Source organism: Oryza brachyantha, chromosome 1 (genome assembly GCF_000231095.2).
Source record: "Oryza brachyantha chromosome 1, ObraRS2, whole genome shotgun sequence".
Classification (NCBI taxonomy): domain Eukaryota; kingdom Viridiplantae; phylum Streptophyta; class Magnoliopsida; order Poales; family Poaceae; genus Oryza; species Oryza brachyantha.
This window is the reverse complement of record NC_023163.2, coordinates 22,187,930-22,325,018: the sequence shown is the minus strand read 5'-3', so window position 1 is coordinate 22,325,018 and position 137,089 is coordinate 22,187,930. Positions and strand designations below refer to the sequence as shown.

Below are 137,089 nucleotides of genomic sequence, written 5' to 3'. Positions count from 1 at the left end.
GCCACATCAAATGGGATAGCGCAAGCAAGAGACTTGGGCCTTAAAGCAGTTTTTAGGAGGGTTTAGTTTTAAAACTTCTTTCAAAAAATAACAGGTTCATATCATGAAAAGAAATCTCGGGAATGAGGAGAGAGATGGGCCAGATGGCAGTAGTGTGGGCCAAGGTATGATGTCGATAGGGGTTTAAGTTTATTTTGACAGCTTTTACGTGGGATGGCCCCTCAAGTTCGAGATGTCGTTGAGAAATATTATTTGTGCATATCACAGGTGGGCCAACATTTGAGGTTTGGGAACACCTATTGTGTTTGATTGGGTGACTATTTCTTTTAGGGGGTTCGCTAAGGGAGAGTTTGAGAGTGAGGGAAGGAGAAGAGGTAGATCATGTAAAATCAAGTATCCTATTAGTGAATAATAACTTAAGTAAAGAAATTAATATAATTTTTAAAGCAATTTTAGATAGAATTTTTTCCAAAACTCACTATTTATGGCTCCTTTGGATTGAAGGAATTTTCTAGGATTTTTGGAGGGTTCAAATCCTTAGAATTTTTTTTATGAGACCATTTGGAACAAAGTAATATGATGCCCAAATTCGTATAGATTAACCTCTTTTGCATCCAATTCCACAAGAAAATAAGTATGAGCTCAAACCACTTTTTTTCCCTTTAAGTTGTTCAATGCAATATCTAGTTTCTCTATTTATCTCAAGCAAATTCCTTCGAAATTAATTTGTGAACCATCGAAAGGAACCAAATCTATAATTCATGTGTTTTAGAGTTTTATAAGATTCCACATGGCGAGATATTCTATTTTTATATTTTTAAAATTGTGTTCCAAAGGAGCCCTTGATAGGTTGGAAATGTGCTCATAGAAATTGGAAGAACGATTTCTCTCTTTTTTTTTCTCCCTTGCTCCTGAATTCTCCCTAAGTTGTTAGATATTATGGAGGAATACCTTTGTGTTCATATGACAAGCAGGGCCAACTCTATGCTTGTAGATGACGAATTTGGAAGGATTCTATAGAGAATATGCATAGGGTTTCTTTATTTTATATGGAATTTGATAGAAATACAATTAAATGGAATTTCGCAACCCTCAAACCTATGTTCCAAATATTCCACTCGCTTCGTACAAAATCAGTCTACCTCAATTTCATAATGTAATACTTTCTGATATTGTCTAGATTCTTAATGATGCTAATGAATCTGGACATATATACAAACAATATACCTTAATTGATAGATGAATATAGGCATAGCTAAAACATCTTTAACATCTAGCTATGAATTTGAATAGAAGGAATTTGACAAGTCGTCCAGATTCTTAGTTTTGTCTATGTTCATAGTTGGATGTTACTTATATTGTTAAAATTGGTAATCAGGTGTCCTTGTATTTTCAGACAGAGAAGTACTTTGGAAAAATATTCTTAGGATTGAAATCCTCAAGAATTCCCCTAAAAATTCTTCAATTCAAAGGAGCCCTTGCCGTTCTGCAAACAGAGGAACGCAACGAATTCCATTCTTTCTGCAATAAATGCGATCATCTCAGCTGCTCAGTTTTTTTTACAGATTACAAGGCTAAGTTATTATGCAGAGACCATTACATTTACATGGCTGATTCTGAACCAGAAAGAAATTACACCATTTGAATAGCATGAAACCACAGGGCCAGATAACAATACACCCAGTGACCCAGACATGCAAAGTACACCTATTTACGTATAGATATCCTACATGCAATTCTTGAAGAACGGCTGCAGAGAAGTATGCACTATGCAGGCCGTCTTGAAGGTGAGGCAGCCTAGCAGACAACTCTGATTGCTGATGATGGTGAACTAGTCAGATGAAATCTAGGACCTGTCAGGATTTGGCCTTAGGCTTCTTTCGTTGTTTCAGGTCAACCACAATGACGGTAATGTTATCCTCGCTCCCCTTCGTCAGAGCTATCCTCACGAGACAATCAGCAGCAGCTTGTGCAGCAGGGTTCATTGTAGGTTCGCCATATTCACCAGGATGTGGAACATCGTTATTCTTGTACCACATAAGAATCTGCCGGCGGGCAACTCTGCATGCTTCCTCGTTTGACATGACATCCCAAAGCCCATCGCTTGCTAGAATGAGGCAGTCATCATCTTTTGCCCGAGGAACAACAGTGATTTCTGGCCTTGGTATTAGGAACGGCTTCAGGTATCGATCACCTGCAAGAAGCAGAGATTTCCACCAAGTTATTTAAAAGATGCAGAAATTAAGACAAAAAATTTTATCAAATGCACAGAGAATTGGCTGAACTAGTTCTTAATTCAACTAAATTTCCATATGGAATTGGAAGAACAGTGTTGTCCAAGTATTGAAGTATAATGGAACTATTCAGACAGTGTCAGAACTGTGAACAGATACGACCAATACCCAGTATTAGCCACAACTGCCAGGACTGCTTGCACAAATCATAACAAAAGTATACAGGGTACCTTGTTCCTTCAATAAGAGAGCTTTTCTACTTTCGCAGATACCTTCTTATGCACATCTGCATACTAAATCTGACTGCGTTCACAAAAATATATTTAAGATCACCGGCAATTTTCATCCCCACCCCCAAAACTCCAAGCAAAGAACCAGAACATGATCGAGGAACACAGCCCCATAGATAAATCATAAACATGAATTTTCAATATGAAAAGATGCAATGGAACCGAAACTGCTGATTGCTAATGCAAAATAATGCCATTTCTTTGTGAGTCTTAAACATGGTTTTTAAAGACGAAAAAAAAGCTATGGAACTGAAACTGCTGATTGCTAATACGAAAGAATGACATTTCTTTGTGAGTTATAATTCATGAACTGAAGTGGCCGATGCGAGGATGACAATATAAATGAAAATTACATATGAATGGCACATCTAATCTTATGAAAGCATAACACATATAGAAAAACAATAACCCACCCTACAAGCTTTAATGCTTTGTAATAAAAGTATGTCCAAAGTTCAATTTAATTGTGCATTGACAATTGATCAATATTTTTTTGAACTGGAGTGATTGGGTTCGTGAAGAAAGCGCAGTGATCAATATAACCAGCTTGTTTCCCAACAGATTCAAATAAGTATGATGATGTCGCAGAAGGAAAGAACTGAACAGATTATTACTAAATAGGGAATCAGGGTAAGCACTGATGGTTCAATATAGGCTACATCAGCCAATGCAGCAACAGGCCATTGTGGGCTTAGACTTACTGCTGTTATACCTGCATCAAACAATAATTCCTATTATACTACATAGGCAACATTACCCTCCCCCTCTTTTCTCTTATGCTTATGCTTATAAGCCAAAATTAAATTTTTTGTCCTTAAATTTAGAGTTAATTTTGAGGTTTTCTTATTGTAGTTTATTTTCTAGCCTTGGATTTTACATCACTAAAAACACGTATATAAAAGTTTTATTCACAAATTATTTTGTTGCCGTTTGGTTTTTCCCTAAAAAAGCCAAACAATCACCTCCATTGTTTCACGACATAGCCTTGTGCTGCTATGACCTTAGTTATTTCAAATTATTAATTCCTTTTCCACCTTAAAAGGTGATGCTCTAAAATGCTAGGAACATAAGGCATATACAACCCATCAGTTCAATTTGGTTCGCTAATCTACCTTCGTCGTCGATAGTTCATGTTTGGTACAGCTAATTTGGTCTAGTAGTAGAAGGTACCGTAAGCCCTCCTTTTTTTCAGAGAAGGCTTAGGAGTTAATTCTCATCCCAGTCCTAGATTCCCTCTAAGGCTTGCTTGACATCATAAATAACTAATCTACACACTAGAGGTCTGGTATGAAAAAAAAGGCAAAAACTTACCGATTGACCGTGACATAGCGAGTATACCAGACACTCGATACCCATTCCAGTCGATGACCTTCCCTCCTGCGGCTTCAATCCTTGCACGTTCATCTTTCCTATTAGGCTGGAATACCAAAAGATTAATAAGATGCACATTGCCTTAACTACTAGGCTCAAACTGAATCGTAGGCTTCGATTTTGTACTTTGTGATCGATGGACAGATCAATGGGCTCCTTCCCACGGCAGAGCACAACGCGTGAATCTCCACAGTTGGCAGTTATCACATGAGAAGAGCAAACAACTGCAACAACAGCTGTGGAGCCTACGTTGTCGGCGGCCACAGGTTCAAATCGTAACTCCTCGACGCCATTGTTAAGCATAGGCCTGCTTGCTTTCCCGGACACCTCTTCATCTACCCTCTGGAAACAGTCACCAAAAGCTTTCTCCCACTGCTCCTGCACGTCCACCTCTTCCAAATCCGTTAAAGCCATCTTACTTCTGAGAATTTCTCTTAGCACAACGTGGATCCTATCGTGGCAGTAGTTCGCCACCTGCGGGAGCAGCACAAAAGCATGAGGCACAAGTGTTGAAGCGTTCTTCGTTACGTCCAGAGCGAACCACAAGGCGAGATTACCTCCGAGCCGCCGTGCCCGTCGTAGACGCCGAACAAGTGCGCTGGCAGCCGGAGCGACGTGGCGTCGAAGTCCAGCTCGAGCCCGTCCAGCTCCCTCCTCCCCGCAAGCATCCGCACCGGCACGTCGGCGAAGCGAGGCACGGCGGCGCACGCGTCCTCCATCTCCGCGCCGCGGCCGCGCGTCGCGGCGCAGCCCCACAGCGGCACGCACTCCATGAGGTACACGCTCCTCTTCCCGGGCCCTGCCGCCCCCACAGCGCCCCGAGCCCGAGCCCCTCCACCGCGGAGATCGGCCGTCGCCTCGGCCCCTGCGGCGCACCGGCCAGCCGCCGCCGTCGCCGCGCCCCGGTCCGCGGCGAACACCGCCGCCGCCATCGCAGGAGAGCAATGAACACCCAATCCCCCCTAACCGGAGGGCGATCTACACCGACGCCGCCGCAGCAGCTCTCCCGAGGAGCCTCCGCATCGGCTCGCCAGGGGGCAGGAGGAGAGTGGGAGGCGCGAAGGCGATGGAGACAACGAGAGATTGGTGGTGTGTGCGGGGAGCGGGACAAGTGTGATTGATGGCGACGAGGAGGGCGTGGGGGACCCGTGGCAGGGGGAGCGTGGTGGCTCGCGAGTGGATGGAGGCGACGGCGTTGCGTGTTCGGGGGAGGCGCAGCGGATGCGGGTGGTAGGCAGAAGGGGCAAGGTAGCGGGTACGTGGTTGGATTGGATGTGCCGCGTGTGACGTGTGACTCGTCACAAGTCGCTCTACCGCTACTGGGGTTGAGCAACCGCGCGTGATGGGGTCGCCGTGGACTCGCGATACAGTCTCAACTCTCACGACAGGTTGCGCTGTTGCACACCTGAAATCTGGTACACTGGCATCTCCAATTCGCTACGGCGCTAGGGTTGATATCCTCTCCTATTGACATTATAGCCACGCTGCCACAGTCATATAAGTACGTAAGATGACGAAGACCATATATTAGTGTTCAACTAATATAATAATAGATGTTTTGTTTGTTGGTGTGCTAGAATTCCACATGAAACATGTATATTTAGATCGGTGCTAATAACCAACGTGTTGATTTAATATATAGCACATAAGATCTAGTAGTATATGTTAGCGAGCAATACTATAAGTTTATAAATTTATAAGCGTAACTGTTTTTGCAAACATTAGAGTACTACGATGACCTGGTATACGCTGCACCAATTTTGTTTATACGCGGTCATAGTCGTAGAAAAATTGCTTCACGTAGAATCTCAGAAAAAAGAAAGCAAAACAGGATATTTTGCTGGTAGGGGTGTACGAGCGTAGGACGAGCCAGTGACGCTAACAATAATGACCAGGAGGTGAGGAGGGGGCCATGTGTCCCCAGGCAGGAAGATGACTTGCGCGGTCTAGCAGTCGATCCGCGCGCACGCGAATATGCGATGATTTCGCACCGTTTCCTCTTGACGTACGTCTGCGTGAGCGCGTGGACGCGATGCGCCCCGCAGGTCCACGACCGTGGGGCACCCGGTGGGCCGGTGGCTCGCGCTAGCCCGTGCAGACGGGGCCGGGGGATCAGGCCGTCGATCGACTCGGGGGTCACCGGGTCATGCTTTGCCACCAGCCTACGTACCACGTTACGTACCAGCAGTGTACCAGCGACTAGCGTAGTGTAGCCGAGCGCCGGCCGGTGCCCATCGCACTCCCGATGCTGGGCGGTCCGACGTCGCGTCACATCTCAAATATAGTGTGGGCGATTGGGCGCTTCTCGGCGGCACACGCACGCACGCGCGCGCGGCCGCGGCGCGTACGACCCCCGAGTTGGTCGCGGTTGGTGTGCTCTCCGGCTATTATCTCGTTGTTGGCGGTTCCAGCTTCGAGTTGTGTCCGTGGACGATTATGAGAGCGTTGTGCCGTGGTGGACTGGATGTGAAGGGTTTTTACCAGAAATTAGTGTGATGATAGCATGCAAGGATATCTTTTTCTTCGGGGCTTTTTTTATCATCCTTGAAAAGTATCTCAAGGTACCAAGAATTTTATTACAAATTTTTGATACCTCAAGGTACAATGTATCTCAAGATATCACAATTTTTATACTAAAAAATGTGATACTTTGAGATACTTTCAAAATGGCAAAAAAAACTCTTTTCTCCATGGTTATCATCCCGATTTAAGCCCATATCCATGCTACCGTCAGGGATAGATAAACCGAGTACTACCTCCATTCTACGAATACTATTTTCGACTTCCCTATTTGCTTGGTAAAAAAGTTAAGCCTTGCTACGGTGCTCTCTACTACCATCTTACTTGATGATAGTAGAAACATAGAGTATAATGATGCAGAAAAATATGAGATGAATAGGTAAAACCATACATTGTTTCTGTATCATCAAGTATGTGCTAAGAAGCGATACGATATGATAAATGAATAAAAACCTCTTAGAGCATGTGTCATCAAGTGAAAGGACATATAGTCCAGTGGTTGCAGTGACCTAAGTAGCATTTAAGGTCCAGTGTTTAAATCTCTATTGGAGCATAAATTTTGGGTATTTGAGAGACTAAGTTTTCGAATTAAAAAAATAATTGCATATATCCACTTGGATATAGAGACCAGGTAAAAATACTTTTCTTAAAAAAATAGATCAAAACTTCATATAGGCGAGTCGCGTCCACGTCAACGCCGCCGTCCGATCCCCACCGCCGCCGTCGCCACTTGGTCCCCGTCGCCACCGTCGTGTCCGCCCGCCGCTGCGTGCCTGGTCCCCTCGTCGATCTGCGTCGCGGCCCGTTGTGATTCGACCCCACCCCATCAAGTTCGCCATCTCATTATTCTAAATAGATTTCTAACTTCGTATTTTATTGCTTAAACCATTCAGTAGTTACCAAAATATAAATAAATCTTTCATTTTTATTTTTGTCTTCACGAAAACGCATCCCCAAAATATAAGAGTCTACTCGGCGTCCTTTGGTCTAAGGCATCAACTGAATCTTGTATCAAACACTTAGAAAGGAAACAATGGCAGAAAAGATACAAAAATGGAAGTAGACGCCTTTTTTTTATTTCTGCTGACACCAACACCATAAAAGTTTTGTTAGATCAAAAAGAAAACGATAAGATCCACGAAGGTATTCACATAAGAGAATTTACCATAATCTATTGATTAATTACTGTCAGATTATGACTCTTGATCAACGTTCCTTGTTGCCCAACACGCGGAACGTCGCTAATCCCCTCGTTGGTTATCAATGTTTATATTCCACAGGAGACACCGGTGCATGGCATGTCATGTTAGCAGCAGGGTTAGGCCAGTGCCGGGGGTGGATGCGCGGTACCGTTGTTGTGATGCGACACCGGGGTTGCTAAATGTATATTTTAACTTTTCTATCATGTGTATATACTCGTAAAACCAACTAAAACAATATTTTCTTAAAAAGTCAAAGTCTACGTAGAAATTTGTAGGATTCAAATCTCGTTGGGAACTTTCTGACGGTGCATCTAGCCACTAAAACGTGTTTTGAATTATTAATGATAATCTTAGTTAAAGCATGTGTGCGCTAATGATTTATGATGGCAGAGAACTAGAGAATTTAACTCATGTATAGAGTGCGTGAAAATGTTTAAAGCGAGAGTGATCCAAAAGGCGAAAAGCGTACGGAGTTAAGACGTTCAAAGACGTTTTTCTTTTTCGTTCTTGAGTCATAGGACAATCCGTACTATTAAGAGAGATCATTGAGTCGCTACATGCATCCTTGAGTGAGTCATGAGAGTGAGAGGCTTAGTTGAATGAAAAATCTAGAGCCCCTAAGCCTGGACGGTTCGGTCCTTGTAATTTTATCCAACGGCTAGTTGACGGTTGATAACCCTATATAATCAACCTCGGGATTCTAGCAATTGGTGAGGCTTTCGGTTCAAACTCTAGGGTTCCTAAGCCAGTTCTAGCCCCTACCAAGCCTCCCCACTAATCTAAACACATCTTAGAATGATTAACGTAAGGATCAAGCCTAGATTGAGAATAGGGATTAGTTAGTGATCTTGAGTGACTGTGAGTGATCTTGAGCGAAGGATGGATGCATATGAAGACATGGTGGCCTGTTACACTTGGAGTTTGTTCTCCTAGATGGATAGACGTCGCCCGCGAGCCTCTAAGCTTTGTGGATTGCCCAGGATCAAGTTTGTGAAGGTTTGTGTCTAACCTCTGTAAGGAAATAGGTAAGTTTTCTAATGGATTCTTATGCTTCTTTGTAGAAGGCTACCGGGTATAACGGGTTGTAACCTAGGGCTAGGCAAAGCACCTTGATCTTTGACCTTGGTGGTCGAACAAGGGCTTGCTAGCACCTAGGTGTAAATCTGAAACCTGCGTTGGCCTTGTGGGAGGAAGCCAAAAGAGGAAAAGGATCGAGAGAGATCCTGCGCATAGGAGCGCCTCAACGGAGAAAAGGAACGAAAGATCCGAACTTCGAGAAAAAATCTCTTGTGTCTATCTCTGCTGTTCTTGTGATCTCTTGCACACAAACAAAGCACGTTCCCAGGAACTTCACGGAGAAAGGAGGACTTAAAAGTCTCTCCTTTCACTGACCAGATGGTCCAGTGTTCATACCCGGACAGTCCGATCGGAGCTCTCGGTCTAACTCGAGAGCCCCGACCGGATGGTCCGTCCCTACTGACTACTGCGTTTTGAAGAATTTTTTCAGGACACATATTCACCCTCTCTAGGTTCTCTCTAGGATTTCACTTTCCTAGGTAGCTATTTGAACATGATAGAAGTTTCCAAATCGTATGAAATTCGTTAGTAATAACACAACGTGTATATATTTTGAAGAAATTTTAGCCATAGCTCTAATCTTTTAAATTATTTCTTTTGAGCCTACCTCTCTCGTCGTATGTAGTATATTCAAACGACTATTTTTTCAGTAATTCTCTATTTTATACTTATAATTTTATTAAAATCATCTTTTTTTTACTCATTTTTTTCAGTCGTGTTTTAAAGTTTCTCCTGTGCATCGACCGTCAACGTTCGTTCCCCTTTCCTGCAGCTAGCCCTCCGTCATGCCTACGGAGCAGTATGCACCTTTTCGCTGGCCTGTTTAGTTCTCAAAGAGTTTTTTTTAAAAAAAGAAATCTTTGAACGGAAATAAAATAAAAATACTAATTGCATAGTTTGGGAGAAAATTATGAGACGAATCTTTTGAGCCTAATTAGTCCATAATTAGCCATAAGTGATACAGTAACCCACATGTACTAATGACGACTTAATTAGGCTCAAAAGATTTGTCTCGTTGTTTTCAGACAAGCTGTGAAATTCGTTTTTTCATTCGTGTCCAAAAACTCTTTTTAATATTTGGTCAAACATCTGATATAACATCTATCCTAAAAATTTTTAAAACTAAACACAATCGTATCTCCAAGTTCTCAACCTCTGGCCCATTTAGTTCCTAAAATTTTTTTTCAAAAACATCACATCGAATTTTTAGATATCTAAATAAATATTAAATATATATAAATATTAAAACTAATTACACAGTTATAGAAGAAATAGTGAGACGAATCTTTTGAGTCTAATTAGAACGTGATTAGCCATAAATGCTACAGTAACCAATATGTGCTAATGACAGATTAATTAGACTCGAAAAATTCGTCTCGTGGTTTCTAAACGGAATCTAAAATTTGTCTTGTAATTAGACTAAGTTTAATACTTCAAATATGTGTTTAAAATTTTGATGTGATGTTTTTGCAAAAAAATTTTATAACCTAAACTACCCCTCTGTCCGTATGCTTTCAAAGAGACCATCATGGCACGATCCCTTGCGTAGATTTTCTGCCCATTCCTACGAACAATCGTTGTTGCTTCTTGTCTTCATATAGTCATATTCTATGCTACGCCGATGCCGATCAGTCAACGTCGTGACACGCGTCGATCGATGCACTCTTTCTCAGTATCTCCCGTTGGTGTTCAGTCGACCTTCACCGGAAAGTTAAGCAACGGCAGCATTGCTTCTTCCCCCTTTTCTCCTAGAGTACTGTATTACTCCATCTATATCAAAATAATATAGTTATCAAATATAAGATTTAATCTATTTATTAAGAAAACCGTTTAAATTTAAAATTAGGATAAATTTGGAATGAAGGAGTATGCTGACATACCGGGCGGGTCTGCATAGCATGACGTGTTCTCCCGTCTGTTTGACTTGGAAACGATCTTTTGGTCGTCGGTACTCGGTAGTGCACGAGTGCTTTGGTTGGCACCTACAGCCTCTTGCCATCTTTTTGCTCGCACAAGTTTGCCGTGTCCATATAAAAAGCCCATTCAGTCCGCTGCCTCGTTGTCAAGGAAGCTTACTTTTCTACGCTAAAATTATTACTTATATAAGTAATTTTCTCCGTTCTAAAGTAGTATTATCTTTATTATCTTCTATTTATTCCAAAAAAGTTTATCTCTAAGTGTTGATTGCAATAGAGTTTGTAAAAATAGAGAATGCAATCATTGGAGCTAGATAAGTGAGAATTATATTGGATATTCTAGTTTTTTCTATTTATGTATTGGTATGCGTGAGATAATGAATTTTTTTTACCTTTTTAGACAGAGAAAGCAACACATTTCTCAAATGTGAGGAACAAATGTGTTTAAAATGACTACTACTGCTATTACTAACACATCCCTATTTTTTTAGAATAAATTGACGAAAACGTCAACGAGCAACAGCTGTCACGCCTCTACTCACCCTTTTGAAATCGATGTGCTGACTAGTGATGACTGACCGGTCCGACGCATTCGAAATGGATGAGGTGAAATTATAACATACGGGTGATTGTTTGCATTTCAGGCAAACACCGTATTTGCAAGGGATAAATTTTATAAGTCTGAAAAATAAATTACAATAAAGAAAACCGGTTAAAATTTTAAATTTTACTCGCTCTATATTTTTTTTATGTATGACACCGTTGACTTTTATGATTACGTTTGACCATACGTCTTATTCAAAATTTATATCCAAATATGCAAAATTATAATGCATACTTAAAATTCCTATAATAATAAATCATATTATAACAAAATAATTAATAATTATATAATTTTTTTGAATAAGACGAATGGTCAAACGTGATCTAAAAGTCAACGACGTCATATAAAAAAATATGGAGTTACTACTTAGCGAAAAGATAGGGATGATACCCAAAATTTCCATCCAAAAAGTAACGACTGTTATTTTTTTAAAGAAAGAGTTAAGGAGTGCGAAATATTAAATGCCCTTTCTTAAAAGCAAAATCTATATATTGGTGGATCATTAGCTAGGAGTATTAAAGAAATCAAACTTTTCAACCCACGAATTAAGGATAGGTAGGAACATATGGATTGATTTATTTGAGTAAATTTTAAACTCTAGATCTTATAATTTATTTTGAGACGGAGTATGCATATAGCGGACTAGTTGGTCTCTTTTAGCGTGTGGAGCAAAGACTCAAAATTGTTAGCAAGGAAAACCAAACAACAGGTAATGAATGAACGAATCCAAAAGCTTCCAGGGAACTTTAGGTGTTTCTCTGTACAGATTTGTCTCCTTTTATATGCACACGCTTTCCAAACTATTAAATAGTACATTTTTTTTAAAAAAAGTTTCTATATACAAGCTAATCATCTTATCTTTTTAAAGCTGATTTTTAACTTTATAATAATCGATTTTATTATTTACACCATTAAATCGATTTTATTCATCTAAAAAAACATAACATCTGTGCCCTTTTATGCCAAATAGCTGAATGGTTGCATGATTTTGTGATAAATATTTAAGGTGTAAATAAATAAATTAACAACTATCATAAAGTTGAAAAATGAAATTAAAATATTTTTTAAATTTTACAAAAACTACACCCATTGAGGAGTTTGAAAAGCATGGGAATTGATATACTAATACACCATTAAAAGGAACACATCGTAAAGATGAATAAATGAATCCAGTAAAGCTTCCAAGAAACTTGGTGCACTAGAGAAGTTCCCACCATTCTAGCTCCAGCAAAGCAGAATTAACATACCGAAACAGCAATTACATCTCTGAACTGTTCGAACAGAAGACAATTACAACGTTGTGTCTGATTAAACCTCCAGTTGGGGTTGTGATAAAAAACATTTTACACATAAAACAGCATGTAGCAGTTAAGCATATACAGCATCAAAACAAGGACACCAATTATTTGGATGTACAACAATGGCGTCAGGGCAGGGGTTTCGTAGTTTCATACAGAGGCAGAGCATGCTATGAAATACCACTTCCCTGGCCGTCTCACATCTGAGGCCCAGACTTTGGGTTGGGAAACAAGGAATGCCCAGACTTCTCATCAGTGACATGCAGGTTAGAAGACTGGTTGGTGTTCAGAGTGTTTGCCATGTCCATACCATCATCGAATGGATCAAAGAAGTCAGAATACCTCACATTGGCTACTGGTATCTCTGGCAAAGAATTCAGTATCCCGTCAAATATCTCATGGTTCTCATCGGCATGTGACACGAAGGCAGAGATATCAACTTGTGGTGCCATGGGAGAGAGATAGTCATCAACTTGTGCAATTGGAAATATAGGGAAAAGGGTAGACATATGCTCGTCAACTTGTGGCACTGTGGCAGCTTGTTGATCACCTGCCTTCTTTGCTCCAATGACCTACACAAGGTGTAAGTTATAAATGCAATGAGCAACCTCTAACAGTATATCATAAAAGAGTAAGCTGATTATAAATAACTAAGACAAGGTGATTACAAATCGGTTATTCTCATCATCTTTGTATATCACAATGGAGTCTCCTAGTTGAAGATCATGGGTTCTGACATAATCCCCTGGTATTTAAAAGGATGTAAGGAATATAAGAACATTGTTCTATAACACTTAACAGAAAAGGAAAAGAATGAATGAGGTACTCGCCGGTATTCTCGAGTACATACATCCTGCTCTTGTTGTTGGGCCAGTACCTGTATAGGAGATGGTGCACTGTATCACTGTACATGTGCTAGAACTTACTAAATTATGTCTTTTCTAGTGAACAGAAAAATGTTCGTCTACTATCGTTTGAAAGGTATGAGTTTCTTGGGAGGTTTGGTACCTTCACAAGGGCCATGAAAAATCTCAAAAAATAAATGTGAGTGAACTTAAAAGAAATTAATGATATATTTTTTTAAAAAAATCCCTATCAGAATCCATACTCATGTTGCAACTGTATTATTTTCCAAAAACCTACCCAATATAGAAGAACCAATTCCATATGAAACAGAAAGAATAAATACATTTCATTAATAGGAAATAAGCCAATATCAAATCATTAAGAGAACCATACACAGCATAAAGTTGAATTTAAGGCATCATTGAAAATAAAGTATTGACTCAGATGGTTATTGGCAGTGGGAGCCAAGGTAACAAAAAAAGAAGCCAGATAGACGAACTGTTCAACCTGTACTTGAAGGTCCAGAGTTGCGCATTTAGCAAATCATGCATACATAAACTTTTTTTGCCATCCTTTGATGTCAGAATTGGTAGGTAAGCCTCTGCCTCTTTCTGAGGAATTCATTCATCAGAGACAAGTGTCAGGTGTATAAAAAGACAGGTTTGCTTCAGTAATCCTATATAAGAAGAGTTTGTGAATATGAACCGACATTAGTTATAGTAGCAAAGGAGTGGATCTGGATAAATTAACTAGATTTGATCTCTATAATTTAAAATAAAGACCTAATGCTTCCATCCTATAGGGGATGCATATTATATAGATCTATCTCCAAGTACTTATCACCATACCGTTGCTACTATACTAACATTTGATCTGTGACTAGTAGGTGCTAACTTTAAAGATCCATCATCTCAAGTACTTATCAACATATTCATGCAATTCACATCAAAAAAGTTCCTTTATCCAAGAACTAATGCTTTCACTTTTGATCCTTTATGTCTATTTTCTTATTGGATGCCACTAGAATCCTACATGACTCTGACCATCTGCGCTGCAACGGAACACCATCGATGTTCACCTTACTGTTTCTCTATCAAGATATTTTACTATATCATTAGTAGCTATTGTTCATTACATATTCACAGAATTTTCGCTAAGAGGTGCACTAAGGCAAACCTTCCCCCCACCGCCAAAAAAGGGGAACATGTCAAATACTGTCACAAGAACATACCTTCGGGAGAACGATTCTCCCTAGCTGGCTTACATCACTGTATCTTAGTTCCTTTTGCAGAATTACTCTCAAGCCAGCAGCTTGGTGCTACATGAACATTGGAGAAGCTTTCAATTTAGAAATGCGAATTATGTTTGGAAGAAAAGAGGTAATCACTTGGTTTTATGCATAAATCTTACATCCGAATCAAAGATGGCTCTATTTAAATCCAACATGTTTATCTGTCATCAGAAGATGAAGTTCATTTAAGCAGAATACATAAAGTGCTGGAGATTTTAATTCATAGGTCATACATAGTCAAAGGAGAACACATGACTAGGAGCAAAAAAACATTTTTTTTGGCTAAATTGCCGTTTCCTATTTGCAAACGGTTTCACCCCAGTTGCTTGCATGATAACCAGATTAAAATGATCAGAAAACATTTGTCAGTACTATGTATAATTAACATTTCTTCCTGTCCTTCTAACTGTACTATCCATACCCTCCTATACCAGTTATGCCCACCATTAGTAATAGAAATGACGCCACTGAAAACACAAATTCCTGATTTGCGCCTAGTTCTCGCACCATCTATCACTGTTTACAAACAGGGAAGAAAAATCCCCACAGTTTTTTCTTTAAAAGTGTTGATTTCGTATGGCTCAGTTATTGACATAAAACATGGAGACAAAAGCAAAGTATTTTTCTTAAACCGAGGATTATCTGAGGTAAAAAAAAAAACCCAAGGTCTAAAATGTTATCTATATCGTTCATCCTAGATAGCATACCACTCTATAAACCCTAATTTCATGCATCAGCGAATGTGGTGACTTAATATAATCACTCCTGCAGTTCATATTCTGGCCAGAATGTATCAATTCCAATCGAAGATTCACTGGTATGGCAAACCTTGACGACTGGACGTTGGCATGGCATGTACTGCCAAGTCCTACCAACTTTGTGATGCAGGCTGCTGAGAGCATAGGCATATACCGACAATCTCTACCAACTTTGCAACACGGTCGTACAATATAACTACAACAACAACAACAAGAGCACCAGAGCCATGAAGACCCCCAAGGACCGAACATAACTAAATCAGCAAAGTGACGAAGACGATCCACTGAATATGCGCTTGTTACGACCCCGAAAAGGGCAAGATTAAGCCCAGAGGCGCCACAGTGAATCGTCTATTCATGTGGCACGTGACATTGCACGTGGAGTGGACCACGAAATCCTTCTTTGATTGACCCCGGAAAATGGATGTTGTACTAATCACTGACAAAAACTAACCCTGGAACGAACTATCGCTGTCAGGAGGAATCCGACAAAGAACAGCCCCAATTATTCCTTACCATTACCTACGACTTGAGCAATAACGATCACGCCTGGAGCAAAAGGAAAATGCCAATTTAGTACAGGCAACCCCCCTAACCTAGATCACTCAAATCTTCCTCGGCAAAATAAAGATCACTCAAATCTGATCCTGGAATTTGAATCAGCTACTGGAATCGAGGAAATTCGTTGATCAGAAGCAAGTAATAGACGGATAAGGGTCCCCGATCCCCCCACAAACAACATCTGCGAGCTCATTGACACCAAAATTTTATAATCGGCGGCGTTGGGACCAGGAGAACGAAGCAACGATCGTCGCTGCACAGTCTGGGCCTCCAGCGGCCCATCGCGCCTCCCGAACGGCATCCACGGCCCACCACCTCCATCCCATATACGCGGAGAAAACCAAGCAATCGCACAGGAGGACGCGGCCGTGAATTCCGAGGCACTCACAGGTCGTGGCGCGGTGGGAATCAGGGCGGCGGCAGGGCGGGGGCAACGGCCACCGGACCTGCGCTTACGGGTCACCCCGCGAGGTCGGTCGGAGACGGCGGCACCATCGCCGGAGGAGGAGGAGGTGGCGGAGGCGGAGGAGGATCGGCGCTTGCTGGTGACGCCGGCCATGTCGGTGGGAGGGGCGGAGGCGTCGGGAAGGAGAGGAGGAGGAGGAGGAGGAAGAAGAGGAGGCGAGGACGCTGCGGCGGCGGAGGCGGAGGCGGCTAGGGTTGGGGGCCGCGCTCCCCGGTTTTTTATAGGCGGGCGAGCGGGCGGGGACGCGGAGGCGGGGGCGCGGCGCGCCAAGTGGCGGGCGAGCTCTGATGAGGCGGGTGCAGGTGGGCAGCCAACGCCCGTCGGGGCGAGGCCGGGGGCGCGCAGGCGCGGCCAACCGCGCGGGCGCGAGGTGGCAATCGACGGGTGGGAGGCGCGGGCTGGCAGCTGCTCCCGGCATCAATCCTCCTCTACCCGCATCGGGATTCCCTGCGGGCGCCGCGCCGAATGGCTCTCCCTCTCTCTCTCTCTCTCTCTCTCTCCCTCTCCCTCTCGACTCTTCACGTTTCGAGTTTTGAATCCGATAGATCGGGCGGCTGCGGCTGCTGGTGGTTGTGCTGCTGGGTGAGCGGCTGGGGCGCTGGCTGCTGCTGCTGCTGCCGCGGCCTTGGGTTGATTTGGGCCTGACCGCTCGGTGCCGCTCTGCTGATCTCTCTCTCTCTCTCTCTCTCTCTCTCTCTCTCTCTCCCGCACTGCCGCCCGCGCGCGCTCTGGCGATTCACTGGTGGGATGCTGCGGTGAGGCTTGAAACATGGAGGAGGGCGGCCAAAATTAGCCCCTGCACTTCTTTCCCCCTGCAAAAAAAAAAAAAAAAAGAGAGAGATGGATTTAACTAGAGCTGTAGAACAAAATCTCATGTTCCATTGATGTAAGATTACATTCTACTCCACAATCGAGAGCCATTGGCTTGCTATTAAGGCGTGTTCATTTACTCCTTTTACATTTCTTCGCCCCTCCACAATTTAATAGAGTAATAAACGAGTACTCCATATGGTTGGTTAAATAAAATTAAAAAAGACTTTGGTGCTTCTCAATAAAATTGGAATGAACTTAAGTGGAAAGGTACGCGGGGACAAAGATAAAAAAATTAAATGGAAAATACTAAAAATTATTATATTGTACAATAAAATATATGCTAGATATTCTTGTATTTTGGAACAGAAATGACTTACTCTGTTTCTAAATATAAACAAATTTGATATTTAAATTTTATTCTTTAATAATGAAATTTATTCTGTTCTTTGCTATAAGGAAACTATAACCAACTTATAATAAGGTTGTATGTGGAATGATGATCAATTACAAAATCAAAAGTTAACTAAAAACAATAAAACAACCTAAAACAATAGCCTAGAGAAATGGATGACACAACCTCTATCTATGTTAATTTGGTGAATATCTTTTACAATAGTTGTTTCTATCTAGCAGCTTGAAAGTTGCATGTAGTCATTGTTGTCCACGAATCAACGAATTTTCGAAATCAACGATCTATCATTCTACCGATTGGATTTTTTCACGTATCACTGCTGATTATTTCTATAGTACTAGTATTTCTTCACCTACCGTACGTCCATCAATTAATTTTCGCTTAATCTTATCTTAATCATCGTCTCAGGCCATATTTTTTTCCTTTGTGAATTTTGAACTTTTTGTAGGCACACTCCCCCAAGCATTTAAACAATGTGTTTCTACACATGTGCACGCACACACATGTATAAGTTCTCATTATCTTATATAATCCTCCTAGAGCGAAATTTTAAGTTTATACCAGTTAATTCATTCATTTGTATCCTTAAATAACTATAAAAAACCAAACAATTGAAAAAAACATAATGTTTAGAGGTTTTAAATGGGTCTACTCATTTATCACTCTTTGTTACTGAGGGACATTATAGTCTTTTTCTTAACCTTGATATGTGCGAAAAAACTTGGAACTATTTATATTTGGGAATGAAATGAATAGTGAGTAATATTAGTAGAAGTCGAAGACATTGTTGTATTCATACCAAGTAGATATATGCCCACCTAATTCTTGGTAATTAAGTTAAACATGAATATGTATAATATATGGTCTTAATTTGACACTTCAAAGCGGAACATATAGGGAACGCTTAAACTCTATGGCTCACTAGTCAAAATTATTGATAAAAGAAAGTGGTACTAGGAAGAGATTACTCAGATGCATTCATTTGTTCCTAAGAATCATATATGAATATAATCCTTTAAAGTGCCTTCAATTTGTTTCGAAGGAGCCTTTATTAAACTGGAGGTAGCATATGAAATTTATCCAACATTATGTACGTATACACTGGTAAGTTCAGTGCTACTTCGACCTGCGGAATGAAGAGCTAAGTGTAAATTGGAAGCTTTCAGTTTGACAATTGGGCCTTCCACGTCAATTATAATTTTCACTTCGCTGATGAATATATCGGTCTTAGGTCTACCGTAATTCGCAATGGTTTGTCGCCCGCAATAAATACAGAGTCCAAATAAACTCGAAAAGTCAAGTCATCACGCTACGGATACCAGCTATATATCACGCGTGGTATATTGCTAGTAGCTGAAACGCGCTTGCCCACTCCCACAGCCAATGTAGCTCGGTCTCAAAAGCCGAGCCGTTGCTTTGGCAGCACAGGGCGTGTGCCTCCTTGTTCCCATGCACAAAAGGCACTATCCTGTGGTGGACTATAGAGTAAACGTGTCAAGAGGAGTTGTTGCATCGCCACGTACGACATGAGCGAAGTCACGTACATAGACAGTTTCTTTTATCGAAGGTTTGATCACCTGATCTATCCCTAGAATATAGACCACACGCCATCTGTCTTGGTATCTAATTAATGAGAATAGACGTACGTAGGATAGTGATTATGTCATGGCCATAATTAACTTAACATGAAGCAATAGAGTGTGCGGTTTGTTGGCAACTCGATCTCGTCTACGCGCAGGAGCAACGATCTGGCAGTGGCGTCGATCTGTGTGAGAGTAGTATATATATATGATGGATTTACCTCATGCTGTGACATGTGACCGACAAAACTGGTGTTTAACTTATACGTCTTCTTTAAACACTTCTATGCGTAATTTGGTGTAGAAAAATTTACCTTACGTCCATTAACTATAGATCCAGTTTACATTCTACTAGAATATGCATATAAATTGCCTTCCGCCATCTATTCCTCTTATTTTTCAAGACCTAAGATCACAACAACCATCTTATGCTACTTTGTCTACATGGCACGGTGGCACTACAGCACGCACACTACTATGACATTTGTCTATGCGCCTGCTTGAACAACATAAACCACCCTGCACATTATGGATTATTTGGCGGAAAATACGGGTACCAACACCATCAAGGGGGTGTTTGGGACAAGAGACTAAACTTTAATCCCTTGTTCCATCAAATATTTGGACACTTATTATAAATAGTAAACGTAGACTATTAATAAAACACATCCATAATTTTGGACTAATTCGCGAGACGAATCTATTGAGCCTAATTAATCCATGATTAGCCTATATGATGCTACAGTAAATATGATCTAATTATAGATTAATTAGGCTTAAAAAATTTATTCTCTAATCACACATGGCATGAAACCTCTTCTTATCTTCCTTAAAATCAAGTACTTAAAAATCTCTTTCTCGATTTAGGACAATACGAAATCGAGTCATTCATTGTCCATCCTATTACACAAATCGATTTTTATTATGTCCTATTGGCTAATATTATAAGATTATGTGTGTAAAAAATATACATATATTTTAATGATCATTTTTAAAGCCAAACTACTAAGATTATCACAAGTTTTTAAATTATCACTAGCACTAAGGGTCTTAAGGTGTGAAAGGTTGTAGCTGGGTCGGCCACCCTGTCCAATGGGTGGATCTGCCCAGAGTACAGTAATAATCACCACACAATAACCTTTCTCTTAGTGGTAAGGTACACAATCCGGCTTGGCAATGGATTAGGCCATTGGGCTGATCGATGCTTTATTTTGTAACAAGAGAACTATCATTTTACGAGATATTTTTTGTTGTTTGTATTCTAAAAAGGTTAAAATCTGACGCTCCACGGCAAAAGATACGCTAGAGGTACTTAAGTAGGAAGGGTGTACAAGGATAAATTTTTAAAAGTGCAAAAAAGTCAAAAGTTTGGAAAAAGGTACCGTGTACAGTTTAAGTGAAACAAAATGTACCGATGTAATCTACGTGGTACCGACATGATTTGCATGATTTTTTTCTTTTAAATTTTCTTTCCAAGTACGACATGGTTTGTGTAGTCTTTTACAGATTTGTTAAAAATAGTTTAAAGTTCTCTTTGGCAGGGGATCAAATATTAAACAAATCAGGTCAGCCAACTATCCACTGATCTTCCTCATCCATGACGGATAAACCATAAAGAAAGAAGATTTGCATATAAAGAGAAAAAACATGATAGCCCCTGCCAACCGTACGCTAATATTTCTCCTCGACCAAAAACCTAAAGATGGAATATTTGTGTAGAAAGAAAAAACCACCATCGTGCGTAGCTCATATCGACCAAATGCACGATACTTCTTTTAAAATCGACACTTTTTTGTACAGGGAAGGTATTGAGACTAAGCATAATTATCACTGAATTAGTACCTATATAATTACATCACTATCATTAGTTAAATTATTTTTTTCTGTGCGTTGTCTCTTATTAGATCAACAGCCAGCGTTGCACCGCCTCTCCATACCTCTACATACTTCACAAATGTTGTGAAATCTCTCAACTTTTTCTGTATAAGTGGGATGCATGTACTCGTGACTCATACCTACATTGATACACCACGTGCGCATTCACACGTCTATATGTTGTTAGAAAAATGTGTTAAATCAGATAGACAAGTTTCACCACAATACATGGTGTGTTTAATATGGGTACAAAGCTACTTGAAAATTAGGGTATGGATTTGTATGGGCATTGAATAGAGTTAGAGTCAAAAACTATCCTAGCAAGAGACACATATTGGTATAACTGCAAAACGACATTAGCATAGGTGAGAAAATGGCTAACTTAACAACCTAGCTGATCGAGGGTTGCTGATACATAGTATGGTGTAACTAAAACTAGGTTGATAAACACTTGGTACTATACCCCTCTAGTTTTTTTATTTGACGTCAATGATTTTGGATTTATATTTGATAGTTCATCTTATTTAAATTATTTTTGTAAATATGTAAAATTATATGTTATGCTTAAAATATATTTAGTAATAAATTAAATTAAAATAATTAATAATTATGTAAATTTTTTAAATAAGCTGAATGGTCAACATAGATAAAAAGTCAACAATGACAAATAAAAAATGAAGGATATATTATACTACTATTAAAGAGCACTGTAGTGGGGCAACTATCTTGGATTAGGGAGGAGCGTGCATAATCAACTCCCTTGAAGGCCACGATATCATGTGTTTGTGCTATCATTATATTTGAATCTCTTATATATGGTGTTCTTCCATGTTTGGTTACATATATTGATTCAACTACCGGTCTGGCAGACTATCACAAATAGGAACAGGTGGGCACCGCACAACTTATGCTTGCCTCCCAAGCGTGGCATTTCACACGAGCAAATTATTCCACGTATGAATATCTCAATCTGTTCCCTTAGAAACTAATGCCGTACGACGGCGACTTGTCAGGGTTGAACAGCCCAAAGTGCTTCTCGACCTCATCCCCGGGCTTCCTGTCCTCGTTGAACATGGCAAATATGTATGTCTCCAACGCCCTAGGCTTCCTAGGTGTGCCGCCACGGACATGGTTGATCAGGCCCTGGTTGTACGCCTGCGCGTTGCGGGCGCTGGCCCCAACAGCCCCCCCGGCCGACGGCCACCCGCTCTCGGACACAACGACGCCGACGCCTGGTGTGCGGGCCTTCTCCAGCGCGGCGTAGATTGAGTCGACCATCGCGTCGAACAGGCACGTGTAGGTCAGCCCGTTCCCGGCGTCCGTCACCGTCGTGCCTGGCTGGAAGGTGGCGTAGTTGAGAGGGATGTTGTTCTGTCCGCTTTGCTGGTCGTCTTTGTAGGCGAAGTAGGGGTACACGTTGGCCAGCAGCGGCGCGCCGGTGGCGGCCAAGAAGCCGGCGATGGGGGTCATGTAGGAGTCCCTGAACACGCCGTCGGAGGGAGGGAACGAGTTGGCGATCACGTCGAACCTGACCGACGTGGAGACCTTGATGCTGCCGAGGCCGGCCGCTGTCAGCGCGCTGTTGACGTTCCGCATGGCGGGGAGGATGCTCGCCGTGCCGCTGCCCTGAACCTCGTTGCCGACGGCGATGTAGCGGAAGGAAACGCCCGGGTAGGCCTGGACGTTGTCCCTGACCCAACCTGCCGCGGCGGAGGGGCTGGAGGCTAAGCGCGCGAGGTCTTCGCCGGCCACGTCCATGATGACGCCGATGCCCGTGCCGCTGAGTGCTTTGAGGGTGTCGGCGTCCGGGAAGTAGATGCGCATGGAGTCGATCCCCTTGGATATGTAGAGCTGCACGACGTCGCTCGCCCGGGGTAGGTTGCTGCCGTTCACGCCGTAGCACACGCCGATGGAGTGTACCGCTGTCGTGAGACAGATGCGTGCATGCAAGTGTCAGCAAGACCCAGTAATAATTAGTTCAGTCAATTGTGTAGTCTCCCAGTGCACAGCCCACATACATATCACATATGCAATCCTGTACGTGGCACTGTAATAGTATACTACTACTCACCCCTTCCGCATGCAAGTAGTCTATGTATTACTGGTTTTTGCTTTTCCAAAATTAATCTACATATAACACGTCTCTCGTTTTGTTGCTGTATTATTGAATGGATATCTCCTGTCCTAAGTATGCATGCATGCAAATGTGATGTATGCTGTTTTCATGTACATATCATTTCACCTTCAAGTTAGGATATATGGATAATTCAATGCGAGACAATACATACAAATTCAGTCTTGATTTTTGTGCAAATACAAAAATACATAGATAATTTGTGGAAGGATGGAGTATATTTGGTTTCAAAAAGGGTAGAATATACACATCTGTATATGCAGCTATGCAGAGAGAGACGATCTTACTTAGTTGCATTACCTGCAGGAAATGCCGCCAAGGTTCCAAGGAGCATCGCCACTGAAAGCATGGGAGCGAGACCCATCTTATTAGCCATCTCCGCTTTATTTGCAACCGAGAGGACCATCTCTACTCTATATATAAGCGGTACGCTAAGGTAGTAAGGTACGAATGCTTCTTTGTTTAAAAACTTTCCTGCAATGTACCAACCATTTAATTGCAATAACAACACTCATGTTGCAAGTCCCCAGCGCTGTCCAGTTTGGCAGGATCCCGATCGAGCTCCCCATTCGCACGTATTATAACTCGATGAGCTAGCTAGCTTATCGATCGAGTTACAATTTCCACCACTAGCTAGTCCACCAACGCACTACGCAGCCAAGCGTGCTTGACTGACCCGCCAGCAACTTGCATTCCCGGCCAGCCATGCAGCCGCCGCCGGCAGCTGCATGCTGGACGCACTACTACAGCTAGCTACTACGTACTACTACCCTTAACGCGAGGGGTCACGATCTGGTCAGGCCTAACCAAGCGACCATACATGCATACGCTAGGTCGTCGTCGTATCTTCTACGGGTCACGCTCGCTTGGAAAACATGGCTGCCCAGGCGGCCTGGACGGATATGATGCACAAGGGCAGATGAGCTACAACGGCCGAACTAGTCCGTCCCGTTGTCCGGCTTGTGGAATTCCGGTGCGTATGCGCTGACCGTTGACGACCCCACACTCCCACGGGTTCGTTTAATTACCGAGCGGCATCAACGTCGCTACAATACCACATGCTTGCTTGCTGCGACTTGTTGCTCATACGTGCTCGGCGGGCATATGCACGGTTGCGCACGCCGCGTGGTCAATAGCACTAATGCAAGAACATAAGATAGGCACTAATCCGCAAACAGCATTTTGCAGGCGGTCAAAAACATATTTTTATAGTCCGGACCGGCGACCGAAGGCAATAGAGCGTCTGCGTAGATAAAGCATCTTCAAATGCGGCTGGGCAGCTGTCTGCGTAAATACATTTTTACACGCGGTGGACCGCGTCTTCCGTCTACAAATATGCATTTTACAGGTGGCCCATATTGTCCACCACTTATAATAATAATTTTTCGTGACAAAATAATTCAAAAAATCCTAAAATTTCAATAAAAAATCGCATGATTGCTACATCCTAACGCCTTTGCCACCTCCACTGAATCCAGCCTCTTGGCGGTCGGTGTGGCCACATCCAACTTCAATTGTCATCCCTATTTGCGCTAGACCCCGGGTGGTTTGCCATCGTCGTAGTCGTTGCCACCTCTACGGGATTTGGCCTCTCTATGGTCTCGCATCCGGATCCGGCCACCATCATTGTTGCTACCTCTGTGGCACCCCGCGCCCATCGTCGTTGTCGTCACTATCACCGGATCCGGCCTCCTGAGATTGCCATTATTAGATCCAACCTCCCTAGGGTAAGGGGCGTAGGCAGGGATAGTCCAGGTGGACCTATGACTACCCCCATTCAACCCAGTATAAGGGGTACCTATATTTCAGCCCAAATTCCCAATAGCCCATTAGGGCATTCGCAACATTCCTAGATAGTTGCTAGCTAGAAGATGTACACGTCATGAGCAAAATAGCTAGCAGTCCAAAGAGCCAGCTATATTGCTAGCTATTTGCATTTTTAATAGTTCCCTACACATAAAGAAAAAATAGATACACTGTGCATCATCTTTGTGGCTTACTATGTGGAGGCTTAGTGACCAACTAAAGATAACCAACTGGTTGCATAGATCTTGACTTAAGATAATTCATTACATGACCCACTAAAGATAAGCAACAGGTACAACTAAAGGTTTTTAACATAAAAATAAAATAAAATGTCTCACACGTTACTACAAAATGTGTAAATTGATAACCATACTCATGCCATACATATTTTTTTCATACCACAAAAGCAAATTGAACAGTGCACCGTTGAGGTGTAGTCACCAAAAGCCAAAAGTCATCTCTAACCCAACAACCTCCTTCATAACCTGCTAGAATCCCAATCAACCTCATATCAACGATTCTGAAAAAAGAAAACATAAAGTAAGTCAGCTTACTCAATATAAATAACTGTGCTAATGAGGAATGAATGGTTGTCCAGTTTGTAGAAAGTTCATAAAACCACCAGGTGGATAGTAATCCATACCACTGGAAAATCAAGCAAGCCATATCGTTACATCTATTGAAACTAACATATCAAGTGAACTAACTGTTTCTGAACATAATAAAATAACAACTAGTGCAACAAGAGAATTACATATAAAAAAACTTACCAATTTGTGGATGTGGCTGCTGAAGATGTGGCTTGTGGCAAAGGTCCAGGCCACCATGTTACAGAAAGTCATGCCATTCGGCCCTTAGTTTAGAGAAATTATCCAGTTTTTAATGATGTGGTCATACATATGCACATGAATATCTAATAGATGATAAATTTAAAGATTAATTGATAATGGTACTTGTTATTAGTAGATAGCAGTCAGTAGCACCTTAATATAATCTATTAATCGAACAAACACCAATTAATTAAACAAGGCAGACAACTAGCAAGGGATGCCGGCGGCGGGCGGCTAGCACCAAGCAAGCAACAGCACGCAGCAGCAAGGCATGCAACAGCATGCAGCAGCAAGGCAGACATGCAGCAAGTAGCGTCGGCGGCCGACAGCTATCACCAGCTAGCAAAATCAATTACCTGCTTGACCTCTGTTACTAGGAATAATAGAACCACCACCAAGAAATGTAGGAACCGGAGTAGGGACTTGATTCCCAGCAGCACGAGCGGATCCAGTATGATACGAAGGAGTAGATTCAGTCTGATGTAGTGGCGGAGCCATCTCTCACTTGCTCCGGCGGCTCATCACCACAAGCAACAAATGGATTTTAGATCTTTGAATCACGTCCCTTGTAACGAATCATACAGATTTGAATAGAGCAGAGAAAGAGAGATGGGAAGAGGATGGATGGGAAGAGGAACCGACCTTTGGTTTTGCAGGCTCTGGAACTAAATCGGAAGGGTGGGAGCAGCTGGATTGGGATGGATTGTTGCGCACGGTGGACGCGGGAGAAAGGGGAGGATTCGCGCGCAACGGACGGGGGAAAAGAAGGATTCACGCGCACAACAGATCTGTATGCGGAAAGAAGTCCGACCGAAATCGCTAGTAGAAGGCGAGGAGGCCGACAATTTAGCTCATCGTTCCGTGTGCGAGATAAGCGACGAGGGAATCGCTGGCTCGATTTTTTGTGCGCATTCTCTTTTCTCCGTATAGGATACATGCTGACGTGTACAAACAAATAGCTAGCTGACTCAGTGTTAGCTGCGGACGCCCTTAGAAAGACTAGGGTTTGCTGTTGCTGGCTGGAGATCGACGCATGGAGTAAGGCACTGAGGCAGTGAGGCCATGAGGGCGCTGGCCGCTGGGCGCACGTGCGCCGCCCCGCGACGGCAACCCGACCGGCGACCGGCAACGCCGCCCCCCTGGCCCCCGCTCCCCATCGTCGGCCACCGTCCGCCTGCCTCCCCGTCGACCGTTGCGTCGTCGCCCGCTCGGCAGCTCGAGCCCGCGCGTTGGCGGCGCCGCGCCGCCGCCCCCTTTGGCCTTTGTCTCCCGCCCGCGGCCGGCGGCTCCGCCGCCCGGCCCGCCCAACCACGCCCCGCATCCGATGACCAAGCGGCACGCTGCTGCCCCTGCCGGCATACCGCCGCACAGTGCACGCCATCGTGGGGTCGCTCGGCGGCCCAGGCGCCCAGCCCCCTTGCTTGCTGGCTTGTTGCCTTCCTTTTCCCTAATGTTGTGCTGTGAGTGTGAATTCTGTCTGTATGTGTCTCTCTCTCTCTGTTACTTTGTTAGTCACTTAGTTATGGTTGCTAAAAGCTTATAATGTTATTAGAAATTTAGAAATTAGATTGAAAAATATTTACTCATTATTTACTTGTTGAAACAAACAAGCATGTTCTTTACGATTTGGTGTATTCTCTTCTTAAATTAGGATTGATCTTACCTGTGGCAACATCAAGTGTTGAGAGGGTGTTTTCTGCATTGAGCCTAGTGAAAACTATGTCGAGAAACAATATATGTAATGATTTATTGAATTATTGCTTAGTCACGTATATTGAGTAAGACATCTTCTCCAATATTAGTGAGAAAAAGATAATTGACTCTTTTATGTCTAAGGCCAAGCGTAGACCGAAGTCTAAATAGTTACAATGTAATCCCTTCGTTTAAGACCGTAAGGGCCATTTAAATCATAGGAATGAAAAAATAGAGAAATTTAAAAAATATAGGATTCTGACAGGAATATAAGCGTAAAACAGAGAATTACAAAACATAGGAAAAATGTAGGAATAACTGTTTGATTAGACCATAGGAAAAACAGAGGAATTTGAGGAGAGATAAAGACTCGAAGGATTTTTTTCCATAAGGTTCTACCTCTTGTTAAATTTCCTCCAAAACTTGTATGGGAAGAGACATTCTATAGGAATTTTATAGGATTCATTCCTTTGATTCAAAGAGCTTTGTTAGAAAAATTCATATAGTAATGAAATCCTCTAATATTCCTGTGAATTTTCTTTCAACCAAAGAAGGCCTAAGGCTTTCAGGCTCGACTAGATTCATACTTATGGTAATAAATATAGATATATATGTATATATAAATTTATCGGTACATGAATCCAGACAAGACTAGAAAATATTACAATATGAAACGAATGTTATCAAACACAGGGTGTTTTAGTTTAGTTCTAAATGTAACTTCGCTAAATTTGATGAAGTATTGATGCATTTTTCTCTATAAAATTGATTACATACATTCAAACATGGAGTATACAAAATGACAACATGGAATAGACGGGTTGCTCCATACTCTAACTCATGTGTGTGCTTTTTCTGAACCAGAGTGAGGTTGATTTATCAACTCTATTTTCATGGCCAATGCACGGCAAGTCCGAACTACCCTTCGGGTTTCGAGCAGCGGACCCGGACGAGGCCAGGCGACCCGGAGAGCGGCTCAAGCGCGGCAAGCTTAACCATCGCACGCGAGAAGTCCTCGCGGAACATCTCCTCGCCGTGCGCCCCGGACGCGTACACGCGCACCCACCGCACGGTGCTCCCCGCCGTGAGCTGCTGGTCCGACCGCAGGATGCCCCGTCCCCCGAGAAGCTTCGCGTAGTAGTGCGCGCCGAAACCCACCTCTCGCCCCTGCCTGTAGTACCCCATCTCCATCGGCGCCGCGCCGTCGCCGTCGCCGCCGCACACCGCGCGCATCTCTTCGACCATGTCGGCGTCGATGGAGTCATCAGGCTCGCCTGTCCCGGCGAAGCTGTAGATCCTGTCCTTGAAGAATCTGCACTGCACCTTCCCGATGCTGTGTGCTCCTGCTACAGCGCCAACAAGAATCAGATGCACGCATGGACACGATACCTTCACAACATAGAGAGCAATGGTCTGACAGAGACGGATAACGGACGGACCTAAGAGCGCGACGGTCTCGCGCTCGGTGAACCCGCGGCGGGCGAACGCGTCGAGCGTCACGGCGTAGGTGGCGTTCGGCGACGGGATGCGCGCGCCTACCTCGTCGTAGAAGCCCCTTGCGCTGTCGAGGCGTCCGGTGAGCACGGGATAGCTGGGACCGCCCACCAGGACGAGGCTGTCCCGCGCGGCGAGGGCCAGGATGTCGGCGCAGGAGACGGTCTTCGGGCACGCCGCCTCCAGCCTCGCCTTGACCTTCTCGACGGCGCCGAAGCCTCTCAGCGATTGGTTCGGGGCGGCGTCCCTCTCCGACTTCTCTCCGTTGATGCGGTCCAGGAGCACCGAGGCGTCGCACCCCTGCACGCACGCACGCGCGTCACGAAAAAAAAGGAAGCTCCTTGGCGTCGTGTCAAGCGTGCGCGTGTAGGAAGGACACCGTGACTCCCATGAGACGACGGCATGGGACGAGGAGTTCGGTTCGGACGTACGTGGATGAAGCAATCGTGGAAGAAGAGCCGGACGAACGCGGCGGCGGCGTTGGGGTCCGCGAGGTAGAGCTCCCGCACGGTGGAGGCCACGATCGCCTCGGCGTCGGGGCACGTCTCGTCGTAGAACCCGAACACCAGCCCGCGCGGTTGCATCTGCGGAGTGAAGGAGAAGGAAGACGAGCCGTCGCCGCCTCCTCCGTCGTCCTCGTCGTCGTCGAGCAGGAGCGCGTAAGAGGAGAGTCCGGCCCCCGTACAGACGTTGGCGGTGCACAGGATCAACGAGACGGCCGCAAAACGCAAGCCACTCGCCGAATCATGTCTTACCATCGCTAGCTTCCGATCCGTTCCTGTTTCCGACGTTGGTGTCTGGGACCGAGGATTTAGGAGGCGATCAGGTGAAGCCGTCAGTGCGACGATTCTTTTAAAATGGGCGGGAAACCATTAAACCAAGACATGAAAAACGTCCGCGCGTTGCCTCCGTTTGCACAATTTCGTAACGTACGTTGGCTTGTGGCTTTGTTGCACAGTGCTGAACGTACAGGAACCTGATGCAAGGTAAATAAAGCATGTACCATCGTGTTGGTATGTTGTTCTAGACTCTGTCAAAAGGTCAAAATAGAGATCGTTAATGCAAAAACAATATGGTCCAATGCTCTGCTTATTCTGTTTTGCGTGTACTAGCTGTGCTGTCAGCAAAAACAATATGGTCCAATGCTCTGCTTAGTCTGTTTTGTGAATGCAACTTTGCATAGCAGGCTAGCAGCTAACTAGCAGGGCCATGAAGATACAAAAAAATGGGATATTTCACCGATTCGCAGATCGGGTAGGCGCGCAGAATGAAGATGGAGGAGGTTAACAAAAAAAAAACGTAGTTCTTGTGAAAAAGAATCGAAAAATATTTTGTTATACTGCAAGAATTATAAACCATAACTTATAGTTACCACTTCCATGACACCATGGAACTACCCACCTGTGCTCATTGTATACGGAGTGAGAACGCATAAACAAAAGGTAATGGAGCAGTGTCAAGAAATGTGAATGTGACTAACTAGGTATGCCGTATGCATGTAGTAAATTGACGCCATGAAGATGAAGGCAAAATTTTCATGCATACATAATTTGATCCTATTCCAAACGGAGCATTGGGTTTGAATTATAATCCAAAACAAGTTTAAATTTTAAACTTTAATTTTAAAAATATATCTTTACTTCTCTTCTTACCAATCACAAAAAAAAGGCCGGGCAATGAAAGCGACAAAAGAAAATCTCTAAAATTAATCCTAAATTCAAAATCAGACAAGCAAACACCAAGTTCTCCAAAGTAAAAAGAGGTGATACACTCGTAATAGTTATACATCGATTTTGGGATAAAATTTTATAGTACAACAGTAGGTTGCACATTGGATTTTTTTTGGTGATTTTGAATACTCAATCCTCCTAAAATAATTTTACCAATTTAAACTAAAAGGATAAAATTATTTTGAGATGGATGCAGTATATAATTTGGGGCTTTTGCAAATTTGACATTAATTTTTTTAAAATTGCAAAGATGTCACTAGAATAACAGTTCTAGAAACATTTTTACAATTTTTTAGTGACAGTTTTACAATAATGTTTTAAACTAGTGATAAATTTGTAATTATCCCCTATAACTTTAGTGCATTTTGGTGGTATAGCATACGGTTCCCGATAGGCAGTATAGTACACTGTCAACTTCTGCCATGATCCCTCTCTGATCCTAGCGGCGAGCGCAATACGTACTGTAGTTTCCTGACTGGCTGTGACCCTTTCGAGACAAGGACACGCCAAATTGTGGGAGATTTAACTTTTTGCCATTTTTAAAAATAGCACCTTACATATTTGCCACCTGCTGTCTATGACACGTGGGTCCTCATGTATCTATGACATGTGGGTCCAGTGGTAAATATGTTAATGTCATTTCTAAGAGTGGCAAAAAGTTAATTATTCCCCAAATTGCGAGTGGAACAGCTGCTGGCAGCGGACCAAACGAACGGGCGACACACCCGGAAATCTGGAATCTACAGTAGTAGATGACTACGACCACCTCCGGTCGTGAGATAGCCACCCCAGCCGATCACCGGGCGCAGATTCCGGTTCTATTGTGAGGATGACGGCTCGTAGGAGATGCCGCATCACGGGCGCACGGCAACCGGAATACGATTTCCCGGTGGATAAGAGGAGCATCATGCATACACTTGCTCGGTTGCTCGCTTCGATGGGGGCAAAGTGTGCGCGCGGCCGGCGTTTGATTGATCCCAAAGATGCGACCGCCACCTGCCCACACTAACCGGAATCTGGAGGATTTATTTATGGTGCGAGCCGTAACGGCCTTGTGCGCGCGCGGTGTCAAGTATCAACTATCAAGTGTGTCAACCACAGGAAGGTAGCTAGCACCTCGGCGTCGCGCGACGGCGCGACTGCGCGATCCGGCGGCCGTGGGTGCTTCCGTCGAGGTGAGATAACACGGCACGTCGTTGTGCTGCATCATATCGGCGAATCTCTTTATCCTTCTCGGATTTGAGAACGAAGAGATGAGTGATCAGGTATTAATGGGGGAAAAAAGAAGTGTAGATAAAATTCAGTTCGGAACAGAGAATAAGAACTTATCCAGCAGCGAGGGTGTCTTCACGACGCAAGATAGGCAGGAATATTTGTGCGATCCTGGTCTTTTTCTATGATTGACTGGTTGTTACGTGTGATTCTGAGTCTGACTTCTCAGGGACGGCATCAACAAAAACTTGCCCTCGGTGAGACTAGATGGGTGGGGGCCGGGGTGGGATTGAAAGTTAAGAGCTATGAATAATGCGACTATATGATGATGGGAAAAACACTTTATGATCCTTAACTCGTCGATTTTGATTTCAACATGAATTATAAAACTGGACATATTTCATCCAAATGGATTATAAGGCTGTGAAATGGCAAAAATAGCTAGAGCATAATGCGTTATAGAGTATATACTCCTCGTGGTGGGACCTATCCACACGATTAAAGTACTATTTACTATTAATTATTTATTTATTGATAGTGATATATGTGTCAATGTGTTTGTCACGAGCTGTTCCTTAATTTTAAGATATGTCAGTCTAGATTTTAGAGAGAATAGGGTTTACTGTGAGTATACATGTATTATGAGCATATACTCTTATACTGTGTTTGCCAGTTGTGCTTTAAACTCAAATAAGTGGGAGATTTTCAAGGGAAAGAAGTTGAAATAATGATTTTTAATGGAGTGGTGCATGGCATTATGTATACTTTTTGTTTCTGAACATTCCAAAAGCCTATTTTAAAATTTAAACCTTTTAACTATGCCACCTCGCCTAATTTGACCAAATAACACTAACATGACATGCCACTATTTTTTCTTATACGTAATTCTCATTAGCGTGACTAAGTAATACTGGCACACTATCTAAATTGGCGTGGTATTGTATTTGCCTACACAAGCTTAGACTCATGTGGGCCAAAGGTTCAAATTTAAAAATAAGTTTTGAGATGATTTGGTTTTAAAAATAAAAAAAATCATTATATGCTATGCTAGAAATAGCTATCTTTTGTCTGCCATTTTACGAGGTGCTCTATGGTCTAGATGAGGTGCTAGTGTTCTTTAGTATATTGTAATGTTCTCTATCACGTGTTCTTTTGTGCTCAATAGATGAATAATTTGTGATAATTATTAGATTGTGCAAACAATTAAATTAGCTATGGTAAAGTTGATAAACACATTCATTTTTTTGTAAAATTGGCATATAAAATACCTTATGAAAATATAAAAGTCAAATATAAAATTATCTAATGAAAATTGTTTTGTTTAGAGGTTTGAAAAACACTCACATTAATCAATTAATCCTTTTATTACAAAAGAACAGCCTACACGCGAGGCATGACAAAAGTTTAAGATAGAATCTACTTACTCCCTCCATTATAAAACTGGGCTATTTCTACCACTTTTTCTTTGTCAAAAATAAAGTTATTCCTCTACTTATCTCCTTATCTCAACAAATCATAACAATTCTCCATGTAATTTCTCTACCTATATTCTCTTTTCAACCAATCTTAATTTTTCTAGAATCATTTCTAACTTTCTTTTAATGAAAAAAAGGTCCATTTACTCCCCCAAACTAATTGATTGGACCATTTATCCCCTTAAACTATATGTTGGCTTATTTTTTACCCCCTAAACTACTAAAAATTGTTTAGTTCACTACATAACATTTATTTTGTTGTTATTGTTAATACAAATTTTAAGCTGAATTTTTTAGAGCCATAGTGACATCATTATCAAAGTTTAAAAATATTTTGAATTTTTTCATGACTATTTGCTTGAACTTTCAAATATGAGCATTTTTCCCATCCTTGAGGAGATACCATGAGGTACCACTGTTTTCTACGTAAAATTTGGTACTTCTTGGTACCTTAGATACTAGAAGGTACCAAATTTTACGTAGAAAACAGTGGTACCTCATGGTACCTTCTTAAGGATGAGAAAAATGCTCTTCAAATATTGATGTTTAAATCTATCTATGGTGGCACAGTTTGAAAGATTCTAAAAGACTGGTGAGACATATGTTGTAATGTACGGAGAGAAACAAAAATAGAAGTGGTGAGACATATGTTGTAATGTATCTATCATTCTATCGTAATTTCAGTGTAAACTATGACTAATAAGAGAAACAAAAATAGAGCAGTGCTAGAAATTAAAGTGAAATATTTTTAATATTTTGGGGGTGTAAATTGAACCAAAAAATAGCTTAGGGGGCTAAGTGCTCCAATGAAATAGTTCCGTGGAGTAAAATGGATCTTTTTCATTTTTTAAGTATCCGTGGCCAACTCTGGAGATGCTTATATTTTAGGATGGATTGAGTTTGTATTTTTGAGTTTGGACATGTTTCATGATCTATCACAGATTTCGCTCAATTCCATACATAATCGTCCTTTTTCTTTAACCTATACGAATTTCCATTACCCTTTAATTAGCCTTCACTTGTACTGTATAAGTTTTGTCATACTAACCGAAATACTCTTAGGACAAAATGCCCTTTGACAAGAGCTTATATAATTATGTATGATGGAAAAACATTATGACCTGTACAACCTTGGATAGTTTGCGAGGTTACAGTATGATATTTCAAAAATTTTAACCAGGACTTGGAAGCTTTTTCCTAAGGCTATTTTGGTTATTCGGATAAAATTGTACCATATACGATGGTAAATCGTAAAATGTAAGCAAAGTACCATAGCATATTATAGAACCAAAGGAGCCAGTAATAGATTAATATGAAATTAGGCCAAAATGAATTGTACATGATAGGTTATCTCCATTTCCATATTCCTTTAGGTGAACTATAGTTCTCAGACCAGGGCCTGCTCTGCTTTGCTTGGACACCGGGCTAAGCAATCACACGGCGACGAAGAGTCACATGCCACAAACCCACATCTCTCAACGTGCTTGTGTTGCTTTGCCGAGTGCATGGCCCTTTTGTTGCATCAGCTTAGTGCAAGTCCGATGCACGCTTCACTTGGCTTTCCTGCAACCTGTGTGCGCTGAGAGAGAGCGAGGAGTCCCCGTCAATGGCAGCTTTGCTCGAAAGCACACACACCGATGACACCTCCACATCCTTCCCCCCATCAACGCCTCGCCCTAACTCGGACACGACGAGGCGTTGCATTCATTCGGACATTCAGTTGAGATAATGGAACGATGATTAATTCTTAAACAGAGCTTTCTCTTTCCTGGGTTATAAAGGGCATGCTTAGGGAGGTTTACATTCTGAGAAGTAGCTGCTTGGGAGCCAGTTTCTGAGAATCTGGAAAAGCTTCTAAACCCAGTTTCTCCAGTTTCTGGATTCTTAGTTTATTTTTCAAAATCTGTAACTACATATTCTCAGAAGTTGTGGATCGTTTGGGGTAACTTCTGACAGAAGCAACTTTTGGAAAAAGCTGCAGCTAGGAAAAGTTCCCTAAAACAAGCCCAAAGTTTCTTCAGGCAACTGTGCTTTAGAGAAAATTCAATAGTATAGCCAACTACTAGTTGTATTTTATTTATAGTCAATATAATAGCTAATTCATACTATAGCTATCTACAAAACATATACTATCATATCACAAATGTCATACACGCACTGTGTGTCTTGGAGTCAGTGCTGTAGCTGGCTATAAATTTATAGCCTACTGATCTTCTCTCCTATTTTACCTTTTTAAAATATGTTTATAACTTAATTATAGCATTTATTGTACTATAAGTTTCTTAATCTGATCCAATCACCCAAATGACACCCGTCGTTTTTCACCCCCTTAAACCGTGCAAGTTTTCTTTCACATCAACCGGACAGCATCAACATATCGTGTCGCTGTGCCATTGGTTGCTGATCGTTCCAAACAGCGAGCCATGCACCCGGGCGTGCAAAGCGTATAGTGATCGTTTTTGCCCGAAGAGCGAAAGCGATCAGATTGGACGCGAGACGGCGCGATGGGATCTGCATGGACACGCCCCGCGTAACAATATTTTACACGCGAACGTGAATCATACGAGGCTGGCAAACTAGACCGAGAAAATTTAACAATTCCATGATGAAGGTTGTTTCAATTATATCATGGGCCAGACCTCCCCCCATCAACATCCATGTTACTGTGAGCCGCACATTTGCAAGGAAAGGACCACGAAAGCGAGCGACGTCTCAGTTTTTTTTTTTTCATTTTCATTTTTCTCCCGAAGCGGGACGTCTTTGTATTTTCTGTGTAAGTAGCACGCACCGTGCATTTCTTGCCGATTACAGGGTTGGTAGCAACTAGCAAATGGACGATTATTTGGACCTTCTGATTAAATATCTCCGGCCAAATTTGGCCGACATGATTGAATGCATTTTAGTCGAGAATAGTACCATCAGAATTCTGGTTTTGTACCAGACTAATGATCTCTGGGTTGATATAAACCATTTGGTCCCATGTTAATTTTCTTTGTCACATTTTCCGGCCCCGCATGAACACTTGTTTGGTTACCTGGCAGCCATATCATTTGGGTCGCCAACGTGGCAAAGTGGTCAGACTGCGCCGTGACACGTCGAATGCAACCTAGCGGGTGAGATTTATCGGTGCGCATCGTTTTCCTTTCGAAAACAACCTTAAGAAAAAAAGAGAAGAACAAACAATTCGCTCGTGTCCTTTATAAATACCGTCACGCCACAGCCAGTAAGCCTCCCCCTCCCCGACCCCTCTTCTCCTCTCATCTCCTCCACACTTTGAGGAAACGTATGAGCACAGCTTCTTGAACCTTGAGGCGCAAATCGTATAGTGTTTGCACAGATCAGTGTCAGATCTCAGCAATGGGGGAGGAGAAAGTGGCGCCGAAGACTGACGCTACCGCGGCGGTGGAGCTGCCGGGGTTCGTGATGAGCGCGGAGGAGGCCGAGCGCGCGGCGGCGGCCGCCGGGGTGGAGACGGTGGAGGACCTGCTTCCGCTGCTCGTCCCGTCGGCGATGCGGCGCGCGCGGGCCCCGATCTCGCGGTTCCCCGTGGGCGCCGTGGGGCTCGGCGCGAGCGGCCGCGTCTACGCCGGCGTCAACCTCGAGTTCCGGGGCCTCCCGCTGTCCCATTCCGTCCACGCCGAGCAGTTCCTCGTCGCGAACGCCGCCGCCGCGGGGGAGCCGGAGCTGCGGGCCGTCGCCGTCTCCCACATGCCCTGCGGCCACTGCCGCCAGTTCCTCCAGGAGATTCGCGGCGCCGGTGGGATCCGCATCTTGGTTACTTCCGACGCGGAGGACGGCTGCGCGCCCGAGTGGCGCACGGTGGCGTCCCTCCTGCCCCGCCCCTTCGGGCCCCATGACCTCCTCGCCAAGCACGTCCCCCTCGTCCTCGAACCGCACGACAACCCCCTCGGCGGCCCCACCGCCGCCGTCGCCAATGGCTTCGCTGACGGTGACCTAGAGGCACGCCTGAGGGAGGCAGCGGAGGCAGCCGCGCGGGCGGCGCACGCGCCGTACAGCGGGTGCCCGTCGGGATTCGCCGTGGCGGACGGTGAAGGGAGGGTGTACGCCGGGGGCTGCCTGGAGTCCGCGGCGTATAACCCAACACTAGGCCCCGTTCAGGCGGCCATCATAGGGATGGTGGCCGCCGGGGGCGGCCCCGCCGGAGACGTGGTGGCGGCGGCGCTCGTTGAGAAGGAAGCGGCGTTGGTGGCGCAGGAAGCGACGGCCAGGATCTTCCTTGCCGCCGTGGCCCCACAGGCCAGCTTCCACGTGTACAATTATAAGCCGTCCGATGCATGATGCGCATCTCTGATCCCCGTGGTGGTTGGGAGGGAGTGTAGGAGGTGAGATTGGAACGAGATAATGTTTATAAAAAAAGGTTAAGAATAAAATGAGATGGAAATAACCTTGTGTAGCTGGGTGAGCTGTTAATTCCACATGGCACTGGACGTTAGCTGGTGGACACTGACAGTTGGGGCCCACTTGGTCAGATTGATTAGTATTCTTCTGTTTGTGTGTGTATTCTAAGGGAAAAAAAGGGAAGTCTAAATTACCAAAGTATATAACTGGATTAGAAAAATTGCTGAAGTATATAACTGGGCTAGAATGATGCATGTATTTACCTCGAAAGTAGTGGAGGTAAATTGTTGCTAGTGTGGTTGTATTTCCGGATTGTTCCATCTCTCGCATGAAATTTAGTAGTTTTAATTAAACACAACATGGTAGGGTAATATTATCATGGGAAAAATGGCTGTACATCACACGCACAGTGGGTCATGCTGTGGTCACTACTGATTATCCAATCATGCAAGCTGGTTCTTCTTTCTTGCAAGCCTCAAACACACATAAGTGATAGCTTTATGAACTTTTCTTGTGAGACTGGATTTAAAGTATTTAAAGTAGTACCAGTTAGTTGCCCACGGAATAAAGCAATGGTGGACATTTAACCTGTTCTGGACAAGACATTTCCCCAAAAAAATCATTTTGTCGAAAACGGTGAAACCTATCCTTCCCTTTTTCTTTTAGTTGGGTCATGCAAGTGCAATTACAGAATTGCGGTCAAGACAGTCTCATACAAGCATTTTCTTGCGTTGTTTTCTGGCAGGAAATTTCATGTGCATGTCAGCCTTGAATTAGGATTATGCTGACCCTCTTGCTTTTGGCGGTTGTTTAGTTTGAAAAAAATTTTACAAAAACATCACATCAAAACTTTAAATACACATTTAAAGTATTAAACTTAGTCTAATTATAAAAAAAATTTCAGATTCCGCCTGGAAACCGCGAGACTAATCTTTTGAGTCTAATTAATCCGTTATTAGCACATGTTGGTTACTGTAGCACTTATGGCTAATCACATTCTAATTAGACTCAAAAGATTTGTCTCCCTATTTTCTCCATAACCATGTAATTAGTTTTAATGTTTATATATATTTAATGCTTCATTTAGATGTCCAAAGATTTGATGTGATGTTTTTAGGAAAAAAAATTGAAAACTAAACAGCCCCTTAGTAGATGAGAGTACCAGGGATATCTGCAACCTTAGACAGTAGAAATGGATGGTCCATGATAGGGTACTGATATGATTTATACTCCTATAAAGATGAGTAGTAATGGTGGTGAATGATGATGAATCTGTCACCTATCCTATTATCAACTCTCTCATAATTTTTCAAAGGAAAAATAGCTAAGATCTATATATCAAACTATTTTTCTTAGCTCTACTTTAATAACATGCTAATAGTGTTTCTTTAATAAAATATCGTTGCAACGCAGCGGGAATATGCTAGTCTTAAATCTTAATAGAAAAGGGGAGCCATAAATTTCTGACTGGGTTGTTAGATTAGGAGTTGCTAAACGGGCCATGCGTCCAAACAAGTCGCTTTCGGATGGTTACGCGAGCTAGCTTGTGCTCGACAGCTTGAACAAGCTCTGCAACCAACGCCAAATTGCCTTGGACGATTTGTTTTTCTCTCACTGGACAGGGCAGGTATCGCAGGACAGAGTAAACGCAACATGCAGTAGAAGAAGAAAGAAAATGTAGCACGGTAAATTTCGCAGAAGAGCCAACAACTAACCCTCCGGCAAGAGTTTGGAGCTAGCTCCATGAGTTCCAGGACAGATCTGGAAGGCGAGATCCCGTGTCGGTTGTTCTCTCTGTTTTTGTAATGCAAACAGCTAGTACTAAACTAATCTCAGACTGTGATCTAATCAGCTGTCGCGTCAAATATAAATAGCAATCATGACGCATAATCATCGCCTACAAGGTCATGAGCTGCTATCCTGCTAATGGGTTGTCTACTTGTCTGGTAGCCATGGACGGTTCAAAGTGGTGGTTCAGTTCAGTACATCCAGCAGCATATTCACCTTGTTTGGAAGGAGGGGGAAAAAAAAAAGAAAACTGTAAAGAAACTGCTAAAAACAACTGCCTCGCCGTGCCTTGCACACCCTATGTTTAAGCCGGACAGACGTCTCGCTATCGTGTGCGTCCGCATCGCAGTTGTCATCAGCATTTTTCTGTTGATTCGGAACTGGCAGTAGGTCCCAAGATTTCACGTCTTGTGCGTATGCATGGCTGTACTGGACCGCACCCTCCTTTTCTTTCTTGCGGATGGGTAGCCAACAAATGCGCAATTGCTCCTTGGTAGTTGTTGGTACTGAAATTCATCAAGCAATGACACACTGGCATATATTCGAGTACAAATTCACATGCTAGCAGCATCACTGCACAAGTACACATAACTAGGTACCAGTTCGATTGTTTCAGTGAAGGTGTGAAGCTAGAAGAGCCCATGTCCACGGCTTGAGAACTAACCAAACACCCAAGGGCCAAAGGATGACAAAAATGTTACCAAATGCCCAAACTATTGGGGGTGATGATTAAAACAGCATATTTATGAATATAAAATAATTTGTGAATAAAATCTTTATATACGTGTTATTAGCAATTTTAAAGTCAAAGCTAAAACAAACTATGACAAAAAATTTTAAAATCAACTTCAAATTTAATGTTAAATATTTAAATTTTAGCGTATAAGCACGTTCAAAAGTAAAAAGATGGGAGGGTGTACACTTACGCGGACAGAAGGGACCGGTATTGTTTGCGTCGCTTCACTGAAGAAAATACAAATCTTGCTTATGGTTCAGCATTAGTACACTGGAGCATAATTTCATGTCTACCTTCTTCAGTTATTTAAAGCCCTTTAGACTTGTATTATACATAATACTGTGGTAAACATTTCTCTCCAGGGAATTGCGCATCTTCGGTTATCAAAGTGTCCTATAAGTTCAGAATGTTTGCACAAGTTGATGCTAACTCGTTAGAGTGCCCTTCTAGACTTGTCTGACTCTGGTAAAAATCTATCTGGGAAAGCGAACATCTTCAATTATCAGAGCCCTTCAATAAGTCCGGAACTTTAGTACGAGTTTATAGTGATAACTCATTAGAGTGTTCTTGTAGAGTTGTATTACTGTGGTAAACATTTTTCTCTGGGGAGGTGACCATATTCTCTTACCAGAGTACCCTTTATAAGTTAAAATTTTAGCGCAAGTTTATAATGACATTAGAGTGCCCTTTAGACTGGTCTTATTGTGGTACGCATTTCTCTCTGAGGAAGTGACCCATCTTCAGTTGATATGAACTTCAGTTTGCTCTTCCGAACAAAACAGGAGACTCCCCTGCCACAGCGCCACCATGAGTCCATGACCGTGAAACACCTGTAGATTAACCACAAAACAGGAGGTGACCCTGCTGGGTCAGTTAAGTGTTGGATTACGACGAAGAAAAAAAGGAAACGGATTTGGGCTCGTAAAGGCACCATTTTTTATTGTTTCAATATTGAAATGGTATGCTAGATTGATAGCATAACAACTATCGAATTAAACATACACCATGTGGGTCTCCAGCCTGAAGGGGGCCTAGAGTGATAATTACGACGAAAAGTTTAAAAACGTGGCAATTAACCATGGTTGAAAAAAATATAAGCATAAACATATTTAATTTATTTCATAATAAACCATGATATTGAATAAGTAAAATAACAAAACCATCTCATATGGATGTGATCTAGACATAAATAAAATCATTGCATATGAATAGCTCAAATATAGGTAACATGATTAAAACGTACTGACAGTTCTGAACCAAAGTTCTGAACCGGAGCATTCGTAGCATCAGCCGCGCAAGCGTTGCGAAACAGCACTTGTTGATGACATCGCATTGCAACCGAAGACGAAAGACACACCGCACCAAGGTGAATGGACAACAAGCGTGCTAAAACCCCTTATTCGTCCTTTACCAATATAGGACGTCGAAGATGACGATTTCTATTTCTCAGACTTGCTCTCCTGATGTACCGGTGCATGTCGGCGAGCGGGATAGAGTAGATAACATGTGACGCTGCAGTACAAATGGGGTGGTAACTCTTTAAGTTGTTTTTTTCACGTGGAGGCCACGACTTGGTACTGTGGAGAGATCAGGACACTGGACACGTGATTAGAATGTATGTGTTATCTCTATAACTCGTAACTAAACCGGATAAGTCGCATATAGACTATATATCCGGACTCCACATGGACCATATAAATGAGAATCTCAAAACAAACTTTAGATTAATCCATTAAGTGTAGCAAAACAAAAGTAAGAATAAAAATGAATCTGCGCAAGCACGAGAAGCACATTTTGGTTTAACATTCGCATGCATGTCATGTGCGTGTGCTTGGGCCTAGGCCTGCCGAACGAGTGAGCACGCTGCATCTGCATGATTCTACAGTTCTCTCGCACTATTGCTTAAATCGTCAGAGGATCATTATCTCTTTTTAAAAATCCATCTCCCCTCTAATACTCTAATAAGTAAGATGATAATAAAGTTCATATGCATATCTCACGCGAGACGAGCATTTGAGATTTTGTTATAAGTTATTTCTACCGTGGGCTTAAAACCCATGACCGCATGACCGAAATCCCAACAACCTTTTCAGCCTTAGATATTCAAGTTCCCATGAACAGACACTAATAAATCAAAAGTTTTCGGCAGATGATGGATTAACACGTTCCCACGGAGCAGTTGTTTCAGAACATATAAGAAGCCATTAGGTCATTTGCACAGGTTTGCTATGCCAGTGGCCATAATCTCTTTCACTTTACGCAAGCTTTCGTTGCTCAGCCGCCCTCTTGGAAACTCTGCACTTCGTCAGCAAGTCTTGGGTAGTGTAGATTTGTGTTTATAAGTTAAAATTTAAAATTTAAAATTTTCAACTTTAAATTTAAAGTTGATTTTAAAGTTATCTTATTATAGGTTATTTTTCAGCCTTAGTTTTAGGTCACGAAAACCCATATATAAAAGTTATTCAGAAATTATTCTTCTTTTGTTATATCCTATTTTGTTTTTTTCTTTAAATAAGCGAAAAGGTGCCATGATGGCAGTGGATAGCATCCCTATCTCTGTGTTTCTGAATTTTCAACATTAAGTTTAGAGTTAATTTTAGGGTTTTTACCTAAGTTTATTTTGCAGTAATTTTGTGATATCGGTAAGTTGCGTATAACCAAACAAGGCAGTGTTGTGAAAAACAGCCGATTTGGCCATTTAATTGGTGACGGTAGTAAAACCGTCACTTATCGATGACACGGCCATCATTTTGCGTTAATAAACATTATATTTCTGTATTTAGCAACTACATCCGATTTTTCGTTTAATCGCCCGCATCAGCCGTATAAATAGGAAAGTCTACCCTACAATAGCTAACCTATCTAGACTCAATACATTTGATTTTGCTAGTTTGATATTTCTATTATTGGCAACTAATTATACTTATATTTGTGCCTATGTTTACTACTCCCTCCGTTTCAAAGACTTTTTAGCCTTGTCTAGTTTCATATATATATTAATGAATCTAGACATATATACAAATTATATGCATTTATCAATAAATAAATCTAGACAAGACTAGTAAGTCTTACAATATGAACGGAGGTACTACACTTTATATTTTTATTACAAGTTTTTTATAGTTTATAATAAAATAAACTATACATATTATTATTTGACGTGAGATTGTATCTTTCACACATCATGATTATTTTTATGGTTGCTCAAATTAATAATGGTATACATATATCTATTTATATGACACATTTAAATATCTCTAAAATAAATAGTAACATTAATACATACATATATATATATTAATATAAACATTGAATTTCTATGTAATATCGATTAATGGCACCCTCCCTGTGCGACACCCGCGTTCCGTTTTCCACCGCACGGAAACATGGTCGGACTTGCAGTACATCCATTTGCTCTGCTCATGCGACAGCAGTTTCACTGACAGAGTAGACGTGGCAGCAGTTCACAGGAGCCAACTGATCCAGACCAATCCACGACGCATCCGCGTCTCTGCGACGCGCGTGGCGCCACGAAGCGCCCATCGGGCGAGCATAACACATGGCGACCAGAAAGTCGTGCTCCCTCCCCAAGGACCCCAACCGCCGCGGTCGCCGTCCACCTCCATGGCCACGCTCGGGCCACGCCACCATGCGCTCCTTGCTCTGAGATGGCCCCGTCTTAGGACGCCGCCCCGAGCCCGCGCTGCCGCTCCCCGTGCCCGCGGCGTTCCCGTCCCACCGCAGGCCGCGCGGCCGCGGCGCGTTTTCCTGGGCCTCGGCGCCGCCTTCGTCGACCAGCTCGCCCACATGGCATCCGGCGGCGCCCCGTCACGCTCATTCGTGGCCTCGGCTCGACCGAGGCAGGGGGTTTCCCCGGTCGAACAGGTCATATTCCGCATACCATTTATTGTTTTTCTTGTTGTTTTTTTTTGTCCTTAAGCGCCCCTCGTAAGCTCGATTGCCTAGTTTATTGATGTAAATTCTCAAATTTTGGTGCACTGGTTGTAGATTTTGAAGAATGTTGAGTGGCCGGAGGAGTTCCCTTTTAAGGCTGAAGACTTCAGTCGCTTCGATGAGTGAGTAGCTGTAGCTCGAAGCAGAGCATTCAATTTTTCCAGTATTCGGATAGCCACTTGTTGATGTTCCTAGCCTAGGTAGTTATCTCTCGGCTGTACATGCACTCGTTTCTTGCATATTACATATTATCTGAATAATCATTAAAAAATTAAAACAATGTCAACATGGGTTAATGTACGATATTATTTCACAGACATGCAAATTTCGAAACAAGATAAACTGAAACTAGTATACGCACGCTTGCAATTAAATTTATTATTTTTGTTATAACTTGTATAGTTCGAATTTGATCTTGCATATTTATAAAGTGATATATGTTATGTTAATATATTTGTCAATTTTTTAAAACTTTTTAATAATTATTTATGTAATATGCAAGAAATAAGTGGATATCCAACCGAGTGATGAAAATACTTTCCCAAGTTATGAACTATTACAAGTAACATGGTAAATATTTTGGGGCATTGGCCAGCTAGAGGTTACCTGAATTGATGCATTTTGATCACCTGACAGATCATCAGATGCTCTGTTCTACTCGGTTCCCCGTTATGTGACTCACATTGATGATCAAGCAATCAAGGCTCTCACGAAATACTACTCAGAAGTTCTTCCTCCAAGCAACACTCCTGGGGTAGCCCTCCTGGACATGTGCAGCAGCTGGGTAAGTTGTTTCGTGTCTCAAGTAAACATTTTTCTTTTAAATATTTTCCAGTAAAGTTGCTTACAGTTTATACCTTATGAAGGTGAGCCATTATCCACCCGGGTACAAACAGGACAAGATTGTAGGGATGGGTATGAATGAAGACGAATTGAAAAGAAACCCGGTATGTGCCCTTAGCAAATTGGTGTTTGTTTTCCGAGAAGTGATAGTGTATTTAAGTAATTGTTATGTTTGATCTACATAAACCTTCTTTTTAAAAATCAGTGGGACCATTGGCCCTACTGCATATATTTGTCAAACTTCCAGTGATAGCAGCAGTCCGTTCTCTACTGATTTGGTTCACCTAGATATATATTTTGACAATGATCTCTTTTTGTTTCACTCTGAAAATAGGTGCTAACAGAGTATGTTGTGCAAGACCTAAATGTGAACCCCAAGCTTCCCTTCGAGGATAACACTTTTGATGTTATAACCAACGTGGTACGATTTCCTTTACATGATAAATCCGGTCTTGCTGAATGAACTAATGTTTGCTCTTCTTTTTAAAATGGCATATAGCCCATATGGCACAACTGAATTACACTTTGGCACCTATCTGATTGTTTGTATGATCTGATAGTATAATTTTGTGTGTGCGTTTGCTTCGCCTATAGGTTAGTGTGGATTACTTGACAAAGCCAATTGATGTTTTCAAGGAAATGAGACGAATTCTTAAACCAAGTGGATTGGCCATAATGAGGTAATGCAGTCCATAACTTCACTATCACGACGAATGCGATTTACTAGTATCTGTTTGTATATATAATCCTCTATACCAGATTTTTATGCCAACAACTAGTCCTGAATTTGTTTTTAACTTGGGGTGTAGTTTTTCAAATCGCTGCTTTTGGACTAAGGCTATATCTATCTGGACATCAACCGGTGATGCTGATCATGCTTGGATAGTTGGTGCTTACTTCCATTATGCTGGAAGTTTTGAACCCCCTGAGGTAAGATATTTCCTTGTTGAAATCATTTGTCCACACCTGAAATCCTAAGGGCATCCAAAAATATTCCACATTTTTTACTTTTGTCCTTTCGGTGACCATGTTCCTAGCAAGGACTAAAAATGCCCAGACAGACATTACCATTTACCATGATAGTTAAACAATCGACCCTATTCATAATTATATACCTATTTATTTTCTGCTCACAAATCGAACCCAAGATATGAACATTGTTTTTCTTTTTTTCTGTTCTTATTACAGGCTGTTGATATATCGCCTAATCCAGGACGAACAGACCCGATGTACGTTGTCCAGTCAAGAAAGAGGGTAGTTTGATTAAATTCATATGTAACATACGTTCTATACAGATTTTGTCTAACGCACAACGTGATGTTTGCTGCGCAAATATATTATCTGTTGTAAATAGAGAAATTATACAAACACATATGTCGTGTGTTAGTGCAGATCAAAACAATCGTTTGTAGATTAAAGAAAGCAATGAGAAATTGCCAAATAATGAGATCACTTACCGTATGCGAAGGCAGCCATACCGATTACCAAAATTAGCATAGCAGTATGCTGCGTTAGTTTGAGGGATTAGAACATTAAAATGGAGGGTGGATTAACACATAGTTAATACGATTTTAAATCAATTAATTTTACCATCCTTAAATTTTACCTTAAGGCGTCAGGAGATACCACTGTTTTATATATAAAATTTAGTATCTCCGGATACCTTAGATACTAGAAAATACCAAATTCTAGAGTGGTATCTCACTGTACCTCCTCAAGATAAAAAAAATGCTCTTTTAAATCAACTTTTTGTAAAAACTTTTTTCTAAAAGATATATTGTTTAGCAGTTTAATAAAGGCGCATGGAAAATAGGACAGTGGAGATTAGAGAAGTGTTTAAAAGAACACAGATTAGACAAGACGTTAGCGTAGTTCATCGGCCAAGCGGACCCATTGCCTCAGGGCACCACCGTGACGGCGCGCGGCCCCACGCGAGAGCCACGCCGGAGTAGCAACAAGCCGCGATCACGAGGGTGCACTCGCTCTCGGAGCGGCCTCGCCGCCGCTCAACCTTACTCGGTGTCATTCCAGCTCATCATATTTGCGCGTGTGCACCCATCTTCGTTGGTAGGAGTACTTCAAATTCATAAACTAAAAAGAAAGATGATTGTCCTCTAGACGACTTGACGATGTCCGAAGTGACTAGAGTACCGAAGGCAACTCTTAGACCCACCTTCATGCGTAGGACTTTAGTCGGTCAAAACTTTTACCTAAATTCCTTCAAATACCAAGTCATTTGTGATGTCAGTGATGATTTGAGTCTGAATCAGCCATTTGATTTTCTAATTACTGAGTTTGCATATGGATGAGGTCCTTATTAAAAAAATAATAATTCTTGTAAAAAACAGGAAAAAAACACGTCTGTATATAACTATTAGGGATGTAGTCCTTATTAAAAAAACACCGACGTAGACGGTGACCTCTACCTCTTCTCATCTGACGTCCCCGCGCGCTCTCCGCTGTCTTCTCGCCGGTAACGCATCGTCTTCTTCCTTTCTCTCCCCGGCGCTAAGGTTTACGTCGCTAGGGTTCTTCGTGGAGGAGCTCCGGGAGAGGAGGGGGAGGAGAAGAGCGACGCCGTGACCTTGTGGTTCGACGTGTCGGGGCTATCCAAGGAGGACCTCACCGTTGAGATTGACGAGGACGTGCTCATCAAGAAGAACACCGCCGCCGCAAAGACCGCCGCCGGGGCCACCACTCCTCCTGCTGGGAGGAACAACAGTGCTGTCAACGCCGGCAGGGGCCACCACTCCTCCTGCTGCTCCTGTCGCTGGGAGGAACAACAGTGCTGTCAACGCCGGCACCGCCGCCGCCGGCGGGCGAGTCTATTCCGGCGGGATACAGTAGAGAGGGCGTCGGAGCCAAGCTCAGCTCCAGCGAGCTGAAGGTCACCATTGCCAGGGTCAAGGAGAGCGTGCGCAGGAGGATCGGATCAATGTCGAGATCACCGTCAAGTAGCTAGCTCCAACTGTTATACTGGAGGCAAGCCACTGTTATATAGTATCACCAGAACAGAGGATAGCATATATAGTACTACTAGTATACTGTGACGTGGTTAAAAGGTATTCTTTCATGTTTAAGGAAAGGTGTGCTTTATTCCATGATAACCATGAGAATGATTGACTTCAGTCAGTTCTTGGTTCGTTCCATAATTCCTCAAGGGATTCAGTTCCATTGTTCTCTAAACCAATTAATTAGCATACTAGACCCTTCATACAGTATACACCAAATACAAACCATCCAATCAAGAGAGTAGAGAAGGCTGCCATTCCTATTAGGAAAGGCCAGCCAGCCATTAAAATGCCGATGCATGTCACAGTAAGGAAAGGAAAGAATGAACGAACAACGGACATTTTGTCCACCCATTGGCCATGCAACCAAACAAGAGCGGCCACAGTCAACACATTCCACTTCACGGAGCCACTGTAGGCAAGCCGATTCAAGCAGTTCGCCACAAACGAGTAGCAATTGCACGTGAACAGATTATAGAACTTGTGCTGGAAATGCCTCATGCCCGATTGCAGGGCGTCGTCCCAGGAGATCGCCGTTCCTGCTTCTGCATGCTTGTAGGACCGCTCACATACATGCGCCGCGAGATTAACAGGAAAGCAGCACTAGTCAAGAGAGAGAAATGTACTGCAGGTCAAGAAAAACTAACCTATTTGAAAGGAAGAAATTATACTTTTTTTACGAAATGAAAGAAGAATAAATTTATCTATGGATTAAGAAGACGCAAAATAGCATATCCAAGTTCAGCACATAATTGACTTTTTGACAAACTATTTATATGTAACAAAATATTACACTTAAAATAAACTTTGGAATTGATCGATGAATTTTCAAATGGCTTTTGGCTTTGTTCTATACCTGTGTATCGTCATGCTCACTTGCTCAGTCTGTGATTACTTTTCCTTTTCTTTACTTTTTTTAAAGAAATGGAAATTTTTTAAAATAACATTACTAAAATGTCCCACTGTTTGGAAATTGGCTTGGAAAATATTATCTGTTTGTTTCATGCAACATAGGTAGAGAAGAAGGAAGTTCAGTTCTAGAAGCTATTGCACAGGAAATAAATGTAAAAATAACATACTGGAAGTTTTTTTTTCTTCTCTAAGAAAGTACCTTATAGATAAGAATTTATACCAGTTCTGCTGATCCTATAGTTATGAGTCTTACTCGGCACTCGCTATTTCGCATGGATAGACTACTATCAAGTATGGGGTAGGCTGAAATATGTGAGCCACTCCAAATGAAAAGAAAATTGTGTGTACCTTCTTTCTGTCAAGCTGGAGGTATCTCGCAATAGAACCATATGCAAAATTATCCATGCTCACCAAATTTGAACCAGCAAAATCCAAGACAGTCCCATCCTCCTGACATATTCCAGCATGCCCTATATAAGGAGCAAGCCACGAAACAATAGGAAGAGGAGTCCAGACAATGCAACAAGGAAATCTTGCTCTCTTAGGGTCTATCGTGCCAACTGGCCACAACTCTTGCAGTGAATTGCTGGAACTATCATCTTCATCATCAGAACCAGCTCCAACATCCATCGAGGAAAATTTGTTTGGTGGCATTGATGTTACTTGTGCATAAACAAAATCAGATTCGACTAGCTTCCATCACGTGATTATTTGCCTTTACTGAAACGAATGACCAAAAAAATTAGGCCCCCATACATCAGGACAAATGAAGATAGATGAAGTATTGAAGACTGAAATCACATACAGTTTGATACCTCTGTTACGACATACACACAGAAATTGTCATAATTAAAGATGTCGACTATGGAAAAAGAGATAAGGACAAAAACTTTCTTGGGTTGAATGAACTTTGTTAATCCCCTTTGCATATTATCCTCAAATCAAATCACTGCCAAGTGCCTACTTGATCATTCATTACAAACTTCAGTCTTCCCCCAGTTCATCTTTCAAAACCCTAAAAACTATTGTTGCGTAGGACAGGGGTGGGCTCGATTTGTTTTATCATCTTGATGTAATAGACTAAGTTCAATAAAGCTTCCATTCTCGAAAAAAACTTCTATCCATGGCCTACCTGAAGTATGTCAAGGCACATCAAAGCCCCTTATTGACACCTAATGGCGGTTTTGGACTTTTTACTTACAAAGATAAACGATTCTATCCGAATATCATCAAAAATACGTCATCAAATAGGCATGGAATGGCAAAGGGTGAGTGGTTAGTGCACTCGCTGGCATTATCGTACGAGCTCAGCTCCACTCAGGCACCCACCATCCTAGTCTCTTAGACAATGTGACTGTCATTACTTCTGCGAGGTGTTCATAAACGCCCAGTACAAATGCAGCACCTTATTGGCCAGTAGTACAAAATTTGCTTAAAACCAACCGCATAAACTAGTACTCCTGTGTCGATTCAAATTAAAAAAAAAAATACTCCTGCATGTCTGTGGATTGCATGTACTCCGAAACGCGCCGATTCGATTTGCTTCGATACCATGTATGTAGTTCATCCCCTGGACGAAAAACACAAAGACCACAAAGAGGGAAAATCGAATCGAAAACTAACCTAAACACCCCACTTCCCCCAGCTCCCCAACCAACACTGCCGCAGCGAGCACGGCCACGAAGCAATCGAACCGAACAGGAGCAGAGATCGGGAGGGGAGCAGCTCACCGCGGTAGCTGGTGCGGCGGGCGGGAGGCGGCCGTGCGCGATCCGGCGGCGGCTGGGGCCTGAGGACTGGAGGGAGCCAGCTAGAAGGCGGAGGGGAGGGGAGGGGAGGTTGGGAGAGAGTGGGGTGGGGAAGGTGCACGCACCTGCAGGAGGCTGCAGCAGCGCCAGGCGGGCTCTAGCTCTCTAGCTGGACGCGATGGGCGGCGCAAATGGTTGGAGCCAGATGGTTAGGGTGGACCCCATGTGTCAGGGAGAGGCAGCTCCGGTTGGTTTCTTGCCGCCGTGGCGGGAGATCGGCCGTCCGTTCGCGGTGGCGGTGGAGATGGACGGCCAACCGAGAGCTGGAAGGCCTAGAGCTGCCGAGAGTATTAATCACGCAAGCTGAGCGGATTGAAAATCCAACACAATTCAGAGAGGGCCACTGGCCCAGCACGGGAATGCCTTGCCACGTAGGGCCTGTTTGGTTGCGCGCTAATCTCTGAATTTGGTTAGTCTACAGATGTAGCTGTTTAGTTATTCGTATTGTCTGAGCCCAGATATAATAGATGTTGTTTAATTACTTGTAGCAAATAGTTGCATAAACAAGATGTTGTTTGGTTGAGTTATACATATTTCTGAGAACTACCCGTACATAATTAATAGAAATTTTATTGAACAAAAGTCAAAAAAACATACTTTTAATAAATATATAAATGTATTCATCAGGTTGGATTTATTGAAGGCACCTGTATTGTACAAAGAAGTAAGTAGCAAAAAAGAAAAAAAAGGCTTACTGCACGCGGGGGAGGTCGGCGCGGCGGACGACGGCGTGGAGAGGACGGCCCAGCGGAGGACGGCGCGGCGGAGAAGGCCGACCGGAGGAGGATGGCGTGGGGGAGGTCGCGGGGGAGGACGGAGATCGCTGCGGGTTGGACGACGCAGGGGACGTCGCCGCGGCGGAGGTCGCGAGGGAGGCCGGCGCGGGGAGGTCGCCGCGGCAGAGGTCACGGGGGAGGTCGCCGTGACTGAGGTCACGGGGGACGCCGGCGCAAGGGAGGACGGAGGTCACCGCGGGGGAGGACGGCACAGGGGAGGAGACCCCAAACCCTAGCTCTTTTCTTCTGGCAAGCAAATGAGGAAGAGAACGATTCACGGGATTCACGCGCGGTGTGCGCCTGCACGAGCGGGTGCTCGCTTGCACGGGTGGGTGCAGCTACTCTGCATGACGAGGGCCAGGCCGACGAGGGAAGGTCAATTTCAGCATTTCTACTCAGCCAGGCCACAGGGCTTTTTTTTTTTCATCTGCTGGGCCTGGCTTTTGCTCTCATCCAGTCAACCAAACAGCCATCTCGGTGCATAACAGATACAAGCCAAGCCTGATAGAGATAACCAAATAGCCCCATAGAGTATGCATTGAGATGCATCTGGCATGTGTCACTAAATATGGATTGGGGTTCATCGATTATATCCGGCTTCTGTTTTCATCCTTTTTTAGCACTCATCTACGCAATTATCATTTCAAGATTAGTTTTGATTATAAATAGTTAGAACATTTTGTTGCTAATTACTATTAATTGTTGTAGGATTAGTGATAATAAATATATTTTATTATGGATTAACAATTTGTTATTTTCTTCATATCCACCATTGTACACCCAACCAAACAAAACAAACAAGATGGATCGCCATATCTCATTAAACCTTGTTCGTGAACCAAACACACACCATTTTCTGAAACAATTTAAATTTTACAAATGCATTTAGAGGTTATACATAATATAAACATATGTGATACTGATTCTAATGCACGTAAAAGCAAAAACTTTTAGGGCTTATTGGCTTGAACGAAAAACAAAAGGGTGGATTTCTTAGAATTATTTCATAAAAAAACCATTCGGTTTATATGAATAAAGTATAGAAAAACTAAATGAAACTTTTATTTTTTACAAGCTGTAGAGTGAAAACCTAGAAAAATTTTGATTCAATCAAACCTTTTGAAAAAAAATATATATGCACGCATTCCATTCCTTTGCATTTTTAATCCTAAGAGTTAATTTTTTTTTCCAAATGAATGGACCTGGGTTGTGCACTTGTGCTTAGAAAAGGAATGTAAGCAGATCAAATTTCACCAATGAAGTAACCGAAAGAAAGTCTTTATCTAATCTTGATGTTTACTTAAACAACGTGAAAATAGTTGTATGTAGGAACAGAGAAAGTAATCTGAACAAATTAGTGTTATCTTCATCCTAAAATAACTTTATCAAATCTTTAAAAAACTAAAATACTAAAGTAGTCTCTGTTTTATCAAAACTTAATACAATTATATTCAATTTTATCTATTACCAATGCATTTATTTATTATTTTTACAAACTCTATTATGATTAGTTAAAAATAAACTTATTTTAGAACAAACTGTACTGCCACATGTGCAAAACCCGGTTAAACCAGCCCCTGGCACTGTCTTAGGTGGTTAATTAACCGGTTTTGATGGTTGAGGATGCATTATGTCTGGTTTTTGACTTTGGGGGGCTTAAACGGACAACCGCCAGGTAATCTGTACTTTTTGCTAACCAAATTAATACATAGAGCTAATCGTTTGTCAAGTACGGCCAAGGGTGAGTTCCCCCATAAGACATGAGGATGAAAAGGTCCATCGTTTTTTGTACTTTTTACTAACCAAATTAATACATAGAGCTAATCGTTTGTCAAGTACGGCCAAGGGTGAGTTTGTCCATAAGACATGAGGGTGAGTTCAACCATGTACTTTTGTGATTACATCGTATTAATATTTTTTAAAATTTAAAATAATTAATACTTATTAAATTATGTGTTGATAGCTTACCTCATTTGTGTAATGATCTTCATCTCCTTCTTTCTCAAACTCACCCTAATTGTAAATCTCAAAAAATGAATATATGCTCATAACCTTGAGGTCACGGGTCGATTCTCGTCTTCGCGCTTAGTTATCTTATAAAAAGACTATTCTATTTTCCAGATATGATAGAAGGCTGGGTGAGTGGTATCCAACCCGTTTTATTCATGAATTCGAGTCCACAGTCCACTTATCTCCAAGCCATAAACTTAGCGGATAATATGACAACACCAAATTTTACCAATTTGGTAGCTCGATCTCCAAATTTTACCAATTTGGTAGCTCGATCTATGGGCCCATCTCTTACGCTTATGTTTATAAATTAAAATTTAAAATTTTCAACCTTAAATATAGAATAGATTATGAGTTTTTTCACCTTAGTTTATTTTCTAGCCTAACTTTTGGATCACTAAGAACATATATATATATATATAAGTTTTATTTACATATTATATTTTATATGTAAATATGTTGTTTTACGATCCCTCTCTATGATTTCACTGTTCTTATGTTCTTAATTTTTTATTAGCTATACCTGTATTTATGCTGTGAAATAGAAGGAATCAAGTACTGCAAACGATTAGGTGTGCCAGTGAAAATCAGACTGAAGGAGGTGGTGGTAGGATAAGTCTTCCGTTTATCTCTGTACACAACTTTTACTCACTAGCATATTGATGAGCTGTTTGCAGAATACTGTAGTTTGGTAACACTATGACAGGAACTGCCTCAACACATACCGCTCATTCTCCTTGCAACACGAAATGTCGTTACTCAACCCGTTACGTTAATGCATTTCTTCTCTCTTTCAAGAGGGCTGCTATGCCAAAAGGAATCCATATTCATATTCTCATGGATGAATGCACAAGCTAATAGAGTAATAGCCACTATTTTCTTTCCCTTTTTTCTTTTTATTTTCTTATATAGAGCGCAAGATGGATCTTAATTTTCTTTCCTGTATCAAGAAGAGTAAAAATGCTAGTCAATAATGCTAATTTTTTTCACCTTTAAATGGGAATGGGAAAGCAATGGAGTACAGAATTACAGGAGAAGGTGGCAGCTGAGGATAGTCAGGAGCTGTCACAAAGCTATATACAAGTTCAGAAGCTGAATGACAAGGGACCATGCTTCCCTCCTACAGGAAGCATTATAACTTCTTGATGCTGTTTTACAAACTGGGGCCAGGCCATGATTATTGGAAGATCATCACGCGGTAGCAGCTGCGGCTTCTTCTACTTGAGATCCCTGTTGGAGAGTGCAGATGAGGTTGCGATCCCCGTACACATTGTCCACGCGACCTGGTGAGAGCAGACACAAGAACAGCGATTAATTTGGTGTGAAATGAAATTGCTAAGCGAAGAACGATCGTTCGGAGACAGAGGAGTAAGCATGTACATGTTGTTGGCCAGAACTTGGCACCCCGAAGCCACGCTGCAGGGAACGCAGCATACTCCCTGGAGTACGGCTTAGTCCATGTGTCGCCCATCAGAAGTTGGGGCGGGTGAGGAGCACTCTGCACAACGAAACAAAAATAGAATCACACGTCAACAAGAGGTATGCAGCCGACTCATGTTTGGAAGTTTTGAGTTTTAGACCATGCTAGTATATGTATTAAAATACGGAGGGAGTAATTTCTAGCCGAGACAACTTTCTGCAAAACTGCAGACAGCAAGAGGACTAGGATTGAACAGGGTCTACTAACATCTAATATAGATAGATAGATGTTACGATCTATATATGGTAAGACTTCTAATATATTTAACTGAAACAGGTAGTGGTATACTAGTATTTTACCTTCAGGACATTGTTGTTCACATCTGCTTTGCCATTTTCTATCTCTGCAATTTCTTCCCTAATTGAGATTAAAGCATCGCAGAACCTGTCTAGTTCGGCCTGCAAGACAAATTATGTGACATTAAGCTCCTATAAAAAGAAATGGATGGTACTCCTACGATGGCAATGTACAGAATCAAAGTAATATATCATTACCTTGCTTTCACTTTCAGTGGGTTCAATCATAAGTGTGCCTGGAACAGGCCATGACATGGTTGGTGCATGGAATCCATAGTCCATCAAACGCTTTGCGACATCCTCTGGTTCTATACCAGCAGTCGTCTGCAAAAAAATTGCAATATCCATTAGAAAATTGAAATGCATGATTCAGGGTCCAAATGAAAGAAAACATGTCAGGCAAATGCACAAAATGAACAAAAAACTGTGTTAAATACCTTAAATCCTCTTAAATCAATGATGAATTCATGGGCAACTGTTCCATTAACTCCACGGAAAAGAACTGGGTAGTGTTTCTGCACGAGTAACATGGTAAAAGTTAGAGAACTAGTTGAAACACAATCAACCATGTAGCAATGGATAACTGATCATGAATTAATACCTCCAGGCGCTTTGCCATGTAGTTTGCATTCAAGATTGCAATCTTTGAGGCTTCAGTGAGTCCCTTAGAGCCCATCATGGCTATGTATGTGTAGGAAATTGGCAGAATTAATGCAGATCCCCATGGAGCAGCAGAAATGGTACCGAGAGGGTCGGTTTTGTCAGGGAGAGGGAAGCCACCAGTGGGAATCTGATAATTACGATGTTAGTCTGGTAATGGAGCAGATCTGTTTATTTTTAGATAGGAAGTTATGAATTAAATCTTATGGTTATAGTACCAAACTTAGTGTAGTAATTAATTTATCATTACCAAAACTTCCTCATCAATTTTATATAATATCACCCTACAGTGCTTTCGACATGAAAGATAATGCAGGTAACTCTTGCTTCGGTAGTTTAGGTTAATGCAAAATAAAAATAACACCAGCAATAGTTCTTGAGTTGCAGAAGAAATACAGGATTACAAGGAAACTATGTTTAACATAACAAAAATGCTAAAAAACAGTATCCTGTTGGAACGGGATAGACCGATACATAGGTATCAAACCTAATACATGTGTATCAAACTTGATACCTAGGTATCAGGCCTATCCTGTTCTGGAACGGGATACTGTTCCGTAGTCCCCCTCTTAAGATTAATACAGAATCAGTGGTAACATAGTGAAATGTATGTCCATGTGGAAACCTCTGAAAATATTTAGTCTAACACAGCATAAAAGACACATTATAAACTTCAAAATGATTTCATATGATATAACTTATTCTGTAAGAAAGCAAGGATTGAAATGTCTAAGATTGCATGGCATTCTGTATTACATCAAACTTGTCCAATATTTCAATGTACGTGTTGGGCATTGAGCATTGTTCTGTTTAGACTTTAGAGTATCAATTATCAGTTGAATTCAGAGCACCTACCACTGGATGAGATGGTAAAAACGGTGCTAAGTGCTGCTTAACACCAATAGGACCCATGCCAGGACCACCTCCACCATGTGGAATGCAAAAGGTCTTGTGAAGGTTAAGGTGGCAAACATCTGCTCCAATAAAGCCTGGGCTTGTCAATCCAACCTGTAAAAAGACAACTTCTATGAATTAGGATTGTGCAGAATATTTGACTCTGCAGATTGGTGGCCTGAAATTACAATATCCAAAGTTCTCAACTAGGTTCAGGTGAACTTGGAGAAAGCTTATCTATTTTATCGAAGATAACATAGCTCAGCATAATTAATTAGATAAGGGTAAAAAACGAACAGACAAATGATAATACTTATCTGCTTGGTTCAAACAAGGTTACTTATGTCTTTATTGGAACTGAATTCAGAATTCATATAAAAGTATAAACGACTTGAAGAGAGAGCAGTTTCAGAAAAAAAAAAACATACTAGACTAGATGGCATAAAAAACTGCAAAGAACTAACCTGAGCATTCATGTTAGCCCCATCCATATAGACCTGCCCGCCATTCTCATGAATTATCCTGCATATCTCATCAATGCCTTCTTCATAGACTCCATGGGTCGAAGGATAGGTAACCTGATGAGCAGAGAAATTATGAAACGAAGTATTCTACACATGAAGCCAGTATATTTCAAATTTTGTTTTATAAATCAACTTCCATCCCGAGTGAACTCCAATATTTACATGCCCATAAAAGTTCTGTTATTCGCAAATCATCTGTAGGCTCTAGCCTATATGAAAATAGATAAACTAACATCAAATTATTGAATATATAAGACAAGAGCCACTATAGGGATCATGAAGGCAGCTGTCTTGTTTCTATCCTAGTATATATCAGAGGCAGTAAAGAATACAGAAGAAAATCACTAACTATAAGTTACACACAAAATACAGAAGGCCATGCAAATATAGAATATCATTCAAAAACTAGCACTAAATTTAACAATGAACGGTAAGACTACATGTGTTTGACCTCTGATAAATACTCATATTTACAGAGCAAAAAGAACAGTACCATAAGAGCAGCCAAGTTGTCCTTGTTTGCTTCGGCAGCTTTCCTCAACTCCTCAATGTTAATGTTACCTTTGGAATCAGTTCCAACAGCAACAATCTTCATTCCACACATAGCAGCACTTGCAGGATTTGTACCGTGCGCTGAGACAGGAATGATGCAGACGTCCCGGTGGTAGTCTCCTCTTGCCTGCAGTTTATATGGCATGGTTATATAAAATTCTAAACAAAACAGGAGAGCTAGGCCAGTATGTTTATGCTAACTTACCCTGTGGTAAGCACGGATAACCATCAGTCCGGCATACTCCCCTGAAGCACCAGCATTTGGTTGCAAAGAGAAAGAATCAAAGCCGGTGATCTTGCACAGCAGATCGCCCAAGTCATCAAACATTTCCTTCATCACAAAACAGGTCATTTCAGATCATCTGATGAACAGTTTGAAGGTATAACTAAATAAATGTTGAATTGTCCTCACATGATAGCCTGCGGCTTGGTCGGTAGGTGCAAATGGGTGCATGTTCGCGAAGTTGGGGTAGGTTACAGGCATCATCTCAACTGTAGCATTCAGTTTCATAGTGCAAGAACCAAGAGGGATCATACTGTGGCACAGAGAGAGATCCTTTGATTGCAACTTGTAAAGGTAACGGAGAAGCTCGTGCTCTGTATGGTACCTGGAAGCCCACAACATAAGTTCATTTTTTATCTTAACACTGCAAGTAGTAATGAAAGCAGCATGCTTTTTAACACCACATACATGTTAAAGATCGGGTGTGTTAAGTAGGGGCTCTTGCGCACAAGGCTAGTCGGAATTGAGCTTGAGACCTCTGGTGCGAGGGATTCAGCAGTGAAGTTCACCTAAAAAGTGTTTATGACAACACGTCATTTAATATCGTGTCCAATTTCACATCAAGCACACAAATTTTGGGCTGATAGAATGATTACTCACTGGCTTGCCACCATTGAACACCTTGAACAGCTTGTCGACATCCTCCAAGGTGGTGGTCTCATCAAAGGCCACTGTTATCTGCAACATCACAACTTGAATTTAATGCTCAACACTCGACATCAACAAACTCGGTTGCAATACAAAAGAGACATCAACAGAAAGCGAACCGTGTATGCATCAACAACACGAAGGTTCATCTCGTTCTTGCAGGCCTCCTGGGCAATCGCATTCGCGTCAGCGACCTTGACCTTGACAGTGTCAAAGAACGGCAGCTCCTGCACCGTCACTGTTCCGAGCTTCTTCAATCCATGGGCAAGCGTACCAGCCAGGCCATGTACACGGTCAGCAATTGCCTTCAGCCCCTCGGGACCATGGTAGACAGCATACATCGCTGCCATGTTGGCGAGCAAGGCCTACAAAGTATCGACCACAAACATCTTTATCACTGCTCTACTAAAAGTGCTCGTTTACTAAATTCACCGTATCTCTTATCGTCTCTGTCGCCATCAGACAATTTGGTGAATGGGTGGCGTGCGTGTGTGTACCTGGGCAGTGCAGATGTTGCTGGTGGCCTTGTCGCGGCGGATGTGCTGCTCCCGAGTCTGCATCGCCATGCGGAGCGCCGGCTTGCCGCTGGAATCGACGCTCACCCCGATGATACGGCCGGGCATGAGACGCTTGTACTCCTGCGAGGTGGCGAGGAAAGCGGCGTGCGGGCCTCCGTATCCCATGGGCACGCCGAACCGCTGCGCAGAGCCGACGGCGATGTCGGCACCGATCTCACCGGGCGGGCGCAGCGAGGTGAGCGCGAGCAGGTCGGTGGCCATGACCACCTTGACGCCGTGCGCGTGCGCGTCCTTGACGAACTCCGCATAGTCCAGCACCTCCCCCTCCGTGCCGGGGTACTGGATGAGCACTCCGCAGACATCACCGCTGCTGTAGTCGAAGTCCTTGGCGTCCGCGACGACGACGTTGAGGTCGAACCCAGCAGCGCGCGTCTGGCAGACGTCGATGGTCTGGGGGTGGCAGTTGGAGGCGATGAGGAAAGTCTTCTTCTTGGATTTCAGGATGCCGTTGCACATGGCCATGGCCTCGGCGGCGGCGGTGGCCTCATCAAGCAGCGAGGCGTTGGACATGGGCAGGCCGGTGAGGTCGGCGACCATGGTCTGGTAGTTGAGCAGCGACTCGAGACGGCCCTGCGCGATCTCCGCCTGGTACGGCGTGTACTGCGTGTACCACGCGGGGTTCTCCATGAGGTTGCGCAGAATCACCCCCGGGACGTGGGTGTTGTAGTACCCCATCCCGATGAAGGACTTGTAGGCCTTGTTCATGGCCGCCAGGCGCTGCATGTGGTCGATCATCTGGGACTCGGTAAACCCGGCGTCGAACTTGCCGGAGAAGTGCATCTGCGGCGCGCGGATGGCGGCCGGGACGGTGGCGTCGATGAGCGCGTCGAGGGTGTTGAACCCGCACTCCGACGCCATCGCCGCCTGCTCCGCCGGCGTGGCCGAGTTGTGCCTCCGCGGGAACGTGTCGCTCGGCTGCAGCGCCGACGCCGACACGGGCCGCCCCGTGGTGTACAGATGGGGCGCCGGACGGGACCCGCGCGGGCGCGCCCCCGCCCCGGGCGCCTTGGCCAGGGACGAGATGCCGCGGGACGGGGCCGGGGACGTGGTGGACGCGGCCGCCGCGAGGAGGCGGCGCAGCAGCGCGCGGTTGGCGAGGCGGCGTGCGCGCTCCATCCTGGCCTAGGTACGCGCTCGCACGAGAGAGAGAGAGAGGAAATGGAAGTCCCCCGGGGCTAGGCGAGGGCCTCCACTCCTGCCGAGAAGAGCGGCTGTGTGGTTGGGTGGCTCGGTCAGGGAGTGATTTGGTTGGCCAATATATATCGGCGCGTTGAGAGAGCCGAGCGAGAGAAAAATAAAAAAATAAAAAGAGGCGATTTTTTCCTCCGTCTCCCTCTACTCCGATGGGCGAGCAGCCGCCAAGTTATTGTGGAGTGAGTAGGAGAGCACGGGAGATAGTTTTTTCTCTCCTCCTCCTCCCTCCCCGTGATGACGTGGGCGCTGACACTGCTGATCGGCAACGGGAGGCGGGGCAAGCGGATGGCGTTTGGATGGACGAGGAGGCGAGCCGGTGCCGGTATAAAAGCCCCCGCCACAGAATCGAGCCGGTCGCTCGCGGCGACCGTGGGAACATGCGGGGTGGAGCGGTATCAGGGGGGAGGGGGGACTCGAGTCGAGAGGGGGAGCTGCGGGCACGACGCGCGGGCGAGCTCCGCTCCGCCGGTGCGGCCCCGCGCCTTATCGCTTTCCCCCTCCGGCCGCAGAAATTTTGTGGTGGCAGCCGGCCGGGCACGGAGAGAAAATGGCTTTCCTTCCCTTCATTTTTTGCGGCGTCCGTTCCACCGGGTTGGGGACTCCACCTCAGCGTGGCAGCCGCAATGCAGCGCCGGTTTACGACGGAAGCCGCCAAAACAGCGCGGCGCTGGCGACCGCGACCGGGACGGAGCGAGCGAGGGATCTAGCCTACCAGATTCAAGCTCAGGCATGGGCGCGGACGTGAACACGTGGGTCGCAACGCGCACTGCACACAGCACACACACCGTAGCGGCGGCTCGCCTGCCCGTCGCGCCATTCCGCCCGCAACTGACTGACGCGCGGGGGCCGCGAGTACGGTGAGTCAGCGACGGCCGTGTGTGGTTTGGTGGGATCTGTGGGGGTGGGGGCCACGGCGAACGTTGGTTGGGATCACCTACCGCCAAAGAATCTTGCGGAACCCGTGGGGGTGGGAGGCCGGATGTCGCTGTTCCACCAAACCTCCTTCCGTCGAGTGGCGCGCGCCTCTGCTCCGCTCTTCTAATAGAAAAAACGTTCTCCTTTGCTGGATTTGATTGGCAAGAGCTGTGCATATAAAAGTGGATATTACGATGGACTATGGTCTACTGTATGGCCGAGATTTGCATACAGAAGTGACAAGAGCTGCATGCAACTATATACTACTTGTATGAGGCCGTAGTTGCAAGCATCTTTCCAGATGAATTCGTCCTCAGGCCTGGGTTACAATAGTGCCGTTTAAGAATCAACACTTCAAACTTCAAGAGATGTGTACTATGTTCCATAGGAACAACAGGCTTGTGGATTTCGCAGGCATGTATGTGCAAGAGGCAAGGATAACGGATTTTAAGCCTTGAATGGAATCAATTGCCGCTGAGGGAAAGTATTGAATGGAATCAATTATGTCTTGCATCTCTAGGTGGATGAATCTAAATTTTGGGATGCTCTTACTATCGTAGGAAATTTGTCAATTATAGCTTACCACTAGCTTAAGGTAATGTTTGGAACAATGGGCTAAACTAGCCCCTTGTCCCATCGAATGTTTGGACCCTTATTAAAAATAGTAAACGTAGACTATTAATTAAACTCATCCATAATCTTGGACTAATTTGTGAGACGAATCTATTGAGCCTAATTAATCCATGATTAGCCTATGTGATGCTACAGTAAACATACTCTAATTATAGATTAATTAGGCTTAAAAAATTCGCCTCATGGATTAGCACTCATTTATGAAATTAGTTTTTTTATTAATTTATATTTAATGCTTCAAATTAGTGTCTAAACATCCGATGTGATATGAGACTAAAAAGTTTAGCCATATCTAAACAATCCATAAGTTATTTTATATTACATCTGTCCCATAAAGCTTTCATTTATAGCGTTTAAAATCCCTCCCACAAACAACTTTAGGGGTTACAGCTAGAGATGAAATCATTTTAGATAGTTTTCAACCGTTCAAACACTTTTTTGAAAGTGAAAAGATAAATTTAGATAATATTAGAAACGGAAACAGATTTGAAATTTTTTTTCCTGAAATAAAACAAATACGATAATGCTAGTATGCAGTGGAAACAGAAAAATGGTTGGAAACTATCTAAATATGGATACCTATTTGGATAGCTTCCAGAAACAACACATATTTACTTTACGCATATATCTCTAGTTAAACCCATTTGTATTTGAGACTAGTTCCAAACCATAGGTAGATACTATAATATAACTATATAAAATTTAAATGGTTGTTAATTAAATTGATTTTTAAATGTAACTTCTTAGCCTTTTGAAAACAAGATTCCATCAATTACATGTATAAATTATTAATTATTGAATTGAATAAATAAAATTCTAAATTAAGAGTCTAATACAAATTCAACTACATTTTTATCAATATTTTTTAGATTTTAGAATAACTGAAGAATTTATAGTATTTATAATGGCATATTATATTTAACACAGACTTAATATATTATTCTGAATAAAATAATATATGTTTAGTTTTCATAAGGGGGTATTCGTATTCATTTTCCTTTCCCAAAAAAAAATGAAAGTGAATAAAGGTTTATTTTCCATCCATATGTGACCTGTTCTCCCCCCTAGTTATAGCCAATTAGGTCAGTGCATGCACATGTAATTGGAGTCTACTACCTCCGGCCATCTAGCTAGTGTTTTACCTGAAGCACCACTTGAGAGAGTTTTTTCAACTAAAACAAAAGATACATTATAACATAATTTCATTTCATGGTCCCTGTTGCGCCTGCATAGGCCATGTAATATGCAAATGCAAGTGGTTTGTGCATATAGCATGCCCATTTGTTAATGGAACAAACAAACAAATAAACAATATGGTCTGTGGGACTGGGAGTATCAAGTGCTGCCACAAAGTTATTTACGGAACAAACAGACAACTTTGCCCAGTGCTGTACCACTGTACCTAGTGGTGTCACAAAGCGAGCAGCCATCGCACAAAAATAAATAAATAGAATATATATATATATATATAACAAGAAAAGATTGCACTAACCAAGTGGATTGATATGATTCTCAATAAAAATGAGGAGGGAAAAAAATCGTTCCTGGCTTCAGATAATTATGAGGATTTGCGAACAGGACGAAAAGAACATGTATGGTAACCATACTTCGTGGGAAGATTTTTGTCCGTTTAGTATCTGTAAAATCCACACACATATTTCGCTAGATTTTTCCTGGTTTATCAAGTCAAGGAGGGCTTTTCAGGTTCAAGTGCTTTACTATCGAGTTCTATGGGTAAAAAATCATCGGCTCAACTACCCTATACAGCTAAACGTATCTTCGGTTAGGTCTAGTCGTCAAAGATGTGGAACAAATGATAAATGAATCCTATTCCACCGAGAGCAAGAGCAGGTACAATAACAGTTTATAAGTTGTCTATAAACCTATTTTAACGAGATAAGATAGGAGAGAGAAGAACACTGAGTTACAAATTCGTAGTCAGCTACAACACAGACTCCAAGACGCGGTGTGTGTATGACAAATAAGACATAATAGTATATGTTTTATAGGTAATTATTGTATGAATTGGCTATTAGATTGACTATAGATGAATTGGAGCTAGTAGTTGGCTATACTATTAAACTTGCTCTAAGAGCATCCCAACAACTCATCTAAATTTGGTCATCCATATCTTCATTTGGATGATCATCTAAACTAGTTACATCTTTCATATCTCTTTGCACTCCACTAGATTATCCATATATGACATCCTCTATATCTCTTTGGAGGATGGAGAGAGATCATCCAAATATGAAGGTTCTCTTTCCTAATATGATTGACATCTAAAAATAGATGATATGATAGCCGTTCTGTTGAAGCTCAGTTTATAGTTTTTGTCCTCTATTTTTAGGATAAATAATGTGATAGATGAACTGTTGGGATGCTCTAAGGAAACAGAATATGAGTCAAGTTCATCAAAAGTTTAAGCTACTGGATAGACAAGTGGTCGATATGGGAACTACTGAAAATTGCTCACAGATTACAAACCGACCGATCAGTTAATCAGACGCTGAAATTTCTGTTGCGACACAACATCTTAAGATTAAGATATTTCTCCTTCTCCTTCGCTGCATTTGCTCGTTAGCCCGTTAATGCCTCTTGGCCTGCATGAAAGTATTCGGACTTGACGTCGAGTGGCCAACAAGTTACGAGGTGTCCCAAGCTACGGTACGCAGAAGGCCGCTTCAGAAATCACGATCGTTACGGGGACTGTGTGTCACACCGGAACCCGGCAGGTGTGTGGTGTCACTGACACACGAGTGTGCGTACGGGAAGGCAATGGAAATTTTCCGGCCCAAAACATGCCAGGCGTAGCCGGCCTGCTCGTCACGTCTCTCTCCCAAATTCAGCGCACGATCCTCAGCCGCTCCGCTAAACGCTTGGGCCGGGTTGAGACTCCCAACTCTGGACGAATCGGTCGCGCGCACGCGTTGCACTCGCCGCCGTAAGCAATATAAATGGAAGCCAGCACCGAGCAGGTTTTCAATATCACAAATTATCGCTACGATAATCGGCCATACCTTCAGCCCATGATAATGATAAATCACGATTTAGTTCAGGACATATTGTAAGAATTTAAAATTTTAGAAGAAAAACCAAAAAATCATGGTGAGATATCGTAATAATCACGATATATTACACGGCTTTCACATAAAACCGTGATTATCAATATCGTGAAAATAACTATCCATCAAAACTACGGTGATAATCAATACCTACCGCACGATAATCGCTCTCCACCGTATGGTTTGACCCTCAAAACTAAGATGATTTTATTTGAAAATTTCAAATTCAAATTCGTGCGGGTATCGCTTACGCCTGGTTTCGGCTTATGAAACGATAAGTGAAATCGTGGCACCGAAGCAGTCGCACGTCCGCATAACATGTTTGAATACTTGTCTACCTACTCAGAAAAACAAAAGAGCATGTTTTCGGGGATGCAAACGCAGTCGATAATGTCCATTGATCGCAAAAACGCCTATCTTACATGCCACAGAATCATGATGGCAGAACATTAACATCTACAACGGCAGCACCTAATTGTGTGTTGACGCAACTGTTAGTCCATTTACCATGTCACTCAAGCTCCTCTGCAACAATGAATGGACTTTTTGGCATGGGAAACCGATGCCATTGCCACCAACATCACAGCGTCAAGAGCTCGAGGCAGTGGTGGACCTAGTGGTGTCCTCCGACACGGAAGGAGAGGACTCGTAAGACTGGCCAGCCTGCGACGGCGACGCCGAGTACCTGCTCCTCTTGCTCCCCCTGTCCCTGATGTCCTCGATCATCTTGGCCACCACCTCCATCCTCGGCCGCGCCGCTGGGTCGTCGGCGACGCACAGCAGCGCCACCTGGAGGAGCGCCATCATCTCGTTCTCCGCGCCCTTGCTCGGCAGCAGCTCCGCGTCGAACACCTCCGAGGTCCACTCCTCGCGCACCACCGTGCGCGCCCACCGCGCCAGGTCCACGTTGCCGTCCTCCGGCGACCGGCCCATCAGGATCTCCAGGAGGACGACCCCGAACGCGTGCACGTCCTGCTTCTGCGCGGCCTCGTCCGCCGGCGCCGGCACGAGCAGCTGGAGCAGGGCGAAGTCGGAGACCCGCGCGTTGCCGCCAGCGTCGACGAGGATGTTGGAGGAGGTGAGGTGCCGGTGGGAGAGCTTTCCGCCGGACACGCCGTGGAGGTAGGCGAGCCCCTGCGCCGCGTCCTGCGCCAGCTTCAGCCTCGTCTGCCACTCCAGAGGAATACGCGCCGGTCCCCGGTTCTCTGAGAGAATCCATTGTTGTCGTCGTCGAGTAGACATTAGTGAGAACTGAGAAGCCATGGAGCTTCGCGAGTGTGAATGGCGGATGTGCGTGTGGAAGAGAGGTTACTGACCATGGAGGAGGCTGTGGAGGCTGCCATTGGGGACGTAATCGAAGACGAGAAGGAGCTCGTCGGCCGACGCGTAGAAGGCGCGCAGGCTGACGACGTTGGCGTGCCGCCACGTGCCCATCTCCCTCGCGAGGTCCCGCTTCCGCCGCTCGTCCTCCCGGGTCGCGCCTTCCCTCCGCCGCATCCTCTTCACCACCACCACCTCGCCGGCCTTGCCCTCCTCGACGACGCCAGCGTCGTCCATGACGACGTCGTCGCCTCCCATGGCCACGCGGTACGTCGTAGCCGTCGCGCCCTTGCCCAGCATCTCCGCGGCGCCCCGCATGAGCGTGCACACGTCGAACTCCACGCAGCAACCATCGAAGCGCACCGTCTCCTCCCGCGCCATCGAGCTGGTGCGTGAGCTGGCGCGAGGCCTCGCCGGCGGCCTCTTCTTCTTTAGCCATAACGCAGCGCACAGAGCCGCGGCGACCAGCGACGCGACTGCTGCGCCCACTGCCATCATGATCATCGCCACCATCCATCGGTCATTGCCCATCCTCATCCCTCTCTTCGACTCGTGCGGCGTGTCAACACCGACGCCGCCGCCGCCGCCATACACCATCTGGTGCTGTCCATTGCACCGGCGTTGCAGCGGGGCACCGCAAAGTTCGGGATTGCCGGCGAACGAAGATGCGGGGAAGATGGCCGCGAGGTGCTTGGGGATCCGCCCCTGGAGGTGGTTACCGGAGACGTTGAGCTTGGCAAGCCTGGCCATTGCTTCCAGCGAGGCCGGTAAGGGCCCGACGAACAGGTTGCGCGCGAGATGCAGCGTCAGGAGAGAAGAGAGCCGCTGACCTATCTCCGGCGGAATCGTACCGGTAAGTCGATTTCCAGAAAGGTCGAGACGGCGCAGATGGCGAAGGCGTAGCACGGACTCCGGGAACCGACCGGAGAAGCCATTGTCGGAGAGGTGAAGGAGCTTGAGGTGCGGCGCCAAGGGGGAGAAGTCGACGTCACTGAGAGAGCCCGAGAAAGAGTTGTTCTTAAGGCTAAGGAACGAGAGCATAGGGAGATGGGCGAGCGCGGCGACGGCTCTAGCATCCCCGCTGAGGCGTAGGCCTCCAAGAACAACGCGACGGACGCGAGGAGGCGACGGCGACGACGATGACGATGACTTCTGGCAAGAGATGCCGCGCCACCTGTCGGAGCAGGGGTCGGAGCCCTCCTTCCAGGAGACGAGCGCCGTGGCAGAGTCGGCGTGGCACGCCGACTTGAAGGCGAGCAGCGGCACAGCGTCGAGGCTGATCGGAGCAGCGTCGGCGAGGCAGCAGCTGGCGGCCAGCATCAAGAAGAGCACGCGCAACGTCATTGCTGCGTGTGTGTGTTCAAGCAAGAAGCAAACGGAACGGAAGGGGGAGGAGATGCGAATTTGTTCCAACTCCCAAGCCAGAGACGGGTTCGCTGAGTACTCGCACGTAGTAGTGTGCAGCAGAAGCGGCGGCAGAGGAGTTGATGGTGCAACGGCCAAGTGCGTGAGCGATTAATGGGCGCGCGCGTGCGGAAGAGAGCGGGGAGGGAGACGGCGAGGAGGGAGCGGGGCGGCGAAGGGTGGTGGCGCGGGAACGCGTGTGGCGTGAACACATTCGTGCACCCAAAACCCTTTCACAGTTTCTTTCCGCAGCATGTGAAACAGTTTTTTAGCACACGGTGAATCCACCCGTGTACTTGTATGTTATGTAAATAGTTATAAAAAATATAAAAAAATTTGTCAAGCTACATAAATATAAGTTATATCACTTCACAAACATGCAAGTTTAAATTCAACTTCTACAAGTTATAGTAAAAATAACAAAAATAATTATGAATATGCGTATATTTAGTCTCAGTTTGTTTGTTTTTTTACTATAACTTATAAATACATGTTTATGGAGTGATATAACTCATATTTATCTATCTTGTCAATTTTTTTATATTTTTTATAACTATTTACATAGCATGCAAGTACACGGATGGATTCACCCGTGTGCTAAAAACTATTTCCCCCACAGCACGAGCTAGAATTTAAATTTAACCTTAAATTTTGAATTGATTTTGAGATTTTTGCTAAAGCTTATTTTTCCAGTCTTGACTTTTAGTCACTTAAAAATACACATATATAAAAGTTCTATTAATAAATTATTTTTTATTTACAAATATATCATTTATCTTTTGTTTATAAAAATGCTAAACAATCGCTCCTACTACTCCAATCTGCTTAAAACTGCGAGCACTCGTGTCCTACATGCCATTAATTGCACCAACGAATCAAACCAAATTCAGTGTCTCGTACTGGGTGATCGGTGCTTGGTTAATTTGCATGTGTGAGTGTCAGTCTGACCGAACGAGCAGAAGCATGGCAGCCATCTTTGGGCTTTAAACGTATTTATAAAAAAAATAATATAAGAATAAAATATTTTTATATATGTGTGCGTTTTTCATGATCTAAAAACAAAAGCTAAAGAGTAAACTATAATAAAAAGATTCAAAATCAATTCTAAATTAAAAGTTAAACATTTAAATATTAGCAAAAGCAAAGAGACAAGGTTGACGGTGCTTTGTTTGTCACCACGCTGGCTCGCTGGTCTCACGGTCTGGCCTTCAGCTTGAGGCTTCCTGCAGTGAAGCAGCAGCTCGCCAGCTCCAGGGCGTGCACAATATCTAGGACAGACACATGAAACAGCGTAAAGTTATTTACACGCCTTTCATTTCTCTTTCTTCCTTCTCTCATCGCCATGAGCAAAATAAATGCACTGCATCCCTAATAACTCATCTATCCCATCCTCTATTCTAAAAATAGAGAATAAAGACTACAAATTGAGCTCCAACAGAACGACTATCATATCATCTATTTTTAGATGTCATTCATATTAGGAGAGAATCTTTATATCTTCATTATCCAAATAGATATAGAGAATGTCATATATGAATGATCTAGTGGAATACAAAGAGATACGAAGGATAAAACTGGCTTAGATGATCATCCAAATGAAGATATGGATGACTAAATTTAAATGAGCTGTTGAGGATGCTCTTACTAGTGTATTGTATGAGGACATCTCTTGTGCTTATATTTGTGGACACAGGGAATACATGTACTTAAATGTGATGTGTTTCAGCTTTAACTCTTTTCGTTTGTCATTTCAAAGTAAAATGGTGAACGGAAGGAGCTTACAATCAGAACGAGCACAAAAAATGTTATTTTCCAGATAGCATCAAATAGAAAGAGAGCATCCAACGAATAGTAATAACTAAAATGCTTGATGTTACCTAATAAGATTGACTATTTCTTGGGTAAGCTAGAGATACACAACACTACCAGGACCCGGGCTTCAATTTTTCTGTGGATCCTGAAAGAATATTTTTGAAATAAATAAATTCATCGCCCTAGCATGTTTGTGAGCGAAACCAACTAAGCTCCGGCAAATTCGTGAGTGGTCCCACTGCAGCAAGGGCGATATCCTGAAGATCGTGAAACAAGTCATGTGAGCGCATGAAACTTCAGTACAGCTTGTTGAGACAGCAATACCAACGATACATTCCAGGTTACCACAAGAAACCAACTTTTACCTTGTCAATTATGAAATCCTTGGCTGTTTCCATTATCGTAGCACAATCAACAGCATCAATGCGAGCAAAAAGCTCTAAGAATGGCATTATTCGCCCATATGTTAGCATCTGCTCCACATGGTTGAGGGAAAATATGTAGTTAGAAAATAAATAGTAGCAACCGCAACATTGACGCTTAGAAAATATTTCATCCAACATACCTGGCGGCCGTTATTTTCAGAAACTGCGGTGGATCCATCAATGTGAAATAAAAGAGCAGATTTCAACTGAAATTAAATAAATGTTAGTCGTTATCCATTCGCTTCACTAATGAAAGTGAGTTCTCTAGTTCTCTCTAACAGATGACAATACATAGCTTACAGACAAGGCTAAAAAAGATAAAACAGAAAAACTAGGTACCAGAACTGATTTTTAGGCTGGTGCTAACATGTAGGAATCGATTCAGTGTTGCATACAAAATATTTGTGGATGCAAGTAAATTCACATATATTATAAGCAGCATGCATCTCATGAAACTATGTGTAGTTCGTACTTAATGATTATTCTCATACGGCACAATGCCATATCTTACAGATAACTAACCACAAGTCATCAGTATCATTTAAGGGAAATGAAACAGGTTTAGTGTCAATGAACATGTTAGACTATTGCTGAATTTACAATAACCCATCATCAGAGTGCAAAATTTTGGCCATATTAAATGCAGCAACTTTCTTGCTGTTGTCTTGCATCAAAACAACATGAGCGTAGAAGAAATCATAGTACTGTCCAGTAAAAACGATGATGCGTTATGGACAGAACAAAAGGGAAGAGAGAAACAAACTATAGTCAGAGACAAAAATGTCAGTAATCATAGTCCTATTAAACAAATTGGAACACGACCAGTTTAATCAAAACAATTATAGCATAATGCTCATCTAAAATATTAATATTGTACAACCCACTGTCTGATTTGTCTGACTTGCCTTCTATATAAACATGTTGTGGAAAACCAGAAATTCCCAGTAGAAATGACTCGATGAATAAAAATTTTGAATTAGCAACTTGAGACAGAATAAGCAACCTGATTACGAGCACGGGCAACCTCTGTTTCTGACACTTTGAATGCAAGTCTTCTAAATTCTTGCATTATTAACTGTGATAGGTCATATAGGGAATTGGGCTGCAATCAGATGTCACAAAAATGTAAGAGAACATTATTAAAAGGGAACTTCTGATCCAATGCATACTTTATTTAAACTAATTCAACGTTTCGAGCTAGGTGAACATCGAAAAGATTGACAAATAAAATTTACCTTAGCAGTAGCGTAGATGCCGAACAACCCTGTATCTCTGTAGTTAGTGTTGAATGCAATCATGCTCTCAGCTAAATTACCGTTGCTGATACCACGAGCTAAGGCAGACCTTGCAGTTCCAACAGATAATATATAAGACTTATGCAGCAGATTAGCAATAACAAACCAAGCCAAGAAAATTGTTGGTTAAATAAGCATAGTCAATCAATGGAAATATTCTCACCCTGAGCAGTTCCCAACCCCAACACTCCTATTCCAAGTTCCCAATATGCTTTGGATCACCATAAGAGGAATTGAGCTAGGGTCAGCCCATGATGAACCCTTGAAAGCAATTGCAAAGTGCGTTAGAGGCATCTCCGGTTTCTCCTCACGAACCTAATGATGATATAGAAAAGGTATGGAATAAGTCCAAATGATAAAATCAATCCAAAAAGGCTAAAAATGACTAAAAACATCTTGGCAGCTGAAAATAGACCTCAGATCCAGTAAAGATAGCTGGATTTGCTTCAACAAGTTGATCTACAGTCGTTGGTTCAGTAGATAACTCTGTAAAATATTCTCTCACTTGATCAACAAGCTCATCATGATTGACAGCTCCAGCAGCAGACACAACCTAAACCAACCAGGCAAAATAGAAAAATTCAGCACTAGAGTTGCTTGGTGACAACAAATCAATGCCTGTAAATTTTAGAAGTGGCTAACAAGTACCATTCGAGGACAGGTATAATGAGTTGAAATGTATTGCTCCAAATCTTTCTTTGAGATCGATTTAATATTCTCTACAGGACCTAATATTGTGTCACCAAGCGGATGGCCCTGGAATGCTGCAGCATGCAAGTGATCAAATATCACCTCGTCCATCATTCCTTGCACCTGTCTAACAATAAACACATTTAAGCATCCAAAAAATACAATATACATATTGTGCATTACATCTAATAAGCTAATTGAACAAAACCACGGTTGGCATTTGGGAGATTATTTAACACTAGGAAGTGATTACATTCAGACCATCAGTGTTCAAGCATACTTGTCATCCTATCCACCACTACAAGGCTAATATACAATCAACACCAACCATCACACTATCAGAGCAGGAAAATTCAATATTTACTTTGCGCAAGGAAAAAAAATCCATATTTATAATATAGGCAGGTGCCTAAAGATAGCAGCTGCCACATGTACACTGTAAAACAATGCTGAAACAGTGAGATACACAATCATCCATGGTTGCGCAACCTGAGAGTTACAGTAGAAACAATCCAAATCAAAAAGGCTACACGTTTCTGCGATAACAGTACCAAAAACGCCGAGAAATACATTTGCTACCTACAATAAAGGGTGCTCTACACGGTTCCACTTTTATTTTTAGAAACTAAAAAAGCTCCTATATTTTTTCCTTTACACCGAGAACAATAGGCCAAATGACCAGATTAGTAATTCCACAAGGATATCAAGTAGCCCATAGATTAGTACATTAAAGATTAAGGAGTTGCACTGTAAGTCAAGGAAGAGGCAGAGCAGCAAAAGGGTGCGACAGCTCACCTCGTCCATCTCGCGGAGGATGACGCCGCGCTCGCGCTTGAGGGCATTCGCGGGGAAGCAAGGGTACTGGAGGATATCGCTTAGGACATCGAGCGCGGCGGGCACGTCCCGCCCCTGCACATCGGCGAAGTAGGTAGTCTGCTCGCGGGAGGTGTATGCGTTGAGGCGCGCGCCCATGTTCTCGATCTCCACCTCGAGCGCGAGCGCGGTGGGCCGGCGCGTGGTGCCCTTGAAGGCCATGTGCTCGAGGAAGTGCGCCGTGCCGTTGGTGCCGGGCAGCTCGAACCGGCTGCCGGCGTCGACCCAGACGCCCACGGAGGCCATCCGCGTGGCGGCCGGGTACGCCTGCGTGACGACGCGGAGGCCGGTGGGGAGCTGGGTGACGCGCGCGGCGGGGAGGCGGAGGAACGGGGAGTGGTCGGGGTCGCGGGGCACCGGCGAGGCGTGGCGGAGGAAGCGGCTGGGCGAAGGAGTGGAGGCGGCGGCGGAGGAGTGGAGGAGGCGGCGGAGGTAGGGCAGGACGGTCCTGCGCTCCGACCGCAAGATTGAGGCAGCCGCCATCTGTTCGATGGAATTCCCCAACCGTGGTAGCGCCGCTGCCGCCGCCGCCGCAGGGGAGGGAGGGAGAGGGTTTTCTCCGCTCCTGATTATTCTTGCGGCGGGGGAAGGGCGGAAGGGAGGTAGCGGAGGAAATATCGAACCCGATGGGTTTTTCTAAAAAAATGTCGAAAACGGAGTTTGCCTTTGTGGTGCGACCGACTTGTCGGCAAGCTGTTTACACGCAAGGAATTATCGTAGAGTAGATAAACCAAAATGCCACACAAAAGGTGAATCAAATTACGTTATGAAGAAGATACTATCTTCATAATAAGTAAGAAGAACTGAATAACAATTACTCGAATTCCACACGATAAGGAATTAGAATTAAACTATAGCTCCTCGGACTTAAGGTGTCCATCTTTTGGTTTATTCAAAAAATAAGCAAAACAATATATTTGAAAAAAAAATAATTTGTGAATAAAACTTTTATATATATGTTCTTACCGATTTAAAAGCTAAAGTTGAAAAATAAACTATAATAAAAGAATCTTAAAATTAACTCTAAATTTAAAGTTAAAAGAATTAAATTATAGATTATAGCTTATAAACAAGAGCATAGAAAAAAAATGAGGGTGTTGGTGATTTACACGTGGCTTATGTTAACACGGACGAGTTGGCTAGTAATTTATCATCTCAACAGTACATCTTAGTACTCTGTTCATCCCAGGTACTGATTTCACACTTCATACTATAATGACTCTATATTGATACAGGTAACTATATTCTATATTCTAGTACGGAGTGAGTAGTATTTATATAAATAAAATAATAGTATTTGACGACATGTCACTTGCCACGTAGAATTTTTAGAAATAATATTATTTTAATAAAAATTGCAAAAAAAAATTCATATCACGTGTAATTACGAAAATTATATTATCGAACTAGAGGGGTTAGACATGATGCTTATCGGACATAGTGAGAGTGACAGGGCTATCAAACTCCCTAGCTCGACAGGTTTAGCATTCATACTATCCTAAATGGTGGGGCCTAACGAGGTAAGGAGTTTGACATGCCCATGTTGCTCTCCCCAGTTCGACATATTATTTATAAAAGAAACGTAACTCGTGGTTTAGTAAAGTCATATACTACACTATAAATATAACATGTCCTTATTTTCTTCTTAGATTTTATATTTTCTATGTTATCTATAGTTATTTGATATGCAAATAACTAAAGTACTACTACTCTATTTGTTCATATTATAAATCATTTTGGATTTATCATAAGTTAGTCTTTTCAATATTGACCAGGTTTATTCAAAAACATAGTAATAATGTTAACACAAAATAAAAATATTATAAAAATATTTTACTGTGAATTTAATTAGACTAATTTCTATAAACTTGATTGAACTTAAAAAGATTTAAGTTAAGATAAAACCAAAAAGTAATTTGTAATATGAAATAGAGGAGTACAAAGTTAAATTTAATTTAGAAATGTTAGATAAATAACTTCTACATAGAAATATTTTCGACGAAACGCAACAGTTAGGAGTTTCGGAAGTGTGCCCTTGATAATTCATATAATCTAGAATTTTTTTTAAAAAAAACATGGCTACTCTTTTTCTTGTCCAACAAAGACTCTAATTTAAGAAGAAATGGGGTTGACAAATTAATGTTAGGTAAAACAACAAGATGCTTGTCATTAATAAATTGTTATTATGAATTGGTAGGTGAGGTAAGCAGGTTGTGTTGAAAAGATAAAAGTTCTTAACATTCCAATTGAGGGTGGGCATTAAAAAAATTGTTTTGATTCAATCTGGCCGCTACAAATCATCTTCTTCAGATCGGACGGTTAAGACGGACTACACCCCTACTTATACATATTTTCCATATATTAGAGACTTTCTAAACTAGAAATCACCCTACCAAATAGAATTTACCTATGTTAGAATTTATCTTTCTAATTAGAAACAAGTCAAATATTTTCTATATATTACAAATTTTATATAGAGATAAATATATAAAATTTTCAATCATAAAATTTCTATAAATATGCAATATGTACCTTTAAAAACAAAGTTCAATCACAACTTTGACGCGACATGTGCGTTACCATAAACCAGCACAAAACACCATTAAAACACCAACAACGATACACTATAATGAAGTTCATGTTCAACACCATACAAAATTACTCTAAATATAAGATCGATCAAGACTCTAAACCAATATCATTGGACACCCCAATAGTCAATTCACTAATAATAACATCAGCGATAAATCTCTACTAAATATGAATGAGTATTTGGGATTCTAGAAATATTTAGTTAGGACCATTTTTTATATAAAATAAGTAAATTCCTTGATCCGTGAAATGATGCATCACCGCATAATATATTTTTAATCATTGAAAGATATGTACACCTCATGATAATAACAAACAGAAAACACAACCGATGGAAACATTATTAGGAATTTCACTTTGTTAAAACTACCTTATAATTTTTGAAACTACAAAGAAGTCATGCAATAAATATTTGCTAGGTATTATATGACCACTTCATATTTGATTTAAATATTTTATATATAATATATGAAGATACAACCAAGTTTATTTTTAAACTCATACAAAATTTAGACTTTGAATTACATGTTATTTGAGAGTTTCACAGTTGTTTTATTTATTATATATATAACATCAATAAATTTTATTTATTATAAGACAAAAAGTTGTATGGGATGCAACTCGTGTTTGTATAAAGTAGTTTTCATCAAATTTAGCTTTACAAACTTTAAATTTTATGTTGATATTAGATAATAAAAATAAACTATATTGTAATATGTGAACTTGATACTTCTGAAACTAGTGTAATAATTTGTCGTGCAATGTTTCTGAAATTAGTGTATAAACTTGGACTTGCAAGTTCTGGTCTATAATTACCATCCAACTTGAAAACTTATAATTGCAATGTGTGAACATATAATTAGTTATGCAAATCTACTCTATTAACTATTGACTGGTGGTTTGCTGCTATTTTGTCAGTGTTTGTTTAAATAATCAAATTAATAAATGTTTGATAGACAAACAACTTCAAATTTTTGATTTATACGATTGTATTTTAAAGATATTATGATATTTATTTGTATTACTAAATTGAACCATAGTGTTACCTGAGGTATAGTGCCAGAAGTAGTTCTAAAGTTTTTTTTTGGGACATAATGAATATTCGTAAGCAAGCAGCAAATCCCAGAGTTCCTGTTTGGAATCATTCCGAACAAATAAACAACATAGTTAAGATGTTGAATTTTTCTTGTTGACTTGCCGTTGCCGGCCACAGCCAAATTTTATGTTTCGGCACATAACTTAATAGTTGAATTTGAGTTTCTAATCTAGTTTATTTTTTAATATTAGCTTTTAAACCACTGAAAACGTAAATATTTTTCGTTGCTTTGTTTTTTACGGTTTATTAAGTTGTAGGTCAAAACTGGAGAGCCATGTCCCCGGTGATCTTAACGGGCCAAACAACAAACGTCTGTGGATGCTAAGACGCCAAACACAAGAGCGATGGTAAAGAATCGATAACTCAATTGACAAACGAAAACCATGAGGCAAATGGCATTTTTTATTGTGTACTCACAGTAACAAAATCCCTAGCTCACTTGTCCTCACTTATTCATTTTTTCACAGCAATGAAACAATACATTTTCTTCCAACAAAAAGTTTAGATAAATATGATACATGGTGTGGTGTGATTGGGCCAACAATGATGGAGCTAACATCGTTAGAGATATGTTTTCTTTTGACAAAAAAAAACAAATAAATGTCTTTCTAGCAAAGCTAGAAAGGAAGAAGTGAAGGGTAGGGGTGGTTTTTATTACACAGGACCCTTTGGAGATCAACGGGAGGCATCTCGGCTGTAGTACTGATCAAGGGTTTTCGCTGGTATGCGGTGGAGCAGCTCGCGGGGGAAAATGCGTAGCAGTGACCAGGCGAGGTCAAGCGACTGGAAGATGTTGCGAGTGTCATATGCTCCTTGGGTCACGAATTTCCGCTCAAATTTGTCAAGAAACTCGAGGTACAGCTGCCATTTTTTCATAGAATCCGTTAATCAAAGGAATTGAGGTGTTAATAACAGCAGTGCCAGATCATGCATGAGAGTTACCAGATCCTCTGATGACAGTGCTTCCTCTCCGACCACTGCCTTCATCGCCTGCACGTCCTTGCCTATGGCGTAATTGGCATACAGCTGAAACAAACACATCCGAGTAAATATCCATATATATATAGTGGAAGGTAGTTTGCGCAGAGTGTAGGCTATGGGAACGTGCAACAGACCTGATTCGAGACATCAGAATGATCCCTACGAGTCATGCCTTCACCAATAGCACTCTGCAAGACATCCGGGTCAAGTTTTAAGCAACCATTAACCTTATTGACGATGTTAGTGCCTACATTACTCTAAAGAAGGATGCAGACTGCGGCAGCTTTCTTTATTTCCTAAAACCTTACCTTCATGAGCCGGGAGAGTGATGGAAGGACATTAATCGGTGGATAGATCTGCCAAATTGAAATTAGCAATTAAGATCAGAGATATTCTGATGTGCTAATCAGATAGTAGCTTCAAAATTCTTGATGTGAGACAGATTATTTATGCTAGCTAGATAAATCTAGTTTTGTTCTTTTGTTGTAATCAGGAATCCAAACTTTCGATTTAGAAGTCACCAAACCAACTTTAGTGGGAAACTAAGAGGTGCAGAATACCTGGCGATTATGTAGCTGCCTGTCAATGTAGATCTGTCCCTCAGTAATATAACCAGTAAGATCAGGAGTTGGATGTGTAATATCTACAACATCAAGACTGAAAAGTCAGAAAAGTTGCCAGAAGCATCTAATATCAGAAGCCTCATCTTTTCACTTTTGGTTATGCTTATAAGCCAGGATTTAAATTTTCAACTTTAAATCTGAAGTTGATTTGTGTTTTTTTCATCATAGTTTATTTCTATCATTTGCTTTTAGATCGATAATAACACATATATAAAAGTTTTATTTATAAATTATTTTTCATTTGTAAATATGTCATTTGGATTTTTCCATCAAGAAGACAAACTATGGGCCAGGTAGCACTTATACTACTAATAAAACTGGTTCACTAGGTTTTCTCGGTTCAATTAACATAATAATTTGCATTTGCAGAAGAAAAAAGTTCAAGTTGGCAAAATATTTAAAAAAATGTGAGGACAATTAATTAACTGACCATCATTAGGCATGGTTAAAATGGGTATCTGCGTAATCGATCCTTTTCTTCCCTCTATGCGACCGGCGCGCTCATAGATAGTTGCCAAATCAGTATACATATAACCAGGATAACCACGCCTTCCAGGTACTTCCTCTCGAGCTGCAGAAACCTGATGGAAAGACACAGAAAACCGTGGCACTAAAAGAACAATTCTTATATATATATACATATATATATAAGAGTTTCTATGATACCATATTATTTAATACATCTAATTAGCTTAAGCTAACATTGCTGAATCTAGATTTACACAGCAAGTTGTTATTTAAAGCATATAACTAGTATGGATGCAAACTGCAGTAGTGAATAACTTTGCAGCTGTGTCAATGTAACTATATGATACCTAGCAATGTTATCTGATCGATTAATCTGGCTGATCGGTCTCTGACCTCGATCAGGTCATTCTAAACGATCAGGCTGATAGATCGTCCGATCAGACAACATTGATACCCAGTTACCACTGACAGACAAAACAGTAGATCCCAACAAACAACAGTGACAACTTGCTTCGATCTAGCTATCTAGATTTTTGTATAAACAATTTGTTCCTTCAAACAAGTGGAGGCAAGACAACATTTTACAGAACCATATATACCAACTTTCAAAACTTTCATGCTAGTTCAAAGTGATAAAAGAGAATTCACAACATGTAAACACTAGGAAATAACATACAGCAAGAGAAAAACCCTTACTTCACGAAGTGCATCAGCATATGAGCTCATGTCAGTCAAGATGACAAGAACATGCTTCCCGCACTCATATGCCAAGTATTCTGCTGTGGTGAGAGCAATTCTTGGGGTGATAATACGCTCAATGGTTGGATCATTTGCCTACGGAAAATGTACAAACCAAGGAGTACATTACAGACCTTGCAAATTCCTAAGAGCAGCACAATGATGGAAATGAAAAGAAAAGGGTATGCGGATGTACCAGATTAAGAAATAAGGTAACTCTCTCCATTGAACCATTTTCCTCAAAATCACGCTTGAAAAATTGTGCTGTCTCCATGTTTACTCCCATGGCAGCAAAGACGATAGCAAAATTGTCCTCCACAGAACTCTATCATAAATTAAATTAAAATAGTAGATAGAACTTAAGAGAACACGAAGGAAGATGTGTGAATGTCAAAATGTTATGCAACCTACAAGGATAGAATAGAAAAATGCACTGAATTGCAATGACTGATACATTCATTTGTAGCTAGTGCTACATATTTGTTTCTACTAATCCCAGCACAGTTAGCTTCATGATATAGGCCAAACCAAGTCTGCATCATACATATTTATTAGTCCGCTCTTATAACGTAGAAACAAAGATAACAGAGAAACAACAATTGTCAATTATCTATAGCTGCTTATTGCGAGAACTAAGAAGTAAGAAGACATGCCCATATCTTGCTACAATTCCCAGAACGCAAGAACACCATATGGAAATGATACTCTAGTTAGACATGATGTTGTGTGGTTTAGACGAAAATACCTCCAAGATATTATCATTCTTCTCCAAACGCTTTACCAGACCAGCCTGGCGGCAAATCTGAGCAGCGATTTCATTGTGTGGGAGACCAGCAGCAGAAAACAGAGGGATCTTCTGACCACGGGCTATAGAATTCATAACATCAATTGTGGATATCCCAGTCTGAATCATTTCTTCAGGGTATGTTCGTTCGCTGGGATTGATAGAACTTCCTGCACCAGATTAACAAAGAGATGTCAAAATATAAGCATTATCACAATTTATGAATAACAAAATTCAGCTAGCACCTACCAGATATATCCAAGTAAGCCTCTGGTAGAATCGGCGGGCCATTGTCTATAGGTTTCCCAGAACCATTGAAGATGCGTCCAAGCATATCCAGTGACACTGGAGTTTTAAGAACCTGAAAACGCTCATGAAAAAGGTACATGAATGAAGAGTGGCTTACTTTAAAATTTTCAATGATCAAATAAATGTCACTTTTGGTACTTTTGATATTGATATTTAGCATGGAAAAGTATTAATTCAGTTTGGCACAGAGGCACTGAGGCAGGGGCAGAGCTTTCTTTAGGGCCATGTTGAGGAAAATGATTACCAAGTCTATATGGAAACAAATCAATGGCTTAGTGGTGGCAAGCCACCTTATTTCCAATACAAGGATTAACACAGGTGATCTCTTTGTTTAGTGAACGGAGATCCTGGTCACTCTTTTAAACAGTGTCACTATATATGAGCACAAATTCAGAGAAAAAAGATAATACCTCACCAGTGAATTGTACAGTTGTGTATTTATTGTCAATACCAGATGTTCCTTCGAAAACCTGCCAGTGATTTCCAAAAGTTTCATGAGTAAAAAGGACATCTATGTAACAACTGCACACTAACATTAGACTGATGTTCACGTTCATCTCAAAAGTTTGTGGCAACCTGAAGACAAAAGTAGAGACAAAGACAACTAACTGCTCAGTGATTTTTATACTATCATAATAAATTTAAAAATTATAGTGTTTGGCATCACATACTTGGTATCCCTGCTACCTACATGTTTGTGACCATATCCATGAAATAATTACTTATAAAATGCTTAAAAGATTACATAAATAGTAGATGCCATCCACTTTCCACTCAAATAACATACAAATAGGATATTTGAAAACAATTCCATTAATAAATGATGAATAATCAACGTTTTTACAGCAAAATAAACACATGAATGAATTGACAACTTGTCAAAAGAATTCATGCAATCTTAATATGAAGCACAGATATCCTGCGGTTTTTTTTTGGGGGGGGGGGGGGGGTGGTTCGTGGGGGTGGGGATATTTATTGCTATTATGACTATGAAACAGATATTTATATACCTGAACTACAGCTTTCTCCCCATCAACTTCAAGCACTTGACCGCGCCTAGATGTGCCATCACCTAGTCGTATATTGACAATCTCTTGGTATTTAGGACCCTGAAATAACAAGCGCAGGCTAAACTCATTATATGGAATGTGAGTGTGATCTAAAAGAATAAAAACTGTATATGAATGTAAAATAATATAGAATAGCCACCACAACATATGATTACCTTCACTTTATCAAGAATGACTAGAGGACCAGCAACTCCAGAGACTGTCCTGTACTCTGCATTTTTAAGAAAAAATTAGTGTGAGCAATTCAACAGTATCAATAGTTCAATACTAAGTAATAACCTATAATATCCAGTTCATGCAAGGTCAATCAAGCAGAAGATCCATACCCATCCCAATCTCAAGAGTTCCTTCCTCCATGTCGGCATTGCTATTTGCAACAACCATGTTTGAGATGTTAGAAGAAACCTGGTGCAGCAAAATAATTAATTAATTCAGTAAAAAACATTCAAACAGAATATAGTATAGACAATTTCTCATTATTTATCTGTTTCCTGAATTCCTCAGATAGCTGGGGCATACTAATATCACTATTAAACTTTTTCTTTACAGCCCACATACTTATCCTCTCTATATATGTTTTTTCTGCAATTTAGCTCTTATAAATTAAAACAACGAAACCATGGTTTTAACATGCAAAGGTATGCAAGCCTATTGTGTATTCCATGAAAAAAATCATGGCTTTAACTGTCACTTCTATCCTTCATACATTACCAGCAACATAGGCCCGATACTGTAGTAAGTTTGCCAATTTAAAATCACTCGGATGCTGACGAAGCTAAAGATAAGACACCAATTACATGGTGATATATACAATTATGAGCTACTAACAAACAGGCAAAAACTATCTTTCTATTCGAAGTAACAAATATTAGCTCTAGAAAGATTCCGTTTTGTTCTAAATTTCCAGAAATACTATAAGACTCTAACTCCTTGAGCTGCTATTCTAATAATCAGTACAATTATATAAAAGGCAGCGATAGAACATCTCCGACTGTTGAATCATATGTACTTCATTAGAGCCCTTTCTAGTCCAAAATAAACGATACATTTTGAAAATTCTATGATTCAGACAAATCGATCATTACATGTAACTATGTAAGCTCGCTAGAAGAAACTCAGAGGCAGAAATGAGCTCTATATCAGCTCTTAAACAAAGAACGCGAAGATCCTAGCGCTCAGCAGAACACTACTCGGCAAACTCGATCTCCTTGCACAGGCAGCTCTGCATACCTCCACAGTGGACGTACCAGTGGTGGTTAATCTACCCACCAAACTCTGGAAATTCGTCAACATCGGTCAGGCACACACAGAAAAGCCCAGCTACAGGACGTGGCGCGGCGCGGCGATTGATCCTACTCCTACACACGCTACGCGCGAATGCACAGCTGGTATGAAGCGGTCAAAATCACGATCCGGCGGCGGCGGGCCCCGTCGTACGCAGACCCGCGGCGAGCGGAGGAACCAGAGGATCGGAGCCGCATGGACGAGGACGAGGACGAGGAGGAGGTGGTGGTGGAGAAGGGAGGGAGTACCTCGATTCGATCGGATGCGCGCGAGCGGAGGAGAGGATCGCGCAAGTTTCGTCGTCCCCTCAGCGAAGCAGGGAAGGGGCGGGCGATCTGGCTCACTGTCTGTCAGATTAGCGGAGGCCAGAGCATCCCAGCCGTCCACGTGGCGGGCACGGACGGCCCAGACCTACGTGACAACAACGATTTGTCCCCGCGGGCCCCACCGTGACGAAGCGTCTGGGGGGTCTGGGAGTCGACCGGGGCACGTTGGCCCCACGTGCACCGCCGCCGTCGCTTCCGCTTCCGGACGCAGCAGTATGGCCAGGCCTAGTGCCGGCTTTTGGTTGGGCCTCTAGCCCAACCGTTGCAGCATTTTTGGGCTGAAGGGCTCGGCCCATCTTCTCAGAGATTTTTAAACCGTTTTCTCTGCGTGCATTTTTCTGTATTTGTCAACCGGCTGTGACTCGCTCACCAGCTCTGTTTAATCGTAAAGGACAGGGGCAAAGAGCCAAAGAGCCTTCTGGGTCAATAATCACTCTCTATCTAACTGTCCATCAATCCATGGTGTGACAGTATGGACGAGCCTTAATAATACTCCTTGTCGTTGGTGCAGTGACGAAACTTGAGCAAAATAGAGAGGGTGCCACGGGTATCTAAATTTGAATCGAATGAATGAATATATGATGAAAATTTATAAACTTTAGTTAAAAATTTTTTCGAAAGGATTCCTGGAAACCCCTTCTTCTACACAGCTTCGCCACTGCGTTGGCGTGTACATTCTATCAAGGTCGATCGTCCGGGGTTACCTCGTCGCTGTCTCTTGCAAGTTGGAACTGTGTCCCCCCCAGCTTACATGGGCGTTCAGATAATGAACTAGCAGAAACCACACATTGCCCATCAATCTTGATAGGATTTCCCTACGAAGAACAGTAGTACGGAACCTATCTCGTCGGAGTATATATAAACATCTTGATGGTTAACTCACCACTATTTGGAACTTGGAAGATCACCAAAGATTCCAGACAAATACTAGTAAACAGCAGCACCGCCGCGTACCTGCCCGGCTCCTCACCTTTCCTCTGCCCATAGTCTCTACTCTGATTCTCTGAGTTTGAAATGGAGATCTCCACGAGGAGAATTTTACCTAACTCTACGAATATTTTACCAAGAATCTGAGGCTGCCGTTACTCCCAAACTTTTTTTTTCCTGACAGAGGTCGTATCGATATGTACGGTTATATTTAAAGTGTTAAACATAGTCTAATTATTAAGTAAATTTTAGATTCTACCTAGAAACCGCAAAATGAATCTTTTGAGTCTAATTAATCCGTCATTAGCATATGTTAGTTACTGTAGCACTTATGGTTAATTATGTACTAATTAGGCTCAAAAGATTCATCTCATAATTTTCCTCATAACTGTATAATTAGTTTTAGTGTTCATATATATTTAATACTTTATTTAGATGTCTAAAGATTTAATGTAATTTTTTAGAAAACTTTTTTGGGAACTAAACTTAGCCAGGGACATCGATCTACATGGCCGCTAAGTTATCTAACTCCCCTTGTTCCGCACACACGTTTCTCGAACTGCTAAACGTTGTATTTTTCGTAAAAAAAATTATAGAAAAGTTGTTTTAAAAAGTTATATTAATTTATTTTATATTTTTTAATAATTAATTAATCAATTATATACTATTCTATTACTATTACTGTTACTGCGTTTTCATAATAGCCCTCGCCCTCACCAACTGCCGAACGCAGCCCATGGATTGACGAACGGCGGAAAAAAGAAAGATCTGTACGAAGATCTGCAGGCTGGGCCCGAACTGGCACAGGGTGACATAAATGGCAAGATGCCATGCCGCCGCGTACAGTTTACACGACCACACAGCACGGATGGTTTATTTGGCAAAGTATTTTGTTCGGTTAGATATTCATTTCCTTTGTTTTATATATTGTTAAAAATAATTTAGAGAATTTATGATATATTAACCTTAGATATATTATTATACAGTTCAAATCGACAAAAGAATAACAAATTTAAATAAAAATATACACATGCTAGTTTCAGTTTAATATACTTTTTATTATAACTTATAAAAGTTGATTTTGAACTTAAATATTTATGGAGCGATATATTAGTGCTAGCCTATATTGTTAAGTTTTTAAAATATTGAATGTTCATCCCCGGTTTAATCCCACTCTGCTATCTCCCGCCCCACCACGCACCCACCAGCTCACTCTCCAGTCCGCCGTCGCCATCTCCGCGAGTCAATCAAACCCAGTACACACACTCGAAGTATCCAGCCAGTCATCAGTTTCATCACCTAATCTTCTTCTCCTCCTCTTCTCGCGCACCGGTCGTCTCAGCAGCCAGCGCACACACACACATGGACGCGAGCCAGGGAGTCCTCCTGTCCAGCAACGTCTCCAGGCCGTGGCCGGAGCTGCTCGGCTCGGCGAACTGGGATGGCCTCCTCGACCCGCTCGACCTTACGCTGCGCCGCCTCATCCTGCTCTGCGGCGACCTCTGCCAGGTCACCTACGACTCCTTCAACTCCGACTCCCACTCCAAGTACTGCGGCACCTGCCGCTTCTCCAGGGCCACGCTCTTCGCCCGCACGCAGTTCCCGGCGGCCGGCGACCTCTCCGTCGCCGCGAACCTGTACGCCACCTCCCAGGCCACGTCGTTCCCGGGGAGCATGGTGTACTCGCTCTCGCGCGAGGCGTGGAGCAAGGAGTCCAACTGGATCGGGTACGTCGCCGTGTCCAACGACGCCGCCGCGGCGGCCGCGGGGCAGCGCGTCATCTACGTCGTGTGGCGGGGGACCATCCGGTCGCTGGAATGGGTCGACGTGCTCAAGCCGGACCTGGTCGACCACGACGGCATACTGCCGGAGGGGCACCAGGCCCGCGGCCGGTCCCGCGTCATGAAGGGGTGGTACCTCATCTACACGTCCACCGACGAGCGCTCGCCCTTCTCCAAGTACAGCGCCCGCGACCAGATGCTGGCCGCCGTGCGCGAGCTGGTGGCCAGGTATAGGGACGAGAGCCTCAGCATCGTCTGCACGGGCCACAGCCTCGGCGCGTCGCTCGCCACGCTCTGCGCGTTCGACATCGTCGTCAACGGCGTGTCCAAGCTCCGCGACGGCGCGCACGTCCCCGTCGCGGCCGTCGTGTTCGGGAGCCCGCAGATCGGGAACCCGGAGTTCAAGAAGCAGTTCGAGCAGCAACCCAACCTGCGCGCGCTGCACGTCAGGAACATGCCCGACCTCATCCCGCTCTACCCGAGCGGCCTCCTCGGCTACGCCAACGTCGGCCAAGTCCTCGAAGTCGACTCCAAGAAGTCGCCCTACGTGAAGCACGACACCAGCCCCGGCGACTACCACAACCTGCAGGGCATCCTGCACACGGTGGCCGGCTGGAACGGGAAGAACCGCGAGTTCAAGCTCCAGGTGAACCGCAGCGTCGCGCTGGTGAACAAGTCCAGCGGCTTCCTCAAGGACAGCAATCTTGTGCCGGAGTCATGGTGGGTCGAGAGGAACAAGGGCATGGTGCTCGGCCAAAACGGGGAGTGGCAGCTCGAGGCGCCCGCAGAGGAGAACCTGCCTGTGCCACCGGTCGTGACCGGGAAGATCGTCGACGACGACGTCGCTGCCAGCCCCACCGCGACCTCGGGCCGTACCAAGGAGGGTAAGAAGATGGGCAAGGCAACTAAACTTCTATCTGGATTGATTGATCAACTGCTTTGTGTGTAGTGCTGAAATTTATTTAATGATCAAGCGGTTCACGTTTGCGTTTGCGATAAATAATGCTCCAAGTTTATTACTACATATCAACAAAAGTGATGTCGAGTTGTCGACGATGTAACAGTATAGTTTGGTTAAAATTGTGTCTGTTTGTATCACCAAACATTGTAATAGTGTAATTGTGAAAAATAGTACTCCCTTCATATTTTAACAAATGACACAAATAGATTTTTAGCACATGTTTGATCATCCATCCGTCGTATTCAAAAATAGTATATAAATTTATAATAATGTAAGTTATAATAATTAAACATGTACCAAAAGTTAACAATCTATTGAAATATTAAGTAGGTATTAGTATGGTACGTAACAACCGAAGTGATGATGATGAGTCGATGATGATGGTGTAGTGTACCAGTATAGTGTGGATAAAATTGTGTCATGTTTGTAGAACATTGTTACAGTGAATCATATGAAGCAATACTAGCATGTCGCCCATTCGTTGTAACGAAATTTTATTAAAAAACGTTATTAGCATGTTATTAAGGTATAGTTAATAAAACAGTTTAATATATATGTCTCAGTTATTTTTTCTTTCAGAAAATAAGAAGTTGGTAGTGTGGTAAACGACAAATTTATCACCACTACTACTTTTCTTCGTAGGAGTATAGATTAGGTGAACCAAAGTATGACTGTACTCTATACTACTGCAGGTGTTCCATACTGCAAGTAGTTACGTACTTCAGGTTGCTGTATGAAATGATCTTATTATCTGAAAGCAAAATACCGTGAAATGGATTAATAACTTTCATAAGTCCGAAAAAACTTCGGTGCCGATTTCCTAAGATATCTGAAGAAAACAGGTTGCAGGTGAGCACGTGTTTTTTGTGTTCCTGAAGACTTAAAGAGGGTTAATTTTTCAGATGCTCTGTTGCATGCTATGTATGGAGGATAGCAACTTATTATGATTTAGTTTTAGCTCGTTTTCTTTAAGTGTGCCGAGCTTGTTAGAAGTTAGAACATATAAGATTGGTTGGGGTTATTGTTGGCTGCACAGTATGGCTTGTTGGGTCCTACGAAAATGTAAAAAGTAGTAACAGAGTCATCTTCAGAAAATTGAGTTTATCTAACCCCAATATATTGATCTTTCAAGTGTGTCACTGGCTGTCTTTGTGGGCCGAATTACAGGTAAAGCCGGAGTTGCGAGAGTTGTTGAAGACCACATCAGAAAAGACTTGAGAGCGGCGGTGTCGAATTGATATGCTCGTGCAAGCATCTAGGAATAAACATTAATCCTGAAGATGGCATTTTTCTCGGCTTCCTTGGAATAAAGCAAAGTTGTTTTTGCTATGAAAATGCACTTCTGTCATTCTGCTTTCTGCCCTATGTGCGCCTTGTCGTCCTTAGATAAAATTCTGCTTAATAGACCCATGTATTATTGTCAAGTTCACCACTTTTTCCCCTTCAGAGAAGAGTTCAAAAATCTTCAGATATCTATATTATTGTCACTACCATGTCATGTTGGCTATCAATATATGATACTGGAATGATCTCTCCTGTTTCCTATTATAAAAAAGAAATTGGGATTCATCTTACCATATCAAACAGCACACCTTATAAAAACAGATATAGCAGATGATCAAAATGGCGGCTCAGATTATGCTCTCTAATATTATTATCCCGCTTGCTCTGCATACAAGTTATATTTTGTGCTCCCGCGAGTGCAGTGTTTTTTTTCCTCTTTCACTATCAAGCCTGTTAATGAAACGAGGAAGAAATAGAAGATGAAAGACTGCACTTCTACAGATCACCACAGTCCAGAAGAGGGAGTGAAGGTTGAAACAGAAAACTCTCCCGGCGGGGCCTTAACTTCCATTTAAAGCGTCGATTGTACACACATGGAGGGATGTGCTAATATTTCACCGTTGCATCATCATTCATCTTCCACGACCCATCTAATCCAGCACAAGAACAGTGCCATGCCACCTGCCCAAAAGGTCGGTAAAACACCAAAATTTCCCAGCATAGCATAGGACAGGAGTATTAAGCAGCCGTGCGTATGTGAGCGGAGTTGAGGAGAGTTTTGTTCGGATCACCGGTTTGATGGGCTGGCCCATTTCACCGTGCCCGTCCGCCCGGCCCAGTAAAAGCCGGGCCAGCCATAAAAGCAAGCGCGGGTCGTCGTGTGGGCTCTGTTTCCTGTGCTTCCCCGCGTGATTTTCCATCCAATGTATTATCTGCCGCCTCGATCTGTTTTACGACTCAGGGCTTTTGATCTGTTTAAACAGCTTAACGTCTCGACAAAAGGCTCTTGGTTGTATAATCAAACGGGTAATATATAGCTGTGAAATACCAAAGGCCTGGGCATTCGGTGCTGGTCTTCGGTCTCCAGAGAAAATTTGGTCTTTTAGAACTTGGCCCGATCAGTCTTGAAAAAATCGTAAGACTGAGAAATTCGGTCTCGGTCTTATTCGGTCTCAGTCTCGGTTCTGATCGAAGTGCTCGAAATTTCAGTGAAGTTTAAAAATCACCTGAAATTCAGGTAACACCTCTCCGGTTGTTGGGACATATTTTCATAGTGAAAAATGACATGTTTTATAAGATAAAGAAATATCATGCACCGTAAATAAGAGGAACTAAGCATAGATTGCATAAGTGCATAGTTCCACAATCCACAGCACAATTCATAGTTCGGTCTCGGTCTCGTGGAGGCACACACTATTAGTTCGGGCTTAGTTCGGTCTGTTCAAGCATTTCGGTTATCCGAGCCCTATACCTGAAGACGGGACCGAATTTATCGGTCTTTCACCTCCTCCACCCGAGACCAGGACTGAATTTTTCGGTCTCGATCTTTTCGGTCTCGGTCTATTCGGTTTGGTCTCTTGGTCTCTGTCTAGACCTAGCAGGTTGATTGCAAGGTTGTACGGTAGCTTGATCGCGACCGCCATCCAGTCGGAGCCGGACACGTCGAACCTACATCTTCTAATCTTTGACCGATACACGTAGGCAGTCAATGGCACCACCTGACGTTCCACGCAGATGCAGGATGCAGCAACTGCCTCTCTCTCGCGTGCTTCCTCACTGAGCTAGTACAGATCTTTATAGCACAGGGCAGATTTCCGCTGACGGAGTAGGCGAGCGACGAGCTGAGAGTCCGGTTCAGCTCTGCTCCGACGTATGCAGACTGTCTGCTCTTCATGCATGCGCGTAGACTAGTCACTGCTCACACCGGATTACTACTTGCCCGGCGCGCCTGCCCTCTTCCCTGTACTGAACCTGTTTTTTCTCGCAGTCACGGCCCTCACGCCTCACGGGAGGACGTTTTTCATCGTCCGCTTCTTTGAATGGTTAAACCTTGCTTTCTTTTTCGATGAAAACGTGGTGGACGTAGAAAGTAGGAACAAAGGAGGCGTCAGAGATGTTGGGAGCACGGGAGGCAATTATTCCAATGCGCCTGCGCGAATTTTAGGGCATGCACTCCGCTCTTGCGGGACGAGTGACTCAAGCCTACCACGTCGGAGTAAGCCTATCAGCTCAACATGGATCATGTCCTCGTAGGGATGCACGTATCCTCTGCAAGATTCGGTGCCTTCGGCCAAAAGTGAGAGAAAGAGGAGAGAAGCCGGGGAAAAGAAGATAGACAGGGGATAAAGCCACCGCCACCCTCCGTGACCCGTCGCCGTCCCAATGCGACGTCAAGTTCCGCCGACTGAAAAAGAGACGAGAGAGCTCGGGAGTCGGGAGAGAGGAGAGAGAGTTGCCAGAGAAGTTAAAAAAATTATAGGGTCCACTTAGAGCAGTAAGGTGTATATCCTTATCTCACGTGATATTTTCTTTTTGTGAGAAAGTGATTTGTATAGCTCTTGTAGTATTTTGCAGGGAGACCTTCGCGCTGTCGAGCACACGTGCGTCTGTTTTGCTTCGTGCCAGCGAATCGAATCAATCATCGGAAGGGAAGAGTAGCCAGGTCGTATAGTTTTTTTTTTCTGGCGAAATAGTGGACAGGTCACCACTGACAATCACAATTATCAACCGGTGAGTAGTCGAGCCTACTTTTATGTCACCACTGACATGCTTGTACTAATTTGCATGGGCCATTTTGTTTCCTTACGGTTCCGATCAAGCAATAAAATCTTTTCGCTTTTACCTTTCTTCTAGTTTTAACCTTTTTAAGTAGATTTTATAGTTGTTCGTTATAGTCTAGCCTTGTAGGTTAGACAGCCAAGAATATATATATATATATATATATATATATATATATATAATTTTTTATAGGTTTGGCTTTTCTTTAAAAAAATCAAACCATCGCCCCCACAGTCTGCAAGTATACTGTGCAGCATTAGCTGATGCATGATCCATTGATTGGATCAGCTTCCGCCCGAGCTGTACGATTGTTGTGCTGTTCATTCGAGAAAGCTCGGTAACGACGTATTTACAAACAAAAAATAATTTGTAAATAAAATTTTTATATACATGTTTGGAGATCTAAAAGTTAAGAGTGAAAATAAACTACGATTAAAAAATAAAAATAAACTATGGTAAAACCTTCAAAATCAATTCTAAATTAAGGTTAAAATTTTAAATTTTGGCTTATAAGCAAAAATAAAAGTGAAAAGATGAGGGTATAGTACATTGCTTGTGCTCAACATATCCCTAAACAATGCAATGCATTCTTTTGGATACTGAAATGCATAAATATTATTTATACTCTTATAAAGAGAAGTAATGGTGGTGGTGAGTGGTGGTGAATGTACCGTCAACCCCACCACCAACTCATTTTTATTTTTAGAAAGAAAAAATAACCGAGATCTATATATCTGACCATTTTTATTAACTCTATTTTAATAACATACTAATAATATTTTTTAAATAAAATTCTATTACAATGCATTTGTAATATGGTAGTCGCCACGAATCCTGTATAGTAGGTGGGAAAGAAAGAACAGAAGAACCCGCCTTGGATGTGTGAGGTACTGTGTTTTTTTTAAAAAAAAAAAAAGAGGAAGAAGAAAAGAAACTCTATCAGTGTCTCTGGTACAATTTCTCTCTGGTAGAAAGGGATATGACCTAGTCTCCGGCATTTCTGATCGGAGTTTTGATGTTCAAATTCCATGAGAACAGAAGTAATTAAATAAGAACCAAGCTTGATTTTGGAGGTTGCTTGGTAGAGCAATCTTCATCAAAAACATTTGCTCATCGTCCCAGCTTGGACTTTTGGTGGTCAATTAGTAACAGTGCTTTGCTCATCGTCCTAGTATCTTAATTTTCTTAGTATCATAATCTTACTATTCACTTCCACATGATACTACCAAATCTTAGGTAGTATCCCAATTCTACAAAAATATGATTTAAAATAAGATGGATTAAAAAATAATATGAATAAGTATGCTCAAGTTTAAAAAAGGTATCAAATTTACCAAAAACAAATATTATATGTTTTAATTTATACGACATATTATACATTTCATTTTGCCAATAGAACGTATTAGTGTATTACAAGTGATTCATCACTCATGAACAATCTAACAACACCATCAATAACTTACCTTTTGCATTCATGGCACATTAACTTGGCTGTAATATAGTACAAGAACTTAAAACGTGAGCATGTTACTGCAACAACTTTACATATGGCTGTAATTTAGTATAAGGGGGTGTTTGTTTTTTAAGTATATGTTACATCGAATGTTTGTACACTAATCAGAAATATTAAATATAGACTATTAATAAAACACACTCTATACTCTGGACTATTTCACGAGACGAATCTATCGAGCATAGTTAGTCCATGATTAGCGAATATGATGCTATAGTAAATATTTTCTAATTGTGAATTAATTAGGCTTAAAAAGTTGTCTAATGAAATACCTTTTATTTATGCAATTAGTTTTATTATCAGTCTATATTTAATGAGCAATTTTATTGTCCTTGAGAAGGTACCATGAGGTACCAAAATTTCCGTATAAAAGTTGGTATCAAATTTTACATTAAATTTTGGTACCTCTCAATACTTACTCAAGGACTATAAAATTGCTCATATTTAATACTCCTAATTAACGTCCAAACATCCGATGTGACGAGGTAAAAAAATCCCTGATCCAAACAGCCACCAAAAACCTAAGAACTGAGCTTGCTGATGTAACAACTTACAAGTTGGGTGCAATTTTGGTATAATAACTTAACAATTGAGCTTATTAGTGACACAACATGTTTTTTTAGCATTTATCTATACACGTTCAAGTTTCTACGTACTTCAATATACTTGCATTGTTTTGCATAAACATAATTAATTTTTATCACCTTTTTAATTAAAAGTTAATTAAATCTATTGTTTATAAAAGTTTGAAGTTCGGTTGTGATTTGCCAAGCTGGAGAGGGAAAAAAATCAAAACCAGTGGTGAATTAGCAACTTGTAGATTAAATTCAATATTGTCGTGTAATCCATAGGATTGCTATCTGACATCACGAAAATATTAATCTAGCACATGTTAGCAACAAATAACTAGCTAAGTTGTTGCACAAAAAATTAGATGGTACTAAGTTTTTCGCTAGAATACACTCACTTACCAAGTTGAGATATTCAATTATCAAATTTTTGTATTATATCGCCCCCAACAACTCAGTTGTTATACCACTAGTAAAATTTACTCTTATTATTCCACTATCAGAAAAAATTAAATTGTCCTATCGATCAATAATTATCCTTTACTTTTGCTTACTATTAGCAAGTTCCATATTTAGGATACTGAACGTAAGGGTTCCTATGCTTACCAATGTCGACTATTCTTTTTTTTTCCTCCAAAAACCATAAGCGCTGCTGCGGTAGGATAAAAGACAGCATTGTACAGCCCAAGTTGCTTAATATAAAACGTGTTTACGTACGATTATGTAACTAAACAAACTTATCGTCATAGCCTATGGGTTGCCATCAATTAATGAATGCGTAGTAGCGTATTAAGCAACTTAAAGAAAGCTACAAAATGCATTAGGTAAATTAATCAAGTAAAGCATCCGATACAGATGGGGTTTGTAGGCTTCTTAAACGACAAAGAAGGTCGATGTCCTTTCTGTTGATGCGAGAGCTAGCAACTTTGTCAGTCGCCGACTCGCCGTGCCCGGCACATACAAAGTACATGCAAACAACGTCAATAGCTAGCTGTAAGTCGTGCACCCAGGTTCAGCATTGAGTGACAGGCGATGAGATGTACAGCGCGATATGTTCCTACTATTTTCGGGGAGTGTATTATATAAATAGTAATAAAAAATTTATGGAGATAGATTAATATAAAATATATTACTACATAAACATGCAAATTCAAATACGACTTCTATAATCCATAACAAAAATAACAAATATGACTATGAGTATACATATATTATTCAAAGTTTAATTTGTTATTTTTGTTATGTATTGTAGAAGTTATATTTGAACTTACATGTTTATGTAGTGAAATATCTTATAAATATATCTTTATAATTCTTTTAAAATTTTTTAATAACTATTTGAATAGAATGCATTACACGAGGGAACATGCTTCAGAATATTTTCCCCTTCCGCGCTCCTTTTCGGAATCGGCATCAGATTTACTCATGTCAGACTCATACCAGATGTAGGTAGTCCTTAATCTTTTGTTCCGTATAGTTGTGCATGAGTGGCATGTGGAGAATAAAATTCGTCCTTAATAATTGGGCAGCAGATTGTCCGATAAATTAACCTCCGCAACCGTATCTATACGACATATACTCTAGCAAGTACACATGGCCAGAGGCCGAGTATTTTTGCTGGCATACGTGACTCTAGCCGTCGACGAGAAATTAAGCATGACCATGAAGAAGACAAGTAGAATAAGATCCATCATCCATCCATCCGGCGGTCCGGCCCTCCGCCCGCCAGCGACCATGCCTCACCATGGGCTCGTGGTGCACGAGCGGCTCGGCACCCGCGCCGGACGAAATTAACCACCCGTCGCACAGGGCCCCGGTGCATGTATCATATGTGTGTCCCCTGACGGAACCATCGTTGAGCATTTGAGCAGTGAGGTGAAACCGGCGCCGTAGTAGTATTCGCAGATTAGCAGCGGCTTAAGAGTGAAGAACCATTGGAAAGCAACACAGCCGCATCCGATTCCATGGCCCATCGGTGCACGACACTACCACTCGTTTGTAAACGCTGACACGAAAGCGAGCTTGCGCCCAAATGCACCCGGCTCGTCGCGTCGCTCTTGCGTTGCGCGACTCTTCACACCCCGTGTCATGTTGTGTGGTCCGTTGGCGACACTCCTGTGAACTGTGATGTCTCGGCTCCTCTTTATAACAGCTGGGAGTGTTGGGTTGATGCAGTGCGGTGGGTTTTGCTCCCAAGGCAAAAGTTTCAGTTTGTTCGCGAGGCGCGCGCGCGCGCGGAGGGTAAGCGACGATGGTGGCGAAGAAGCCGAGGGTTGTGGTGGTGGGCGCGGGGATATCGGGCCTCGCGGCGGCCGTGCGGCTGTGCGGCGCGGGCGGGGACAGGTTCGAGGTGGCGGTGGTGGAGGCCGGTGACCGAGTCGGCGGCCGGATACTCACGTCCGAGTTCGCCGGCCAGCGGGTCGAGATGGGCGCCACGTGGGTGCAGGGCATCGTGGGGAGCCCCGTCTACGCGCTGGCGCGCGACGCTGGCGCACTGGCGGCGGCGGCGGCGGAGGAGGGTGGTCTCCCGTACGAGCGCATGGACGGCTTCCCCGACCGTGTGCTTACCGTTGCGGAGGGTGGGGATGTCGTCGACGCGGATAGGGTGGCCGCGCCGATCGAGGATCTGTACAGGGGTATGATGGAGGCCGCGCGCGCCGGCGAGGCTGGCGGTGGAGGTGGCGTGGAGGAGTACCTCCGTCGTGGTCTACGGGCGTACCAGGCGGCGCGGTCTGCCGGCGGCGGTAAGGGGGTGGAGGAGGTCGAGGAGGCGCTTCTCGCGATGCACATCAACCGAGAGCGAACCGATACCTCCGCCGACGACCTCGGCGACCTCGACCTCACCGCCGAGGGCGAGTACCGCGACTTCCCCGGCGAACACGTCACGATACCCGGCGGATACTCTCGCGTGGTCGAGCACCTCGTTGCCGCGCTCCCGCCCGGCACCGTCCGCTTCGGCCTCCGTCTCCGCCGTCTCGAGTGGGGCGGAGCCCCGGTTCGCCTCCACTTCGCCGACGGCGCGCCGCCGCTCACCGCCGACCACGTTATCCTCACGGTCTCGCTGGGCGTCCTCAAGGCCAGCCTCGGCAAGGACGCCTCGGGCGCGGGCGCCGCCGCCGTCGCCTTCGACCCGCCGCTTCCGCCTTTCAAGCGCGAGGCCGTCACGCGCCTCGGCTTCGGCGTCGTGAACAAGCTGTTCATGGAGGTGGAGGCCGTGGCACCCTCAGAACCGGAGGACGCCGGTGGCGGCGGCGGAGTCTTGCAGCCGGCCGTACCGCCGCCAGACTTCCCGTTCCTCCACATGGCGTTCCGTGGACAGGTGCCCAAGATCCCGTGGTGGATGCGCGGCACCGAGTCGATCTGCCCCGTCCACGCGGGCTCCAGCGTGGCGCTGGCGTGGTTCGCCGGGCGGGAGGCGGCGCACCTCGAGTCCCTCCCCGACGACGACGTCATCCGCGGGGTCCACGCCACGCTGCACTCCTTCCTCCCGGCGACGCCACGCTGGAGGGTGAGCAGGATCAGGCGGAGCGGGTGGGCCACCGACCCGCTCTTCCTGGGGTCCTACAGCTACGTGGCCGTCGGATCGAGCGGCGAGGACCTCGATCTCATGGCCGAGCCGCTGCCACGTGGACCGGACGCGGCCGACGAGCCGCCGCTGCGGGTGCTGTTCGCCGGCGAGGCGACGCACCGCACGCACTACTCGACGACGCATGCTGCGTACCTGAGCGGCGTGCGTGAGGCCGACCGGCTGCTGCAACACTACCGTGGTTAATCGAGAGAACCGCACTACGTAGCGAATTTTTCCGTTAAAACATTTTGCTTGGCTGTGCGATTGCGTTGTTGGACTCTTTCTCCTTCTGAACCGATTGCCTTGCTCGTCCATCTCAACAAGCTTTAGCGATCTATGTTGCTTCTTGTATGGAGATAAAATTGAGTCACTGGATAGGATAATATCGTCATCAAGATTGTAAACAGCGACGTGTTCTTCCAGTACACGCGTAAAACGTGTTTTTTCTTCGCTTTCTCAGACATCTGGACGAATTGCCATCCGTGTCCGTGTTGTCGTATTGGTCTGGCGAGACTTGTCAGTTCAAGAAAACAGCGGCTGCGTTTAATTTCCGCCATGATACGGCGTCATTTGACGGCAGAAGATACGATAGCAACGCCTCAGTCCTCACTGTCATCTCCCTTGTCTGTTTCTGACACGTGTCAAATCGGTGAGGTGTAAGACCACGACATAACATCGATCATCTTCCCTACATCGATAACGTATCCTCCGTCCTTCCCCTAATATCTGTCTATCTTACTTGATTGAACCACATTTGGCAGGACCTATGGCTTAACAAGACGATTTCCTGCACGTCGATATTGGTGACGTAACTAACACTAATAACATAACATTAGTCGAGTAAATAGTAACATAATGTTGTCTTATTCTCTTGTATTAGTTGAGTGTAGTAACACAATGTTTGTCTTATTCCCTTGTACAATACGTAGTATATACGAGTGCACGGCATACCTAATCAACATGCTAGAGGCGTTCAGCTTGGATGGATTTTCATGGATCAGAGGCTGATATTGATAATCAATGACTGAATGTTAAGCCTGACAAATGTTCGATCTGTTCTGGCTTCAGGCTGTTCAGGCAGCTGTCCGTTCATGCCCGAGCCATAGGTTCCCAACATGACGATGCCATCATGATGCCCCATGATTAGATGATTGAGTTTGGCTCATGGTCGAATAATCTATCAAGCTGGAAACAAAATGCCTGTATGATGCTATAAAAAAATTCGATATCATTTTCTTCTACCCTTCATGGTGTATATGGCTACAAGCAAATGGCATGATCTTCACTAACATTTACGGTAGTTTCACGATAGAAGATGTGGCAAACAAGCTATCATATTTACAAAGAAGTGAGAGAAAGCTTTTGTCATTCACTTTTCTTTTTTTTTTCTCTCTTTAGCTTCTTCTTAGGGGGTGTGACCTGGTTTTTGATTGCGAAAATCTTTTGTTCTCGCAACAAAAATTGTTGCCAAGTTAGTATTGTTTTTCTTCTTAATAGTATTGGCAGAGTTCCTACCAGTTTCCTTAAAAAAAAAAGTGTAGCATCTTATTCCTGCATGAATTTATGCTGTTTGTTTTGAAATTCGAGCTAATCTTCTACTCCATACAGGGGATCCGGATCACCTGAAGTTGCTATGACAACTGTAACTTTCGCAGTTGTATTTTTTTACCACAGATGCAAATCATATGGCCTAAATCAACGCGGCAAACTATAGCAAAAAACATTATAGCGTGAAATAGTATAGCATAAGATCTAGGCCTTTGATCATCGAAATGGACAGACGAAACTTCGTGAAGCCCTTTAACTTACAGTCCATGTTGTAACTCCATCGGATCTGAATCCCCATACAAGATACCTGCTATCTACTTGAAATGAAGTTGCAACCTGCAATTCTAGCATCATCAACTTGGCACAAATAGGACCAGATACCCTACAACCTTACTCCAGCAGCAGTGCCAGGAACCTGGTACCAGTAATAGTGTAGTACTGCTACCGCATGAATGACAGCGATTTGAGTCGATTGGTGCAGTTGGTCCGGGGAAGGGCCGGCCAAAGGTTCCACAAAACCACCCCCTTTTCCCTTGATTCAGCAATACCGCTGCTGTGTTTTTTTCGCTGAAATATCATAGATGAAGATTTTTTTTATTAGTTATTTAATGATATAAATGATGCTATAAAGTTGAAAAATATATTCTAGAAAAATAAAATGATAAACTTTTGTATAGAATTTTTTTGCAAGAAAGCACGTGCTATTTAGCCTGAGAGCCATAACATTTTTCTTCGAATCACATTATGCTATGATAGATGCGGGCAGCAAACAACACGCATTACTTCGATTAGTGATGCTAATCCTGAATTTATGAATTATTAACGCTACAGCTCTTATCTCAACAGCCCTGACTGTTTTGTTTAAACTTTTTAAGTATACGTATAAAGATATTTATTAGCTAGCTCTAATAATCACCACATAAGTAAATTTGGCGACATTGAGAAAGAGAGGGAATGAGAGAAAAAAATCATTGTTATACATGGCAACAGCTTAGAGTCTGACCTTAGCAAGTTAGTATTTATTTAAGAAAATTTTGTCGTATGAGAATGAACAAAAGAAAAATAATATAATAAAAAAATATTTTAATGTATTAATAAAGAAATCATAATTAACACTATATTTACACATATCATTGTAAAATAGATTCTTTTTATTGACATGGATAAGACAAAAGTCCACACAAGACTCTCTAACTTTAAATATGCCATAGCCTTTGTTTTTGTCTTCCCGAATCCAATAAAATTCGGTCGGCCCTCCTCCGCCGACCTGTCGGGAAAAAACTACTAATGCTAATATAAATATGTTGCGATGCAAAAAGCAGATGACTGGGAAAGATCCTTGCCTGATCTGATCTTTCGTTGCTTTGTTGTGATCCAGATCTTGATAGCAATTATGCATACCTAGCCATCAATGCCATCGACCATTTCTCCAGCAAATTACATATCTACGTTTTCGCTTCTGCATGCTTATAAATTAAAATTAAAATTTTAAGTTTAGAATTATTTGAAGGGTTTCTATCATAGTTTGATTTACCGTATTTATTTATAATTATTTTTTATTTTCAAATATAACGTACCCTAGTTTCTATGCCCAGGCTAAGTGCAAGATGAAAAAAGCAAAACATAAAAATATATATCGCAATCTGTTTATGAGAAAGAAGGGGATGCATGACCTTCTTTCTTGACTGCTTTACCTTACTAGTGGTGCAAGATCCAATGTAAAGAAAGAAACCAGTAAAGGATGATTGTATCACTGATTGCACTGGTCAAGTGTTTCTCCTCGGATGAGTTCTTTCATCCAAAAGATCTTTTAGTCAAAAATTTGCTGGTGAGATAGTCCACATATTTTTACTTATGCTGGTGCTAAGCCAAAATTTTAATTTAAAACTTGAATTTAGATTTAATTTTTTTAGGTTTTTTATTATAACTTATTTTCCAACATTTAATTTTAATCATTAAGAATATCTATATACAATTTCTATCCATAAATATATTTAACCACTGATAAGTTGTTTCACCTATCCTTATTTTAAACGAAAAATTGATGCAAATTGTGTTCGATGTTCTTGGCTCAGCCAAGGCTGCGGAAGCCACCGGAAAGGGAGCCCCAGACCAGCATCTCCGGCTGCGGCTGCTAGGGTCATGGGAATTAAACCAACGCTCACCGATCCAATCTGGCCATCTAGCCAATCGAGTTGACTGTCCGCGCCAATATGATCCTGCTCACGGCAAGTTTGGAACAAGATGGATCTCTCTCTACTTCTCGTGTCCAGAGCTAACTGGGTCGCTCCTTAGACAAGTGACCTATCGAATTAGCCAACTAGGCCTCCTCAATTCGGAAAAGTCTATTTTGGGTTCATGTTTTTGTCAAGTTTAAGAAACTTTATGTAGCATATTTTTAGCATTTTATTATAATTACTAATATATATATATATATGTTTTCTGATAATAATCTATTATATAAAAAATTTCTAACTGGATAATTATTTAGACTGCATCTTGAGGGATGGAAACACTTTCCATTCAACCACGTCAGATATGAAGTCATCACTCGGTTGTACAGGAATAAAAAGAGTTTTGCCGTATCTGTCAGTTCAGCTATTCTTTTCATACAGGAAAGCTAATTAACGGAACGGAACAGAAGAATCGTGGCCTAAATCGCAAGAGTTAATTAGCAGCTGCAAGCCTGCAAGTGGGCTTCAATTCGTCTGCCTTTCTCCGTTTCCACTTTCCTGTGTCTGAAAAAAAATTGAAAAGCTCCCCGGGAATTCAGAACATACGCGATGGTTCCTTTTCAATCATTTCTTTGCGTTGTTAAAGCTTGTTCAACACTTATGCTTTTCTTGGTACGAACTGAAAACTAGAATTTTAGCTTACCACCCGGCGTACTTCAGATGTACGGTTGTTTTTTCCACCGAAAAAAAAACTGCACCAACGTATTCATCTTTTTGCTTATACTTATACTTATAAACCAAAAATTAATTTTTTTAACCTTAAATTTCAAGTTGATTTTGAGGTTTTTTCACCAAAGCTTATTTTTTTCAACCATGGCTTTTAGATTTTTAATAATACGTATATAACAGTTTTATTCATAAATTATTTTTTTTCCAAATTTACCGTTTGTTTTTTCCACGTACTGTGCTAGCCTTTGAAATGCTGGTTGGGCTGTGGGCTTGATGGCCTATAGATCGATAGAAAGTTCGGCCTATCAATAGATGAAGGCATCGATCAATTTTAAAGATTCCACTTTCCTCCGTACTTCATGTTGTTGTTCTTATCTGGGCTCTAATTCTCTAATCTCCCGGTCCCTTGCTTCTCATCTCAGTCTAAACTACTGCTCTTTTGTATTCCCAAATACTTGACTGATTGTAGCTGGGCGTTGTTCATTGCTTTCTGTGTTTGGTGTTGATTTGTGGGTGAGATGAAGGATCGTAACACAAGCGTACGTAGAAAGGTCAATGGATCCTTATAGACAGAAGACAGCGATATTATGAACCTTACTGTCATACTTATAACTCAGAGAGACTTTGATCTAGATCTTGCACTGTTCATTCAACGGAAGAGATTCCGGCTGGGAGTTCAAACTCCATAGCCAATGCTCAGTGAGCCTTCGACTTTGATGCTTCAATTTCATAACCTGCCAGGACTCGCCTCGGGTAAATTCGATTTTTCACTTGAAGAGAGAGAGCAATGAACTGAAAAACACCAAAAACTAAATTGTCGCTTACAACAATTCGTACATGCATGGGCACGTGCGTAAGGTATACAGTGCCGCAGTTCATCAATGGCGAGACCACTCTAAACGCATGGATCGCCGACCGAGCTGCTCTTTGCATCCGCGCCGCGGTTGAGCATCTCCGTATAGTTGAGCAGCGAGTTGAGCCGCTGCAGCTGCAGCTGCTCCCTGAACTTGTTGATGAAGTCGTCCGCCCTCGCGTCCACGCTGCTCGCGGTCGCGAGCCCCGGCGACCCCGCGGTCGACGCCTCCTCCTTCGCGGCCGCCTGCACGGGGCGAGCCGGCGCCCTCGGCGGCGGCGCGCGTTGCACCACCACCTGCCGTGCCTGCGCCGGGGCGCGCTCCAGCTTCCTCGCCTCCGAGCTCGACTTCTTGATGGCCGTCCTCGCTCTGGCGGTGGCAGATTTCTCCTCCTTGCGTCTCTGCTCCACCGGAGGCAGCGGCCTCGCGGCAGGCTCCGAGCGGCTCCGGGTGTACTGCGCCTGCTGCTTCTCGCTCTCGTCGCAGATGGCGTTGGCGGCGGCGGCGGCGGAGAGGTTGTACTCGGGAGGGAAGTCGCCGGAGCGGAAGCGGTAGAGGCCGAAGGAGCGGAGGCGCTCCATGACCGACGACGTGCGCGCCAGCGGCGCGGGCAGCGGCGGCGGAGGAGCGTACTGATCATCATAGCGGCGCTGCGGCTCATGGTAGTGGTCATGCTGATGCTGGCGCTGCGCCTTGTGCCGCTCGTCGTCGTCGTGGTGGCGCCGGTGGGAGCGGGAGGTGAGCGCGATGGTGCCGATGACCACGTTGAGCAGGAGGAAGAGCGTCGCCGGGGAGAAGTAGCCGCGGAGCAGCGACCACCCCAGCGGCCACGCCGTCGACGCGTCGGCGCCGTCCATTCCGCGCGCGTATCGCACGTTTTACGTTCTGTCTACGACCGACGACGCGCACGGGAAGCTAAGCTTGGTGTGTGTTGAGGAGGATGCGACAGTGGTGGCGTTGGCTGGCTCGGCGTGGTGGGGTGCGGGTGATATACGGGGAGGCGGAGGGCACGCGGCGCGCGGAGGCGGGTGCTGGATGGGAGGAATGCTTGCTTTGCTGGGGACGGAGAGACGGCGTCGGCGTGTGTACGAGAGAGAGGACGGTCTCCTGGTGCGCGCGAGGCCGGGGGCCGACCACCCAGTCACCCGCCGTGACAGGTTGGACTAGATCCCCAAGCCCATGAGGCCACGAGCTCATCAATTCATTGCGAAGCGGGGGAGGGGCGTCACCGTGCGTGCGTCGGTTGCACCGGCCACGGCGCTGCAAAAATAATGGTGTGTACAGTGTAGTAGTAGTATTTTAGTATAGTACTCCATTATCCAATACTTTAGCGTTATATCTTTAGATACGGTATTTTAGTGGTTGATCGAGCTAGTCTCAAGATCTGCCAAAATAGAAACTACTACTTCTGTCTTCTGTGGCAAACAGTCTCAAGTTGTGCCATGAACAAACCACAAGAATACGAGATTAGACTATACTCTTCCCCGCAACAGTAAAAGAAAAAAGCCTATACTCTTCTTGCACCTCATCTTTTCTCTTATACTTATAAATATATTTATCAGTCAAAATTAAAATTTTAACCATAAATTTAGGTTCTCTTTTATTTTCAGTCTTGACCTAATTGTTAAGAATAAATATATAAATTTTTTATTCATAAATTATTTTTTTATTTATAAATATGTTGTTTAGTTTCTTTACAACTATAAAAGCCTTTAATGTTGGTCTGCCAGCACCACCTACTCACATTGCATTTTTATAGTTTACCCCCTTAATATCGTAATATTAAAAATCAATCATTGATATCCACATAAAATCAAATTAATATGGATATTTTATATATATATAAAAATGGTCACATATTTTTAAGATATTTTTTATTTATTCTAGGAATAACATAATATGTTTTTATCTTTTGCAAAGCACAGGCGTTCAGCTAGTTTTCTATAAAACACCCAAACATCACCCATGAGTGAGAGGGTGTTTCTTCCCTCCAGCTTTTTTAGTCCATGTCACATCGAATGTTTAGATACTAATTAGAAGTATTAAATATAGATTATTAATAAAACTCATTTCATACTCTGCACTATTTCGCGAGACGAATCTATTGAGCCTAATTAGTCCATGATTAACGAATGTAGAGCCTAATTAGTCCATGATTAACGAATGTGATGCTACAGTAAACATTTGCTAATCGTGGATTAATTAGGCTTAAAAAATTTGTCTAATAAAATAGTATTTATTTATCTAATTAGTTTTTCTGTTAGTTTATATTCATATTTCTAATTAACATCAAACATTCAATATGACAAATGACTTAAAAAAAATACTTGGATCTAAACAGCCTCACATCCAGTCATGCGATTTCTCTTGTCGACTACTGCGATGGCTGGAAAATGTTTCGCTGCTTATCTTGACGCTGCAATGAGATGCGTTGAAACCTGCGCTGGAGCAGCAGCAGCAGCAGGTGAGCAACCATGCATCCAGCTTACACAGTCGTATGAACAAACGAGGCAATGAACAAACCAAGTGTAGTGACCGTCCAGCTAGTGATACCAGCCCACCTGGTGCGCGCGCCTTGATTCACGTCACGTGCCACAGTGCCGCGAGCCCGCAACCTGCCCTGCCCTGTTCCAGTGACCAGATCGGAACGTAAGAAGGTCAACCTGACTCATAGGCACATGTCGGGCACAGGATTCTCATCAATTTAAATGCATCAGCTCGCGACAACCCGCATGAGGAGGCAACGAGCGGCCGTGATCGCCAATTAAGGGATCGATTGTATGGTTTATTTTTTTAAAAAAAAAGTCTAACGTCATATTTATAAATAAAAAATAATTTATAAATATTTTTTATATATAAGTGTTTTAGCGATCAAAAACAAACGATATAAAAATAAACTGAGGTGAAAAAACACAATCAACTCTAAATTGAAAATTTAAAATTCAAAGAGCTTATATATGTATAAGTAAAAGTGAAAAGACGAGGGGACAAGTCCCTCATTTACAGAACACAAGCATTTTAGTTTGTTTAGCGTGTATTAAATTTGAGAAAAAAACACTACAATATTTTTTAATAAATGAGTAATAGATTAAAGCATGATAATATGTGAGGATAAAATAAGATGAATTTTAAATGTAATAATTAATAGGGTAAGTAGTATTATGAATAATACTAGAAACTCTTTATATTTTGGAACTAGATAAAAAGTACTAAATCCAATTTCTTGATTCAATATAAGACCAAAAATAAATTAGTGCTAGAAATACTTAGTTACAATCTTCACTAAAGATTTGAATAAGACAAACAGACGAGCGTACATTCAAAAATCAATGACACCAAATAAAAACCGTATAGAGTATTGTACTACGAATGTTATTTAAATTCTAGTATTGCTTACCATCAATCTTTTCGTCTTTTCGCTTGCTTGTGTTTATGTTTAATGACCAAAATTTAAACTTTCAAACTTAAATATAGAGTTTAATTTTAAGATTTTTTTTCACCAAAGTTTATTTTTTAATTCTGGCTTTTCAATCGCTAAAAATACATATCTAAAATTTATATTCATAAATTATTTTTTTTGTTTGGTATTTTTTATGAAATAACCAAAAAAATCACCCCTTAGGTAGAACAGAAGTAACAAAGATAGTAGTCCACATTAAAGCTCCCATGTGACGTTGTAATATGACTTTCAAGAACACTTTAGTAGTATATTTTAGCATCCTGACCATACCGATTAACTCAAACGCATGAAGCAAAGTGACCCCAAGAATAACAACAGCTCAAAAAAATCACAGGATTGAACCAAATGCTCAAATCCAACTAGATTAAAACGGGAATACCCGTTTCCAAACGGGTATCCAGTCGTTACATACAATGGTAATTGCCAAAAACAGCAGTACTCAACTACTCAAGGCTTCTAGTACATTACTGTTGGACAGCCTTATATGAAGAACCATACAATTAAGTCACCAAGTCAAACCAACAATACAACTAGATCAAATACGAGATTCCAGGACAATGTTTAGCATCCAAGAGCCATCGTACAGAGATACTGCTCTGCTGTGTTTGCACGAGCTTACCGATTTTGAGTCAATACAGTGAGGTAAAAGTGTCGCTCAAGCACCTGAAAGGGTACAAGCCTGGGTTCCGCACCTGAGGATAACCAATATTTGAGAGGAACATTCTAAGTGGACATGAACTACGACACCTACTAGAGTCATTACAGGAATGGGTTACAGAGTCACATGATTCAAGTCCTTGGAGCACAGCTGGCCAAGTGAGCCTTGAAGTTCTCCAGCTCTGCAAGAACTTCATCTTCTGGACGGTAGATCAGATCACTCATGCGCCATATCTAACAAGTAAAACATGCATAAGAACACACCAATGTGCTTATATCCTATCATCAAAATATGCATAAGAACAGCTGACGTATAATCAGACAAACAGCAAGATAATAGCTGCCCCATTTTTCCAATGAAATATGCATATGAGTACAGTTCCATTTTGTATGCGGTCTACAGACCACAATTTGACACTAATCAATAGAAAAACACACCTGCAATGTTCCACCTCCACCAGTACTCTCACCATCATCAGACACACTCACAATAGTCCAAGGATCTGAAGAATTCCAGTGGAAGTCTACAATCTTATCCCTGCCAAGGTAAATATCACACAGTAAGTGGTTTATGGAATACACAATGAAAAGCAGCATCAATCACCTCAATAATAGGTGTACCTTTCCTTGAGATCAAATCTAACTTCCCCTCGATGTAATTATTATAGCACAAAATTCATGTGGAAACTAAAAAAAAAGCTAATACTGTCTACAAAAGCTATATAAATCTATTGGAAAAAAATGAAATACTAAGTACTACTGGTAAATGCGGAAACTAGAATGGCATTACCAATTATCAAACAACACTTCAAAGCGAATTCAAGTCCCATCGTCTATTTTGCGAAACTAACTGATGAAAATATCTTAGAAAAGATATCTCATTGCTAGAGCAGAATAGCAAATAAATGAACTGCTAAGTTACTCGTGCACAATGATTTATCCTAAATTTGACATGCGAAGAAATGTCTCACAGATGTGACGGATAAAATGCCAACTGATATGTTTCATCAGACAAATTACCTATGGCCAGCATGTTGAAAGAAAAGCCCAGCAGGTGAATTTGGATTTTTCTTATTCCCAACCTGCATTAAAAGAATTTTATCAATCAAAACATAAACTGATTTTGTTTTTGTTTTTTTTGGGGGGGGGGGGGGCATGAACTCCCATCCCATCTCTAAACTTTCTGCAGGGTCATATCAGAAGTGGCAAAATGGTCGCTAATTGTACAGGTACCTTCTCATGGTCCCACACATTTAAGAAACCGTCTTCCGCAGAGCTTCCAAAAACAGATGCTTTGTCAGGTGACCACTGAAATATATAAGTTTTGAATTATTGTGAAATGGCACATAAAAATAGCTGACAACAGCCAAATGTACAAAAAAAAACATCAGTAAATCTCTGTACATGCCTGAACACAAAGAACAGCAGCCTTATGACCCTCAAATTTGTGAATTGGAGTGCCAGCTCCTCCAGAACCCAGATTTCTCCGGTCCCACATGCGGACAGAATTATCCGCAGAACTGGATACGAAAAGTAACCATCTTACTCAAACGTATAAACAGTTAAAACGTAAACAACTCAAGATCACTTTATGTATTATTCAGAATATAGAAACCCTTCATGCTATCATACCCAGTTAAGATATAGTTAACATCATGGAGGTTCCAGTCAACACAATGAACATCTCCACCATGAGCTTTCTCAACCTGGAAACCAAGAATAAAAAAGTTTCAACATGGTGCATAGGATTGAGCTGCTTACTTTCATGTAAACCATCATTAATCTGCTTCAAATGGAGGCCACTACCTTAACAGCTGGGCTTGTACCAGTTCGGGCATCCCAAAGAATAAGACAAGAATCATCGCCCACACTACAGAACTCCTGTGCACTTTACAAAATAAAAAATGAACTGTGAAGATAGATTCATTAGAAGTATAGAACATAAAATATCAAAATATAGCATGCATCCCAAGTTCCAACAGATATTCACAATAATGATAGCTACTACTGTTTTATCATCAACTAAAAACGTCTATTAACAAAGAGAAACTTTTGGCCATGCAATAGTGAATATACACATGATAGAGAGACATAACATTTAATAAGATGATGGGAAAGGTGCAATACCTAGAAGGGCAAAACTGAACATCTTCAACAGTACTGTCATGACCAAGAAATACACCACGAGGATCAACTTTAGGACTATCTTTATCATTTGCAGTTTTTCCCTTGCTTCCTGATGCCCCAGGAGAAGTTTCAGTTTTCGAGGAATCTCCTAGTGCAGATATGTGATCTTGGATGCTCCACCATACAACAGATTTGTCTTTTCCTATCGCAACACATTAAGGAAACAGAATGAATATTTTTGTTCCCTTGGAAAATTCAACGCTATATGTTGAAAAAGAATTCAGGGGATCATTGTAATTTGTTAAGGATAAACAAACAAAATAGGAAATATCCTTAAGGACATCAAAACAATACTTCAGTAAATCTAAAACAGGTAGGGGGTAGAAATTAAAAGGATTTAAATGCCTCCATTTCATATTATAAGATGTTTTGGGTTTTTTCAAAAGTCAAGTTTGACCAAATTTACAGAAAAATATAGCAACAACTACAAGACTAAATTAGTTCCATTAAATAGAACATTGAATATATTGTGGAGAGTATATTTGTTTTATGTTGAAAATGACATTACATTTTTCTATAATTTTGGTCAAACTTAAAGTTTGACTTTAGAAAAAAGTCAAAACATATTATAATATGAATTGGAAGAAGTACAAGACAAAACATTGCTAACCTCCAGATAACACATATGGTTCAGCAGGGCACATAGCAAGCGCAAAATCAGCAATATCCATATGTCCTTTCAATATCTGGCAAAACAGTTGAAGCTACTAAGCCACTTGTGTGAAAAGGGAACTGGTGATGAAAAGATGAAAACCTTTCAATATATTATATGATTCCAGAAAATATATCTTAGGACTTGTGTGCAGATACACCAGATGAAGCTGCAATTTCAGCCTCTCAAAATGATATAGGTTAAGAATGAAAATAAGAAAAGATACCAAATCAGGGCGAGATTCAGTTGGTACCAAATCAGGACGAGACTCTTGTGCACCTAGTTGAGCTTGTCTATTTGGCTGGGCCTCAACATCCCAAATAAGAACCTGCAAGTGAACCAAAAAGCCTTCAGTATATTGACAAATCCATCACGGAAATGCTTAAGGATTGATGATCATAAGAAATGTGCAGCACTATTAAAGTCTAGACATACATCTGGGCTGTCGGTATGAGTGGCAATGATCTTACTGTTCTGTGGAAGCTCCCTAATCCTGTTGACCTGTGGTGTGTGAAATAGAAACAATACATCAGCAATTAGGTTAAACAAATAAAAAAGGAATATCATCCATGATACTCCACCAGAAAAGCAAGCTGATCTAAACCAAAAGAACATGATCCATGACACACACACACACACACACACACATATATATACACACACACACATATAAATATATATAGCCACTATAAGAAAAGGTGTACCAAACAAGAAAACATAAATATTTCATACAGACACAATGCTCCTCAAGTTAGGAGAGAGTCGACCACATTTGAGAAATGTTATCTGATTGTCCGATTAATAAAAAAAATAATCGCCTTGATCAGTCCCCTGACTCCGATTAAGTGCAATCCACTGGATCAATCGTTCAGAGATCTGATTGTCTGATTAATCGCCGTTAATCATGATCTAACACTTGTACTGTATACTATAGGAAGGAGTTTTAGTGAATGAAATATTGAAATATTACATTAATGTAGATATATGTACAAGGCAAGCATGCAGAAAAATAACAGAAATGTAACAAACAAACAAAACTAAAAGATAGATAAAGCATCATTTCATCAATTCAATATTACAAAAATATTGGACCGGCTAGGATCGATTAATCAGCCTGATCAACAGTTAATCATCCAAACGGTGCCACGATGGATCAGACAATTTGAAAACATTGCAATTGAGTAAGCAGGAAAAACTGTAAAGATAATTTGTACCTCGCCTGGATGAATTATAGTCTTGTACTTCTTTACAAAAGGCGATCTTGCTTCCTCATTGAACTGCAACAGCAACAAAAAAGGAGGCATCTGCTCAGTTCCACTGTTACAGACTTCAAATTAGTGCGAAATTCCTAATTTAGGTCCTGTTGAGGGCAATGCGAGGCAGTCTCATATGCTACTAAAACAAGATAAAGCAAAAATAAATGTTCCAGTTAAGAAAAGATACATTAATATACTAATAGAGATTTGACATGAGTTTCGGCACTACAAATCTACATCTCTGATTAATGATTACATAGAGAAATGGGAAACTGACACCTCAGGTTAATTAAAATCTGAAAAAAAAAGGACCAAATATGTACATTCATCTTTTTTAACATAGCATGATTCTGTTTTTGACAAACTCAAGTCAGCAACTGATGCACAAAAAAAAGTTGAAACCTGAGATATATGTTCAGCAGCTGCGACCCTTGGTTTGACAACTTCACAATTTGCAATAACCAGAGTATTAGGGACAGTCCCATCCGTCTGCAACAATCGCATGGTTAGCAAAAAGTTAGATCCACCTAAGCATAAATAAATAGTCTAGCTAAGGAGACCTATCTGCCTAGCTAAATCTGCGCTTCTCCAGAAACGCTAAATTTTCACCATAATCAAAACATCCCTAGAGAGCACCAAGAAAAAAGAATAACTAATTTTGGGTACACTTGCCTGCTCTGAAAGGTAAAGGCGCTGACGATTCTTGTAGGTAGCCTTCTCAAACTGAGGCCCCCACCTGTTAACAATTAATCAAGAGAATATCGAATCATTAGTTGCAGAACCACTATTGAAGGTCAAAAGCACGACGGAATACAAGAAGCACAATTATAAACCGAATTACAAGATGAGAAGTTAGAACTCAGCAAAGAACGGGCAGCACTGTAGTTCCCTCTAGCTCGAAAGGAATAACAGGTAATCATACCGTCGACTATATAGACAGAAATGGACAAATAACAACCCGCTAGCCATAAAATCTCGAAGCGAGACTCGGTACATCAAGCATTACATGAACAAGGCAGCATCAACCCCCCCCCCCCCAAACTTAAACAAACAGTTGCATCCCACAAAACCTCCTCAACCCCAAAACCCTAGCATTCTAGAGCGGGACCGTTACATTAGCACCCCACTGCCACCACCAAAAAATCACCATGCAAGCGATAGATCTGGAGGCAGCGAAGCACAGCAGCGCCCTAAAACCCTAGATACAGTCCCCCAAAGCCCTAGCCCGAAAACGGATCTCCACCGAGGACGACGTCTGCAGCCACGAGACGCCCAGGAAATCACCGGAAGGAAGGCATGAAGGAAGGAGAAGCGGGGGAGGATTACCGGCAGGAGAGGGACGGCCAGACGAGGTTGTGGTTGGCGAACCAGTCGTAGAGCACCGGGATGAGCGACTTCCACTGCGCGTAGCGCTCGTCGACCGCCGCCCTGGACCCGCCCTTCTCCTTCATCTCCAACGCGCCCTTCGCCGCTCGCTGGCCCCCCGCCACCGCTGCCGCCGCCGTCGCCCGCTCCGGCCTCCGACTCCGAGCCCCTCGCGCTTCTGTCGTGTTGTAGGAGGAGCGTGCTCTGGACCGGGGAATTTAACTATTTGCCACTCTTACCAAAAACTCCTACTCAAATACCACTCTTACCGATGTTTCTATTTTTTTTTCCATCCTAGAGACGTAAAATGTCAGTTCTATCCCTGTCTTTATCATGTTTACTTATATGCTAAAATAATTTGCATAGTAAATAAAATAGCTACGGATGCAAAACACTAATAATACTATGTGTTTAAGTCGTGCTCGAGCTATGTATATTGAGAAATTAAACTTTTATTCAATATTTTAGTATGTCATATTTAATACCTGATCTGTCAAACATTGTAATAAGAAAAGAAACATTTAATTATGTCATTAAAAAACTTTGGAAATGTAGAAATTTTCTATAAATATGGTTTGAGTAAAATATTAATTCATCACGATAAGAGTTGTGATGTTATTTATTATGGTTAGTCAGTCAAGTTAAACGGATATTTTAGAATTCTAGTAATCGTGTCTCATTAAAAATAACGAGAGTAAATCATGCAGCTAAGAAAAGTTATGGAAAAAATATAAAAGAGATAAAAGGGATAGAACGGACTTTATATATCTATTGTGATAAAACATTAAAAACAACAGTAAAAATGGCATTTGAGCGGTGACTGTTGGTAAGAGTGGTAAATAGTTAAATTCCCCGGTCTGGACCCCTTGCGCTGCGCGTGGCTCGCGCTCGGAGATGCCACCCTCTCTCTCTCTCTTTGTGCCCGAATGCGAGCGCTGAGCAGAGCATCCAAGGTTGGGTGCGAGTGGATCGGGCGGTGGAACAGGCCCATTTACACTGGGCCCAAGATGGTATGAACAGTACTGCCTAGGCCCATTTGTAGCTGGGCCTTTCGGGAGTTACTCTCGTGTGTTATGTGTATTAGGCTGGTTAGATAGAAGAGAAGGGGCAAAAATCATCCATCAAGCATAAAACCGGTTACATTGCATCTCTCATTGTAAAAACGAGCAAATGAATTTCTAATGCATGTTGAGCCTAGGTTTAGATTTTGCTGGTGTGGCTAGTTTTGACTCCGATCATCATTCATGTGGCGTTGACATGACAATAAATCAAAATTAAAAGACTAGAAATTACAATAAAAAACAGGGGCCATATGTCATTCAAACAAAATATAAAAATAGTGTGGGATCTACATGTAAACGGGTCCCACAGCTACATCGCCATTTCTATAATGTGACTGGAAAGCCAAGGAAAATTATGAGGTGGTGGCGGTGGAATGTACGATGATATATGGGTTATGTATGTTTTAGTTTTAGTTTTTAAATTTTTTTAATGCTATATCAGCACCACACAGAATGATAACCGAGTCAAACTAGTCATGCAAATTCAATATTGTCTTAGGGCTTCATTTGTACCAATTCTGAAAATAAAAAAGTGGTATACCTAATTTGAGAAAATCTAAAAAATGTCATTGACAAACGTCTAAGTCTAAGAAATGCCATTGACGAATGCGAGTTCTAATAAATGTCATCGCACAAACGAATTTATCTAAGAAATGTCATCGCCGTTAGGGTTCCATCCATTTCTGTCGTTAAAAGCACTGTTCATACTATATCACTTAACGGAAAAAATTAACGGAACCCTAACAGCGATGACATTTGTTAGACAAGTTCATTTGTACGATAGATATTTCTTATAACTCACACTCATCGATGGCATTTCTTAGAATTAAGTGTTTTTTCAATGGCATTTGTTAGATTTTCTCATCTAATTTTGTGGTGAAATAATGAAAATTGAACTCGCCAAGTAGGCGAGGAAGACAAAATGAAATTTTCACTGGAAATTCGTAGTTCGTGACTGACGAGCCAAACATAAACGCCTCTCAAAGAAATAAAGTCAAACGTAAACGTAGTTATTAGCTACTAAAATTTTCAAAGGAGAAAATGGGCCAAACCTGAAAGTCGTATACTTTTGTGGGAATGTGTCAATGTTGCTATTGTTAGGCATCCTGGCACCAAAAGTCCATCCCAAAGACCACCGATGATTTGCATGTTCAGATTACTTTGCCTCCAAAAATATACTCCCTCCGTTTTTCTTAGTTTGCACATTATTGACTTTTGAGTATACGCTTAACCATTCGTTTTATTCTAAAATATTATTTATTAATTATTTTATTATAATTTAATTTATTATTAAATGAATTTTAAAATAACTTAGATTATTAATATTTATAAAATGTTTAAATAAGATGAATGATCAAATCTATGGAAGAGAAAACAAAAGAGTAGCTCGGAATATGTCCACATTCCCCATTTTGCCCGGTTTGTTCCTAGAACTTCCTAGCTGGCTGGCAAAAACTATAGTAGTATTATCCTACTGCACAAACGCACCACATCGATCCATCCTCTGATCACCCACGCGTTAGAATAAATCACCGTACGTGCGTGATAAGCACGGTGTTCGTCCTTGGGTTGGAGCTTAAAATAACGTCCAGACTTTGAAACATCGGGGCCGCGTGGTGACGAATAGGCTAGCAGCAGAAGAGCAGCCGGGCACCGTGGCGCTGGGGTCCCGCGGCCTGACGCGCCAGGCAGCGCGTGACGCACATGCGCCCATGCGATGCGCCCAGGATCGCATCGGAGCACGGCATGAACTTCCGCTAACATCCGCTGCTCTCGCGCAGCATCCGAGCCGCGCGCGCCGCGGCCCACGCGCACCTGCGGGCGGGCGATCCGGTCGGTGGATCGATGATGGGATAGCCGGCGGTTGGGTGGGTCGCGGAGACGCAGACTCGCAGCGTCACGTCGTCGTCGCCGACAGCGACCGCGACCGCGACCACCATGCTGTCCTCGTCCACCAGCAACTACTGTGTCGCGACGCATCCGCTAATGTATCACATGGTATAAACAGGAACAGGACCCTCTCCCTGCCACCTTGGGTAGCTACGGCATCAGCATGCGAGGGCGTGACTTTCGGACGAGCGATTCGTAGATCTTGAAGCCTAGGGCTCCAAAATGCTCCTACGAATGAAAGCAGCTGTGAGCTCGAGCCTATGAGCGTGTGCATGCGTGACACTTCTCTCTCTTTGTTAGAGAGATATGAATACATGCGGTTAGAGATAACAGAATTCAATGAAAATTTTAGAGATAAAGATAAAATTTTAGAGATAAACGATAGAATATTTATCTTGTACTCTAATTTTCTATCTTCTATATACCCTATAAATATACCCATGAGGGTCAGTACAATATACAACAAAATATAATAGATTTCTCTCACTATTCAATATTTTCCACGCTCTTTTCTCTAATTTGATCCCCTCTGTTGACGACTGGTGGAGTAGGGAATAACAAGCATGGCATCTCCACTTGAGCCGCTCGATCGACCACTTGCAGAGCTGCAGCAAGAATTGGGGGGGGTGAAAGTGAAGTCGGCAAAGGGGAGAATTCATTGGACCGAACCAAAAGCGGACCGAATTCCCGATCTTAACCGCGATATGAGCTTTATCTCCTGCAATCACTCTCCCCCGCCGCCCACTTTCGCCGTCCGTCAAACCGTTCCTAACTTCCGCAAGCCACCGGTGAAACCAGCCACCTGACGTACCGTTCGTCCGTGCCGTTGCATACCGGAAGGTGTCGTCGCGCCTACCTTGCCGTGACATGCGTCTCCAACTCTCGGTGTCTCTCGCAAGTCAAAAGCACGCGGCGCCGCTTACCCTGTATATTTATCCTGTCCGTGCCTACGCAAAGCGGTCGATCGGACGGGTCGCTCTCGCTTGCTAGCTCGGTGCCCGTTGAGTCGTCGATCACTTGGGATGTATTACTATCACTTTTTTTCTTATTTTAAGCGTGCCTTTTCACATCATTAAACGATATATTTCGTGTAAAAGAATTTTATATAGAAGTTGATCATCTTAGTTTTTCAATTAGATTTTTAATTAACCATGTACAATAATTAATTTTATTATTTATATTATTAAATAGCTATCAAATAATTAAATAATTTTTATTCTTCTGTCGAAAGAACCTAGCGTTGGTGGTGGAAACAACAACAAAATTGAACTCCATCGCTTCTCTCGTCGGCTAGTGTGGTTCGCCAGTGTCCGTTGTGCAGCCACTTCTTTGTGTGTAAGTCAAATTTATATTTTTTTAAATTTAGAGTATATTCATAAGTTTTTTTTATCATTTATTTTTCGGTCTTGGATTACCAAAAACACGTATAAGAATTTTTTATTTAAAAATATTTTTTATTTAAAAATATTCCGTTTAACTTTTGTTCTAAATAAACCAAACAATCACTTTGTTTCTCAGCCAACTAGACTACACACAGTTTCTGGTCATACCGATGGCTTTGGATGGTTAATTGCAGTTTGCTACTTTTGTCGCCGTACACCTTCCATTTTTAATTGATATCATTTAATCTATGTTTGATTATTTGTTTATTCATAAAAATTATATAATTATTAATTATTTTGTTATGACTTGATCTATTATTAAAATCACTTTATACCCTGTTTATAATTTTGTATATTTTAAAATAAATCAGATAAAACAAACAGTTATATTAAAAATTTAAATATGTCAAATAAAAAAGCCCAAAAGAACAGGTAATTACTCCAACCAGATGGAATGGGTAATGCAGTGACTGAACATTGAACGTGCAACTGCAAGCATGAAGTATATGTATAGTGATTGACAGAGTGACAGCTATGCCTACATTAGTACGAGCAATTGGGAGAGGGATATCGGTAATAACTCAGCTCCTATTTAACTGTATTTGGATATCCATGTATACCATTTATTTTATTTTTTAATAGTCACATGTACCATCTAATAACAATAAAAATATAATTACAAAATTTTTAAATGATACGAATGGTTAAACACTATTTATAACAAAAATATATTTTTTTAATCGTACGGAGAGTAGTATGGAAGTTGGTGATTTGAAGTTTAATTTATGGACGCTTGCACTTTTGCACAGTGCAGTGAGTGCTTTGAAAAGGAAGGGACAAAGGGCAAGCAGGGCGAGGAGGAGTGAAGGCTTGTGTAGTTGTGTTTGCCGTTAATCTGTTATCTATCCAGATCAGATCCAAAGTTGAGAGAAATTGGCTCCTGCAAGGGCGTTCGTATTTCTACAAGGGTACAAGTGATCGCATACGCCTTGAGGTAGAATTAGCGTTGGGCTATGTGTTTTAGCTGTCTGTGGGATGCCCCATGCATTGTCAGCTTTGTGTGCCTAGCATATGTCTTCTGGTTTATCTGGGATTCATCACAGCTGGCCAGTTAGGGGTGGACATAAAGTTCAGGCTCGTGAAGCTCGGCTTGGCTTGAAAACTAAACAAGCCAAGCCCAAGTTGCCTTCATAGCTCATTTGCAAATCAAGCCGCGTAAGCCGCTCGTTAGGTTTGTCGAGTTATGGAAAAATTGATATAGCTCATTAACAAATTGTTTTTGCTTATGAGAAATCGAAAAACTCTAACCTATTATGCACTCGCACAATAGAAAATCCTCTCCTTTTTCTAGCTTTCCACGCGGCCACAACCACCGTCACACTGAGACCGAGACAGCGAGACTGGGTGGCGAGAGTAGTTGCCGGCCGCCGCGACGCTGCCTGCCTCCCCTGTGCAGCTGCGCTGGCTCTGGCCTCCCTCCCTAGTGTCGCTCGATCTCGATGCCTCCCACGTCGTCGGCATCCCAGACCAAACTGGTTAGAGCTCTGAAACAACCCAAGCAGAACTGTCTTTTTTTCCCATTTTCTTTATCAAGCCGAGCCAAGCCAAACTTATTCTTGACCAAGCTCTCAATAGCAGAGCCGTTTCCACCCTTATTCACGGTCATCTAAAGTATCGATGCGACGTTACTTTACTTCACTAATATATGGACAGTAAGATCAATGCCCTTAGCGGCGTCAGGATGCCCTTACTGCCCGTTTATCTGCTAGTAGCATTCGCTTCCCTGATTGCTTCGCTGGTGACCGTGTACGGTTGAATGACGATTGTCTGCCTTTGTGTATACCACCGGTACTGCACGTACGTCTCACGTACCTAACAGCAGAGTCCTTGGCTGACTGTTATATATGTCCTTTCCGTTGATCGATGATTCGGTTGGATAGTAATCAGCCGCATATATATATACACCTAGGATCGTTCGTGATCACATTGGTTTATATGGTTTGGCATGTTACCCCTGCATGGTCCATCAAGGTTAAAGAGGAAACGATGAAGAATAATGGCGGTCCAAACGTGAGTGACCGGTGGTGTGTTGTTGCTCTGAGATTGATCATAAACGGGGTCGTGCACCGTGTTTATGAAATACGGCATAGGGCATACCGAGTCCAGTAGATGTTGGGCACGGTCGCAATTAATCTCTCTCTTTTTTGGAGGCACGCTCTCTAAACTGCTAAATAATAGATTTTTTGCTAAAAATATATATATAAATTATTTAAAAATTAGATAAGTTTAGAATAACTAATATTTAATTAATCACATGTTAATAATTTTTCTCGTTCTACGTATACATCCAACCCCAACCTGTCCTTGTGAAAGCACCTGCTTACTGTCAATTGGGACGAGGGGAGGTTAACCTGCGGAAAACCTTAGCTCTAATTCAATTAAATAAATTAAGTTTTATTTTACAGTAGACCTGCATTCATAACTGTCATCGTATGATTGAGGTATACATAAACTACAGGGGTAATTGGTTGACCTTTTTATTAAAAAACAGACGATATATTTAAATAAATAAATAAAAACTTATATATATATATATATTTCAAAGCGATATGAAAAGTTAAGATTAGAAAATAAATTTCGGTGAAAAATATAAGCAAAAACAAAAAAAGAAGGACTGTATATGTCAGCTGATGTTGCGAAATTTCACCCGGACATACTGGATTTCTGCACAGTACTACTCAACTACGATTAATTCAGAACAATGGAGTAGAGTGTTAGCAAAAAATAAATATTGCCTTCGATTTTCTTTTATTTGAGGCGGTTTATTTTTTATCAATGTTTGATCATTCCTTATTTAAAAAATTTACATAGTTAATAATTATTGTGTGATGATTTGTATTATTGTCGAAGGTGCATTATACTGAACTTATAATTTTACATATTTGCAAAAAGAATTAAATAAAAGAAATGATGAAATAGATTTTTAAAGAAAAGACGTCAGGTATAAAAATGGAGAGGGTAGTATCGGAAATGCTTTACCCTTGCTGGAACATGGACACTGTAGGTGTTATCTGTTTGCTTTTTTATGAGTAAAAAAGCGATATATTTTTAAAAAATAATTGAAAAAAATTTATAGACTTGTTCATAGCGATCTAAAAGTCAAAGCCGCAAAATAAAATACAATAAAAAACATAAAAACCAACCCTAACTTTAAGTCTGAAAATTCAAATTTTACAAGTACTTTCACCATACTGCTTTAACAGAATGCACGAATAATTTAAAGGTCCAAACGGTGGCTTGTCTGGTTGCCATCAAAGGCAATGCATCAGGAACACGTAAGACACTTCATCACTGGTTCGCTTTCTCTTCTTGGTTGCCCTACTGAGAAAGGAAGGAGAAAAATAGATAATCTTTAGTTAGTGGGACTACATTACCACTGATTCGTTCTTGTCATTAGTTCTGCTTTTGTTTTTTTTTTCAAAATGCTCAACACATGGCACCACAATATGTGGCCTTTTTATCTCCCTCCCGTTCTGTGTGGAGCATTACAGCAAATGATGATCTCACGCTGGGCGCAGCGTGAGTGCGTGACATTAAACCGTGGACGATTTTTTTAATTGTGAATTGCCAGCTCTGATCGATGATCGATCGAGAACGTACATCGGACAATTCCAAATCATGATTATTGCTTTTAGCCACCTTTTATAATGCCGCGTGTAGCTTAGAATGCACATCTTGTCTGAAAATTGAAAACAGTGTACACTATGACCGGTCTTTTAAGGAAGTTTATCTGGGAAGCAATGACCGTATGGAATTCCCTAATGTTTCATACTTTCATTACTTTTCTCATATGTGTATCTTAGCCTTATGTTTCCAATGTGCACAATGATTGGAGTCCTCTTGTCGTAGATGTTAAAGGTAATTGCATACTCGTATGGTCATCTCTAATCGAATGAGGAGACAATAACAACCTTATCTTTCCTGCAGGTTGATTTTATGATTTTTTCACCACGGTTTATTTTTATTCTTATTTTTAAATTAATAAGAACATATACACAAAAATTTTCTTTACAAATTATTTTTATTTGTAGATATGTCGTTTGATTTTTTTCCAGTAAATCCAAAGAAACGAACACTAGAGTCCAGAGTTGAACATGTTGGTTTGAACCAATGGGAATAAAATTGAGAGAGTAGCCAACGACGTACCTCCAGCCTAGTGCAGATCTTTTCTTTAAAGATAGTGCAGATCTTTTTTGTTTTTCTAGTTATTGGGATTCGCAAATTGAAACAGATATGGATTTTCATCGCTGGTGTAAATATCCGCATTTTTCTTGTATCTTATTTAAATAGTTATCAGAAGGTTTGAAAAAACATGTAACATAAATTAATATAAGATATATCACTTCATAAGCATGCAAGTTTAAAATTTAATCCTACAAGTTGTAACAAAAACACACTAAATTGAAACTAATATAGCAAATTCAAAAGTTAAATTTGCTATTTTTATTAAGTCAAAATTTAATTTACTTATTTGTAGATTGATATATTTCATATTAATATATCTTATCATTTTTAAATATATATAATGACTATTTAGATAATGTATAAGAAAGCGATTGATAACCGAGTGATAAAAATATTTACCAAGTGAAACATACTATGCATGAATCAAATATTGGTGAATCTGTTAACAAACATCACTTCTCATTTGACTTGTACGTGTTAAGCATGCCATGAGCGTTCAATCCGTAGATACCATATTGGTGTCATTTACTACTATATCTACGTGCCATAAGAAACAAAACTGATGAGAAAATAGCTAGTTCAAGTATATTTCAACCCACACACCGACCTTTGGAGAGAAGTGCAGTCACTTAAGCCACATGCCCTGCTCTCTTTTGTACACTGTACATGGAAAATGTCCAAAAAATAATATCCACAAAACTAAAAAAGTACTACATTTGTACAGGGAAGTAGGCAAGCAGACCTTACTTCCTGGAGACACCATAGTCTTGATAAGTTTAAAGAAATGCTAGTAATTGATTAATCAATTTTAGCTCATTTCTGGCACTGTGAGAGGCGTGACTACAAACAGTAAGCTAGAAGTTTTAGGTACGACAAATCCTTGTCCAAACTCCATAAGCTAATACGGAGTACATGCTTAAATTTAACAGGGTTTATACCGTGTAGTACAAACGTCGGTCAAATAGCAAGCGACCATTGTTTCTGCTGGGATGATTGCCGCTGGCTAAGCTATAGTAGAGCAAACTAGCTCCGGGGCCATAATAATCTCACTGATTGCTGCTGTCTCCAAAAAGGACAGAAAAGGAAGCCCCACCCCCACGCGGCCACCACCACCAGTGGCCTCGGCTGGCCTGGTCTGGCAGTGCTCCCACCTAACTTTGCTTGCGACCCTACCGAACAACAACAAACCTCTCTCACTCACGCGCCGCTGCCCTCCCAACACCATCAACCGGAAACCGAAACCTCTCGCCGTCGTCACCACTACTACCCGCACAAGTCCACCACAGCACGACGCCCTCTCTCCTCGTCGTCCTCCAGCCACCCGCGTCACCGGCTCACTTCTTTCTCTTCCCCCCCCCCCCCCCCCCCCCTCTCTCTCGTCTGTGTGGTCTCTCCCGCCTGACGCGAAACTAAGCCTCGCCGAAAAAATAATAAACCAACAGTTTCCCTCGCGACCGCGCGGGAGACGACAGCGAATCGCTTGCGCCCGCGCTGCCGGTTTTTGTGCGCGCGGATCGCGGCGCGGCGGAGCCCGTTCGGTTTCGTCGGCACCGCGCCTCCGCCTCCGCGATTTTTTGGGATTTTTTTGCCTCTCTCTCTCTCTTCCTCTTTGTCAAAACTGGTAGGATTCTGCCTGCCTTGAGCCTGACTAGTGCTGTTGGCTTCATGCTCGCTTCCACACGTTCCGTTTACTAGTCGCCGCCGCGCCGTGCGTCGCGCGCCGCCACCTCCATCCACCCGTCCGCTTTCCGCGGCCGCGCCGTGTCGTTGGACGGGCGGAGTGCCGACGGAGATGTGATCGTGGCGAATCCCCGAGCTCTGCCGCTGGGCTGTGAGGTGGGGGAAGGGAGGCCAGGAGATGGGGCGGCAGGGAGGAGGAGGACGAACAGGAGACGCGTGGGGTGGTGGTGGCTGTGTGCTTGTTGTACTCGCCGCCAGCTTGGTCGTCTGCGCGCTCGTGATCCGGGGCGCTGGAGGTATGTGCAGTTCTGTGGTGTGCTTCTGTGGGAGTCTTGGGGGCTTCCTTGTTCGTCTAGTTTGGCCAGGATCATTCAGGTCTGATCCTGAATGCTGTTTGAGCTGCCAGAACTCGAGCCTACAGCGGTTGTTTCGTACTATTCTTAGTTCTGATTTGTTTTGCTGTGGAGGTGAAACTAATGTGCATGTACTTAGCATGGCAATTATATGTATCATTGGTTAGGCCTCTGATTCATCTAATTGGATGGAGGATTGATGTTTAGGGTGTTGTTTGTGATTTGGTGGTTGCCTTGAACGTAACATCTGCTATGATCCCAGAATATAGCAGGGTTTGAGTGTCTCCCCCTGAAAGTCATTTACCCTCCTAAGCGAAGTAGAAGGAAAAAGAGGACACGTCCAAATTAGAAATACCGATCTAAATTCTGTGTGCACCTAAAATTTGGGGCAGGGGTGAGTGTTACGTCCATTTTGTCATGGGCATTTTTATCATCCTTGAAAAAGTCTCTCTAGATACCAAAATTTATACTCAAAAGTTTAACATCTTGAGGTAAAAATGTTAAAATTGCTCTTTCGTCATAACTTTTTGATTTCGTTGGCGTATAGTGTTTAGCCGCAAAATAGACTGCTGAAGCTTACTTTTCAGAAGCGCATAGTGTAGGATCACAAAGACAATGCAGTTTCAAATGGACGATTTTAGAACACAAATTTCAGATAAATATATGTTGTAGCTAGAAAATGGGATCTCGTGATTTGGCAGGCAACCACTCACTATAATTCGAGTTTGAGTATGGATCAGGGGTTTAAGGAAGTCGGCGTAGCAGTATATGAGGCTCAGGAAAAGATAGTATCCAACTATGCATATTACCGTACATGTGAATTGATAATGTTTTAATTTTTAACCCAAAAATACAGTGATCACGACCATAACTAATTATTGTTGGCTGGTTGTATTATCTTGTTAGCAATTCATTCTTATATTTTCATCCATGAACAAAGTTCTTGCTGTTTTTGTATTGCCATTTAAGTTCCAAACACAACCCATTTTGTTCTATTGTATTTTGGTTTCTGGATTATGGCTTGCTATGCTGATAAATCGTTAACTATTCTGTTTTCTTATTTTGTTTTCAAAGGTTTGAAGCAATATCACGCACCTGCCTTTGCTCGGAAAGTTCTTCTTTCCATAACAAGCGGACATCCACCAGATAACTTGAATGTTGTACTTCATCCGTCACAGTTGCAATCCCCAAGAATTGAAAGTTTAGGTCTGTAAGTATACGGTCCTATACCGGGAGATGCTTCCGTCTTTGTTTATTGTGTCATGTATTCTAAACTATATTCAACCGCCCCTTAACAGTAAAACCACCTGCAGCAACTAGCAGACGTGTTAATATACAGCAGGAACAATATGCACCAAGCCCAGTGATCAGCCACAGAGGTACAGTTTGTGTTATTTCTTCAAATTATGTTGAGCAAACTTGTTACATTGGTTTTGCCTAAAAGTGGTGTATACTATCCTAGTCGGTTACTTTACGCGGCTGGGCTATCTCACTGAGCAAACTGTGCTGTCTGCAATGAAACATAATGCCCCTGCTCATTTTTATCAGTCTCCAGTCTGAGAAATATCCCCATCTGTCGAGAGTTTCTGTTTTTAAGATAATGGAAGTTTTTATTGAACTCAGAGGATTACATCAAGCTAATAGAACCATACTGTGAACACTCACGGCCTCTGCATAACTAAAATACACACAGCTAAACACTCACACGCCCACTAAAGAGTTTAGTACGAGTGAAAGAGCATCAATCCTCGTACTAGACCACCACACATGTTCCTGGGTAAAATACTCCCTTGTCATCTGCTCTAATCTCTGACACGCCGCTGCAACCAAACCCTGTGTACCAGGCTTCTGCATCAGTGTTACTGTCCAATCTAGGTTGAAATGATGAAACCTTTTTGCTTATTCACAGGCCAAGGTACCCCGCCTTCACATATGATTTCTCCAAGTATTCAAACTGGCAATGAAGTTCCATATCTTCATGTTCATGAACAAGTGCCTGCAGCTTCACCATCTTTTCCAGTCCAGCCACATTTGCCACGTCCTACAATTTCTGCGAACACACCAGTTGCCGCACCTTTTTCTCAACAGCCGTCCTGGCGTAAGATCTCTCTGGATCTGCCTTATGTTCTTCACTGTTTGTACATTTTCTCTAATTTCATGGTATTGATCAGAATCTCAAGCTCCCCATCTTGCCTTGTATTGGCAACCAACCAACATAGCCAACTCCGTTATCTTTCTAGACAATGGAAATGATTTTGCATCTCTGGCCTCTTCCGTAAGGCATACAACTAATAGGTTTGCTGTACAAATAAAAAAGAGATATAAGGTGATAGGACAAACCTTCAGCTCCCCTTATTATTTGAGTGGCATTAATAGAATCACATAGATAGATTCTAGCCACTAAGCCAAATGGTACTGTGTCACCCATAGTGGAATAAAAGACCTTTGGATACCAATTCCAAGAGTATAGTATAATACACATAGTATCTTGTTCCCCCTGTGGAAGTATCATAGACCAAAAGCGGAACCATTATGAAGACATGAAGATAACTTGCATAGGGTTTATTGTTTGATTTAGTTATCTATTTATGACCATCGCAAGATTGTTTGATCTAGTGCTATACTTGTTACAAAACTTTATTAACTAATGAAAGGGCATACCTAACTCAGAATGTGTTGCAACCTATCATTCACATGGCAGCAGCTCCTTCATCATCCCATACTCAAATAGGCCAGGACAGATCTAGAGTGCCAGTGGCTTCACCTCCAGAAGAACTACCCACCCATAAGAAGCCACTACCAGAAGGTATAGTTCTTGATCTGTAGCAGTCTAACTTGCTGGATTTTGCTGTAACCTACATTTGACATATATGGCAGTTGTACCACCAGAATCCATCACCCCCTCATCCAATCGGGACAATGATGGCACATCAGTTCCCAGACCTCCAAATAACTTACCAAACCACAAAAGCTTGCCTCTAAAAGGTGCAATCTCCCAAATTTACTGCAAATTTGTTACTTGAGATTTCTAAAATAGCTTTTGCGAATAAGCACAAGGTAGACTAACTGCTCTCCCCTTACAAACCCAGTTATCTTCTGACCAGTTCATGTTAACAGAGGCAACATTCCTGCTTCTTAACCTTCTATGCATCATGTTATGCCATTCAATATCCCTGAGACAGGGACAAAGTTTTTGTTCCAATGGTACTGGGCTCAAGTAGGTCATCTTGATTTTATCATCTCTATTTATGCATTCCAACATAGTTCTTTTATGATCCATTGAAGGTACTTCCTAGTGTTAACTTTTGCACTTCTTGATAAAAAGATGAAGGGGTGATCGTTTGGCTTTGACATATTTGCAAACGAAAAGTTATTTGTAAATAAAATTATTTGGGGCGTTTTTAGCGATCTAAAAGCCAAAGCTAAAAAATAAAGTATGATAAAAAAAACCCAAAATCAACTCTAAATTTAAGGTTAAAAATTTAAATTTTGGCTTATAAGCAGAAGCAGAAGCGAAAAGATGGGGGTGGAAAATCTTTCAATATTATTACAGTGGTGCATCCTATTTATGATGGGCAGGATCATCTACTTAACTGTCACCATGCCTCCATCCGTCAATACCCAAAGCATCAAACCCATTCATAATTTTTGAAACATTACCTCAATTCACACTGAAATTAGGTCCAACAATGTGGGCTTGCTATTCCTCCAGTTCCAACGACTTCACCCCCACTTTTCCCTCTTCCCATCAGATCTTACCCTCCAAATCCTGCAAATAAGTCATGCCCACATAGCATGCCTCTGAAAGCCATTTGTATACAAAAATTACATATTTTATCTGCTTACCATTTTCTTGTACTGAAATATACAGGACCAGAAGTGTCTCCACCATCAATATTCCGTCCTTTCCACCATGGGAAAGCCCATGGAGGTCCAGTTGCAGCACCTTCGAAAGAAAGGCATCACCATTTCATACTTGTAAATAATACACATGGGAATACCCATATAGGTCCAGCTGTGGCACCTCCAAAAGGAAGGCATCACCATTCTTTGCCTGTTAATAGTAGCCGTGTAAAAGGTATCCCCACCAACTGTACAACTACCATAACAAACCTATTACTGGGAACAAAACGACTCATGAAGTTGTGTCATGCAGGACCTGCCTATTCGCCAAATTATCCTAGTACCCATAGAGGAGGACATGTCATTCCAGTTGCTGCACCTCCAAAGGAACATTCCACCAATTTACCACCTGCATATCATAGGCACCACAAAGGTATGCTGATAGTAAAAATATAATTTATAATAATTTTAGTCATATCTCTAAGGCAATTTTTGATACAGGTTCCTTTCCTGTTATAAGCCCTTCTCCACATAAAGCTGATAATGCTTCTGCAATGAAGCACGGACGTTCTAGCTTGCACCATAGTCCAGCACCTGCACCTGTAGACTTACCTCCATCTAAAGGACATGCACGGGGAAATCCTGCATATGCACCACACCATCCCCATAAATACCAATCACCTTCAAATTCTCCGGGTTAGTTATACATTCCTGAAATTTCTCCTTTTCATGTATGCTATATCGTTTGTTCTAACCTCTGCAAATGCTCCTGCCACACCCCCTACAGGTCCTAGCATACATTTATCATGGTATTGAATAGAACACTGATAAGTAGTGACGCAAGACTGCAACAGTAGTCTCTGTTATACTTCGATTGCTAATCGTCTTATCCACAAAGTTGAACTTATTTTTAAGACTGCAACCTGTGCATTTTTTTAGATAATGGAAATGCATTACATCTCCGGCCTCTGCCCGTTAGGCACACAACATTGCAACCTGTGCCTTTGCATGTATTTAGGTCCTCAAATTTCCACCTCCCATTAAATTGGTCTAAACGCAAAGTTTCATCTTCTTTCTCTATCTATGTTAACTGCAACAGGGTAAGAACTAATTTATCTCTCTGGATTTTATGTTACTTTAATTTGTTTGAAACCTTTTTTATGTCATTTATGCCTATGCAGAGCCTGGTCTACCACCAGCGCACCCGCCTGATAGTCATGCATTTAAAAAGCCCAAGACCTTGGCACCAGCACCCCAATCATTGCCACCACCGCCTCCGAGTTCATGTATGCTACCTGAGGATACTATCTTTAGTATATAAATTCATCAATTTAAAAAGCTCTATCTTATCATGCAAGCTACTCAGCTATGATTCATTTATCTTTTCTACTTTGCTAGATTGCATGGCGCTGACTTGTCAAGATCCTCTGACCAATAGTCTCCCTGGAACTACATGTCTTTGTGTGTTGCCGATAAAAGTCGAGCTTCGTTTGGGTATAGCACTGTTCACATTTTTTGCACTTGTATCAGAACTTGCACAAGATATTGCATCTGGAGTGCTCATGAAACAGAGTCAAGTTCGTGTCATGGGAGCAAATGCTGCAACTGAGGACCCAGAGAAAACAGTTGTCCTAATTGATCTTGTGCCACCGGGAGCAAAATTTGACAATGAAACAGCATTATTAGTATTTGAAAGGTTTTGGCACAAGCAGGTCAACATAAACCATATGCATTTTGGAAACTATGATGTGTTATATGTTAACTACCAAGGTAAGAGCTATTTGTGACTTATATCGTGCCATTATATAGGTTTTCCCTTTTTTATCTCCTATGCCTTATTAGTTTTTCTGATATTTGAGTAGATATTCAAAATTAATTTGTTTACCATTCACTTAATATAGTTTCTTTTTTCTGGAAGTCTTGATATATTAACTTTCACTTATTCATACAGGCCTTCCTCCGTCGCCTCCATCAGCTCCTGGAATGAACAATGGTCTTAGCAATGTTAATGATCCAAGGTTGCATCCACTTGCTGTCGATGTGGGAAACCACAGAGAAACAAAAAGCAGGGGCATAATTGTCATAATTGTTCTTTCAAGTGTCTTTGCTTTTATTTTATGTTTTGGAGCTGCATTGATGATTTATTTCAAGATTAGAAACCACAACCATTTAACTGAAGAGTCACCTATGCCACCGAAGCCTGCAGGTAACAAGACATTCTATTCATACATTATTGCTGCATTTATCTTTATTGGACACATGTTCAAAAAAAGACTGGCAATTGCTGTCTAGTGAAACAATCATTGTCATCCTTTCCTTGGCTATATGCATGTTGAGGCCTTGATAGGATGGTTTGATTATTTCATAGAAAACCAGTTCACGTAAAAAAAATTGTTTTCTAGCTTGCAAGAGCTGAGAAGTTATATTTCGTATTTCTATGGTTGAAAATAAATATTACCTTGAAATAAAAAAAAACAAGAGTTATGTTTCATGCTCAAGTGGTGATAATACTTGGAACAACTTTGAGCAAAATCTTAAGGGATTATAATTAGATTTAAAAGTGATCTTAATTATTTTCTTCCATCAATGCTTGCATCGGAAATGCAGGTCCTGGCTCTGCGGTTGTTGGGAGCAGGCTAGGAAGCAGACCTATTTCAGCATCTCCATCTTTCTGCTCAAGCATAGTGACATATAAAGGGACAGCGAAAACATTTACATTGATTGAGATGGAAAGAGCTACACAGAGATTTGACCACTCCAGAATTATTGGTGAAGGTGGTTTTGGGCGTGTTTATGAAGGTATTCTAGAAGATGGAGAACGGGTTGCTGTAAAAATTCTTAAGAGGGATGACCAACAAGGTACACGGGAGTTTTTAGCTGAGGTTGAGATGCTTAGCCGACTGCATCACAGGAACCTGGTTAAGTTGATAGGTATATGCACAGAGGAACACATCAGGTGTCTGGTATATGAGCTTATTCCAAATGGTAGCGTGGAATCTCACTTGCACGGTAAGATTTTATTCCTTTTATCAGTATAACGACAGTTTCTAAGGCATCATTTCTTACATTAAGTTAAACACTTTATTGACAAGAAATTTGCCCTGTAGTACAGTGCAGCGGTTTAAACTTATAACAAAGTTACACATGTGAACACTGTGTACCAAGACATAAAATGAACGTACTATTTTATGGTAACTTCATATTTTTTTTAAAAGGAATCCCATTACATCATGTTGATATTTTAAAATGCGAACATGTTTTTTTTTTAAAAAAAGACAATGTTTCATGGCTAGTATATTAATACGGTTCTGTATCAAGCAGGATCAGACAAGGGAACTTCTCCGCTTGATTGGGATGCTAGGCTTAGAATTGCACTTGGTGCTGCACGTGCTCTTGCTTATTTGCATGAAGATTCCAGTCCCCGTGTCATACATCGTGACTTCAAATCAAGTAACATCCTGTTAGAACATGACTTCACCCCCAAGGTGTCAGACTTTGGCCTAGCAAGAACAGCTAAAGGTGAGGGGAATGAGCATATTTCAACTCGTGTTATGGGAACTTTCGGGTAAGTTTTGAGCTGAAATTATTCTCTTACTATTTATAGTTGATTAATATTGTCGCCTTAAAAGGATTTTGGACTCTTGTTAGGTATGTTGCTCCTGAATACGCGATGACTGGCCATCTTCTAGTAAAGAGTGATGTCTACAGCTATGGTGTTGTCCTCCTTGAGCTTCTCACCGGAAGGAAACCGGTAGATATGTTAAGACCTCCTGGGCAAGAAAACTTGGTTGCATGGGCTTGTCCTTTTCTTACTAGCAGAGATGGCTTGGAAACCATCATCGATCCATCACTTGGAAACAGCATCCCATTTGACAGCATTGCAAAAGTAGCAGCTATTGCTTCCATGTGCGTTCAGCCTGAGGTGGATCAGCGCCCATTTATGGGTGAAGTTGTTCAAGCTTTGAAGTTGGTATGCGATGAAGGCAGCGAGTTCAATGAATCAAGAAGTTTCAGCCAAGATTTACATATTCAGGATTCTGGGATTATAAGTAGAGCAAGCCTGGATATGGACGTCGAACCTGTTCTATCGGCTGAGCTGTTCAATGCATCATCGCGTTATGATACTCTTGATGCTTCTGGTTCTTTTCGACGACATTCAAGTTCAGGTCCTCTTAGGGTAGGTAGAACTGGGCAAAATAGGGAGAGAGGCTTATCAACAGGTAGCTCAAGCGAGCACTGTGGTACACAAAGATTTAGGATAGATTCAGAGTAGTCAGCTTGCAGGCTTCTTTTTACGATGTGGGGCTGTGGACATTGAAAGTATGCACGTTGGCTTCTTTTTGTAAGCCAGATTCCATATTTATTGTGAATACCTGTGAAGATTGGCGAACTATGTGGTGAGCACCCGAGCAGTATTACCGGCCTCTACCGGGACAAGGAGCAACAGACGACAAGAACTGAATAGATACTGCTGCCTCCATCTTTTTCGAAGCGCACTGAGCAGCAGTACCAGCATCTCGTCTCGTCTGTGTTGATACAATACTAGAGACGTGTAGAACCGGTTCCTTTTTTTTAATGGAAAGTAACGCCGGTTCTTCAACTGTAAATGTTCATGTACCCTCTCCCAAGTGTAGCAGTTCCTTTCCCATGGAAGGCAAGTAAGTGAAATATCAGGTGAAATCTTGGGTATTTGTCAATTTGTGCCTTGCATCTTTCATCCAGCTCAAGGAAATGGGGTCCTTCTGTGCCAAACAGATAAACATATAATCTTGGTCTCACAAAGCTGCGAATAAACCGCTAAAGTTGCAACTTTTTTATTTTTTAACATTTTAATAAATAATTTTATTATTAAACATTAGAGAAAAATATTTTTACCGTACGAACGTTTTGGTCACGTTAGTATGAGTGGCGTGACAACGCAACGCTGCCATACAACCTAGTTAACGTGACAGTCTTACTATGGCAGTCATTTCCATGTAACCTAGTTGACGTGACAGTCTTACTATGGCATTGTCAATGACGTGACATGACAACGCTGCCAAGCCATCGACAATAGCAAGGCAAGCTTACCATGCCAAAATTCTGCGTGTTAGCGTTGATTTGTCACATCAATGTTAATTGTATGACCAAAAGATTCATAAGCTGAAAATATTTTTTCCTAAGATTTAGTAATAAAATTATTTATTAAAAAGGTTTAAAAAATAAAAAAATTCCAAAGTTGCATAGGTAGGTCTTGTTTCAAACTTAAGAATTTTCAACGAACCGTATTACTGTAAGAGTAAAATAATGTTGCTGTGCGATAAGCGGCGAATGCAACCTGCGGATACGCTTAAATAAAATTTATGTGCCCTAGACTCGGATAGACTATCCAGTTCAATTTTGCATAATCATTTTCTCATGGTTCATTGACAGCTTGCACCATACCAGGGGCAGGGGAACATTGATAGTGGCCTTCCTCATCAAGTACATGTGCCCCCAAACACGTCAGGTACATTGGATATGAGGTACCGGATACATATGTACTGGGTCAAAACGACGCTAAATTGTTGGGATTGTATTTCAGGTTACACCAGGTCATAATACTTTTGTCGGCCAATCTTTCTGATGAAAAAAAAACAAATCAATTCATCCATCCAATGCTGAATACAACATTTACTGGAACAAACCACACTAAAAAACAGTGGTGGTGGCTGGAAGTATTTCATCAAGCAGATGCCATCGCCTACGTGTTTACATTCAAACTGTAGGGTCTCCAGCACGAAATCATTTCACATGACGAGAAACAAAGGCAATCATCAGAGAACATGAACAAAAATAAAGATTGCAGTAGGCAAATATGAACTGCAAAAGACTAACAGCAAATCAAACCGATAAAAAAAAGAAAGGTAAGAGAAAAGGCATCGTTCCAAGAACTAAAACAGCTAGAGTGTATACATGTCTGATGTTAGGTTGCTGAAGGAGCTTCTTTTTCCTCGGCTACATCTGGAGCATCTTGTTCTTCTGCTGTAACTACAGAATCTTCCTTTGCTTTGTCTGGAGCCACAGCTGCCGAGAGCCAATCTGAAGCAGTTACTCCAGTTTCAGGCTCCACATGCCCATGTATATTCAGAGGAGTGACAGATATCTGTAGGTTGTAAAGAGACGTACACAGTTAGCCACTTTACACTCATGTGCATGGTGCACACAGAAAGGAGGGGGGAAGGAGTGCTCACAAATCCATTCTCCAAAGCTCTCAAATCGATATCCTCATCTAAACATTCATGCTCCTTTTCGATGAACTGCATTCAACATATAATTAGAAGAAAATGGCACTCAGGAACATGTATGTTTCTCAAGAACAATCAACGCTAAAAAATGGCTCTAGGCTATTCACAATCCGCATGACCATATGGACCTAATTTGGTACCATCTAAAAGTTTGTGCGTTTTATACATGATCGAACAAGTGAAATAACTCTTTAGGCTATATCAACACTCTGGAAGATATATTTACCTCAGCACGGAAAAGCTTCTTCACTACTTCTCGAACCTCTCGTTTCCCTGTAGCTGCAACAGACTCAACCTCAACAATCTTCCGCTGAGCATTAGTTCTGCGTGCAGCCCCCTGTAAATGAAAGCCAAAACAAATTTGAGAATGTGCTAACAAGGATATGTCAAACTCCTATGAACGAAAAGCATGTCTTCATACTGCTGCAGATGCATCCTTCCCAAGTTGTGCAAGCTGAATACCAAGGCTTTGGTGCATGCCCATGAAGTGAGTAGCAGGCGTAGGTCTGCTTGCTGACACACCTTGCCAACTTTGGGCAGGACAACATACACTTTGCTTTGTCAGCTTGAAACCCTGACAGCAGGAGAGTGATGCATTAAGAAACGGCTATAACATTAAAAAAACTAGATGAGCACTAATTTTTTTCTCCATCAGTCACCGCAAAGAATAGAATCTAAGACAAGATAAACCAAAGTGGAATGGCTTCACCAGTTTAATGATCTAAATATAAACTGTTGCTCCTCCCATCAATAATTTTATTTTCTATACAGATAATTGCATGTGCATAGAATCTGTATATACATCTTTCATCAACTGGTATACACGAGAAAAATAAGGCTTGATACATATTTTTGGACTTGTGGGCAAGACAATAAAGTAACTACTACCAGAATGATCAAGGCACTAAGCATTCTGTATAGATCAGCAATCACATATTCATGCAAAAAAGGAGTGCCTAACTCATGGGCAGTTTGAAGCTAAGGAAATATGCGTGATATGTTACTGAATATTTGGAAGACGCTACATTCAAAACCTTAGCCCCTACAACATACTAGCAAACAGCTCATGTTCCGTTATGATAAGGTGGAATCCTGTTTCTTTTCCCTTCAGGAAACCTCTCAAGTCTCAAGGAAATATGTATTTCTCTAGTCTGTAGCATTATAGCAATAGCATGGTCCTGTGCTACTATGCATTTATAAGCAAGTTTTTGAGCGCATAAGGATTAGTTTACTTCTATAGCCATGGGATTTTCGGACTATGGTGCTAATTTTGGCCATAAAAAGGAATTTAAGATTCAGATTTTCATTAGCTGAATAACCTTGTTTGTAGTTGGTGAGCTTGGAACCCCAATGTTTAGTAAGCAACCTCTGAGGAAGGTTCCTTTCTCAATGCCTTCCAAGGCAGCATGTATCAATGGTAGACAAACCAAAGCAGCATCCTTGAAGTCGGTATCTTTGCTTTCATCCTTCTTCCTACTTGCACATATCCAGCACAAATTGTTACCCCATGTGATTGCACGAACCAATCATTCTAATTATGAAGCGCGTTTGGAATACTACTTCACACCATTAAGGCACACCCACCAATTCAATGATATTGTGATCGAAGGAACATCATACAGTAAGGCCTCCCTTGCAGCAGCAATGGCAGAAGAATGGAACCTACACAATTTTGCAGTAATTTAGAGAATAGAATAGAAATCAGACAATCAATGGAATATTTCTGAAATAGTCATACATCTCATATCCACAATTTGGCCCAGCATTGATGCCACTGATCACCTGTAAAAGGAACGAAAACATCCTCAATGATCACAAGATTAGAAAATCAAGTTGTTAAACACAATAAACAAACACAATACCAAAGCAGGCGCCGTAAAAGAGAACAGCCTCCCAGATAATGCCAAAGAGACGCAATCCACTGGTGTCCCTACAATAACAATCATCGCAATGAGAAGAAACGCAAACATTTACTGTATCCCAGGAACAGTGCGACCCAAATGGATCGTGGAAGATGGAGAACACTCACCTGATATCTCGAAAGCTTTGGCGCCTGTGAAATCCACCGATGTCGCTGCAATGGTCTCGTGGATGGTAATGGAATGGCCGCAAGATGGCTTGTCCCTTCACATCAAGAAAACAATACAAATTAGTATTTACCGCTAGGACCACAGAGGCAATGGATTAGTTAGTTGGTAGAATTCGCAACAAATCCAGCCAAAAACGAGGCACTTTCCAAGGTCAAGAGAATAGCGTATGGAGGAATCGAGGATTGGGGCATTCGGATTTGGGGGCATACGATTCGGGCGCGCATACGTGGACGTCGCAGCGGCCGCCCGCGACGAGGGCGTCGACGAGAGCCGCGAGACCCGGCGACCGGATCCCGCCGGCGCAGGTCAGGAGGACGGCCGGCTTCGCCGGACCTTCATCGGCCACGGGAGGAGCCCCCGAAGACTCCGCCTCTGTCGCCGACGTCTCGGCGGCCGCGGCGCCGGGTTCATCCGCAGCCGGTGGCGGTCGGCGTGCCGCGAGCACGGATTGCAGGTTGGACACGAGGGCGGACGGGAGCGGATTGGGCCGCGGCGCGTCGTCCCCGGAGCTCGCGGCCATCGGCCTCGCCTCGCCTCGCCTCGCCGGGGGCGTGGAGGAGAGAGAGAGAGGGGAGGAGAGAGAGGTGTACGGACGAAGGAAGGGAGAGGTGGAATGGAACGCGAGGGTGTATAGAGAGAGAGAGAGAGAGGAAACGGACTGAAATGGGCTGGGCGCGCATCGCGCAGTTAATAATGGATTTGTAGACCGGGCCCGCTTTACGTGTAGAGGGAGGCAGGTCTCTGTTTTGACCTGCACAAATACTTGGGAAAAAGTTAACCACTCCCTGCTGCCTCAGCAAAGCGTGACAACAATCCGTGTTTTCTCCTGCCCGTTCCGGTGCCTAATCCACCATCATCTAAAATAATAGTGTGCACGGGACTCCCTGTGGCTGGCCTGGCAGGAGTGGAATCTGGAACCGAAGCGGCCGAAACGAAACGGTCGCCGTTTTGACGCTGGAGTGACGGTGGACGCCGATGTGGTGTGAGTGAGAGGTGTACTCGTACTGGTACAACGTAGTACGTAACTACGCTCGTACGGTGCAGGATCACCGGGATCCTCCCTTGACCACGGCCATTTAAGCGAGTGGACCCAGCTGTGTAACGCTGTAGGGTTCCTCCGTCCACCTTATTTAGTTCCTAAATTTTTTTCCAAAAACCATCGCATTGAATTTTTAGACATATAATAGATGAACCAAAAAACTAATTGCACAGTTATAGAAGAAATCTTGAGACGAATCTTTTAAGCCTAATTAGTCCATGATTAGTCATAAGTGCTACAGTAACCAACATGTGCTAATGATGGATTAATTATGCTCAAAAGATTCATCTCGTGGTTTCCAGGCTAGCCATGAAATTCGTTTTTTCATTTGTGTCCGAAAACCCCTTCTAACATCCGATTAAACATTTAACGTGACGCTTCTCCCAAAAAAATTTTCAATCTAAACACCACCTACGAAACGGAGGCGTCGCTTCCCTCCCCTCCCCTTCCCTCCCCTCACCTACCCCACGTCTCGCATCGTGTGCGTACGGTGCGTAGCCAGCCGGGAGGAGGAGCGCAGCACAATAATCGGGAGCCGTGCGCGCGGGAGACTGTTGCTGCGACTAAGCCTGGATTTGTAATCCAATCCAAATTCACTTTAATCCATTTCTTTACTAATAAATCTATCAAACCAACCCACACCAATTATTCTTTATTGGGATTCAATCCAAACCAATCCAACTTTGATTTTAGCCTAACCTACACCAACCCATTTGGTTAAAATAGATTCAACCTACTCTTGCAAAATAGATACACCATTTGATATGTATAAACTCGGACCTAAAATTTTAAAACTCGCGTTCACACTATAAAAGTTTATTAAATTTGATAAAATTTAGTGGAATGATCTGTTATGTATAAAAGCAACTTTGTACAAATTTTGGTCAATTTCTATATGTGGATCCCACGTATGTCTATTATCTTATCTATTAGCTATCTAATCAAAGGATCCATTTACCCTCCACGGGTTAAATCCATTTAGAACCTAAAATAACCTAACCAAATCCAGTACATACCAATCCATTTGTCTCTGTAACCCAATCCAATCCAGACCATTTGAAGTTATAGTCCATTTGCATCTAACCAAATACAATTCAAATTAAAACCAACCTATTTAACTTATTTCAATCCAACCTATTAGCAAGCCTAGCGCGACACACCAAGGCAACAGTCGTGGTGGGGAGAACGGCAGCGGCACTGCCACCCCCCCCCCCCCCCCCCCCCCCCCATGTGCGTCCGTCTCAGAGCTCATGTGAGGCTCGAGCCGTGGTAGCAGCCAGTGCGGCGGTCGGTTTGCCTGCCTCGTCGGATTCGGATCCACCGCCCGCGCGAGGAGGGGGAACTGGAAAAAGGCTAATTTTAGCCGAGCGCGGACTGGCTGGATGGATCGGTGTGGCGCCGTCGTGCCAAGGGCAGGCAAACACTGGTGGGCCATCCACCCCGTCGCGTGCTGTGGTGTCTGTGGCGACCTGATGCAAAGG

At 42.2% G+C, this 137,089-nt stretch overlaps 17 protein-coding genes across 35 annotated transcripts; 5 read left to right on the top strand and 12 right to left on the bottom strand.

The window, feature by feature from the left end:
• Positions 1 to 1,480: 1,480 nt before the first annotated feature.
• On the bottom strand, positions 1,481 to 4,978 carry LOC102715363 (protein phosphatase 2C 50-like). 2 transcript variants are annotated; one of them, XM_006646196.3, is made up of 4 exons: positions 4,453 to 4,961; positions 4,022 to 4,369; positions 3,836 to 3,941; positions 1,481 to 2,194 (listed from the first exon to the last, which is right to left on the bottom strand). In XM_006646196.3, exons 1-4 carry the CDS (start codon positions 4,825 to 4,827, stop codon positions 1,857 to 1,859), a joined length of 1,167 nt encoding a protein of 388 aa, XP_006646259.2. In that variant the 5' UTR covers positions 4,828 to 4,961; the 3' UTR covers positions 1,481 to 1,856. The 2 variants fall into 2 exon arrangements, with proteins under 2 accessions (XP_006646259.2, XP_040384418.1); XM_040528484.1 differs by lacking the exon at positions 1,481 to 2,194 and adding an exon at positions 2,202 to 3,236 and having other exon boundaries at positions 4,453 to 4,978.
• A 7,480-nt stretch (positions 4,979 to 12,458) lies between these two features.
• LOC102710066 (B3 domain-containing protein LFL1) lies at positions 12,459 to 16,610 on the bottom strand. 3 transcript variants are annotated; one of them, XM_015837695.1, is made up of 7 exons: positions 15,924 to 16,251; positions 14,769 to 14,810; positions 14,590 to 14,676; positions 13,866 to 13,969; positions 13,343 to 13,389; positions 13,181 to 13,257; positions 12,459 to 13,084 (listed from the first exon to the last, which is right to left on the bottom strand). In XM_015837695.1, exons 1-7 carry the CDS (start codon positions 15,924 to 15,926, stop codon positions 12,710 to 12,712), a joined length of 735 nt encoding a protein of 244 aa, XP_015693181.1. In that variant the 5' UTR covers positions 15,927 to 16,251; the 3' UTR covers positions 12,459 to 12,709. The 3 variants fall into 3 exon arrangements, with proteins under 3 accessions (XP_015693181.1, XP_015693186.1, XP_006644610.2); XM_015837700.1 differs by having other exon boundaries at positions 15,930 to 16,250; XM_006644547.3 differs by lacking the exons at positions 14,769 to 14,810; positions 15,924 to 16,251 and adding an exon at positions 16,357 to 16,610.
• A 5,224-nt stretch (positions 16,611 to 21,834) lies between these two features.
• LOC102709784 (glucan endo-1,3-beta-glucosidase GII-like) lies at positions 21,835 to 23,654 on the bottom strand. Its single transcript, XM_006644546.2, has 2 exons — positions 23,549 to 23,654; positions 21,835 to 23,036 (listed from the first exon to the last, which is right to left on the bottom strand). Exons 1-2 carry the CDS (start codon positions 23,652 to 23,654, stop codon positions 22,093 to 22,095), a joined length of 1,050 nt encoding a protein of 349 aa, XP_006644609.2. The 3' UTR covers positions 21,835 to 22,092.
• A 4,638-nt stretch (positions 23,655 to 28,292) lies between these two features.
• On the bottom strand, positions 28,293 to 29,901 carry LOC102715082 (putative Peroxidase 48). Its single transcript, XM_015840942.1, has 3 exons — positions 29,502 to 29,901; positions 29,016 to 29,370; positions 28,293 to 28,919 (listed from the first exon to the last, which is right to left on the bottom strand). The coding sequence occupies exons 1-3, from the start codon at positions 29,826 to 29,828 to the stop codon at positions 28,495 to 28,497; spliced, it is 1,107 nt and encodes a 368-aa protein (XP_015696428.1). The 5' UTR covers positions 29,829 to 29,901; the 3' UTR covers positions 28,293 to 28,494.
• A 6,773-nt stretch (positions 29,902 to 36,674) lies between these two features.
• Positions 36,675 to 37,901, top strand: LOC102714799 (cytidine deaminase 1-like). Its single transcript, XM_040526268.1, has one exon. It carries the CDS (start codon positions 36,845 to 36,847, stop codon positions 37,784 to 37,786), a length of 942 nt encoding a protein of 313 aa, XP_040382202.1. The 5' UTR covers positions 36,675 to 36,844; the 3' UTR covers positions 37,787 to 37,901.
• Positions 37,902 to 43,958: 6,057 nt separating this feature from the next.
• On the top strand, positions 43,959 to 46,636 carry LOC102714525. The gene is made up of 8 exons (XM_040528035.1): positions 43,959 to 44,255; positions 44,379 to 44,446; positions 44,961 to 45,108; positions 45,191 to 45,271; positions 45,502 to 45,588; positions 45,762 to 45,847; positions 45,977 to 46,097; positions 46,356 to 46,636. The coding sequence occupies exons 1-8, from the start codon at positions 43,995 to 43,997 to the stop codon at positions 46,428 to 46,430; spliced, it is 927 nt and encodes a 308-aa protein (XP_040383969.1). The 5' UTR covers positions 43,959 to 43,994; the 3' UTR covers positions 46,431 to 46,636.
• A 1,655-nt stretch (positions 46,637 to 48,291) lies between these two features.
• Positions 48,292 to 50,926, bottom strand: LOC102709505 (protein REVERSION-TO-ETHYLENE SENSITIVITY1-like). Its single transcript, XM_006644545.2, has 3 exons — positions 50,821 to 50,926; positions 49,439 to 49,810; positions 48,292 to 48,781 (listed from the first exon to the last, which is right to left on the bottom strand). Exons 2-3 carry the CDS (start codon positions 49,742 to 49,744, stop codon positions 48,362 to 48,364), a joined length of 726 nt encoding a protein of 241 aa, XP_006644608.1. The 5' UTR covers positions 49,745 to 49,810; positions 50,821 to 50,926; the 3' UTR covers positions 48,292 to 48,361.
• A 3,681-nt stretch (positions 50,927 to 54,607) lies between these two features.
• On the bottom strand, positions 54,608 to 60,865 carry LOC102709219 (glycine dehydrogenase (decarboxylating), mitochondrial). Its single transcript, XM_006644544.3, has 15 exons — positions 59,519 to 60,865; positions 59,141 to 59,386; positions 58,974 to 59,051; positions 58,782 to 58,882; positions 58,503 to 58,698; positions 58,296 to 58,421; positions 58,032 to 58,217; positions 57,479 to 57,592; positions 56,976 to 57,128; positions 56,062 to 56,250; positions 55,898 to 55,975; positions 55,659 to 55,784; positions 55,464 to 55,562; positions 55,065 to 55,182; positions 54,608 to 54,967 (listed from the first exon to the last, which is right to left on the bottom strand). The coding sequence occupies exons 1-15, from the start codon at positions 60,713 to 60,715 to the stop codon at positions 54,876 to 54,878; spliced, it is 3,099 nt and encodes a 1,032-aa protein (XP_006644607.2). The 5' UTR covers positions 60,716 to 60,865; the 3' UTR covers positions 54,608 to 54,875.
• Positions 60,866 to 65,823: 4,958 nt separating this feature from the next.
• LOC102708938 (probable leucine-rich repeat receptor-like protein kinase At1g68400) lies at positions 65,824 to 68,070 on the bottom strand. Its single transcript, XM_006644543.3, has 2 exons — positions 66,723 to 68,070; positions 65,824 to 66,611 (listed from the first exon to the last, which is right to left on the bottom strand). The coding sequence occupies exons 1-2, from the start codon at positions 68,068 to 68,070 to the stop codon at positions 65,995 to 65,997; spliced, it is 1,965 nt and encodes a 654-aa protein (XP_006644606.1). The 3' UTR covers positions 65,824 to 65,994.
• A 1,133-nt stretch (positions 68,071 to 69,203) lies between these two features.
• Positions 69,204 to 73,811, bottom strand: LOC102708659 (probable mitochondrial-processing peptidase subunit beta, mitochondrial). Of its 2 annotated transcripts, XR_005811005.1 has the most exons (10): positions 73,148 to 73,811; positions 72,311 to 72,475; positions 72,078 to 72,215; positions 71,826 to 71,977; positions 71,603 to 71,711; positions 71,371 to 71,469; positions 70,508 to 70,573; positions 70,308 to 70,415; positions 70,008 to 70,199; positions 69,204 to 69,398 (listed from the first exon to the last, which is right to left on the bottom strand). XR_005811005.1 is itself a non-coding variant. In XM_040520196.1 (9 exons), the coding sequence occupies exons 1-9, from the start codon at positions 73,706 to 73,708 to the stop codon at positions 70,125 to 70,127; spliced, it is 1,473 nt and encodes a 490-aa protein (XP_040376130.1). In that variant the 5' UTR covers positions 73,709 to 73,811; the 3' UTR covers positions 69,659 to 70,124. The 2 variants fall into 2 exon arrangements, 1 of the variants encoding a protein (XP_040376130.1); XM_040520196.1 differs by lacking the exon at positions 69,204 to 69,398 and having other exon boundaries at positions 69,659 to 70,199.
• Positions 73,812 to 77,332: 3,521 nt separating this feature from the next.
• On the bottom strand, positions 77,333 to 83,485 carry LOC102708384 (V-type proton ATPase subunit B 2-like). Of its 3 annotated transcripts, none has more exons than XM_006644541.2 (15): positions 83,419 to 83,485; positions 82,213 to 82,291; positions 82,042 to 82,097; positions 81,827 to 81,925; positions 81,227 to 81,286; positions 80,757 to 80,868; positions 80,469 to 80,677; positions 79,920 to 80,048; positions 79,682 to 79,819; positions 78,948 to 79,098; positions 78,455 to 78,537; positions 78,203 to 78,250; positions 78,029 to 78,082; positions 77,856 to 77,939; positions 77,333 to 77,774 (listed from the first exon to the last, which is right to left on the bottom strand). In XM_006644541.2, the coding sequence occupies exons 2-15, from the start codon at positions 82,268 to 82,270 to the stop codon at positions 77,589 to 77,591; spliced, it is 1,467 nt and encodes a 488-aa protein (XP_006644604.1). In that variant the 5' UTR covers positions 82,271 to 82,291; positions 83,419 to 83,485; the 3' UTR covers positions 77,333 to 77,588. The 3 variants fall into 3 exon arrangements, with proteins under 3 accessions (XP_006644604.1, XP_015699086.1, XP_015699088.1); XM_015843600.2 differs by lacking the exon at positions 83,419 to 83,485 and adding an exon at positions 83,117 to 83,359; XM_015843602.2 differs by lacking the exon at positions 83,419 to 83,485 and adding an exon at positions 82,972 to 83,105.
• Positions 83,486 to 85,716: 2,231 nt separating this feature from the next.
• LOC102708104 (phospholipase A1-II 5) lies at positions 85,717 to 88,704 on the top strand. Of its 2 annotated transcripts, XM_015832767.2 has the most exons (2): positions 85,717 to 87,088; positions 88,333 to 88,704. In XM_015832767.2, exons 1-2 carry the CDS (start codon positions 85,786 to 85,788, stop codon positions 88,401 to 88,403), a joined length of 1,374 nt encoding a protein of 457 aa, XP_015688253.1. In that variant the 5' UTR covers positions 85,717 to 85,785; the 3' UTR covers positions 88,404 to 88,704. The 2 variants fall into 2 exon arrangements, with proteins under 2 accessions (XP_015688253.1, XP_006644603.1); XM_006644540.3 differs by lacking the exon at positions 88,333 to 88,704 and having other exon boundaries at positions 85,717 to 87,423.
• Positions 88,705 to 95,496: 6,792 nt separating this feature from the next.
• LOC102707819 (polyamine oxidase 1) lies at positions 95,497 to 97,626 on the top strand. The gene has a single exon (XM_040528721.1). The coding sequence runs from the start codon at positions 95,561 to 95,563 to the stop codon at positions 97,079 to 97,081; it is 1,521 nt and encodes a 506-aa protein (XP_040384655.1). The 5' UTR covers positions 95,497 to 95,560; the 3' UTR covers positions 97,082 to 97,626.
• A 4,559-nt stretch (positions 97,627 to 102,185) lies between these two features.
• Positions 102,186 to 103,363, bottom strand: LOC102713976 (pathogen-associated molecular patterns-induced protein A70-like). The gene is given in 1 exon segment (XM_006646193.3): positions 102,186 to 103,363. A coding segment is annotated over 1 exon segment (1,140 nt). The 3' UTR covers positions 102,186 to 102,223.
• A 2,779-nt stretch (positions 103,364 to 106,142) lies between these two features.
• On the bottom strand, positions 106,143 to 111,969 carry LOC102707535 (WD-40 repeat-containing protein MSI4). 2 transcript variants are annotated; one of them, XM_015842912.2, is made up of 15 exons: positions 111,721 to 111,969; positions 111,067 to 111,130; positions 110,797 to 110,883; positions 110,353 to 110,415; positions 109,574 to 109,639; positions 109,365 to 109,466; positions 109,097 to 109,172; positions 108,427 to 108,628; positions 108,106 to 108,187; positions 107,932 to 108,005; positions 107,708 to 107,819; positions 107,533 to 107,607; positions 107,320 to 107,381; positions 106,738 to 106,837; positions 106,143 to 106,533 (listed from the first exon to the last, which is right to left on the bottom strand). In XM_015842912.2, the coding sequence occupies exons 1-15, from the start codon at positions 111,843 to 111,845 to the stop codon at positions 106,432 to 106,434; spliced, it is 1,392 nt and encodes a 463-aa protein (XP_015698398.1). In that variant the 5' UTR covers positions 111,846 to 111,969; the 3' UTR covers positions 106,143 to 106,431. The 2 variants fall into 2 exon arrangements, with proteins under 2 accessions (XP_015698398.1, XP_006644601.1); XM_006644538.3 differs by having other exon boundaries at positions 109,392 to 109,466.
• Positions 111,970 to 121,736: 9,767 nt separating this feature from the next.
• Positions 121,737 to 130,572, top strand: LOC102706700 (receptor-like serine/threonine-protein kinase ALE2). Of its 11 annotated transcripts, none has more exons than XM_006644537.3 (15): positions 121,737 to 122,313; positions 123,445 to 123,576; positions 123,684 to 123,749; positions 124,280 to 124,468; positions 125,072 to 125,176; positions 125,248 to 125,355; positions 126,242 to 126,448; positions 126,527 to 126,646; positions 126,715 to 126,909; positions 127,395 to 127,499; positions 127,612 to 127,983; positions 128,165 to 128,419; positions 128,821 to 129,222; positions 129,535 to 129,778; positions 129,862 to 130,486. In XM_006644537.3, the coding sequence occupies exons 1-15, from the start codon at positions 122,196 to 122,198 to the stop codon at positions 130,484 to 130,486; spliced, it is 3,243 nt and encodes a 1,080-aa protein (XP_006644600.2). In that variant the 5' UTR covers positions 121,737 to 122,195. The 11 variants fall into 11 exon arrangements, with proteins under 11 accessions (XP_006644600.2, XP_015699067.1, XP_015699070.1 ...); XM_015843581.2 differs by having other exon boundaries at positions 123,669 to 123,749; positions 125,075 to 125,176; XM_015843584.2 differs by having other exon boundaries at positions 123,669 to 123,749; positions 125,260 to 125,355.
• A 1,246-nt stretch (positions 130,573 to 131,818) lies between these two features.
• On the bottom strand, positions 131,819 to 135,223 carry LOC102713705 (5'-nucleotidase SurE). Its single transcript, XM_006646192.3, has 10 exons — positions 134,779 to 135,223; positions 134,509 to 134,603; positions 134,342 to 134,409; positions 134,218 to 134,261; positions 134,064 to 134,141; positions 133,799 to 133,952; positions 132,901 to 133,053; positions 132,706 to 132,816; positions 132,426 to 132,491; positions 131,819 to 132,337 (listed from the first exon to the last, which is right to left on the bottom strand). The coding sequence occupies exons 1-10, from the start codon at positions 135,087 to 135,089 to the stop codon at positions 132,158 to 132,160; spliced, it is 1,260 nt and encodes a 419-aa protein (XP_006646255.3). The 5' UTR covers positions 135,090 to 135,223; the 3' UTR covers positions 131,819 to 132,157.
• Between the last annotated feature and the right edge of the window lie 1,866 nt (positions 135,224 to 137,089).

Excerpts from the sequence above, each read along its gene's own strand:
- LOC102715363 (XM_006646196.3), bottom strand. The coding sequence starts at position 4,827 with ATGGCGGCGGCGGTGTTCGCCGCGGACCGGGGCGCGGCGACGGCGGCG. Across the intron at positions 4,370-4,452 it reads ACGGGCACGGCGGCTCGGAG|GTGGCGAACTACTGCCACGA; the intron begins GTAATCTCGCCT and ends CTGCTCCCGCAG. Across the intron at positions 2,195-3,835 it reads CGCTATGTCACGGTCAATCG|GTGATCGATACCTGAAGCCG; the intron begins GTAAGTTTTTGC and ends TGCTTCTTGCAG.
- LOC102710066 (XM_006644547.3), bottom strand. The coding sequence starts at position 16,527 with ATGGCCGGCGTCACCAGCAAGCGCCGATCCTCCTCCGCCTCCGCCACC. Across the intron at positions 13,390-13,865 it reads CTCTGGACCTTCAAGTACAG|GTACTGGCCCAACAACAAGA; the intron begins GTTGAACAGTTC and ends TCTCCTATACAG. Across the intron at positions 13,085-13,180 it reads ATGATGAGAATAACCGATTT|GTCATTGGAGCAAAGAAGGC; the intron begins GTAATCACCTTG and ends CACCTTGTGTAG.
- LOC102709784 (XM_006644546.2), bottom strand. The coding sequence starts at position 23,654 with ATGGTCCTCTCGGTTGCAAATAAAGCGGAGATGGCTAATAAGATGGGT. Across the intron at positions 23,037-23,548 it reads CTTGGCGGCATTTCCTGCAG|CGGTACACTCCATCGGCGTG; the intron begins GTAATGCAACTA and ends GTCTCACGACAG.
- LOC102715082 (XM_015840942.1), bottom strand. The coding sequence starts at position 29,828 with ATGGTAAGACATGATTCGGCGAGTGGCTTGCGTTTTGCGGCCGTCTCG. Across the intron at positions 29,371-29,501 it reads TCCACGATTGCTTCATCCAC|GGGTGCGACGCCTCGGTGCT; the intron begins GTACGTCCGAAC and ends GCGTGCGTGCAG. Across the intron at positions 28,920-29,015 it reads CGAGACCGTCGCGCTCTTAG|GAGCACACAGCATCGGGAAG; the intron begins GTCCGTCCGTTA and ends GCGCTGTAGCAG.
- LOC102714799 (XM_040526268.1), top strand. The coding sequence starts at position 36,845 with ATGGGGGAGGAGAAAGTGGCGCCGAAGACTGACGCTACCGCGGCGGTG.
- LOC102714525 (XM_040528035.1), top strand. The coding sequence starts at position 43,995 with ATGGCCACGCTCGGGCCACGCCACCATGCGCTCCTTGCTCTGAGATGG. Across the intron at positions 45,109-45,190 it reads TGGACATGTGCAGCAGCTGG|GTGAGCCATTATCCACCCGG; the intron begins GTAAGTTGTTTC and ends TACCTTATGAAG. Across the intron at positions 45,848-45,976 it reads AGTGGATTGGCCATAATGAG|TTTTTCAAATCGCTGCTTTT; the intron begins GTAATGCAGTCC and ends CTTGGGGTGTAG.
- LOC102709505 (XM_006644545.2), bottom strand. The coding sequence starts at position 49,744 with ATGCCACCAAACAAATTTTCCTCGATGGATGTTGGAGCTGGTTCTGAT. Across the intron at positions 48,782-49,438 it reads TCCAGCTTGACAGAAAGAAG|TGCTGCTTTCCTGTTAATCT; the intron begins GTACACACAATT and ends TCTCTTGACTAG.
- LOC102709219 (XM_006644544.3), bottom strand. The coding sequence starts at position 60,715 with ATGGAGCGCGCACGCCGCCTCGCCAACCGCGCGCTGCTGCGCCGCCTC. Across the intron at positions 59,052-59,140 it reads GTGTTGTTGATGCATACACG|ATAACAGTGGCCTTTGATGA; the intron begins GTTCGCTTTCTG and ends GTGATGTTGCAG. Across the intron at positions 55,563-55,658 it reads CCACTGAAAGTGAAAGCAAG|GCCGAACTAGACAGGTTCTG; the intron begins GTAATGATATAT and ends TTTGTCTTGCAG.
- LOC102708938 (XM_006644543.3), bottom strand. The coding sequence starts at position 68,070 with ATGACGTTGCGCGTGCTCTTCTTGATGCTGGCCGCCAGCTGCTGCCTC. Across the intron at positions 66,612-66,722 it reads CCTCCACAGCCTCCTCCATG|AGAACCGGGGACCGGCGCGT; the intron begins GTCAGTAACCTC and ends GGATTCTCTCAG.
- LOC102708659 (XM_040520196.1), bottom strand. The coding sequence starts at position 73,708 with ATGGCGGCTGCCTCAATCTTGCGGTCGGAGCGCAGGACCGTCCTGCCC. Across the intron at positions 71,712-71,825 it reads GGGGTTGGGAACTGCTCAGG|GTCTGCCTTAGCTCGTGGTA; the intron begins GTGAGAATATTT and ends TGGAACTGCAAG. Across the intron at positions 70,200-70,307 it reads AGGATTTCATAATTGACAAG|GATATCGCCCTTGCTGCAGT; the intron begins GTAAAAGTTGGT and ends CACGATCTTCAG.
- LOC102708384 (XM_015843600.2), bottom strand. The coding sequence starts at position 83,179 with ATGTTGACGAATTTCCAGAGTTTGGTGGGTAGATTAACCACCACTGGT. Across the intron at positions 78,538-78,947 it reads TTTAACCATGCCTAATGATG|ATATTACACATCCAACTCCT; the intron begins GTCAGTTAATTA and ends TTGATGTTGTAG. Across the intron at positions 77,940-78,028 it reads ATTCTGATGTCTCGAATCAG|CTGTATGCCAATTACGCCAT; the intron begins GTCTGTTGCACG and ends TGTTTGTTTCAG.
- LOC102708104 (XM_015832767.2), top strand. The coding sequence starts at position 85,786 with ATGGACGCGAGCCAGGGAGTCCTCCTGTCCAGCAACGTCTCCAGGCCG. Across the intron at positions 87,089-88,332 it reads CTCGGGCCGTACCAAGGAGG|GTAAAGCCGGAGTTGCGAGA; the intron begins GTAAGAAGATGG and ends GCCGAATTACAG.
- LOC102707819 (XM_040528721.1), top strand. The coding sequence starts at position 95,561 with ATGGTGGCGAAGAAGCCGAGGGTTGTGGTGGTGGGCGCGGGGATATCG.
- LOC102707535 (XM_015842912.2), bottom strand. The coding sequence starts at position 111,845 with ATGAAGGAGAAGGGCGGGTCCAGGGCGGCGGTCGACGAGCGCTACGCG. Across the intron at positions 110,416-110,796 it reads CTGCTGAACATATATCTCAG|TTCAATGAGGAAGCAAGATC; the intron begins GTTTCAACTTTT and ends TTGCTGTTGCAG. Across the intron at positions 109,467-109,573 it reads CTCATACCGACAGCCCAGAT|GTTCTTATTTGGGATGTTGA; the intron begins GTATGTCTAGAC and ends GTTCACTTGCAG.
- LOC102706700 (XM_006644536.3), top strand. The coding sequence starts at position 122,196 with ATGGGGCGGCAGGGAGGAGGAGGACGAACAGGAGACGCGTGGGGTGGT. Across the intron at positions 123,577-123,668 it reads CCCAAGAATTGAAAGTTTAG|TAAAACCACCTGCAGCAACT; the intron begins GTCTGTAAGTAT and ends GCCCCTTAACAG. Across the intron at positions 128,420-128,820 it reads TATGCCACCGAAGCCTGCAG|GTCCTGGCTCTGCGGTTGTT; the intron begins GTAACAAGACAT and ends TCGGAAATGCAG.
- LOC102713705 (XM_006646192.3), bottom strand. The coding sequence starts at position 135,089 with ATGGCCGCGAGCTCCGGGGACGACGCGCCGCGGCCCAATCCGCTCCCG. Across the intron at positions 133,953-134,063 it reads ATCACAATATCATTGAATTG|GAAGAAGGATGAAAGCAAAG; the intron begins GTGGGTGTGCCT and ends ATGTGCAAGTAG. Across the intron at positions 133,054-133,798 it reads GCTCACCAACTACAAACAAG|GGTTTCAAGCTGACAAAGCA; the intron begins GTTATTCAGCTA and ends TCCTGCTGTCAG.